Below are 144179 nucleotides of genomic sequence, written 5' to 3'. Positions count from 1 at the left end.
TCATGCCTTGGTGACATTGGAGTCAGACAGATTACATTTGACTCCTCCCTCCTCTAATTATTAGCTGTGTGTCCTTGGGGGAAATTATGTAACCACTCTGAGTCTCAGTTTTCTTTTATGCAAAATGGAAAAAATAATCATAAAGCCTACTTTGTAGAGAAGTTCAGAGGATTAAATTAAAACTTTCTCCAGCATCTTACAAAGACTAGGCACTTGGTTCGCTTTAAGGGAGTCATGAATGTAGCTTAAGGAAGAATGATGTCTATTACTGAATATTTTACAAAAAGAGATGCCAGAGGTAGATGCCAGACTAAAAATCCTATTTTCCACGTCAGGTGGGATTTTGGTGTTGCTTAACTCTAGAAGTCTTTCATTTTATCCTTATCATTCATTTTCCTTAATGGCTTCAAATAAAACCAAAGGAGAAAGTGAGGTCCCTGCATCTCCCCACCCCATTCCATTCCACACCACACTGCAACCTCCTATACCTTGGGACATAAGAGAACCACTTCATCACAGGTTGTTCGTCTGCGATCTGATCAGCACCTTTAGTGAACCAGGAAAGGAACACTCTGTGAGGATTAAGGCAGCAAGGAAATGTCATTCTTGGGTAACTGAAATCTATTATTTTGCTGTAACCAGAGCTCTCTGTAGTAGCACAGAAATCCCTGTTCCCTGTGGATACAACCAGAGCTCAAGCTTGTCAGGAAAGATAATGGCAAGAAATTCCACAAAAGAATAAGTGACAGTAATTGGAAATAATTTAAGGAGAATTGATATGAAAAAGTAGCTTTTATTATTAATTCTTATATAATCTAAATGATCATTTATAACACATTTATTTTGACAGTCATCCAAGACTTTAAAAATTTTCCCATGAACCAGTTGTAAATGGTTGATAGTCAATTTGTTGGAGATTATACTGATTAAGGAAATTATTCATCTACTATATTTTTCATCTCAGATATTTTTCAAATGTCACTGAAGTCTCTTAAGCTTAAAAAACCTTGTTATTAGCCCGTGCTCACAGTAAGTGTAAAACTGATGGCACAAATATTATGAATAGTACCTCTTAGGACAAAATTTGATTTGTTTGAAGGCAGATGACATTATAAAGGATAGTCAAGATGTCAGTAGAAGGAGTTAGTATGCTACTTGATTCACTTAGCATCGTTGTCACTTTGTAGATTGAGATATGATGGATGGTAGCATTAATATAGAAAGTATGTTAATATTAGAACAGGCTTTAAGATCCCTCACTAGAAAATTCTCCCCCTCCTCTAAATTATTGATATAATTTAGAATAAAGTGCCGTAAGGATACAGCACTTCTTAGACTGAAAGCCCTTTGGTGTAAGGAATTTTTTGTTTCTTCTCTTTAGAAAAGTAATCAACCTTTGAGGTGATATCTATATCTATATATCTATATCTATATCTATATCTATATCTAGATATATAGATATATCACATTACATATATATGTAATGCCCCCATTTCAAGAATACATTTCAATAATTTTTGACAAATTTATATACTGATATAACCACTCCACAATCAATGTATAGAATGTTTTCATCACCCCAGAAGTTCTCTTCTGTCTCCTGCCAGTCACCTCTCCTCCTCTTCAGCCCTAGGCAACTGCTAAACTATTTTCTGTCACTATAGATTGGATTTGTTTATATAAACCAGATCTTACAGTGTGTGGTATTTTTTTGTCTTACTTCTTTCACTCAGTATACTGCTTTTGAAATTCATCCACAATTTTGCCTGTGTCAGGATTCATTATTTCTTGTTTGTTTATCTGTTTGTTAGTATTCCATTATGTATGTATCCATTCTCCATTCACTTGATGGTGAACCTTTAGTTTGTTTCTGCTTTTTGGTTATCATAAATGAAACTGCTTTATATGTTCATGAGTAAGTCTTTGTGTGAACATATGTTTTTATTTCTCTTCAGTAAATATGCAGTAGTAGTTACACATACTTACTAGTTCTAGAGTCTTCTTTGTAGACTGTAGGATTTCCTATATTGGAGATCATGTCATCAATGAATAAAGAAAAGTTTTACATCTTAAAAAATGCAGTAGTAATATGGTAGGATGCATAATAAGTATATATTTAACTTCATAAGAAACTGTCAAACTATTTTCAAAAGGAGCTTAACAATTTTATATCCTTACCACCTGTTGTTCCACATATTTGTCAATACTTGTTATTAGCAGGTCTTCTTAATTTTGATTAATATAGTGGGTATGTAGTGATATCTAATTGTGAGTGATGACTAATGATATTGAGCATCATTATATGTGCTTGCTGGCCGTGCATATATCTTTTTTTGTGAAGTTCTCTTCATATCTTTAGCTCACTTTTTTAAAATTGGGTTGTTCATCTTAAAAAAGTTCTTTATATATATTTTTAGATATAGTCCCTTGTCGTGTGTGTGTGTGTGTGTGTGTGTGTGTGTGTGTGTCTGACAAATATTTTCTGCAGTCTGTGGCTTGCTTTTTCATTTTCTTAACACTGTCATTTGAAGACCAAAAGTTGTGAATTTTGATGAAAAGGGACTCTTTTTAACACCTACTCCTGTCTCCTCCACAGCTTTAAATTCCGAATAGAGCTTTTCAAACACAAAAGTAGTCCCTTAGTGCCTCTCTGTTTATTGACAAACTGAGAAAAGCCAAAACATTAGCTCCAAATTGAGAATTCTATTTTAAATATTGACATTCTGGCTTCCTTCAAATAAGTTATGCAAATTTCTAAGGCAGTCCTGGGAGGTAGAAAAAAAATATCGCTGCTCCCATTTTATAGAAAAATAATCTGAGGTGTAAAAAAGAGAAGTACATGACCCGAGGTGAAGAAAAGTGGCTGAGGCAGAGCAGGGAATGCAGTGAAACTAATTGATCCCAGTGATGGGTCCGACCCAAGCCCTTTGGGGTCCACCTCCTGGCACCCAAACCCATTGAGCTAAATAATTACAGCAAGGCCAGGGCCTGAAGGGATCCGTCCACATCTGCTGGTATTGATTCTTTCCATTTTATTTATTTATTTATTTTTCCTCCTCCACATTCCTGCCCTTCCTTCTTTTTTCTTTCCTTTTTTCTCTTTTTCCTGTCTTCAGTTCCATTACGTGTTCCACCAGCTGGCCTTAGTTTGGCCGTTTTTCGTAACTCCCTTTCTTCTCCTCTCCCTCCCTCGGCTGCACCCTCCCCCACCCTTCTCTGCCAGTCTTAGAGAACTCACCTTTTAGAACATATCAAAGGCTGAAGAACTCACCTTTTAGAACAAATCAAAGGCTGATTTTTCTGTTGTGCAGGGACACACATATTTGATAATATCTGTGTCGTCTTCCAGTGGTGGTAGAACCAAAAGCAAAAGCCAGAATCCACTTCAGGGCCATGGATGCCAGTCAGGGTAGAAATGCTGACTGCATAGACCAGTCAAGTAGGACTTCAAAAAATTCACCTGTGGGGCGCCTGGGTGGCTCAGTGGGTTAAGCCGCTGCCTTCGGCTCAGGTCATGATCTCAGGGTCCTGGGATCGAGTCCCGCATCGGGTTCTCTGCTGGCAGGGAGTCTGCTTCCTTCTCTCTCTCTCTCTCTGCCTGCCTCTCTGCCTACTTGTGATTTCTCTCTGTCAAATAAATAAATAAAATCTTAAAAAAAAAAATTCACCTCATTTCAGGTGAAACTACTGATATGTTCCGCCTTTTTTTTTTCTTTCTTTCTTTTACATTGAAGTTTGCTAGCAATGATAATATTCCATTACGAGACCTCTGTAAAACAGCAGCCACCGGGGTACACTTTTAAAGGAGTGACCCTTTCACTTAACAAATCTCCCCATACTCCCCTGCTTCAAACTTGGAAAACAGTCTTCGAAGCAGCCCGCAGGGTCCTACATCATCAGGATCTCTCTCCATCCTCGTCTCATCTCTGGCCACACCTTCATGCTCCATTTTGTGTTTGTTTTCACACCAACCCAGCCATTCCCTGGAGTGCTCCCATGGTGGCGGACGCTCCTCCTCCTGTCCAATTGACCCTCTTCCTGCTCTCTCCTCACCCCTCTTCCTCTTCATAATAACATCATAGCTATGTTTGTTCATAAAAGAAAAAAAGTATGTATGCCTGAAATAAACTCAAGTGCTATAGCGAAGTTCAAAATATAATTTTTAAAAATCTATCCATCACTAAGAAAGAACTGTCATTCACATTTAACCTCATTTCAAATATATCCTTATATAAAATATATTTCTATATCTATATATATAGAAGCATATCTGTATATAGATATATATGTAGAAATCTATCTATATATAGAAATATTTCTATATGTAGAAATTATCTATACACACACACACACACACACATACATATATGATAGAATCTGCTTCCTCCTTGCTACAAAGATGAGGGAATTAGCACTTACACTTCTTCCTTCTTCCTGATTTCTCCCTCCTTTTCCTATTTTTATGGTTGTATCACCTTTTTTATATTGTCATGGATTGTAACATTTGCATTGTGGTCACAGCCATAATTCCCAGTATATTTATATCTATTCTTAGTCCTTTATTTAAATAAATTCACTGCTCATGGCTAGTTCTCCCATTGTACCTTTCTTATTTCTAAAAGATTAATTTTTATTAATTCACAATTAGCTAGATCTTGTCACCAAGCAGTGTTGTTCAAGAAGAGCGCCAATACTATGTACCCTAAGCTCTTGCATGCTTGTTCATAGCTTTTGGATGGTGTTCTTCTTGACTGTTGGTTGAACAAGTGCCCTTGGCCTAAATATCAGTGTCTTTTTTTTTTTTAAGATTTTATTTATTTGTTTGACAGACAGAGATCACAGGAGGCAGAGAGGCAGGCAGAGAGGGAGAAGCAGGCTCCCCACTGAGCAGAGACCCCCCGATGTCGGGCTTGATCCCAGGACTCTGAGATCATGACCTGAGCTGAAGGCAGAGGCTTTAACCCACTGAGCCACCCAGGCGCCCCAATATCAGTGTCTTTTAAGTGAAGACTTCCATAACTTGAGTATTAGGTGATACCCTTTTACCTTTCCTTTAAAGTACATAAGATTATAATTAATTGGTAGTGTGATTTTTGTTTAATAGTCTTCTTAGAAATTATAAATTTTAAGGATAAGAATCATATCTCTCTTGTGATAGGGGTAACATATCTCCTAGCACAGTTTTGGGCCCCAGGTAGGTGCTCAGTATAGTTGTTCATTTAGTTAACAAATATTGATTGAGAAGTTAGAGATATAGCAATAAGTAAAACAGACCAAAAAATTTTTAAAATCTCTATCCTTATGGAAACTACATTCTGGTGGAGGGAGGCAGAAAATGAACAAGTACACATATATAGTAAGTAGAGTATTTTAGAGAAAAAAAATATATATAATAACATTACTAGACTTTGCTAGCAGGTATTACTAGTGGTATTTCAGAAAACACCTGAAGGAGACAATACTCACTTGGGACCAGAACAGAGATAGTAAGGGAGAAAGAGAAACTGTGACTGATACAAATATAGTGAAGAAGGCGGCAAGGTTAGAATAGATCCCTAGTCTCTTCACTACACAAGCCCTCATTCAGTCCGTAATTCACACCGAACCAAGGAGCAGCAATGTGAGTTCCATCTTTAGACTCACTTCATTCCTCCAACCATCCCTGTGCTTGACCCAGGAAGGGAAAGGTCTTGAAAGTTACCCTTGAGCCTCTGTTGGGTTCTCTAGATCTCAAATCGGGAACGAAGAGTAACCAGAAGCTCCTTACGACAAGGAACTTTCATAAAACAACTCCCCCAATGGCAGAACCTTCTGTTTTCTCTTTATTTAATGATAAGGAAGGCAGAGAGGACTTATTCATTTTTTCAGTGAATCTCCTTTGAGGACTTGCCATGTGCTATGAATTGTACAAGTCCTGGGGATGCAGCATTGAGCACAACAGATGAGTTTCTGTCTTGCCCTCCTCAGGCGTCCAGCTTAGTGATGGACACTTGTGGCCTATGTCCTGAGATTTACACAGCAGAAATTGAGTACCACAGACGTGCACTAGATTTATGGGATTGTTGATTTTCTCGATTTAAGATGAAGTAACAGAAAACGTTAACCGCGCAGATTCAGTTTAAACGTTTGTTGAGTTTGTAGCTCTTCCATTGTGTAGCACAAGAAATGGAGGCAGTATTCTAGTATTTGAGAATTATTACCTGATTCAGCAAAGAAGTCACTCATGTCATTGACAAATGAGTGAAATTCCAACATACGTCTTCTCCGTTGTTCCACTTTCCTCTTACTCATTTACACAAACGAAAATGTCAACCAACATTCGTGTTGGAACTCCGCTCATTTATCTTTTGCAACCATAGCTTGGCTCCAGACAAAAAGAATTCACCAGAAAGTCAACAAAAGCATCCTGCAGAAACAGTCGTCCCATGTGCAAACCCGTCGTTGGTTTCCCTTTCCACAGCATCACCGTGAGTTCAAGATCACAGGTCAGCAGGCAAATGCTCCTCACTGCCTGCTGATTTGTAACCAAACATCTCATGTGGGCATCTCTCCAGGGCCCACGGTGGGTAATGCCGAAACTGACGGGCACACTGGGTTTCGTGATTCTCCCTTGCCAGGATGGTGGGCTGGCCAGTATGAGATCAAGCGTACACACAGCAGGAGGTGACAGCATTGATCCTATAAACCATTCTTTCCTTCTCTGATGCTACCTTTGGGCTACTGATGGCCGAGACATCTGGGTAGGTCGAGAGATGGAGTCAGCCTCCATGCAAGAGTTTTACCTCTGAGAGCCCATGTGGAACGCCAATCTGCAGTCTGGGCCCCTGAGTGGCCTTTCGGTTCACGCACAAATGTTAACGGATGGGCTGGTGCAGCAGCTTTGCTTCTGTTTGGTCACAGAGCCTCTGCATCTGAGTGTACCTTCCCCCCCCCTTTTTATTTTGTAAATTTAAGCCATAAGTGACATGCCATAAAAGGGGCAAGAAAGTTGAAATTTTAATAATGGTCTAAGAACTCACCCCTTTGAGGAAGTATCTCTACTTTATAGCAAATTTGCCAGCACGACCAAATGAGTAGGTTTTGGTATTTGACCTTGGATGAAATATGTTGTTGAATGACTAGGATACCTCAGGTGTCCTTGGTTCCAGTGCTTGCAAATTCTGGGCTTTGTGGGTTAGGCCAGTGATGCAAGCCCATACTGAAGGTATGAGAAAATAGTCAAGTGGGGGCAGGGAGAGGAGGAGGTAGAATTTTTCTTCAGAGTTCCTGGAATTGGCTGCTCATCTTCTAGTACAAAAGACTGAGGACACCCAAAGGTGAGTGATGTCATAGATTTCTTGGCAGGGCTAGACTTGGGATTCCCCATTAGATCAAAGATCTGTCTGTGAAAGCCTTCAGCAGTTGTACTAAATGCAAGCGAGTGTATTTTTTTCAAAGTTTATTACCAACCTGAAAGCATTTGGTGGTAGGTGATTGAATCCGCTTTGGCTCAGTCTTCTACCAAAAAAAATAGTTTACACATATGCATATGTATTTATATATGTGTACGCATGTACATGCCTACATACAAGGATGGATGTATACACAGACAGACAGATATGACTTCTGCAACGCTTTATCAGTCAGGAATCAAAACCATTTGAGTTTCTTAAAAAGCAGGCCTTTGAGGCAGGGAGTGTGTTAACTGAGATGCTAAGTGGTGCCTGTATGGTAAGGTGAGCCAAAGAACGGCATCGTCAGGGAGCAGCGGGGCAGAGAGAAGAGGCAGAATTACTGGAGCCTACAGCCAGAGGAGAGTGTGATGAGCTTTTCTCTGTTGCCACTCTTTAATTTTTCTATTTTTTCATCTTGCTGATAGCAGTTTCTGACATTAGAAAGGAAAAGAAAGAAGGGGTAATGTGGGTTGAGCAAAGACAATTCTTGTCTGACCGGTCACGTAATGGCAGCTGGAACCTCTGAGGCGTGGCAGAAAGGCTGGACGCCCTGGTTTCTTGCTGCCCCTCCTCCCAGCACACCCCCCGCCCCCACGCCGTGCATACGTCCATGTCTCTGCAGCCCTTCTCACTGATGAAGCCTGGCGGAGCTCAGCTGGCATGAGAGTCTAGGCAACCCGCTTCCCAGAAGTATACCTATCTTATGTTAATTTTCTATGCCTGTGTAAGATGTTACCATAAACTTAGAAACTTAAAACAACACATACTTACTATGTCATCCTGTCCCTCGGTAAGGATCCAAGCATGAATGAGCTGGGTCTTCCCCTCAGGGTCTTGCTTGTTGAAATCAAGGTGTTCGCTGGGGCTGTGGTCTCATGTGAGGTTCTGGTCCTCTTCCACACTCATCCGGGTTGTTGACAGAATTAATCTCCTGTGGTTGTAAGACTGAGTTTTCTCACCCGCTTTGGAGTTGAAAAAGGCCCCTCAAAGTCACATGCAGGCCGTAGCCATCTGGCTCTCCCAGCATGGGAGCTTCCTTCTTGCAAACCAGCAGGACAGTCTCCCTCCCATCTCCTAAGGCAGAGTCTTGGACAACAGGACGAATCCACTCCCACTCAGGGGGAGGATATAGTACAGAGCATGTACACGGTGGCTGGAGATTTGACAGCCATCTTGGAATTCTGAGATGCTGAACAAAGTGGAAGAAGGCAGAAGAAAGGGACCTGGGAGCAACCAGGTCCAGGACCCGCATAAATGCAAAATCAAAACATTATGATGTAGGGTAACATTATTTACCCTTTACTTAAATTTCCTTACTGAGGTTCCTTAATGGTTAACTTTGGATGAAAGCGTCAGCAGACCTCATGTCTTCTCAACACTCTTCAATCATAACACACCATGTCAGTGTAATGATGCCAGTGTCCAGTTTCGAGGAAGAGTCAATGCTTGAAAGTTGATCGAAGTTGATACTTGGCCTTCTGCCAACTCAGGCCCAGTGGAGGCCAGAAGCTGCCTTTGAGGACGATGATGTGATGGGTTTCTGCTCTGTCACCTGACTAGAATCTTCTCCTTTCGCCTCTGTTGCTAAGTGCACATTCTGACACCGTACCGTTGGAACAGAGCGGAGGGAAGGGCCACAAGTGGTAGGAAAGTTCTTATTTGGGGCTCTCCCAGCTGACTCCATGCTTTCTGGGCCTAGCAGAGGTTGAACTCTTGCTTGTGATGCTCCTGTGGGTTCTTTGGAGGAATCTTCAGGGCTGTCCCACCCTTAGTCCCTTGATGAGGGAGAATGAGTAGAAGCCAGATACCAGTACACTGGACCCCACTGTGTCATTCTAGTTGGGGTGGATGATGAAGCCCCACTAGGCTTGAAGTACAGGGCATAGTCCCTCTAACCTGCTCCCCTGGGTGGGTGTGGTGAAGGGAAGCTTCAGACATCCAAAGAGCTCTCTTTTACACCCTTTTATTCCTTAGGTGTGGGTAGGGGCTTAAAAATCATGGAATACTTTTCGGTTTTCTCTTTTGGGAAAACTTGCATCTTGGCCTGGCACCCGATTTAGGAACATCATCGCATTAACTGGGGGCTTCATTTGTAACTCTACGTTATTTTTTCCAGATGGGGAATCTTAAAATCAAGGGAATCCCCTGGTTGCCTAGAGCAGACATACCCACGTTTCAAGGGAAATTGATCTGTCTTCCAACCCCCACTTTTTTCTCCCACAGAGAGACTCAGCTCCTGGGAGGACCTGTCCCAGATAGACTCCCAGGAAGATCATTTGATTTTAGAGACTAGAATCCAACACCATGCTCAACAGCTTTCAGGCCTATGCGGTAATTCTAATAAACTTAATAACTTGGACAAGTGTCTGTGAACGTTATAAATCATGTTTCATCAGCAAGCTGTCATAAGCAACTTTAGCTGACTTACAGCCCAAGAAAACGGATGGAATCAACTTTGTTTCCCTGCAGCATTCTTGTTATGCCGTTGGTGTTTCAAAGATTTCTCATGTCTCAACACTGCAACATCCATCTTGACTAATGGCAAAATTATACCCATAGGGTTTCACAAAAGACAAAAATTTGTCCTCATCTTCTTTGTGAGTATCTCCTAGAATGTGTCAGTGCAGCGTCTCTGGGATACCATGTTTCTTGGAGCATATGTACCTTCGTGTAGATGGTACACCCTCTAGGATTTTTCTTCTTCCTCTTTTGCTGACAAAATTGCACATGAAGACATTTTCCATGCTACAGACTGAAAGGGAAATATCCAAGTTGTATCAGGGAAAGAGAAACATGTTGTTCACAGAATAAAACAAAAAAACCCCACAAAAGCTATAAAATAAACCACACCTCAGAAAACTGTTATTTGACAATAAACTATTTCTAACAAGAGGCTCAAGTCCTCCTTCCCAAATGTGTTCTCTGCCATCATCTTATACACCTCTTGTCACTCACAATTCCACATCTTGCCCAAATAGCCCTTTCCCAACAGATGCCCCCAGTTCTCAAACACATTTCTGTCTGCTGGGCATGGCTTTCTCCTTTTTTGTCTCCTTTTTGTTGCCAAGGCTTGACTCAAATATCTACCTCTTACCTGCAGGCAGTGTTGGAGCTTGATCCTTGGAATCCCCCAACACAGAGTACGGAGGTCAGCAGAATACACTCTTGTGGATCAAATCTAGCGCATCACTGTTTACATAAAATTTTATTGGAACACAGACACCTCATTCATTTATATACTGTCTACAGTTCTTTCTTGCTCCGACAGTGGACCTGAATTGTTGCAACAGGGATGGTACAACAGGCCAAGCATACTTATTCATTATCTAACCCTTGACAGGAAGTTTGCTGACCGCTGCCCTAAAACATTTGCGCATGTTGAGAAGGGCTCTCGACAACCTGGATGCAAATTGTTTTGCTTATTTTCCAGTTTGTCTGCTCACATCATCATCATCTTAGTCGTTCAAAGTATAAACCATGAACAACTCAGGTTCTACAGGTGGACGGCCCAGTTTCATAGGTCAGCTCTGCCATTAATGAGCTGTGTGACCTTGAGAAAATCACCCCATCCATCTGGGCCTCTAGTTTCTCATGGGCAGAACAGGGATGATAACAGCCTCACATTGTTGCATGAGGATGAAACAAGATATTTAAAAATGCTTCAAATAACTTTGTGGAACACAAAAATCTCAGCTGTAAGTAACCTTTGTATCTCATGGCCATCAAAGTGGCCCACACTGGTGGAATGCCTGATATCCGGGACATTCTCCATAAAGGTTTCTTGCATGTGTAAGGAGCTGATGGGAAAAAAAAAAAAAAAAAAAGACATAGATACTTGTGGGAGTTGAAAATAATGGAAAATACGGAAAGTTGTTGACTAATTCCATGCACAAGGCAGAAATTTGACTCCGCTTACTTACAGAGGGGCAATAAAGCGAAGATAGAAAAGTCTTCGTGGAACAAATAGAAAAGAGGAAACCGGAAAGCTTTTGCTAGATAATAGAAATTCTCCTTGAGTTCTATGGGTAGCTCAACAGGAGAAGAAAAACACAGATGTGCTGCAGGAAGTCTTGCCTCCCCCACCTTCCCTTTATCCTCTGAGTTTGAAGGGAGGGAAACGATGAGACCAGCACAGCCCTCGCCTTCAGTAGATGCAAAGGAGAAGCAAATTCTCACGTGCCACTATTATATTAACCAAACATGGGCCTACAGAAATACCAACCACCTGGCCCCAGATGGGACACGATTGTTCCCTAGCCTGTCTACATCCAGGGCCTCCTCTGCCCATCTCTTTCCTGAGCCAGCGGTTCCTATGTCCTGTTCAGTCCCACAGCCTCTGAGCAGAAACCAAAGTGCCATTGCACTTGGGCTCTGTCACTGCGAAGGGGAGCCGTGCTAATTTGCCATGATTAGAAGATCTCTGAAGGTCTTTGCCAGTTTTTATCAAGGCGTAAAAAGCGATTATTACAATTAATGCGATTTACCATGTGTTACTTTTCCAAAAATGCAATTTCAGGGTAGGTCTGCCATCTGTCCCTTTCAGAGTTATAAAACTAATAATTTAACTCCATCCACGATCCCAGGTTTTCCATGTAAGTCCTCGGAGAGACTCCTTCGAGGGACCCAGACCAGCATTTGTCTGTTGGGCTCTCCGAGGTCCCTGATTCACAGACGCTCTTCATCTCCACTGAGAGTAAGGCTGTCATGGCTGGGCCAGATGCCGGAGCCAGCCTCTTAATGAATGGATATTCAGACATTTATCTCTGCAGAGGCTGCCCACAACCAGCAGAGGGAGCTTCCCTTTTGCCTTCAGCAGCCCTTGCCCTTAATAGCTCACTGAAGTTCGAAGGCGCCGTCTACCAACATGGCTTCTGACAACCAGGAAGTATGGAGGAAACACTGTAGTGGCCCATAGGTTGCCACAGGAGCCAAGGGAAATAGGAAAATGAGTGCCAAAGGAATCCAGGCTGAACAGGAAAGAAAGGAAGAGGGACCAACATGACTCCTAGTTGATAAGAGCTGGTTTTTAGAAAACTAAAACAGACATTGAAGATCAAAGTACAATTAATAAAGATCAAGGTAAAATGTAAAACAACAAGTAGTTGTTATGGGTATCCTTTTGGGGGAAACAAACAACCCCACTTGATGACTGTCTTTATCATCCTTTCTTTTTAAATAGATGATTTGGGGTTCTGGGGAAATAGAAAGTGATATCACCCATTGTAAAAAGCATGGTGCCAACCAAATGTCTGGAAAACTCATACTTCGCTTCTCACCAATCGCCCCTGAAAGAAATCTGGCTCCAGAGCTGCTGAGTGTGTAGTGAAAGGAGAAACAGGACAGCCTTTTCCCAGTGAAAACAGGATTCACAAAGACTGTGAGAAACAAACCAGCTTTTCTCCCTGTTCACGCATTTGGTGGAAGCTGCCATTTTCAGGTTTGGCACTTCTTTCCTTTCCAATAACCAAGAAGATTTTCTATGAGATATTTATATATCTATAAAGTACTATCTAATGTTTTTTAATGACTAAATGTTTTTATAATTTTTTTTTATCCCAATGCTTTGGCTTGTACAGTAACTTTCATTTTTACTGATTTCCGTGTAGCCCTCAGGTTTATGAGAGGTTGCTGGAAAATAAATTAGGTTCTTTGAGATGATCTTTGGAATCTTCAGACCTTGTTGTTCAGGAGACACTCTTTCCTCCCTTGCCTACCTTCAGGTCAAGCCAGGGGACTGGGACCAGGGCATTTATCTGAGGTAGAATGACAGTGTGTCTTTCAGTCGGAAGAGCTATGGTGAGGCAGAGAGTTATGCTCACTGTTGCTGGAAACTGCCTTTTCCTCACATCTCATGAGCCAATATCATGCCCTCACTTAGGTGGCAAGGGAAATAGACACGTCAGTTTACATTGTCAGCGTCTTAAAACATTTTTTACCCGGCAGTGTTCAAACCGTGTATTTACTGTCACATTTTATATTTGCTATCAGGCTTCTATTTACCATTTACGAGATATACTGAAAATTGCCCTCAAGACGTTGCATCCAACTGAAGACATATTTAAAGTTTTTAAACAAGATGGGGGCTTGCGTATCCTAGCTATGTGCATAGGAAATACACAAAGTAAATTAAATAAAGTTAAATAGATAAATGAAGTTAAATAAATGAACTTAATAGATAAAAAAACAACCAGTAAAGAGATGATCATGGGGAGCTTACGCGTCTATTCAGCCCTTATAAACCATCACAGACTGTGAGCCTTAAAGTAGGCAAGCAGGATTCAAGTGAACAGGATGTAAAAATAAGGCATTGTGGAGAAGGCAGTCATGTTCACAGCCTCTCCAAGCGTTCCTTCTGAAAGAGTGGACTCTGACTGGACCAGTGGTGTGCACATGGCCCACAGGCGTGAGATGGTTGTGGGTAGCCTGCGGTGGCCTCCTACAAGGGACTCTGCCCAAAGTCACTGGAGTCATCAACTAATCAAAGAAGACTAGGGCCCCCCAGAATATGAGAACACATATGGAATGATCATTTAGGGCTTAGAGGAGCACAGAGCGCACTTACAGAGAAAATCAGGAAAACAAGAATGGATGTTTACGAGAGAACATAGACACTAGAAAAGCAGGTCAACCTTTGGAGACATCTTACTTTCCTGTGGTTTGTGCATGTTTTTATGATACACACCCTTTTACTTCAGTTGCTGAAGTGAGCCTCTGTTAGCTTAATTTAATCCCCAGAATAGATACTGTTGTTATTCTCAAATATTTCATAAAGGTACTTGTAAACCCAGATAGGACAAAGATGACCGCTTTTCATTTTCACTTGGCACTAACTAGACTTGATTTCTAGGACGAGAGTATTTCTGCTCTACCAGCATTCAACAATTAAGCCCATCTCCAGAGAACATAGTTACCTGGCACACACCACTTAGGGAACCAGCTGTCCCTAGAGACTTCCCTGGTTCAAATGAAGAAAAATTCCTATCTGTTTGCTTACAGCTGTCCCTTTCACTTAGGTTTTTAGGGTTTGTTTGTTTGTTTGTTTTTGTTTTTAACATTGGAGAAAATATCAATAGAAAAATTATCAATCTTAGATGAAAAGGCAACATCAGGCTGTGTGTGGCATCTCTCAGTCCTATGGAAGATATATAGGCTTTAGTAGAGGGCTGGGTTGGGTTGGTGTGGCTCCCCATGCCCCATGAATTGTTCATAGAAAGTGAGGGACAGCTATGAAGTAAATCTCACCTTCAATCTGAGGGTAAGTGGTACCAAGATTTGTCAAGGGAACCTGGAGTCGAACTCGGACAGGAGATGTAGGTATGTGGAACAGCCTAAAGTCACGTGCTGAGCTCATTTGTTCAACAAGTATGTATTGAATTCCAGATGCTGTTGCAGGTACTGGGGACATTGCAATGATGAGGAAAAAGTCCCCACCCTCACAAAGCTTGTCTTCTAGTTCAGGGTGTCCCAGAGTGTGACCTACAAAATGCTAGTCTAGGAAGGGTCAGTATTCAGTAGCAGAAACGGGGTGCTCTGGTATTAAGTGTTGGAAAATACTTGGTTGAATGAAATCAAACAGGTTTTCATAAAGCAGGTCTTCACAGCCATATTCCTTTGTTAGGGCTGCCCTAAGAAAGTGCCACAGATTTGGGGCAGAAGTTTACCGTGTCACTGTTCTAGAGGCTGGAAGGCCAAGCTCAAGGTGTGGGCAGGGTTATTTCTTTGGAGGCCTCTCTCTTTGGCTTGCAGAAGGCTGTCTCCTCTGGGTGTCCTCCATGGTCTCCCCTCTGTGTGTGTCATGTTCTAATCTCCTCCTCTTCTAAGGACACTGCAGTAGTTGCATCATATCAGCACCCACCCTGATGACCTCCTTTTACCCTAACTGCCCCTCTAAACGCTCTGTCTCCAAGTCACATTCTGAGGCACTAGGGGATAGGGTTTCAACACATGAGTTGGGGGAAAGAAAAAATTCAGCCAAAACAACAGCTTTGTGAAGCTGAGTCTTCCAGAATTGTAAATCAGACCATGTCCATTCCATCCCCTTGCCCTACGTTGAGGCTCCTTGTATGAAAGAGTGAACCATAATGTAAATCATGGACTTTAGTTAATAGTTGGTAACAAATGTACCATGCTCATGCAAAAGATGTTAATTATGGCAGAAACTGTGTGTGTAGTGGGGAGTGGGGTATGGAGAATTCTGTGGTTTGTGGTCTGTGTTTTGGTAAACCTAAAACCACTCTAAAAAAAAATAAAAAGCTACTTTTTTTTGTTTGTTATTTTTTTAAGGACAAGTCCTGTACAAACATTTAAAAAAAAAAGAAAGATCCCTCAAATGACTGTACATCACCAGGTACTATAAGGAGCTGCCCTCCGCCTTTCTGTGACTCTGACCTCCTCTGCCCCTGCCTTCATTCTATTCCAGTCACACTCGCCTTCCTTATGGTTCTAGAGCAGGTCAGTCTGGTTCACAGTGGAAAGGGTTTTCCTTAGTGTTTCCTCAGCCTGGATTCTTTTTTTCTCTCCTGGTTTTCCGGCTCTCCGTTTACCGGTCACCTCCTCAGGGCTGTCCTTGATTGTTTCACCTACAGGAGCCCACAGAGCACTGTCTTATCCCCCTGCGTTTATTTTCTTCGCAGAATTTATCCTTGCTCGCCAGGTTTTATTTCTTGGTTGTGATCTGTTTGTTCCTTTTCTGCCCCCTGGACTCTTGTTCCCCTCGACCACTTACTCCCATTTCTTCCAACGCTGCCCGGTCTCCTCCGAGGCTGCCGGCTCCAAGCTGCCATCTGACCTGATCAATTGCAGCAACTTCCTAAATGATTATCAATAAGATACAAATGAAGATGAGTGGGATTCTTGAAGATGATTCCAACAATTGGGTCCTTTCTACCAGATGGTGGATTTCATCTCGTATGCAAGGATTTCCAACCCCCCACCACCACCTTTTTCTCTTGAACAGTGTAGCTGTAAGCACAAGAGGGGAAAGTAAGTAAGTAAGTAAGAAAGAAAGAAAGAAAGAGAGAGAGAGAAAGAAAGGAAGGAAGGAAGGAAGGAAGGAAGAAAGAGAGAGAGAGAGAAAGCCCTTCCTCCCATAAAGATCTTTGTTTAGCCTTCAAGATTTAACATCTTGGAACTCTTAGGGTAAGCACCTGAGTTGATCTCAGCTGGTAGAGTTGAGAAAGGTGATCCTGAGAGCAGCAAGAATTGATGAGGCAATTTAGAAAAAGATAGGTTTAAAAACACTGAGTGTTCCTGGTAGATTTGGGAGCACAGGTGTACTTTCTTCTATTTGGAAAGAATCGCAAAGAAATTCTGTCCAACGCTGTGCATTAGCTGATGAAGGGCTACAGTTCTTCACTTACCCCAAAGTAAATGGGTGTCAATGGGAGATCTGAGAGGTAGGGAAGGGGGCCAGGGATTTTGATGCCTGTTTTCCTGAAGGGAAAGACCTCTCTTTTTTTTTCCAGAAATTGTCACGGGGTGAATGAGTCGGTTTTGGTTTTGTTTGTTTGTTTGTTTGTTTGTTTGTTTTGTGTGTGTGTGTATGTTTTGTTTTGTTTTCCAAACAACAGAAACACTCAAACCAAGTTAAGCAGACAAGGGGAATCGATCACGGGGTCACAGGGATGCCACAGAAATAAAGGGTGGAAATGGAAGCCAGCTTTAGGAAGCTCCCCGTCACTGCTCTGCTCTGCCTGACTGCTTACTCCTTTGCTTTCTGTGAGAACGGCCTTTCCTTCTCTGGGCCACAAGAGCACCAATCACCCTCTTCCCATCATAAGTATACAAAAAATAAGGGTTGCAGCCAGCAGCGGTGTCACGAATCTCAGTCTCAATCCATGTTCCTGGAAGAAGTCATCTCAGTGGTGCAGGGTCCATCTCTGTTCCATGTCTCTGGCCGAGGGCAAGAAGAGAGAGACTCCCGGTACACACTCACTGACTTTCACCTCTGTGTTCTGTGCGTCGTGAAAGTGAGATGAAGGGTGGCGAAGTGAAAGAAACCTCAGTGAAGGGGAGTTGCTGGCAGCTGCACCGATGTTTCCCAGTGTGCAGGGTCATCACCCATCCATTGAAGATTTATGGAACCCCTCCTACACAAGGGCAGAATTGCTGGCCCTGAAGACAACTCCTGCCCTCAAGAAGCTGGGAAGCAAAATAGGCACGTGGGGAAATTGTCGGACAACATGCAAATAGGACATTTGGGGATGAAATATTTATTGAGTACCTGCCATGTACGAGATACTATAGGTCATTAGGGAGGGGTGCTAGTAACTAGCTGCCCCCTTCTTGTCCAAGTTCTAAACCCACTGAGAAATAATGTAAAGCCAGCAGAAACCCAAGTTTTGCCTTTCTTATCAAGAGAGGCCGGTAGGGGGAGGTAGTTTTTCTTTGCAGCTAATTGGGCTTCCTTTCCTAAACCACAGAATTAGGCAGAGATTGGTGGACCTAAGCCTGTGGACTGGTATTCCAAACTCCATGTATTAAACCCCTACTACACACCAGGCATTGCTCTAGATACGGATACACAGCAGTGAACAAAATTAAGCTTCTGCCTTTACAAACTTGACTTTCTGGTGGGAAGAAATCAACAACAGTGAAAGGTGTAATATATACACCTGTACGAGTCTGCTGGTGCTGCCGTTATGAAATACCACAGACTGAGTTGCTTCAAAAACAGAAATTAATTTTCTGACAGTTCTAGAGGCTAGAAATATGAGATCAAGGTGTTGGTGAGGCTTTCTTTGGAGAGCCAGGAGGGTGGGATTGACCTTGGGCCTCTCTTCTGGCCTTGAAGATGATCGACTTCTCTCTGTGTCTTCACTTGGCCTTCACTCTGTCTTTATCTACTCTTAGGAGGACACCAGTTATACTGGGCGAGGATCCACCCCAATGACCTCATTTCAACTGAATCACAGCTCTAAAAATCCTATCTCCAAATGCAGTCATGTTCTGAGGTCCTGACGGTTGGGACTTCAACACATGAACTTGGGGTGAGGAGACACCCTTGGGCCCTTAATAGCACCATCAGGAAAATCAAAGCAGGGTTACAGAGTTTTGATGGAGGGAACACTATTCTGGACAGGGAAGACTTTTCCGAAGAAGTAAAATTTGAATACAGGTTTTACTTTAATGAAGAGTAAGGCCTTTGAAGACATTCCAGATGGGGTAACAGAGCGAGGGGTTGGGCATGGAGTGTGTATGAGATATGTCAGCAGGAAGTGAGGAAATCTGGGAGAACTCAGATGAGTTTTTTTCGGTAGTAGTAGAAATCAGAGTCATCCGCAGGGTGTAGTAAGGTGATAAATTATACTTAGCTTGAATTAGGAATTTGGGACTTATCTTGAGACAACTAGGCTGGGGGTCCTTTGAAGATTCCAGGGAACAGGAGGAACAATGAACATGGTCTCTTGGGAAGGAGAATCTAAACTCAGTAAGTAGAATGAATGAGAAGTGGGACCGGCTGAAGGCCAGGGGATCATGCAGAAAGCCATTAGGAGGGTCCTGGCATGGGGTTATAAAGACTTACTCAGATAGCACTTGGAAGAAGAAAAATTCAAAATTAGAGATAATTTTAAAGGAAGAATCCACCGAGTCAAAATCAGCATTCAAATCTGTTGGTTACATGGAATAAGTCGTACTCATTAAACTCCCTGGAAATGGTTGCTGGGAGTCGAGCTATGCCCATATCTATAGGTCAACTGCTGCTGCAATTAAAATGCAGAAAATGCAGTCAAACTTGGATTGGAAATGCGGCACAGGTCTCCAGCCTCAAGGGTGGCTAGCTCCTGGCCAGGCGAGCAGTTGGAATTTTCATCAGACCTTTGTCTCTCAGCCATGTCCACACAGAGACCATTAGTTATGGGTAGGACTCTGTCCTCCCAAAATTTCTTACTTTGAAGTCCTAACTCCCAAGTGCCTCAGGGAATGGTGGTATTTGGAAACAGGGTATTTAAAGAGGTAATTAAGGTAAAATGAGGTCATTGGGGTGGGACCTAATGCAATATGACTGGTGGCCTTCTGAGGAAGAGATTAGGAAGCACACACGTGGATGAGGGAAGACCATGTGAGGACACAGTGAGAAGACAGCCATCTATAAGCCAAAAAGAGAGGCCTTGGAGAAACCATCTTGCTGACATGTTCCTCTTGGTCTTCTAGCCCCCAGAACAGTGAGACAAAAATATCTGTTGTTTTAAGCCCCGCCAAGGCTGTGGCACTTTGCTACAGCAGCCTCCAGATGAATTCACCATTTTTTTCTGATCGCCACTTCTGAGCATGCCCAAGAGTCCCAGGAACCTTCCTTGATCTTTTTTCTCATGTTTTGCTTACAGCCAATGCTTAGCCTCCTTCCTTCAAGGTAAGTCCAGTGTCTCTTGTTCTATCTTTAAACAGAGGAAAGGATTTTGACCATCCTCAGCAGACTGCCCCATAGAATACCTAGCCACTAGTCACCTGTGGCTACTTAAACTTAATTAAAATTAAATACAATTAAAATTTCAGTTTCTCCAGCACTAGCCACATTTCAAGTGCTCAGTAGCCACATGTAACTAGTGACCACTTTATTGGACACCCCGTAGACAGACCATCTCTGTTATCACAGAACGTCGTACTAGACAGCGCTGGTATAGAAGAAAGCTTAATCCTTCCTTAAAGCCCAGCCTGTTGTATTTATTAAGGTTCTCTCCAGTATAACCAACATAAACCCGCTGTTGGTAGACTAAGGTTTTAAAAAATGGGATAGGAAGGTGGTGGTGTGTCTTACTGCGAAATATCAAATATCCCACAGGATCAGAAGGATGGTTGAAAGAACCAAGGGCAGCTCAAGGGCTTGAACAGTATAGGCTTTTGTGGGCCTTTCCTCTCTGGAGCTACCAATTTCCATATCTTTCTATGCTGTATCTCAAAAATCAGGAAAGAGAAGCTGAGTGCCATCTTTTTTTTTTTTTTTTTTTTTAAGATTTTATTTATTTATTTGAGAGAGAGAGAGAACATGAGAAGGGGGAAGGTCAGAGGGAGAAACAGACTCCCTGCCAAGCAGAGATCCCGATGTGGGACTCAATCCTGGGACTCCAGGGTCATGACCTGAGCCAAAGGCAGTCACTTAACCAACTGAGCCACCCAGGCACCACTGAGTGGCATCTTCTGAGACAAGAGTCTACTTGGCCAAATTAAGCTGAGAAAGAGGTGGAACAGGGCACTAAAAGACAAAATGGCCACATGACATCCACCCTGGTATCTTCTCCATGATACCAAAGAACAAGGAGTCACTGTGAGTGGAGCTGCCACCTTGATCAGGGCACTGTTCTGAATAAAGAAGTTATCTCTTTTGTGGTTGATCCAGAACCTTCCATTGCAGAGTAAGCATTGTGTATGCTTTGATCTGTACTTTTTGTGGGATGCAAGCAACAAGCATGTTGGCTTCCTTTACTTTTTTTTTTTTTTTTAAGATTTTATTTATTTATTTATGTGAGAAACAGAGATCACAAGTAAGCAGAGAGGCAGGCAGAGAGCGAGAGAGAGGAGGAAGAAGGCTCCCTGCTGAGCAGAGATCCTGATGCGGGGCTCGGTCCCAGGACCCTGAGATCATGACCTGAGCTGAAGGCAGAGGCTTTAACCCACTGAGCCCCCCAGGCGCCCCTCCTTTACTTATTTTGACAAAAATTTACTGAGGGCTTGCTTGGTGCACAGGTGCTGATACAGATGCTTTGGGGGACATGGAAGAGAATAAGGTGTGTTTTGTTAAAGATATCTAGTCCTCTAATAGAAACTCGTTCTAGGGCGCCTGGGTGGCTCAGTGGGTTGAGCCGCTGCCTTCGGCTCAGGTCATGATCTCAGGGTCCTGGGATCGAGTCCCATGTCGGGTTCTCTGCTTGGCAGGGAACCTGCTTCTCTCTCTCTCTCTCTCTCTGCCTGCCTCTCCATCTACTTGTGATCTCTCTCTGTCAAATAAAGAAATAAAAATCTAAAAAAAAAAAAGAAAAGAAACTCGTTCTATACAAAACCGAATAACCTGGAAACAGAACAGAGGCTAGTTTCACTGGATTCTTTGTCCCATCCTTTCCCAACCTTAATAATATATTTTTTTCTTTTTTTACAGAGAGAGAGAGAGAGAGAGATCACAAGTAGGCAGAGAGGAAGGGAAGCAGGCTCCCCGCTGAGCAGAGAGCACCATGTGGGGCTCGATCCCAGGACCCTGGGATCACGACCTGAGCTGAAGGCAGAGGTGCCCCCTTAATAATATTTTTATTCTTTTGCTGCTTCCCCACTTAGGAAAAATTATACAAAAACACAAGAAACTCTCAAACCTAAGGCCCTCCCAAAGCAACCACCTCGTTTACTTTAGCCAAGATCAACGATAATGACATCTTGCCGAAGCCCACACTTCTTTAGGGAGGAAAATCCTGTCATTTTTCACTTTCATGAATAGTTTACCAAAGAAGAGTTTTCCATCTTGAATCTTGTACATTTTATTTAAGTCAGCATACATACGCCCCAATCATCCCATGGCACTGAGCTCTATGATTGCAGTTAAATTCCACAAAGACTTCAAATCCCTTTAAAATATGCTATCTACCATAAAGAGGCCACTTCGTGTCAGAGAACTCAGTTGAGATTGAACTCTCTCCTACTTTCAATTAAACAATACTATGCAAATGAATCATTAAAATAATCGCAGTTGTGGTTAAAAAATTAAATCACTAATGATTCCAAAATTAATAATCGAAAAACAAAGGGAGGAGTGCATGGAGTGGATGACAGCCAAAATGAATGTCCAGACCAACAACACAGTGAAGATTTTAATTTGGAGTTGCTCTACTCCCAGTAATTCATTCATAGCACATAGCCGTCAAGTCCTGATGACTATGAAGGAGCACGGTTTAGGGATGTCCGTGGACTTGGAGTTGGTCAGAGGAAATGGCGGACAACCTGCATGGTGAATCGTCACTGTTCCTCTCTTTCCTCCCTGTTGTTTATTTCCAGTTGCACTGCTAATAGTGCGGTTGCCATTTCAAAGGGATTCCAGTTCTTTAGATAGGCTCATCTTCAAAATCTGCCCATGACCGTGACCGTGAGGAACCGTAAATGCTGAACTAAAACGTGCTGCCATATTTGAAGCTTGAGTTATTCAGAGAAAGCCGGTCTGTAGCACCCTCAAAGAAGGAAAATCAGCAAGTCGTTTTCCTCTCTCATTCAGATTCCCCTTTAGGAGTTTAAACCACCTATATTTATTTCTGCATTTTTTATCTCCCTGGCTCTGTTCCTTTTTGTGTCACAAAAGAGTATTTATTTCCCCCCTTTGTATTATGTACTGTTTATCGCTCTGTAAAAGCAGTTTGCCTTTTATCTTTTGCTGGTGGGAGACTGTTACCTTTTGAGTGGTTTCTGGTCCTGAGTATGAGTGCGCCCATCATGGGGATGGCTTTACCATCCACTGAACCCATTTCAAGTTCATTTGCATTTCACAATACATATTTCTATATTTGTGTGTAGATCTAAGAGGAGCTGAAAACCATTAAAATTCCTACTATTCTGCACGCTCAAAAATCTTCAGAAAATTCATCAGCTATGTCTGGAGTGCTGGGGCGCTCTTACCTCGCATATATGCATCTGTATTTTAGAGACCGTGAGTAAATATCCGGTGGCTTAGTACAGGCTTCATTAAGGCGTTACTAGGGTTGGCATAAATACTCTTAATTATAAGTAACCAATTCAATGGGAAGGGAGAGAAGTGATTTTTGTATTTGGTTTAAGTAGCTCAGCGCTTCCAATTCACAGGGGTGCACGGGGTTGGCAGTCTTTTCTCTGAATAGTTCCGGTGTTTATGAATACTGTTATCAGACAGTATCGACAATCATTTTGTTCTCAGAATTGAACACTGAGGTGTGATTCAGCTAACTTCCTGTCTGCTCATGGTTGTGTTTTTATAATATAAGTAGTAACGCTTTTATATCTGTAGTAATTCATGGGTCAAAATATTGTAGGCATGACTTGGGAACAAATCTGCCAAGTGGTTTAACTTCCTTTCTTTTTTATTTTCTGTAGCTAGTCACATTTGACTGATCTCCTCAAATTACATACTAAAAAGAAACCGAAATGTGGAATTTATTTGCATTTGTTTTCACCGAGCTTCGTCACTCTGATGATAACATTTACTACACTTCTGATTTTTATTTGAAAATGAGTCGTCACCCCCTCTGGCTTAAGCTGCATCCTCTGTTCTTCTTCCCATTCATTCTGCTCTTGCTAATTGTGTATTTTCTGGGAGTGCTGTTTGCTGCATGTTCAGCATGTCCGCTATCTTTGAATGAATTTTAAGATGTACTAGGGTTGGTAAGCTGAATTCGATTTGGGCTTCTTCAGCTTCTCACTGGGGAACATTTCTTCATTTTCTGAGAAGCTGTCTTTGACTCTTATTCATGATACAGTTTCATACCTCTGACTTAATAAATGCTAGAATTTGATAGTTAAATAAAAAATCTCCTTCTCCTGAATGTTGAATCATTTCTTTTAATAAATCATAAAATGAAGATAACTCGTGACATTTCCCTTTTTGCCTTGGCTATTGGGGAACCCAGAAGTATTTTATTTTCTATATAGCAGCTACCATCCTTGATGTAACACTTCCGTGCAATTCTTTCTCCCTAGTCCCCAGCCTTTCTTTCTGTCACCTCACTGTTGTTCTCTTGTCTTGATTTTTAAGGAGCTATTTTGTGTTTTCTTGTTAGAAACATCAAATATGGGGCACCTGGGTGTCTCAATGGATTAAGGCCTCTGCCTTCAGCTCAAGTCATGATCTCAGGGTCTTGGGATCGAGCCCCGAATCAGGCTCTCAGCTCAGCAGGGAGCCTGTTTCCCCCTCTCTCACTCTGCCTGCCTCTCTGCCCACTTGTGATCTCTGTCAAATAAATAAATAAAATCTTTAAAAAAAAAAAGAAAGAAACATCAAATGTTTCTTTGGAACTCAGTGATGTTTAAAAGAATTAAAATGATCAATCTGTATCTTAGAAGAAATATGTTGCATCCACTTCTTGACAGTTGATAGAGCATAGGCAGAATACCTTCCCATGAATCTTAAAGAAATGAGGGGAAGAACCCCTAAGAAGATCCACTGAGGCCTGTATTTTGGGTGCTTCCTATGGCCATCCTCTTGGGCCAGAATCCCTGAGGAATTCATGTCCTCTTTCAGTAATCATGGGTGAATTTTTGCTCTCCACCATGTGCGTGGTATGAGGTATTTTGAAAATACAGTAAACAGATCTAACTGCTCATTTCAACTATTAGAACCAGGTCTACAAGTATCCCTGCTGGGAGATGAACACATATTAGATATGAAATCTAAAGCACCATGTATTTTTTTTTTTTTAAGATTTATTCATTTATTTGTGGGGGAGTGTGGGGGGTGGGGAAGGCAGAGGAAGAGGAAGAGAGAGAGAGAAAGAGAGAAGCAGACTCTCCACTGAGCACAGAGCTTGATGCTGGGCTTGTTCTCAGGACCCTGAGGTCAGGACCTGAGCCGAAATCAAGAGTCAGACCCTTAACCGACTGAGCCACTCAGGCGCCCCAGCCCTAATCCATTTCTAACTCTGATTCCTGTACAGGTTATTTCTCACCTCTTATTTTTCCTTTTATTTATTTATTTATTATTATTATTATTATTTTTAATAAAGATCTGCTACTAATCTGATTCTTTTTTTTTTTTTTTAATTTATTTGTCAGAGACAGAGAGAGCACAAGCAGGCAAAGTGGCAGGCAGAGGCAGAGAGAGAAACAGGCTCCCCCCAAGCAAGGAGCCCGATGCGGGGCTCAATCCCAGGACCCTGGGATCATGACCTGAGCCGAAGGCAGCGGCTTAACCAATTTAGCCACCCAGGCATCCCTAATCTGATTCTTAATCTAATGTTTGGGGCAATTAAAGGGTTTCCATTCTTTTAGGGAAGTCTGGTCCTTGGAAATACCTAATTTCCAGTCCAGTCTTACACACTACATCTAGATTTCTTAAATCTTACAAAGTTCTTTTGAAAGCTATGCTGTCAATCCCAGCTTAACAATTCCAATCAACAAACAGCCTATTTAGCCCCCAGTCAACATGTCTTTAGGGCCTGTGGGTGGGGTAGGGCCCCAAGATGAAATGTCCGGGCATTTCAGCCACAGGAGAGGAAACAAAGCAGGAGGAGGGAAGCCCAGCAAGAGGAGGGCACCCCACAGGCTCTGGAGGCACCAGTGAGGCCAGGGGGTGGGGGGGTGCGTGGTAGGAGCCAGTAGGAGGAGTGACGAAAGAGGAGGTGGCTTTGGAGCTGGAGGGCAGGGGGTTTGAAAAAGGAATAACATCAGGAGGAGGAAGGAGGAGAGGGAGGAAGTCGGTGGCCAGGGTAGAGGAGAGACAAGGACAAAGCGGGAAATGACAAGGCCACTTCCGGTGAAATTAATGACCACTTCCCGCGTGTTTAACCAATAACCAGAGAATGGATAATGAGGGGACCGAGCACGAAAATCAAGGCTGGGAAGGCAAAGAGGCCTTGTGGCAATTTCTGAGGAGCCTGGCATTCTGAGCTTTTGTAGTTGGACTTCCCAGCCATGCGGACCATGAGGAAGGTACCGTTTCTGGGCAGAGTGGCGCCGCACTGAGCAGGTGCTGAAGGCAGATCATTGCAGATGCCCGCGGGAGACTGTCTGGTGACAGGAGAGGCTTTAGGAGGAGGGAATGGATAACAGAGTCCAGTTCTTGTGGGTTTTAACTCCATTCAATTGAATAGCATTGAACACATTAATGAGAAGATAATAGAAGTGACTTATCCAGAGAATTCATTCTAGCTAGTACAGTCAAACCCTGGATAAAGCATTAGATTAGGGCCTTCTGAGCTTGTTCTGAATTTCTGCAGGAAAAGTTAATTATGTAGTTTAGACCTAATGCCTGATTATATCTGAGAACCACACGTCCAAAATTCCTTTTAATTAGCTCCTTCTTTTTTTCTTTTTTCTATTCAAGGCCTTTTTTTTAAAAAAAGCCCATGCCACCCTCAGCCCTGGGGAAATGGGCAAAGAGGTCTGTGGAATGCTAGAACAAATGTTCATACGTACTCGGGTGCCGGAATCACGTTATGAAGAGAATCCATCATGGGTGGTCCACTTCTGGCTCTCATTATCCAAGTAATGAGACCTTCTGCCCACCCCAAAAAACAAATCCTTAAGAGGAAAGAAATACATATATATTTATTGCAAATACACACACATACATGTATATGTACACGATGGCAGCTCCTGGATAATGGACCTGCCTAGGGGATCCTCGATTTAGCAAACAGTTTTGAACTTTCTTTTACAAAAGCAGCCAATGGTAATAAAATGAACCATTTTGCCCCTGTTCCTGCCCCTGTGAAGTTACTAGCCTGCTGGAACGGTCCGGACAAGAGAGCAGCAGACAAGAAAAGGCTAAAAGACCCAGAATGATTAGCCTCTGTGAAGAAGCTCACACTTAGAATATTCCCATATGCTGACGACTCTTAGAAGCCCAAGTGAAGTCAGAGAACCTTTGCAGATTTTGACTAGTGGAAAGATTACCCCTTGAATATGGGACTCTCTGGGCTGAAGAAAAACACCAAACCCTCATCTAAGTAGCATCAACTTTTACTGACTTTTTCCACTTTCCAGAGTGAAAGATAAAGTAATTAATAAAATTATGAATTGTTACAGGGTGCCTGGATGGCTTAGTCAGTTAAGCAACTGACTCTTGATTTCGGCTCAGGTCATGATCTTGGGGTCCTGAGACCGAGCCTGGCATTGGGCTCCGCGCTCATGGGGGAGTCTGCTTGTGATTCTCTCCCTCTCCCTTTGGCCCTACCCCCACACGATCATGCGCTTTCCCTCTCTCTCTCTCTCATAAATACATCTTTAAAAAATAAATTATGAGTTGTTACAACTACTCTAAGTGGGAAATGTTGAAATATACAACTACTTATATTCAACATACAACTCCCTCATTTTTTTCCCCTCTAGTTTATTACAGATCTAAACTACCTACCTCTGCAATTTATTTTTAGGATTATGGTTTCAAATTGTATCTATTTTTATATAGTTTAAGACTTTTCCCAAGAGGTTGCCTTATTTAGGGAAAAGCTGATACGTCGGTTCACATACAAATACCCAAGAAATGCAGTATGTATTCACAGGACGAATTGTTCATATTTGAAGGGGACGTGCTTTGGGGTAGGAGTGGGGCCAGATGCACCTTCCCTTGATAGTCATATCCACTCCAGCCCACTTTCTCTTAGAGGCAGATTCTAGGATATTCTAGAAGATCAACTGCTCTTGGCACGCTCTGGCTCTGTTGGTGGTTCTCTGTTAGACCTCTTAGGACTCATGATGCTTTAGATTTTTAAAACAAAACAAAAGAGACAAAACAGTAAGACTACCCCAGTTCTTACCGCTGCCTGCCTGGTTGGTCTGTGTGCTGCACAGCTGTGTTCCTGTGATACATTTTCTGCTTGAAATTCCTCAAGGTCTAATGGCACCTGTGTTAAGTTTCTCTAACTCACGCATCTTCCTTGTATGGCTGGGGTATCATGACCGTCCCTTGAGAGGACTGGCTGACCCTCTTAGATTTCATTCTTGGCAACTTTTCCTTCAGTTCTACATCAAATAGGGTCTTAGGGACTGAACATTCCATCCATGGGAAACAAGTATGAAATATTATATCCATCCTAGAGATTTCTTCCTTATATTGATTGATATGGCAAGAATTTGAGACCAACTTAAAACCATGCATTGTAACCAAATTTTGTATAATGTGCTCATTATCATCTCCTCCTGACTATTCAGTAATTTTCTGCCAATAGACCTGCCAGGCTATTTTTCCAACTCACTATCCTCCATAGAGAATTTTTTGTTGAAAGTTCCCTATTTCTTGGGGTTATGACTTAGGTGTCCTTCAGAGTGATTGATTACTCTTTTGGCTAACTCAAAGCAGCCCTCTCTCCTATGTTCCCTTTTCCCGAGAATCACCATCCACAGGAAAATTTCCTGAGTAACTATCTCATTGATTTTTAAATACACTTGCAACTTGTTGACTTGGGGAACGTCCCAGAGCAGGAGAAAACAGGTTTTAACGCTTCCTCCCAGGTTGTAAATCCAAAATCTTGGTCTGTCAAACTGCAATGAATTCAAATTATCTTGGTATAAAACTTTCTTTTTCTTACTTTGGAGAAGTGTGAAGTGATCCTTGTGTTGAGTCTTGTCTTACTTTGTTTTATATTACACAATAGTACACACAGGCAGCTCTCCTGTAGAACTTGGGTGTTCTAATTTTGTCTAAGTCTATGACATTTAGTATTCATTTGATGTTATTTGTCTTAAGTCTGACGTTTTAGCTTCCTGTACTGACCATGTGTCCTACCATCCAGCTCCTATGCCCATGCGCTGTTCAGAAGTCCTACAACATATGAACATGGAAATGGACATTTATTGGGCTCTGGGTGTGAGTTGGGTAGCCTTAGCATTAGATGCATTAACTTGCTCAGGCTTCACAACAACTGCATGAGTTAGATGTTAGTGTTCTTCCCATTTTAGAGAAAAAGAAATGAAGCCTCGGGGAGATTTAGTGACTTTTATAGCAACTCAATGAGGAAACCAGGATCCAAATTAAGACCCATCTGATTCGAAAGCTGTAAGGATACACTACTTCCCTACATTACTCCAAGCAGACCCTTTCTGGCTAGAAACCTAGAACTCTTCATCATAGGGGTGTATGTTCTGAAATATAATTAGGAGATCGAGGAATTAAAGGTAAATAGCTGATCCCAGTCTGAGGGGGGGTTTTTTTGGTTTTTGTTTTTTGGTGTGTTTTTTGTTTTTTTTTTTTTTTTACTCTTTTTATCTCCATTTCTGTAGATAGTCCTTGGGTATGTTAACTCATCTTATTTTCCTCTTATAAATGCTATTTTTGGTTCAGTACTGCTGGATTTGGAAACCATTCTCATGACTAAAGATTTGTTTGCCTCGTAAGAGCCCAGTGTAGGGCTGTGCTGCCAGTGGGCGCTCGATAAAGATTAATGGATGGCGGTGCACGTCTGTGTGGGAGTTGTGTGGCTTCGGATCTGCTCGGTTCTCCGAAAGAGACAGAAATGATGCGGGAAGATGAAAATCAGTGGATTATCACCCAACCCAGATCTTGGGTTTCTGTGTTGGCCTTTATGATCTGAATGGTCACAGAGGCCCAGGTGCTGAAGGAAATGGGAACACAGAGCCTTATGTTTTCTTGAGATGTGATGGGGGAAATTAGATCGCAGGGCTTGCTTCCAAGATTAATATCAACTTTGAGAGAAAACTTGCTTCTCTGATGAGGACTGAAGAGAATCAAATATTTTTTTTTAATTGACACATTTTCTATTATTATATACATATAGAGATGATGAGTAATATGCCATATCAGATGGCTTATTCAAACTGTCAGAATAAGGGCTGAAGCGTGAGTAACTTTCCAGAGAACCTTCTGAGAAATTCAAGCAGTGGAAAGTGGCAGCCACCAGCCGTTAGTTCATCTACTACCCAGTCATCCCTGAACCAAAAAGAAAAAAAAAAAAAGCTTCTCCCAAAGCACATGGTAGGACACCTCTGGAGAAGAGGGAGGAGACTGATAACGTATATTGACTTCACTCAAAAGCCAGCTGTCCATGCGCCACCAGGTTTGTCCCCTCACTGGAAGAACGGGGTCAGCCATGTGACCTGGGAAATGTTGACTGCATTGTGCACAATGCCCACAGAGCACGTTTCCAAATCTCAGCAGACTTTTAAAATGTTGGTGCCCTCCCTTGCAAAACCAATCTGGGCTTTGGCATTAGAGATGGTGGAAAGAGACTCGCCTCCGTTGCAGGGCTGGTCCCAGAGGTCTAACAATGTGGCGTAGAGGAGAGAGTGAGCAAGTACAGGCGAGCTTTCTAGCATTCATTCCGTCTCTACCGTTTCATGATATCCTCACTGGCTTCCTCTGTAAGATGAGCAGCCTTCAGTGGAAGTGTATCTTGAGCTTTTCAATGAGAATTTACTTATTCTACCTTTTGAAAAGTCCCCGTGTATCCCCCGCTGGACTCTCTTTGGCAATGAGGAAGTCTTATGAATTTTGATAACTTGGTGCATTCTAAAAGAGTTTGATTAATACATTAACCTTCATGGCTGTTCCCACACTTTACTGTCTTGTCCCCCAAAAGAAAGGTGACTTTTTTAGAAGCAACCCACATGGTGTGTTAGGAAAATAGGTATTATGGACGGGGGAGAACTTTCTATGTGTCTGATGCTCAAACATATGAAAATAAGTACCTCCTGTGAACCAAAGTCTTAGGCCCAAGACACAGACGCACACTTCTGAAACCACTACCCTAAAAGGTAAAGATTCGAGGAGCGGGAAGAACTCTTAGCCAGTTGCAGCCAGAGGGAGAGAAAATACAGAGACCTTGGCCAAGCTGAGCCCCAAAGGCCAGGGGCTCACTCTTGATTCTCCCCGGAAAGACCTAAAGGAGCTGCTGACATTTCTCTTAAAAGAATCAATGTGATTCTCTTCTGTCTGCTCATTTGACCTTATTTCAGTTTGAAACATAGAAGAAGGAAAGAAAAAACTAAATTGACGTGGGGTGGAAGTTAGGCAGAAGGAACAGACAAGGAAATGCTCAGGCAGGATCCTAGGCCGAGGACTGTCACCCCAGGGCGGTACTGTCTCTTGCCTTCGCCCTATTTGTTCTTGCTTCTCATTTCAGATTCTAGCCCTGATGTAATAAGTCACCGTCTTCCCAGCCATCATCCCAGTATTGACAAGCAAATGTCATCCGCATTTGATTGACATCCTTTGCTCCTGAATGCAAAAGTATGATTTACAAATCAATTCCACTTGTTTATTTAAAGCTGTTCTTGTGTGTCTTATGTATTTGTTAGTGCCATAACTTGCCTGATATCTACTCTGGGGGTTTTACATTATTATTACAAAGACAGGCTTTCCCTTCTCCCACTCTCTCATTGCAAATGGGGCTCTTCTTTCTCACCTTTTTTTTTTTTTTTTTTTTTAATTTTTGTCCCGTGCCTCAATGTACATCCAGGAAATGTGCCGTGAAGCCTAGAGGACACTTTCCATACCTTAGCAAAAGATGTTGCCCAGTACTCTTGCAAAGGCTGCTTGACTTGTCTTAAGACTTTTAAAGACATTTTTAACAAGTAATTATTTTTCATTTATGTAGTGTAAGTAAATGCAACTTCAGGTCCAATGGCAGTCCTTCCTGAAAGGTAGCTAGAAATGTAATCCTGTAAGTGAAGGACAAAGTATATACTCACCATCCACAGCATTGGTTAAAAGAAACCCCCACCCCCTCGCCATTAGGTGGTGGGCCTGTTCACTCACAATCGTTCAAAACGTCCTGTGGCTTTTCAATGTGCCTTAAATGTTCTCTGGGTAACATCTTACTTCATCTTAGGAGGCTGGAGAGGAAAACCATAAGGTTAAAAAAAAAAAAAAAAAGAAAAGAAAAAAAACCCATCTGGAAAATTCTAAAGGGCCCTTCTTATGTTAAAAGTGGCATTTCAAAAAACACCTGAAGCACGGGTTGATTGTGGGTGAGCCAGTAGAGAAATCTTGTCAACCGAGCCACCCTCTTTTCAACCTTCACCTCCGCCCTCCAACTGGCGCCGCCGGCCGCAGTGGGAACTAGAGGGCTTAGGTGTGACCTTCGAGGGCCCAAGGCTATTGCACATCTGTCTCCCTCCCCCCAGGAGTGTCCAGCGAGAGCGCTGCCATCACCTGGGCTCGGCAAGGGAGTATTCACGATCTCACTGTTCATCCATGTGCAGAGGGGAAGAAAAAAAAGAGAGAGAGAGAGAGGCTGGGAAAAAAAAAAAAATCCCACATTGTCAGAGTAATGCCAAACTCTCTCTGAGTGGGATGAGCAGAGCAGATGCTGCAGTGAGATGCCAAAGCGGCTCCCCTTCCTCTGTGCCTTGGGTGCCTATAAATTGCTCCGGCGCGCGTTTGTCAGCCTCCTCTTCTCCTGGCAGGTGGTACCCAGGCAGAATTCTGCGTTCAGTCTCTCTCTCGCTCCGCTCCCGGCCGTGAGGCGCTCGCCGCTGCTCACTAGCTCCTCCGCTCCAGCCCGGAGCCTCGCCGAGCTGACCGTGCCCGCCGCCGCTGCTCCGCGCACCCGGGGGGCGGCTGGCCCGAGCTCGCGCCGCCAGCGCCGGGCGTTGGGGGTGCGCGTCTGTTAGAGTTGTTGTGGTTGCAAAGGAGGGGGAGAAAGGCAGTGGAAGGGCGAACAGAGCAAACGAAAGAAGAAAAGAAGGAGGCAGAAAAAGGCAACTTCAGACGGAAAGTTGGTGCGAACTGGCGCAGTCGGCAAAAACGGAAAAGTCGATCGCAGGCGGCGGCTGCATAAAAGTGTGAGCTGCCCGGGCCAGCGCGAGAGGCGGCGGCAGGCTCTGCCCTTCGGGTGGCCGCGCCGGCGCCCGCGGCAGCCACAGGTGCGAAGGGGCTCGCGGGAGGCGAGAGGGCGCCCTGTGCACCCCTCCCCCAGCCCCCACCCCCCAGCCCGGGACTTCAGCTCAAGTCACTTGGCGTCTGAGCTCCCTCCCCAGCCGCAGCTTCGGCAGGGGGGAGCGGGAGCGGGAGCAGGCGGGGAGCGGCCGGCGCGCGCCCGCCCAGGGGAGTTGGGGTTCGCAGGGGGTTGTTTTCGGCTCTGAGGAGGTCCCCGCCCAACCTTCAAAATTTTGTCCAAAAGCAGACAAGAGGATCGCCCCGCGCTGAGCCGGCTGGTGGGCAGCAGGAGGCGCCTGATCGCCGCCGGGGCGCTGGGGGTGGTGATGGTGCTGCTGCTGGTCATCCTCATCCCGGTGCTGGTGAGCTCGGCCGGCACGTCGGCGCACTACGAGATGCTGGGCACCTGCCGCATGGTCTGCGACCCCTATGGGGGCACGAAGGCGCCCAGCACTGCCGCCACGCCCGACCGCGGCCTCATGCAGTCCCTGCCCACCTTCATCCAGGGCCCCAAAGGCGAGGCCGGCAGGCCGGGGAAGGCGGGCCCGCGTGGGCCCCCCGGCGAGCCTGGGCCGCCGGGTCCCGTGGGCCCTCCGGGCGAGAAGGGCGAGCCCGGCCGCCAAGGCCTGCCGGGCCCGCCCGGGGCGCCCGGCCTGAATGCGGCCGGGGCCATCAGTGCCGCCACCTATAGCACGGTGCCCAAGATCGCCTTCTACGCCGGCCTCAAGCGGCAGCACGAAGGCTACGAGGTGCTCAAGTTCGACGACGTGGTCACCAACCTCGGTAACCACTACGATCCCACCACGGGCAAGTTCACCTGCTCTATCCCGGGCATCTACTTCTTCACCTACCACGTCCTGATGCGCGGAGGGGACGGCACCAGCATGTGGGCTGATCTCTGCAAAAACAACCAGGTGAGTGCCGGCAGGCAGCAGGGTGGGCGGGGAGGGAGCGCGGGAAGGTACGGGCAAGAGGGAGGAGACCCCGGAAATGGGGGTGGGAGCCCGCGGAGGAAGGGCGCGGCAGCCCGGCTCCTGGGAGCGCAGCGGAGGGGTCGCCGCTATTCGCTGGCGAGGCAGGGGTCGTAAGCCCGCGCGGGCGCGCGGAGGCCTGGAGAGCGCGGTTCCCAAGCTGGGACCTGCACTTCAAAGCGCGAGTGCGAGCTCGACCCTCGAGGATAGGGAAGCCGGGAGCTCCGTCCCTCGGACAGCTTGTGCACCAGGCAGTCCCGGACAGGGAGCCACCTGAGGGATCCTCAGCAGGGCAGGGTCGCTCTCAGGCTTTGCCTGGAAGAGGAGGGCTGGGGGAGCCCCGAAATGGGCGTGCCAGGGTGACAAACTCGGGGGAGAAAGGGGCCCGCGGGAGAAAGAAGGGAGCCGAAAGAGGGAGTCCAAATGTGACGCGTCCAGGGCCGAAGAGGGACCGGGGGACTCGCGGTCGCCAGGCCCCTGCGACGACCCAGCCCAGGGAAACGAGCATACCGTCAAATTCAAGGCACAGACTCCGGTTTAGATTTCAGCCCAAGGAGAAGAAGGGGGAGAAGTAACGAGTGCTGATAACAAAAGAGAAAAGTTGGGACTCATGGGTGCACTCAGCAAAACACGCACCCAAACACAGAACCCAGACTCCAGGGGCTGAAGTAGGAGGCCGCATAGGCAGGTGGCAAGGAAGGCGAGAGGCAGAGCCGGCCCTGGGGCTATGGGCCTCACTGCCAGGGAGCCCCCGGGCCGCCTGCGTGAGGGTCTTTCCAACCCTGCCTTCTCACAAGGCAGTGGCCTTGGCCTTGACTGTGCCCTATCCTGAGATTAGCCCTGAGCCCCAGGATTTGTTCTCCTGGGCTGGATGGCTCCGCCATCAGGGCCACGGGTCTGTTTTATGTTGGGGCCACTTTATCGTTTGCTTGAGAAACTCGCAGTCACTGCAAAACCAAGGTGTGCCCGATCTCTTAGAAGAGGAAAACTGTGTTTGTAACTACCCAGAAGTGTCCTCGGACCTGAGGCACGCGCCGAATCAGCAGGAGCGCTCTGGGCCAGGCCTTGCAACCCGAAGCCTGCAGTCTGGGCTAGTTCTCTGGCTTTAATTTTGCCTCTTGGGTGGTACAGGGAACAGCCAATTTAGATTTAACAAGGGCTACTGGGCTTCAGGTAACCCGCGCCTTGAATTCAGACCTTTTCAGTTATAACCCAGGTTTCTATCAAGCAGCATTAAGGCAAGATTTCTTCCAAAGACCCAATTCAGGAACAGAAGTGTTTTTTTTTGTTTTGTTTTTTTTTTTTGTTGTTGTTGTTGTTTTTGAAAAGTGAAAGACAAATAGTATAAATGTATATGAAAGAAAGGACAAAAATATCCTGTCCCTCCTTTCTCTTCCCACCCCTCGTTTCTAAAGGAATTTAGAAGTAAATAGCTCAATGACCCCACAGGACAGGTAGAAGCAAAAAAAAAAAAAAAAAAAAAAAGAAAGAAAGAAAGAAAAGAAAAAATGGCCACCAGGAGGCACTGACAGGGTTGTTTATTGTAGTTATTATGCACAAAATAATATTAAGATAAATAAATATTTACGGAGGAGTTAGATAGTTATAGGTGTATGGTTAAAAAGGGCATGACTCACTGTACCAAAATAGAGCTATTCGATCACCTTTACAGAATGGTTTATGAAGAGCCCCTTAGCAGACAGCAATGAGGCACCCATTTACTCACAAACTGGCTCTCTTCTGACTCAAAGGTTAGGTCTAGAAAATAATGTCAGGCTGAAGGATTGTTTTTAGTGGTATTACTTAAGATGGAATAATATTCAAGTTTTATCAGCCACTGAATAAAAACACTCACATCTTTAAAGATCTGGAAATTGCAATTGCATGAAAAATCAGGGAATGATACATTTAAATTAGTTTAAAGGTTCCTGTCTCAACTGCCGAACCCAAGTATATTGAACTGATTCCAGGAAAACCATTTTATATACCTGTTCTAGGTGCATTTTGTTTTTAAAATTATTCCATTGTTTGGAGAGTAGAATGCTTCTTTGTGTCCTCCTAGCTTGCACATTCTCTGAGGATCAGGAAAAAAAAAATAAGGCAACCAGCTGACCTTATCATGTATAAAGCTCTCCACTGGCATTATTAAGCTGTTACTTCTTCAAAAGGTGTGCAACAAGTAATTCTGAAAAATATACATAGCAGCAAACAATATATTTTCAACTTAAGCATGGACTATTTTGGAAAATGGTTATTAAAATATTACTGTTAAGGAATTTTATCCCTAGAATAGAAAGATTTTATAAAGGCTGACCTGTAGACAGTTCCAAATGAGATATATTTTACAAAGTTTATTTTATTAATATTAAATAAATAGTTTATCAGTGATCTTCAGTTACGTTCTTGTCTGATCACTTCTTAGAATGGCAGTTTCCCCCCGGGCAGACCTAATTTGTTTTCATAAAACAGAAACTCAGAGATCCATGTCAGTGTAATGTTCTATGGATTAAGTGGATTTGAGAAGCACAAAAATTAAACTAAAAATGCAGTGCACTCTAGGATAGAGGAATGCCTCCGGACCGTAACCATATGAGAACCATTTTATTTATGCTTTGTGTTGAATGCAGGATCACAGATGGAAACATCAAAGGCCAGTAAATTAACCTGATGCACCACTTAACCTTTTGTTTATGATTCCACAGAAGTACAATGAAAATGAAATTATGAGAGCATCAGTAGCAATTAATTAAATTAGCAAATGTTACCATAAATATTGTCTCCAATGATAAACCCTCCCTAATAAGATAATGCTACAGCCACACAAGCTCCCAGGTTCTCACAAACAGGCCAGTAAAAGGATCACAGTTCTCATATTCCCCATGAAACCATCAGTCCAAATTTAATCGTATCATTTGTTGCGAGCCCATGACAGTGCATATGAAAGGTAAAAGTTGGACTCTGGTGGCTTTACAGAGAGACAGGAAATATAATTTTAATGTGTTCGTATACCTTTGGCAGAAAACCTGAATTCAAAAATTGCTCTTTGAACACAGTCACTGTGACACCAACTATACTAAAAGCTAAAACTGGCTCAAGATTAGAACTATAAAATAATTAAAGACCCAGTTTTATTTTAAGAATCTATTAATTAATTACAGCACCAATGAACATGAGATGTTGGAGACAAGAGTTTGTGGGTTGATAATTCATTCATTAGAGAGATTAATGAAATGTCAAATTAATATTATCTTTTTAAAAGCGGTGACACACGCACTACAGATCAAGCAGGATCTAAATAGTTAACTTAAAATTTGAAAAGATATTAGAGTACATTCAGGCAGAAATGGGGAGCTCAGGCTAAGGAAAGGATGCATCATATTCCCAGAGAAAATGCTGAAATCGGTGTACATTTAGGAACCTGAAAATAGCGTCCAAGGCGGATGCATTACCTTCCTCAGTAGTTCGATGGCTTAAAGGGAGAATTGTTGGAAGTCACCGAGCTGATTACTAGAGCTTGAAATTTCAAGTTCCATTATACCTTTAGAGTAGTAGGATCAGGTGAGCAGGCAGGCTAAAATCATGCAAAGCACATTGGAGTGTGGCAGTTATTTAATTGAGAGAGTCTTGTGGTACAGTATAGTAAAATCTTAAGAGAATCACTTTCATTAAAAAGCAATCACACAACAAAGGAAATGAAAAACCGTAAGGGTAACCTTCTAGTCTTTGGGATCACCCTAATGCATTTGCAGGGTTTTGTGGTCATACCTACAGAATAAAAATGGTCACATTTACAGGGTTTTCTCTTTATACCCTGTAGAATAAAAACTGCATCATATATATATATATATATATATATATATTTAAGACTATTGCCTCTAAATCAAGGGATTTTAATGAGTACTGGTTCCCAGATGCCTTTATAAAGAAAGCAATGTTACAGCACAATACCCATAGAGCATATATTAAACATCTAAAGCACTAAAAAAAATGTTTCTGCCTATTAATAATAGCTGAAAAGTATATTTATGGATGGCTAATTAATTAATATATTACTGACATAGCTAATTGCTAATTTGTATTTTAATTTTTCTCACCCATTAAAAGTTCACGTGTTTAAAAAAAAAAAAAAAAGATGAGGTCATAACAGCGCTATCCTCCTTGTAGATTTTTTTCCCAGGGAATTAATGACTGGATGAAATTAGTGAATCAAAGCACTCAATTCCTACAAACTTATGATTAATTTCTAGGAAACATTTATGACATTAAATTGTGTTATTACTTAACAGTCCAAACAGATCACCTCATTGAATTGGTGTATACATTTGAGTCAATGTTTCAGAGCCTAATTGCATGGTGTATTGCTTTCACTGTATTAGTTAGCGTCAGTTAGCACAGTGTTAAAGCAATTATAAATCCTTTAAGTCCCTTTCTCCTTTTGCTATACAATATCCAGAAAGAAATTTTTAAAATACTACTCAAATTACTTTACAAGTTCAGCAGTGTCAAAGAGCCTTCTCCTTTTTTAACATTTCAGCATTAATGTGAGAACATACCACATGAAAATTTAATTTGAAAACCTATCATTTAAGTTTTGAAAGAAATGCATGGAAATTCTTGACTTATGTCTCAGTTCCCTCATTTTACCAAGTGATAAAATTCAGCATATTATACCCCAAGTCATGCATTATTACATAATGCAGGTTTACAAAACCACTAAATCACTTGCTATGTTATTCAGGGAAATACCATTATAGTGGAATAGAAACAAGCCACAGAGTGGAAGATGTTTTACTGAAATAAATCAAATTACAAGTCTGCCTACTGAAAATTTTTTTCCAAGGCAGAACCAAAATATAGCTAAATGGATATAAAGCCTAATTTGAGTTGAGGAAGTGACAGAATGTCCATATTACTTGAAATGATAGGCAATTTGACCGTTTGCAAATGTCTATCAACCCACTAATGAGATCACAGACTCAACACGAGAGGATTATAGGCAACTTCCATCCTCAAAGCAAACCACACATTTTTAGAATCACCCAAGTGAAAAAGAGTGTTCAATCAGATCACTAAAAATGTTTAGAAATTTGAGAGACCTCAAAGCTTAGTTCTTTCTATAACTTTTAGATATGTTGAAATTAAATATGGAAGTGCACACATCACAGGTTGGTAATAAAAAGGCACATCTAGAAAAATGAACTCTGCAAACTTGGGTGATGTTTAAATGAGGTTTCTGGCCAAAAAAAAAAAAAAAAAAAAAAATGCTCTACCTGAATTAGATTTCGAAAGCCCCAAATCAAATGACTACCTTCCCTTTTTTTTTTTTCCTCCCTATATAGTAGAGTTGGAGTCGTATTATTTCTCTGACGTCTCCACTGCTATGGCTCTCCATTTTCTAATAAGCGTGGGGACCCACTGAAGTTCAGATTGAACCTCTGTCCTCGTAAACAGCTGCTTAGAATATTGCTAATTGGCTTAAATTAAAATGCAAAAAAAAAAAAAATTATCCTTCTTTCCATTCCAAGAAGTGACTGGGCCTAGAGATTCAAGAAATGAGGAAAAGCGCTGATTTAGGAAGAGGATAGAGTGATGTGTGTGTGGTTTTCAGCCCACAGTAGGAAAAAAACCTTCTGGAATGACCCTTGCATAGGACCTTTTCATCTTTCTGCTCCTCCCTTCCAGCGACACAGTTGAAGCTGTTACAAAGATACCCTCCCAGAGCTCCTAGGCCCTGGTGGACTCTCCCAGGCTGAATTCTGTGCTGTGGCGCAGGTTGGCTTCCGATGCTGAGTGAATGGCAAAGAGGAAAACCCGACAGCTCTCTCCTCCAGATTCTAATTCTCCTTTGCTTCACACAGGTGCGAGCCAGCGCCATTGCCCAAGACGCTGATCAGAATTACGACTATGCCAGTAACAGTGTGGTTCTTCATTTGGAGCCGGGAGATGAAGTCTACATCAAATTAGATGGCGGCAAAGCCCACGGAGGGAATAACAACAAATACAGCACATTTTCTGGATTTATTATTTACGCTGACTGATCACGCAGAAACTAAGCTTATTATTCTGAGTTTGAACACTGGATTCGTATGGCTAACGTCCGTGAATCAAGGATCCCAGGGGATGCCGGTTGCGGGGCACCTCAGTTGTGTATATGTGGGGAATTCAAATGCTACCTGACTCACATCTGTATACGCAGAAACATTATGTAAAAAAAAAAAAAAAAAAAAAAAAAAAAATTAAAAGCAAGATAAGCAGATGTGTTATCCACTACCGCCAAAGCAAATACTCCTCCTTATCGTTAGTGTCCATGTGAATGAAGTCCTATATAGATCACAAATTTTTATAGAAAAATCTAAGACACTGAATTATTTCTCCAATATATCTGAACTTTGGTGTACTGTGATCTTGCTGCTTTTATCCATATGTCAGCTTTGGTTCTTGTGAGTTTACCTGCTTATTATGATACCTGGAATCCATTCATAGTGTGGGGAGAATTATATTACCCTGCAGGAGAAGGTCTGATTGAAACAATGCTGCTTGTCCCCAAAGAAATTGTTTGCCTTGTACTTTTGTTAACTTTAGAGCTAGTCCTGGGAATGATTCAACTTCAAGCCTTAACCTGGAATTTTCTGGATTTGAGGGAATTCCCAAGCCTATGATCATTTTCACATTTTCTTTTTTCTTGTGAATTTTCTTTTTTCTCTTTCCCAGTGATAGTCTTTAAAAATAGAGATCGAAACTGTATCATAGGATTACCCTCTAAGTGTGAAAATGTGTAATTATGTATGGTATTTAGAAAATCCCTTGTGTGTCCATTTTGTCCATAGGATGCGTTTAGATTTACTTAGAAAGTCAGAGAAATTTATTCTTTGGTGTTAAATCAGACTGAGGCTTTTGCCTTCTTTGGAACAAAAGATTATTCATAACCCAATGAACAATGGTTTAATTTGAGCTACTGCATGGGTCACCAAAGGGATTACTAAGTAAGGCCTTCAAATAGTTACTACAAGTCACGGCCTGAGGTTATTTCAAAATGAGCAATTTCACATATAACCAATAAGACAACAAAGTGTATATATTTTATACAAATACCTGCTACATATACATGTATTTGTGTGTATACACACACACACACACACACACACATATGTTAGATCAAATATAATATATACATGGCTTCAGACCATAGGCACAGTGGCTGTATAGCCTCAAAAATTTAATTTAAAAAAAAGTATGTGTATATATACACACAAACACTCATAAATTATTCGACTTTTTTTTATCAAAATATATTTTGGATTACAAAGGCATATGGAAGAGTAAAATAATTTAAGTGGCTTCTCTTTTAAGAGTTACCCAGAAAATTAAATTTTATTCGGTTAAAATGCCCTATACATCACATGTCTGTAAATTATGCCTCTGGCTTCTTTATTACCATGTGCCAATCAATATTTCCACTGGATTCTGTGGCAGACTGTTAATATTAGGACTGCAGAAACAAAGTGGCTCTCTTTTGCAATGTTTATGAATCATATACATTTGAATTATCCATTTTTTCCCTTTTTTCTCAGGTGGATTAAAGCTGACGGTAAAGTAGATGTTGAGAGTAGTGTATATCATTTCTCTCTGGCTAAAATACATTGCCAAAAGCCATCTCTTTAATCTAAGAAAAAGATTAAAAATGCATGTTGATAGGTCCTATCAGACAACTTCCACTATAACGATTAAAAATCTGCACCCCTCTCAGCTGCCTTTGAAGAGTCTTTGAGCAAGTCGATTTGAAAAACAGGGATTTAAAAATCTGCTTGTTTTACTGGTGAAGGACATTTGCATTTTTTCATTTAAAGGAATTAGTTTGTTCTCCTGGCTTGTTCCTCGTGGGTACTTTCTGTTCTAATACACAAAAAAAAAACTCGATCATCTTTGATCCACAGAAATATCTCGTATTTAGAAAACCTCAACTTTGCAAAAGAGTTACGCGTGGTGTTCCCATCTGAAGGTGCTGTTGGCTTGGTTTAAATGCCTTGGTCTGAGTAACTGTCATGATTTTTATGATTAAAAACACTTAGCCCATTCATCAAGAGTAGTGACTAATTCTGTTTGGCCTTTCTAATACGTTGGATAAGTCATGAAGGAGTTGCAATGGATTTATGTCTGTTTAACAATATGTATTTATCAAAGAGAAATTGGTAGCAAGGTTTTGGAGATTTGTTTTGGGGGAGGCAGTTAACAAATAGTATAACGAGGAATCAACCAAAAGATTAATTTGTAAGCAGCAGTGCACATCTTCTATGGGTTTTAAAAAGGCTTTATTTACACAAACATCAGGGCTGGGTACCTTCTGAAGAGCAGGCTCTAGAATCAGAATGTCATTTCTAATAGATCTGACCTTTCCTTCAGATAACTAAGCATTATTTTCTCTGTTTAGGCCCAAGAAAAAACAAATAAAAGGTAAAGGGATTAAAGGGAATACATATAAGGCAAACATTTCTCTTTTTTTGCATTACATATTATTAATTAAACTGTGGCCTTTGTTATAGATATAATGATTCATTAAACTATATTATGTAATATATTTTTATTATTATGATTGAATTTTTACAATTCACTTTTAGGTGTTCAGGCTCCCTTACACAGGTTTAAAACAACAAAGTTTTACAGCAAAAATGGATACCAGGAAGCCACAGGTAACAAAACTGATTTATTATCAGTAAATATAGATAAGGTAGACAGCATATAATTAAGCTTACACAATCTTTTTTACCATTGTGAATTGGTAATTGTATTACAGTATCCTCTGGGGGGAAAAAGCCTCAAAATTTAACTTCCTTTGCTGCCGAAGCTATTTTAAAGTGCGGTATTATTCATTAAGCATTAATTAAAGAACAGCAGGATAATTAGTAGGATCATTAATATTACAAGTAACATTAGATTGCTCCAGAAGGGGGTAATTTAACTAGAAACACTTTAAATTTTCTCAAGTAGTGCAGCTGATAGATTAAGAAAACAAAACAAAACAAAACTCCACTAAGGGGACACAGACTGTAAATCGCTGTTTGGAAATAGGTATTTCTGTATTTATTTTGTGGAGGCAAAACAATAGGGCAGAATTAGGTTAGTAACTTCTTAAGGTACAGGGGCGACCGCAGTTTCTGAGAAGGCAAAACTCTTCTAATTCTCATGAAAAGGAAAGGGCCCACTATTGGTCCTACAGGGCTCTGATTAATATCTCACAATGCACTGGAAATCACTGAAAAATGTTCTCCGCAAGCTTGATACTCAAGGTATGAACTCATAAACAACCTTCCTATTTGAAAGTTAGCCATTGCTTAGGGTTTTCTATCAGTATCTTATCAATTGCATTCTCAGTGATACCTCTAAGCAACATTTTAGGAACAATGTTGGTGAGTATATGAGAATAGCCGTGACCTCCGTATTTCATTAGCCGATGCTTCGTATGTATGTCATGTGCCATCAGAATTCGGTCTTCATAGCCCTCATCCACCAGAAGATGCACTCTGTGAAAAATATTAACTCATTAAATGGCATTGGTCTCATATTTTAAATTACCGGGGTGCTTCAAACGTTTTACTCATAGACGTATTATGCTTGCTGTAGAAATACTGCCTTCCGCTATGGCACGGGTAGTGGGAGGCCCTCATTAAATACTCCGCGGTAGTGATAAAGATAGCACTGCATCCTGGTAGGAGCCTGGTCCTTATTCCACGCACAGAGAAAATTCTAGCCTATGGTATTTATGACAACGCCAGCAATACTGCATTAAAAACAGTTTCTAATAGAATGTGCCAGTCATTCAGAAAGAAATACTTGGCATTTCACAAAGTAACTTTGTTCTGGATTTGTAGCCAGCTCTCTGCTCTAAAATCCCTCTCCTAGTGGACCCATTTTCCAGATTCCATTCTCTCTCTGGCTCACTGTCTCTCTCTCTTTCTCTCTCCATTCTTCTAGCAAATACAATCAATGGCAATTTGTGATTTAAAAAGGGAAACAAAAGGAATCTTCATACAAGTAAAACATTCCGAGAGTAAAATCTGTTGTTTTGAAGGTGAAGGGCATATTATCAACTAGATGGTCATTTTAAAAAGGCCAGGAAAGGGGGCACCTGGGTGGCTCAGTGGGTTAAAGCCTCTGCCTTCAGCTCAGGTCATGATCTCAGGGTCCTGGGATCGAGCCTCGCATCAGGCTCTCTGCTAAGTGGGAAGCCTGCTTCTTCCTCTCTCTCTGCCTACTGGTGATCTGTCTGTCATATAAATAAATAAAATCTTAAAAAAAAAAAAAAAAGGCCAGGAAAGGTACCTCTGTAGTTCGAGCATTGGTCCCTTCGAAGTAACTATGGAAATTTTGGCTTAGTAGTTGTCTCAGAGCATTGGATTAAATCAACCAACAATTGATTCTGTCTTCCTTTTATTTCAATAAGATTGTGGTAAATATTGAGATATTCCTTTAAATTTATAGCCAGTTGCCTCGAGAATGGCTTTCCAACTTCTGTCTAAACATCTAATCCTCTTTGCTTTGTTAAATGCTGTAATCTATAGTGTGAGTCACCTCCTGACACCTACCATCTGTGTGTGTCTGGACTCTGGGCACTGTCTGTCGTGACTTCTACGAGTCGCTGATAGCAGGAGGTGCAACTTGGAGACAGTGGTTCTTCTCTGGCATTCTCTACACGGGCTTGTCAGTCTCTGGATTCCCAAATGAATCTAGATGGTTGGACAGCACCTTCTTCCCAGAGACTAATTATTTAAAAAGTATCCTTTTTGTTTCTAGGACATTTTTTTTTGCCATTCCGGTGCATGAGTCAATTTTAATAATGACTAAAATCAGCAAATTGTGGACCACCACACAGAAACCTCAAACACAAAGCCTTGCCCTCCGAGAACAGATGTTTTAAAATAAAATTATAATTGAAGATGAGATCTTGTGTTTGTAGGTCAAAGGAAGGCAAGGGCCAGAGAAGAGCCACCCCGAGCCTTTTTGTCTAGAAATCTGTATTCGTGTCACACGTACCCAAGCGTGTCCTGAAAGATCTTGGACTTCTGTTTGTGCCGCCGTGGATATTTACCTCTTTAAAAATTTGTATAGCGTCCAAAAACTCTTGTCTGACGTTACTTTTGGAATGGGATCTCTTTAAGGGAAGGCTCTGAGTTATATGATCATTTATGAGAAAAGAGGAAGATTAAACAGAATGCTTACGCACTGCTGAAACTTAGCGTAACAAACCTTGATCCCCAACTGAAAAGGAGTATCATGTTCCCGGAAATTTTAGGGTATGCTTCCCCCCTTATATTTTCTGAACATTTCCTAAAGTTTTTGTCTCTTTTCCGTTTCTGAGAAAAAAAATGGTGTCACGTTACTACAGAGGCATTTCGTATGGAGAAACAAATACCTGTACATGGCCTCGTGCCGTCCCAAAGTTATCAGATTGTGAGATAGTAAGGAAAGAGTATAATGGATAAGATACTCATTGAAAAGTGAAAACCCATAGAACTCATTAAGTCAAGACCAGTTCCCTCACGAGAAGAATATTGCCGTGGCACTTCAAACATAGTTATCTCCTGACTACCAAGATATAACTTGGCCACTCTTTTTTTTTTTTTTAGAGGTTTTTTTTTTTTCCTTAGAGATTTTATTTATTTGAGAGAAAGCGAGAGAGCACGAGCAGAAAGGAGGGGCAGATGGATATGGAGAAGCAGCCTCCCCACTGAACAGGGAGCCTGATGTGGGACTCCGTCTCAGGACTCTGTGATCATGACCTTGGCCAAAGGCAGATGCTAAACCAACTGAGCCACCCAGGAGCCCTAACTTGGCCACTCTTGGAATAAAAGCTTCTCTCTCGTGCTGTGCCATTGTATGGAAGAACAGTAGTTCCAGTGATGCCGCCAGAAGGAAGGAACCACTGTAGATGAGAAGACAAATATGACAGTAATTATAGAAATACAAATGAGTTAGTGTTTTGCAAACAAATATTAGAGAGAGACTACAAAGTGTGAAAAGGCAGAGATATAATAAGATTTGAGAAATGGAGCATAAGATTGAAAACAGGTGTTAGACACAGAATTTCTGGTGCTGAAAATCAGAGGTAGGCAGAAGCGTGCTTCTCTGTTCTTGCAGTTCAGAGCTGTAAGATGACTAAGGCTCGGAAAAGGACTGCCAATGGATGATGAAAATCAGGTGCCCAAAGGGGCGGGGGGCACGAGGGGTACCAGAGCATAAAAGATCATTCAGTAATTACCATGAGCTGTATTTGAGTCAAGTGACCTAATGTGTGATTTTCATTTAAGGACAATTAAGTATATGTATGTGGATATACATAAACACACGTATACTACATGTAAATTTTGATGTATTTCCATATGTCCTGAATGTTTATATTTGGTTCAAGGAAAGCTGACCAGAATGAAATTCCTGTTCTTGAATTAATAGCCAAAAGCTGCTAAGAAGGGCTATGAGACGAGGTGTTGGTTGTCCTCCCCACCCCGTATCTCCTTTGTAGACCCCCTCTACAGATCCTTGCCCTCTTATTCAAGGTCCAAGAGCCTGATGAATCGTGTAGGCTTCCTCCTAAAGATACAGAAGACGCAGCTCACTGCCACAAAGGAGCTTAGGGAAAGGAATCAAGTCCTCAAAGCAAACTTCCTGTTTCTAAGTCGAATTGTTTCCTCCTCAGGAAATCATGGTTTTGAGATCATGGAAGATGAAAAAGCCCTACCACACTGCCCACTTTAAATTCCAGGGAGTATTCTCCTCTGAGTATGGCACGGGGGCCCTAAGGTACACACGTTTGCGCCTACTAAATGGTGCTCCTGGGCAAGTAAAAATCATAACACAAGATGAACACACACACACACACACACACACACAAAACAATAAATCTGTGTATCAAAGAACTGATTTTGGTGGTTTAAAAAAATTTTTAAAGACCTAGCTTCACTGGTCTTCACTGGTCAGGTTAGATTGCTTACGTATGGCTAAGTGTCTTCATATTGACATAGCTAGGGTGGGATGGGTCAACCAGCTCTCCCTGACGATATTAAACTTGAAGCATCTTTTACTATTACTGAGGTCATCAAGAAGGAGTGACCACACACAGGGACAGAAGAAGGCACGCAGATGTAAAGGTTGACTGCCCAGGGTAAGAGCTGAGGGCTGCCCCAACTGTGGCCACCGGCTTGAGATCTTTCCCTCAGCCCCCGGGTGTGTATATCCCACTATTGCTGCTTGAACCTCAGTTTCTGGATGTCCCTTCTGTAGGTCACTTCTCTCTACTTGTATTCCAAATCGGTTTCTATACCCATAACCACATTCTGGTTCTTGTCATCATGGAAGACTACTTCCTCTCTGAAATCTCGATCTTGGGTTTCCCACTCTGACCACAAGTTACATCCCTCTATGTTTCCTCTCACCTCCTCCTGTGTACATACCCCCACTTCACTCAGGCTTCTGGTTATTCGCCTCTGCTCCATGATTCCTGTATCCCAGTTCTCTCTACACTCCCTTTCCTCCATCTTGGACCCCATGACCCTCACTCAACCCCACCCCGGTTCCCCGGGCTCTCAGCCATGTTTTTGAAGACAGAATCCCAACCGCCAGTCTCTCTCACTGTTCACATTTTCTGCCTCTCCTCAAAGCTTCCTTGGTCTTACTGCCAAAATACGCAACATTTTGGGTGGAAACAATCACCACATCATGTGCACTGGAGCCACTCTGCAGTCTGTAAAGATCTTGAGTCTCACGTGGGTCTCACACACGACACGTCCTATCCGTGTCTCATTCATTCCCTGAGCATCCATTCCCAGGCTTCCTCCTCTTCCACGAGGTCCTGCCCTGAATCTTTCCCTTCCTTCTCAGACAATAACCATGTCTACTTCACAGGGACACTACCAAACATGTGCGACCATATGTCCTCAGTTTCCTGTTCTCACCACGACATCTCTCTGCATTCACCCCATTGCTCGCCTTATCCCTTTCAACCAACTTTCCGTTTGCTTCCCAGATTCCATCTGTCTGTCTCCTTAGAAGCCTCGCTCTGTAGCTCCTCTCTCCAGATTGTTTTAACTTAGCATCGATTGACTATTTTCATATTCTGCACCAGACACTCACGTAAAAACTCTGCATACTTTATTTCATATAAATTCCATAGCAGCCCTGTAGAATGAGTACTGCTTCCCGGGACTGGTCTCGGTCTCCGTCTCACTCTGCTTTTGCTCTCAGGCACATAACCACGCTCAACTCTACAAACCCTCAGGATCCTGCCGTGGCTTCTCGCTTTGGCCCTACACCCCTGCTTCCCTTTACTACCAAGCTTCTTGAAAGAATACTCTCCACATTCTCTCTCCTCTCCCTTACCCCCTCCTCCTTCCTCAAGCCTTGACTGTGGAGACGGCAATTACTAACTGCAAGACAGTCTCCAGCCCATGAAATCCAACGGACACTTTTCAGCCTTGACCATGCTTGATGCCTGCCACCTGTCCAGTGTCCAAGCCCTTCTGCTCTACGTATTCTCCTGCACTGACTCTCACCGCAACACATTTCCCTGAGATTAAAACTTTTCAATCTGTCCTTGAGTGACGGTTTCTGAGTCCATCCCTTAAATATCAGTGTTCCCCAGGGCTCTGTCCTCATTTTCTTCTCTGAGTGATCTCATTCGTTCCCACGCCACCAACCATGACATATAGACTGAAGACGCCCACATTTAGTCTCAGTTCCGATCCCTGCCCTGATCGTCCCACCCTTAACCCTTTGCTCCCCTGGAAAGCAACTCTTAGATATTCCCAAACCAGTCATCTTTGTTAATCCCGAATCTGTGTCTCCTCTGATTCCCTAATTTGGTGCACTCCAGGTTCACGTCACCGTGTAACCAAGACAAACCAGGTAGCTATCCGCCCTTACCTCCCCAAATTTTCCACTTGGTTGCCGAGAATGACTCATACGATTATTCGCTTAGACAGTTTGGAAGGGGTGAGATCTTCTTATGATGGTTGGTCTTTAGACATTCTACTTACAGCATTTAAGTTTCAATCATCTCCATAGTGAGTATTTTTGATAAAGCGTTTCAGAAATTCATTGTAGGAGGTTAGGACTTAAGCGTCAGCAACATGGGAAAGAAACTGCTTACTTCGTTAGGGATAAAAAGAGGAAAACATCTTTGTTCTCTTATTGTCGTGGCAGGGGTTAAATATTATCTGTTTCTTGTCAGCTGCCCATCTGCACTGAACTTCTAAGGCTCCGCTAAGCTTTTGCCTACTTAGGATGACTCATTTCCTTCTTGAAATAATATATAAAGATTTTCTCCCTGCAATAGCATTGATACTTTTTTCTGCAAGTCTCTGGTTCTGCCTGCATACTGTTTTCTGAATCTTTGCTAATACCCTTCCAGCTATGAGTCAAAATGGGCTGAGAAAAGAGAATGCTATTGGAGATTTCATCGTATTTACCTTCTAATTCTTTTATTATCGTCGGGCATGTCGATATCCGGGTTGAATTGGTAATGAAGGAGTTCGGTCCCAAAGAGATCATATTCCAAGTAACAGCCAAGTTGAGCAAACTCTAGTAGTTCCGTTTTATCAAGTAGAGTCCTAGAGACAATAAGAGAGACATGCTGTTATTGTCAAGAGCACATCTTCCACGTATACAGATTAAAAGTTCTAAGTGTACTATGTACCGAAGTATAATGGAAGTAACAGAACTTTTGAGTTGGCTCTTACAGTTTAGCTATAAAATAGTCAATGCAATTTGTTACCAGAAATAAAGAAATTTACCCTTATCTAAAAGGGAGCTTTCCCTTCTAAAGTACTTGGGAGCTATAGACATTTTAATGATACTGCCATTACTCAATAACAATTTTTAATTCTCCTTCAGAATTGTCTTCAGGATATGTTCCATATTCTTTTGAAAATTCTTCATAGAAGTGGGATAGCTCTGAACTCTGGAAGCTAACAAAGGAAATTTGGCATCCGTCTGGTACATTAGGTGAGTATTACTAATCTGGGTAAAATATGAAGCTAAGATAAAGTAATAGGGTGATTTTCTTGTGAAGACCATAAAGGGGTTCCAAAATGAATTCCAGTATCATTTTGGGCTTCCTCGTCATCTGTGAACATCACTGCAATTTCTCAAAAAGAGGGCAACACTCGTACAGCTGTTTGTGTTCTGGTGTGCCCAGTTTTTAAATAGGATTTATTATTTCATGAGAATTTGGGGGGATGTCTTCTCATTTCTTTAGACATCATGGTAAGAATAGCACCGTTTTATGATGTAAGACAACGTAAATGAACAGGAAAGAAGAGGTGGAGAAGAGAAGCTGCAGCTACAAGCAGGGGAGCAGAGTCCAGAGCAAGAGTAGATGGTCTCAAGAAATTTAACAAGTAAAAATTTAAAGAATTTTTAACAAGTAAATTTAACAGGTAAAAAAGGGGTACGTGAAGTTAACCCCAATAATACCCTGGTAGAGGGGCACCTGGGTGGCTCAGTGGGTTAAAGCCTCTGCCTTCAGCTCAGATCATGATCTCAGGGTCCTGGGATCGAGCCCCACATCAGGCTCTCTGCTCAGCGGGGAGTCTGCTTCCCGCTCTCTCTCTGCCTACTTGTGATCTCTGTCAAATAAATAAATAAAATCTTTAAAAAAATACCATGGTAGAGATTCAAAGACATAGAGAAAAAAGGAAGAAAGAAGGAAGGAAAGAAGGAGGGAGAGAAATCAACCAATCAATCAGGAGACAACATGGAAATAATGTGAGTGAAAAACACACCCTTTAGACATTGTGTGAAGGGAGGTCTGGGTGCAGAGAATGGAAGTGATTGAAATGCCAAACTGGCCTGGCACAGAGTTGGAATATTAGATGATCATTGTCTTACTAGGCTTTTATCCACTGATATTCTATTACCTCGGCAATTCCAGGATACAAGGATTAAAGTACTGTTATATGTCTATAAATCTGCTTCGAAGAGGTCAGAAGTATGTTCAGGGTTTTTGTTCCAAACCATAGGAGGACCAATTAAGCATCTGTGTGTCATGAGTGCGAGAGGTTTCTGCTGTCTTGGGATGCTACCTAGGAAGTGACTATTGACTTTCACTCTAAGCAGTCGTATTGTAGCTCGTTCCGTTTTATTCCACTCAACAATTCAGCATAACTGATAGTGCATGGTGTTGTTTTAGGCAGGGAGGCCAGAATATCTTTCTTTTACACTATAAAATGTGCATTCGTTCTGTGCTATCTTCTGCTAATACCACTCCTTTTCCATCTTCTTACCCTGGAGACTGTCTTATGCTTCCAAAATTACTTGCCTAAAAGAGTATGTGTTTTTCTATAGTAGACACATTGTGTTTTCTCCCAAAGAACCAGGCTTAAAAACAAAATATACACAATTAAAATAACATAAGAGGGAAGTTTAGCATGTTTCTCTTGAGTCAGTTCCTTCAGTTTGTTAATTACCAATACGGGCAAGGTGCTGGGGGTGGATGAGGAGACAAGCAGGGGATGAAGGTGACAGTGATCCCTTCATTGGATCAAATAGGATCACACTCCTATTTCAGCTCCTAATGTGTTTCTCTTTCCTTTGGCCTAATGCTTTGAGACTAAGTTTTGTAAATTTTAAGTGATATTTTGAAATAGGTATCCAATGAAAAGCCTATGTTCAAAGAAAGCCATAGGAGAGTTTTTAGTCTTCGTTACAACTGAAAACAAAAAGTAAAGTTGCTTGGCATCATAAGAGCTGAAGATTATAAGAACTTACTTGTGTCTGGCATTCTGCTGAGCACTTTATTATCCATTACCCCATTTAATATTCTCCATAATTCTACTGATCTCAATTTTACAGATGGAGAATTGGAGAAGTGAGAGATTAGAAACTTATTCAAGGTGATGTGTTAGAATAGGAGTTCATTTCAATGCTAGAATCAGCTATCTGAACCATCATTCTATATGACTTCTCCTACTGCCAAACAGTTTGTGGTCAAAGGACTTTGTCCAGAATTATACTGGTGATAGCACATGAAGTGTTGTTTTAATCTTTACTTTGAACTTGATTTCCCTCCCCACAAAATGCACTTGAAAAATGGGGAATTTCCCATCAAATGGTAGCATGGGGACAAGGCAGTGATAAACCCAAAAAGTAAGAAAGGATTACTTTGTACATTTCTGCAATTGTTAGCTCAGAGGATAAATACATATGGGAGGCAGGAGTTGACCATTACAGCTGTATTGGACAATTCAAATGACATTGGTCAAAGGAGGAGAAGGAATTGAATTAATGATGACCACTGCTTACTTTCTTACTGGGAATGTGATATTGCTCTAAGGCTCTCAGGGGCACATATTAAGGGTCTTCTAACACCAGATCAGACCTCTGTCCTGAAGTCCAGAATTGCGTATCTAATTGCCTGTTTGCCTTCTCCACTTAGGTGTCTAATAAACAGCTCAAACTTAACATGTCTCTGACTAGAGCCCTCATCTACCACCCTAAACCAGCTGTCCTGACAACGTTCCCTCTCTCTGTTGGTGGCAACTCCATCTATCCATTTGCTCAGGCTAAACAACTTACAGTCATCCTTGACTGCTTCCTTGGTCTCGCACTACACATCTAGCCTATTGGGACAGCTTTTTGGTTCAACTTCCAAATGTGACCAGAATATGGTCATGTCACCATATCTCCTGCTATGCTCTGGCCCAAATCACCACCATTTCTCTCTCAACTGCTCTCCTCACTCTTCTGCCTTTGCTCTACTGTGGTCTAGTCAAATATGGCGACAAAAGCGCTATCACTACAACTAAGTCAGATCAGGTCTCTCATGTGCTCAGAACTCACCGATGACTTCCCATTTCCCACAGAGAAAAACCTAAGGCCTTGCAATGATCCATGAGGCCGTGTGTGGTCCTGTAACAGCCTCATCTAACAGAGGAATGGGGAATAATAAGGATCTGATTCTCCCGATGTCAATTTTATACAAGTGCTTCTAATATTATAAATGTTATCTGAGAATATCACCACAGGTGAAGATATTTTTCTAGAGGAAGGCTAACATGTTTAATAAGATTCATCAGCACATGTAAGTTTCAAAAGCAACCCCTGGGAATTCTTATTCTGTAGAACAGCACATAGAAAGCAGTATGATTTGGAGGGGGGGTGCTGGTCCTTTTAAAAATTTCATAGTCACATGGAAAGGAGAAGACGTCTTCAGAAGAAGAGTAAAAGCTGTTATTTTGGACATTTGGAAAGTGCAGTTAAAAAAATGAAGCTGACAAATTTGCTATCATTAAAGAGCCAGGAGATAGATAGATGAAATCATACATTATACATTATATACTATATATTATGCATTGTATATTATTATTTTTACTGACATTTGGTGATATGACACCCTCTGGATAACTGAACATTAGTGTGAAGGAAACTGAGAAATGAATTCACTTTCATTCTCCTTACTGATGTGCAAAATCCATGGGGAAAAAATATCGTCAGTGATCATACACAATTTTCAAAAGAAAGTCCTGGAAAAAAAACCCAGAATTTGGTACGAGTTGTTAATGGGGGATAGGATGGGAGAGAGAGGTTAAGCAAAAAAAACCAATCCAAACCAACCAAACAAAAAACCCCACATAATAATCATCAAGTATTTAAAATAGTCCTATCTCATTTAATCCTTGCAAAAATTGTATGAGGACGGTGGGATCACCCCCATTTCATAGATGAGGAAACCAAGACTCAGAAAAGCTAAGTAACTCAACTTCCCAAATGACAGGTTGAGAATAAAGCCAGACCCTGTTTGTCTCAGAAGCCATGTGCTTAGGCCATGCTGCCCCTTCTGTGATGGGAGGGTCCCCCATGTACTTCTCACCAGCACTCAGCTATGAGTCGTGCACCCCCCAGCCCCCTCCCCACAAAGACATCCTGGAGCAGCCCTGCACCATTCCTGTCTAACAAGGTGACTTCACCACATTAAACTGGCATTCATTTGGATGACTTCCACGGACTGTCAAGGTGCTACTGAAGTTGCATTTATGCAAGTGACTTTTTTTCACTTGGAGGAAGCCTTGACCCCAAATGTCAGAATGGTACCCTGGGAAAATGTACTCTGCTTGACGCCTTTCAGATGAGGATTAGCAGAGGTCCTGCCCCTCCCAGTCATCAGTGATCTCCTGGCACTTCTTATAGAAGTGGAGGTGTCAACTCCAGCCAGTTCTGTTCATTCCATATTCTATATCCATGAAAATTATCTTCTTTCTTATTCCGGTCTTCCCCAGGCTTTAAGGTAAGTATTTTTCACCCCTTGGCCTAACAGGCACTGGGGTGATTTTGAGATACAAAGAGCCTAGTGCCTTTCACACTGGAGAAAGTCCCTTGGTGACTTTCTTCAAGGTGGATGAAGTGATTGCAATGTCATTTGTAAAATATCCTGGGATTTCCTGGGAAGAAGCTGAAAATTTTGTATCAAGTATTCTTGTCATTCATATTTTATATATATTATTTCTTCTACTACATGTTTTATACTTTTGCCGCCTAACTATTAAACTAATTCTTTCTATATAAGGAACAGGCATAAATTTAGGACAAACATACTGCCACCAGCCCCCCCCCCAAAAAAAAGGTACCTAAAATGATCTGGCAATCTTCATTTTCAGAATATGGTTATCATTTACTAGCATTTAAAGGCTGGTACTAAATCGCAGGAGAGTTGATTCTGTTTTTCAAAACTCTTTATATTCTAGATCTTATCCAAGTGCTGAGGGGTTTGGTTTAATGTCAAAATGTATTTTGAGTGGGAGCCAGGAAGTCTGCGTGAAGTGATAAGTTAGATGAGGGTCTGTGGGCTGTCTAGGTAGAAAGAAGGAAGAGGCAGAGGAAGGGATATGATTCGTGGGTGTGATCAAGATGATAGCAGTATCTAACATTTGTCTTGGGTTTTCCAGTTTCAGAGAACTCTCAAATACATTGTTTCATTTCCTACATTCAGGCACACCTTCCTGAATTAATTCAGCAAGCACCTACTATCTTGTACTATCACCTACCTTGTGCTAGCCTCTGCTGGGGATACGGACATGAGGAAGAAATTTGAGTTGCTGTCTTAAGGAACATAAAGTCCAAGGGAAGGAGATAAGCATTTAAACTCATAATGACAATTAAAAGTGTTGAAAGCTTTTTTTTTGGTACAACTAAATATGAAGTGTTATGAAAGGACAGTAAAAGGAGACATTCATTTGAGTGGAGTTTATTGAAAAGAAGACTGTTCAGAGAAAGTTGGGGGGGGGCGTTCAGGTGTTGAGGGTTGGATGATAAAGAACATCTGTTGAGAGGGAAAAAAAAAAGAAGAAAGAATCTTGTTACTGAAGACAATGCTATGATTTTCAGAGCTAAAGTGCATGAGGGTAGAAGCAAACATCCATCTATGCGACCACCTATAAGAAATTATTGATCATCAACTTATAGTATGAGATATTCACTGGATAAACAAAGATGAGTAACACAGTGTCCCATCCTTTAAGAGGTTCAGGGTCTATTAGAAAAAAAGAGACAAATAATTGTTTTTACAGACCTACCAAGGATAATAATAAAATTACTGCTAGGAACTGCACTAGCTCAGAGAAAGGGATAACAGATCCTGTTTGGCTCCTAAAGCTTTGTAAAAAGAAAACCTCTCGTGGGCTGCAGATTGAGAAGCATGTAAGAACAATGAGCACAGGGCACTGAGCATCACAGCCCGTGTGGCATTAACCCGAATGGGGCGCGTGTGCTAGAGATCGTGGGAGACGAGATGGAGGGATGGGTGTAGACCAGATGATCAGGACGTCTGGATTTTGTGCCGAAGCTGAAGGGGTCCTTTAAGAGCTACAAGTCGGGGTTGAGGAATGTAATCCAATTTGCACTTGGAAAGATCAAGATGGTGTCCCCATGGGCAAAGCTAAGGGAGCAATTCTTGTTTGGAGACTATTAACAGTGGTTCAGATGGCAGATGAGGGCCTGACTTAACAACAGAGGACTGGCTAGGAGGCATCATATTTGGAGATCTTCGTGAGGTAGACAGGTTTCATCATGTGAGAGTGCAGGGAAGGGAGGAATTTAACATCTGGGTGAATAATGCCGTCCTTGAGAAGAATAGGGCAAACAGCAGGAAGAGTAAGTGATGAGTCACCATTTCCATAGTGACAGCGACAGAGAAGGAGAATCAAGGGCCTGTCCTGGGCAGTTGATTAGATGCTGGTGTCATTGAATGATACCAAGAGCATGAGACGAGTCTGTTCTGAAACTCACAGTCCATTGGTAAAATAGTTATGCCACATAGTATCATTATCGCATAGATGAAGAAACGAAAGCTTGGATCTCTGAAGTGATGGAAACCCCAGATATTCCTACTCCTAGTGCCCTTTCCATTACACGGACTGTGATCGTGCTGTAATCCATCTGCCATTACAATCTGTGAATTCCTGGGCCTAGAGACTTTGCACCATGATTTAGCAGCGCTAATGTGAGATCAGACTAGCTCAGGGCCTGATGCAGAGAGAAGCACAGGACTTATTCATTGCTAAAACTTAATGAACTTGACCGAGAGATTTTTTTAGAGTTGGCATACAAATACAATAAGAAATGGATCTGTAAACAACTGATTTATTAAAAACAGTGTTGAATTTCAAAGACTGATTCTTTTAAAAATTATTTATCACCAAGTAATTCCCAAGAAAAACTGCCTCTCTCCCTAGTGAATTCTTCAGTTTAAAACCAATGGATATTTGTACAGATAATGTTATGTAAGATTCTTTATTATTTTATGGGAGTTTTTCAACAACTGCTTAAGAGAATTTTTAAACTCACCTAGAACTATCCATGTAATAACCTTTGAATGTTTAAATGTTTATCATGGAGGGCGCCTGGGTGGCTCAGCGGGTTAAGCCTCTGCCTTTAGCTCAGGTCATGATCCCAGGGTCCTGGGATCGAGTCTTGTATCAGGCTCTCTGCTCTGCAGGGAGCCTGCTTCCTCTCCCCCTCTGCCTACCTCTTTGCCTACTTGCAACCTCTCTCTCTCTCTGTCAAATAAATAAATAAATAAATCTTTTAAAAATGTTTATCATGGAATATTTCAAAGAAATTAATATGAAAATTAATAAATTCAATATTAACATAATTCTAAAACACTATTCTTGTATATTCCAGTAGCAGTTGCATCTTATAAATCTGAAAAATTCTTAACTGACAAATTTCAATTAATTTATTTTTAATGCCAAAATAGAAACTAAATAGAAAGAGGCAAGTTTTTTTTTTTTTTAAATTTTAATTCCAGTGTGGTTAACATACAGTGTTATATTAGTTTCAGATGTACAACGTAGTGGTTCAACAGTTCCGTAGATTACTCAGTGCTCACAAGATAAGTATGTCCTTAATCCTGTTAACCTATTTCGCTCATCCCCCCATAGACCTCCCCCACTGACCATCTGTTCGTTCTCTAGTTAAGAGTCTCTTTTTTTGGTTTCTTTTTTTTTTTTTTTTCCAGTTTGTTTTGTTTCTTAAGTGCCACATATGAGTGAAGTCATATGGTATGTGTCTTTCTCTGACTGGCTTTATTCTCAACCTGTCATTTGGGAAGTTGAGTTACTTAGCTTTTCTGAATCTTGGTTTCCTCATCATTTATTCCACTTGGCATTGTGCTCTCTAAATCCACGCATGTTGTTGCAGATGGCAAGATTTTGTGGGGCCTTTTTTTTTTATGTCTGAATAATATTCCGTTGTATAGGTACCACTTCTTCTTTTTTTTTTTTTTTTTTTTTTTTTTTAAAGATTTTATTTATTTATTTGACAGAGAGAGATCACAAGTAGGCAGAGAGTCAGGCAGAGAGAGAGAGGAGGAAGCAGGCTCCCTGCTGAGCAGAGAGCCCGATGCGGGACTCGATCCCAGGACTCTGAGATCATGACCTGAGCCGAAGGCAGCGGCTTAACCCACTGAGCCACCCAGGCGCCCCCACTTCTTCTTTATCCATTTATCTATTGATGGACACCTGGGCGCCTTCTATAGTTTGGCTATTGTAAATAATGCTGCAATGAACATAGAGATGCATATATCCCTTTGAATTAGTATTTTTGTATTCTTTGGGTAAATACCCAGTAGTGTGATTCCTGGAGTGCACAGTAGTTCTATTTTTAACTTTTTGAGGAAACTCAATAGTCTTCCGCAGTGACTGCACCAATGTGCATTCCCACCAAGAGTGCACAAGAGTTTTTTTTTTTTTTTTCCTCCACATCCTCACCAACACTTGTTGTTTCTTGACTTTTGGGATTTTAGCTATTCTGACAGGTGTGAAGTGATACCTCATTGTGGTTTTGATTTGCATTTCCCTGATGGTTGAGTGATGTTGAACATCTTCTCATACGTCTGTTGGCCACTGGTTGTCTTCTTTGGAGAAAGGTCCATTCATTTCTTGTATTTTTTAATTGGATTGTTGTGTGTATGTTTGTGTGTGTGTGTGTTTAAGTTGTGTAAGTTCTTCTTATATTTTGGATACTAAAACTTTATCAGATACCTCATTTACAAATATATTTTCCTATTCAGTAGGTTGTCTTTTAGTTTTGCTGGTTGTTTCCTTTGCTGTGAAGAAGCTTTTATTTTGGTGTAGTCCCAGTGTTTTATTTTTGCCTTTATTTCCCTTGACTCAGGAGACATATCTAGAAAGATGTTGCTATGACCAATGTCAGAGAAATCACTGCTTGTGCTCTTTTCTAGGATTTTTATAGTTTCAGGTCTCACATTTAGGTCCTTGACCCATTTTGATTTTATTTTTATGTATGGTGTAAGAAGGTGGCCCAGTTTCATTCTTTTGCATGTAGCTGTCCAGTTTTCCTGACATCATTTGTTAGAGAGACTGTTTTTTTTTCCCCATTACACATTCTTTTATCCTTTATCAAAGATGAATTAACCAGATGATTGTGGATCTATTTCTGGGCTTTCTATTCTGTTCTACTGATCTATGTGTCTGTTTTTGTGCAGGTACCATACTGTTTTGATTACTACAGCTTAGTAATATAACATGAAATCTGGAATTCTGACACCTCTGGTTTTGTTCTTTTTCGAGATTGCTTTGTCTATTTAGGATTTGGGGGGTTCCATACAAATTTTAGAATTGCTTATTCAGGTTCTGTGAAAAAAGCTGTTGGTATTATGATAGCGATTGCATTAAATTTGTAGATTGCTTTGGGTAATATGAACATTTTAACAATATTCGCTCTTCCAATCCATGATCATGGAATATCTTTCCATTTGTGTCATCTTCATTTTCTTTCATCAGTGTTTTATAGTTTTCAGAGTACAGGTCTTTCACTTCTTTGGCTAAGTTTATTCCTAGGTATTTTTATTGTTTTTGGTGCACTTATAAATGGATTATTTTCTTAATATCTCTTTCTGCTGCTTCATTATTAGTGTATAGAAATGCTATGGATTTCTGTATATTATTTTTGTATCCTGCAACCTTATTGAATTCACTTATCAGCTCTAATAGTTCTTTGGTGAAGTCTTCAGTGTTTTCCAGATATAGTATCATGTCATTTTCAAAGAGTGATGGTTTTACTTCTTCATTACCAATTTGGATTCCTTTTAATTTTTTTTGTTGTCTGTTCTAATGCTATATTAAATAAAAGTGGTGAGAGTAGACATCCTCGCCTTATTCCTGACTTTAAGGAAAAATAATTCCGTTTTTCCCCAGTGAGTATGATGCTAGCTGTGGGGTTTTCATACATGGCCTTTATTTTGTTGCGGTATGTTCTCTCTAACCCTGTTTTGTTGAGGGTTTTTATCATGAATGGATGTTAAATGCTTTTCCTGCATCTATTGAACTGATCATATAGTTTTTGTCCTTTTTCTTATTGATGTGATACATCAAATTAATTGATTTGGGAATACTGAACCACCTTTGCATCCCAGGAATAAATTCCATGTGATTGTGGTGAATGATTTTTTTAATGTATTGTTGGATTCAGTTTCCTACTACATTTGCTGAGGTTTTTTGCATTTATGTTCATGAGAGATATTATCCTGTGGTTCTCCTTTTTTTGTGGTATCTTTATCTCATTTATGGGTAATGCTGGTCTCACAGAATGAATTCGGAAGTTTTCCTTCCTCTTCTATTTTTTGGGGGGAACAGTTTGAGAAAAACTGAGGTTTTTTTTTTACTTGTGGTTACTCTTAGGTTTGTATATAACATCTTCTGCATATAGTAGTCTATATTAAGTTGATGGTTGCTTAAGTTTGAACCCTTTTTTTTGCTCCTCTCCCTCCTCCCCACATTTTGGTTATATGGTACCATATTTTACATACTTTTATTTTGTGAATCCCTTGACTGATTTTTACAGATATACTTACTTTTATTGCTTTTATGTTCCCTACTTTTCTTACTCTTATTTATAGTCTTTCTTTTCCACTCGAAAAGTCCTTTATGTTTCTTATAAGGCTGGTTTAGTGGTCATGAACTCCTTACCTTTTGCTTGTCTGAGAAACTCTTTATTTCTCCTTCTATTCTGAATGATAGACTTGCTGGATAGAATATTCTTGGCTGCAGACTTTTTTCTGTCAGCACTTTGAATAGATCATGCCACTCCTTTCTGGCTTACAAAGTTTCTGTTGAAAAGTCTACTCATAGCCTTATGGGGTTTCCCTTATATATAACTGTCTTCCTTTGCTGCTTTTTATAAAAAAAAAAAAATTATTTATTTCAGGGAGGGAGGAGGAGCAGAGGAAGAGGGAGAGAGAGAATCTCAAGCAGACTCCTCCCCACTGAGCACAGAGCCTGACATGGGACTCCGTCCCAGGACCCTGAGATCAAGACCAGAGCTGAAATCAAGAGTTGGAACCTCAACTGAGAGCCATCCAGGTGGCCCCTTTTGCTGCTTTTAAGATTTTTTAAAAAAATCAGTACTTTTTACCATTTTTACCGGGTGTCTTGGCATGGACCTCTGAGCAGATCCACTGAAGCCTAGGTGAGTGGGGCTTGGTGTAAACAATTCAGTTAGTAGATAGATGGTGGTGCCCTCTGGTTCCCATAGGTGGCTGTGTGTTTATGCCGAGGGACAAGGGAGGGAGAGGACATCTGACAGCTCTTTTATTCCTGAAGGGGTCTTCCAATGATCCCTGCTCCTCCACACATGCTCTGAGATGAGTAAATAGCTTTCCTTCCCATATACTCCAGGCATTTTTCAAACTGCTGCTTCTAGGCTGTATCGGCATGGACTCTTTGTTGTGTGTCTCTTTAAAGGCAGGCATTCTGCTTCCTATTCCCCTCTCAGCTTTCCCAGAACTGAGGCTGTCATCTTCCCAGCCTCCCCCTGAAGAAGGTAAGTTCTTAATGTGCAGTCTAAACACTGCGATGGATAGAAAGTATAACCTGTTATTTCAATTAAATATTGCCCAGAAACTTTGGTTTCACACAAAGTCAGACCTGCAGTTAGAACTGGTGCAGTCACATGAACATGCTCATTAATTCCATATATGTAAGCATTTTTAAAATTTAAAAAATAATTTTTATAAACATATAATGTATTTTTAGCCCCAGGGGTACAGATCTGTGAATCGCCAGGTTTACATACTTCACAGCACTCACCACATCACACCTCCCCCACACACACAAAGTCCATAACCCTACCACCCTCTCCTGACCCCCCTACCCCCAGCAACCCTCAGTTTGTTCTGCGAGATTAAGGGTCTCTCTTATGGTTTGTCTCCCTCCTGATCCCATCTTGTTTCATTTATTCTTTTCCTGACCCCCCAAACCCCCCACGTTGCCTCTTCACTTCCTCATATCAGGGAGATCATATGATATTTGTCTTTCTCTGACTGACTTATGTATATGTAAGCATTTTAAAGCTTCATTTGTCTTTTGGTATTAAGACATTGCTTTTATGGGACAGTCTTTCCAACATAAGAAAACCATTGGGAATGAAAAGCAATAGAAATATAATTCAGGTTGCTCTGTATTAATTTTATTCCCCATTATCTACAGTTGAACAAGGATCTTCCTCCTACTTTATTCACTTCCCTGACTGCACGAGTCCCCACTTTACAGAGATTATTTAATGACATCATAGAAGGAATGATGTCACACTTTCAATATTATGACTTAAGTGTCGGCTTACGCAAAAGGAACAGATGGCTGCAAGAGAGAAAAACCCTTGTTTAAATTAGACTAAAACCAGAAGTTGGCTCTGAATTGTGAAGCGTAATTAAAACTTTATTTTAAAATACATTTCACAGTTTATATACCCTAGGAAGAGCTTTTTACCATATGAACTTTCCAGCTGCCACATAGCACAAAAGAGCTTGCGTTTTTTCATGTAAGGCGGTACACAGTTCAGGGAATGATGGTATTGAGAAGAGTGAAGATAAATCTCATAGACATAAAAATCCTATTTTTTAAAATGTCACATTCCATGGGAATGGTGTCAGACTCATGAAAAATTTCTTTAGAAAAAAAAATTACTGGTAGAAGGTTTGGGTGGGTATAATGCACTGGAGAGAATACCTGACCAGTGCCTTCTTTGGCTCCCCGTATGGGCTGGTCTGCCCATATGTCTGCTAAAGCATAGCATACAATCTGGGACACTCCACAAATATCAATTACCAGCATAACTTAATTATATTTTATTTGGGATTATTTCTGTATTTTAAGATGTTCTGCTGCCTTTCAGTCTGTCACACATTTGTTGGAACTTTTTAAAAAAAATTATTAATATACAGGTCCTGCAATGAAAGGAAATCCATGATCAACAATAATGGGGGGAATCCATATAACACTTTAGGGATTAGGAGTAATTTTTCTTAACCCCTTTTGGCAGATGAGGACTGGAAAAGCTTAAGTGACTTGTTCAAGATCACACAAAATTGCTGGTGTCATTACCAGAAATTAAGCCCCATGACTCCAGCACCCCGTTTCTCCATCATCCCACGTGTGTGTAGAACACACTTAGAAGGAAGGCACATTACACGGATGAAGGAATAGCTGCTGCCAATATCATCACACAATTTTAACCTTAAATGTATTCAGAGTTTGTGTTTCTATGTCAGTGAGAACTCTCCAGAAACCAACGTAGATCTTTATATAAAATTTGGCCACAGTGTGACAAGTTATAGACAAGCGGCCATAATGACATGTTTAAAAGCATCTAGGCTCTTTTTTTCCCCCCTAGTTTTTCTTTCCTATCATCTGCCATAGCGAGAGCAGAAGAAATGTCAGTGGACATTAGTAAATTTTGAACAGGGGAGTGTTCTTATTACTTATTTTCTTTTAAAGACTCTCACTTGCTTACCAGACCTCTCTCTACTTTGTTGCCTGAACTGATTTCTTTAGTTTTTCACTCCATGGTAGGATCTGAGCCAATATGACTAAATAAGTTGTCTTTACTATAAATAATGTGCACAATGTATATACTCTACAATGTGTACTCATTCCTCTCAGACATACTCTCCTTATGCACATAATGCATGCATATGCATAATGCTAATAATAAAACTGTCAAGAACTACGGCACTGTACATACAGGATTCTAGATGTTCTAAACCATTTCACGTGCATGACATACCAATTGTTCGTTCTTTAAAATCCTACCATCCTACTACTTAAGGATATAAAGATGTTCGGAACCATTTACCTTTGGCCAGATATTTGCCTGGAATTGATTTTGAGTGATCCCATGTTAATTCACTAGTATTCAAAGGAATTAAAAAACATGCAGTTCCGAGGATACCAGATAATAATTTTTTGGTGACTTTTCAAAGACAACTGTAAAGTTAAAAGTCACCACAATTATAATCCAATTATCAGTTTGAAGGCAGAAAATGTGTCGTGTTCCCTGCTCTATCCCAGTGTCTGGTACATGAGGCACTTGATAAATGTTTGTTGAATGAATAAATGAATGAATGAAGTAATATTCTACCCTCTTCTTTCATCTAATTGAAAGCATGAAAAAATGTATCAAGATTGTATCCTTTAAAGAGTTAGGTGAATTTTGGGACGCCTGGGTGGCTCAGTTGGTTAAGCAGCTGCCTTCGGCTCGGGTCATGATCCCAGTGTCCTGGGATGGAGTCCCACATCGGGCTCCTTGCTCAGCAGGGAGCCTGCTTCTCCCTCAGCCTCTGCCTGCTATTCTGTCTGCCTGTGGTCGCTCCCTCTCCCTCTCTCTCTGAAGAATAAATAAAATCTTTAAAAAAAAAAAGAGTTAGGTGAATTTGGAATGAATAATCAGCGGTACAGACAATAAAATGGCTTATTAGCCCATTCCTTATGCTCTCACTGCTCTTTCTTTTTTTTTTTTTTTTTTTTAAAGATTTTATTTATTTATTTGACAGACAGAGATCACAAGTAGGCAGAGAGGCAGGCAGAGAGAGAGGAGGAAGCAGGCAGAGAGCTGAGCAGAGAGCCCGATGCGGGACTCGATCCCAGGACCCCGAGATCATGACCTGAGCCGAAGGCAGCGGCCCAACCCACTGAGCCACCCAGGCGCCCCTCACTGCTCTTTCAAAACGCTTGGGTCAAATACTTCTACCCTCCACAGGGAGCAATTTTCCAAGAGAGAGGTGGGCTATATTCCTGTGCCTAACTATTACTGTGCCTCTCATCAAACTCTAGGCCCTAGATTTCCATCAAAGCCCTGTGTTTTGTTAGATAAATAACCAAATAGAAAAAAGGTGGAGACATAGCACCTGTCTTTTGCCCTCCCAGAGACTCAAAACTTAATCAGGAAATAGTACCCCCAATGCTTTCCAGCCCTGTCCTTTTCACCCAGCTTTCACTGGTAATGAAAGAATCTTACTGTCACAAAAATACCTACAGCTACCCTATTGTACACGATGGATAAAATATCCTTGGAGGTGAGCTGCGAAAAGATGATGCGTGGGCTATCTTCCTGAATCCCACACACCCTGTGTTAGGCCAGGGCAGAGACTGTGCTGGGATTCTATGCTCAGTGGAAAGGTAGGGAGAGTTTTAGCAGGCAGTATAATTATAATAAAAAGGGCATAAAGCCTTTGTAGATTAACAACCCAAACAGGGACACCCAAGGGCTGGTGTTATTTTGTAGTAACTGTTGACTTTGGGTGGCTGTAACTGTGAAGGGCAGCCCCCTGCCCTGTCCCCTAGGGCTAAATTCACAGCTGTCCACAGGCACGTCCACAGGCCCATATTTCTTGAAGAGAACAGATGGTGAGGGGAGGGCCTAGACACAGAAGCAGATTTATCTTGTCAAGGTTGCTATCTCTAGGTAAACGACCTTAAGCGGGTCACACATGGTCACATGACAACAGTGTGGTTCAGAGGTGTCCTGAGGTGTCCGCCATTCATTAACTCTTCCTTCTCAGCCTTCTAACTGCTCCTTTTGGATCAGTAGTGGCAATTTTGCTGTTGCTGCTGTTGGGGGTGTGTATGTGTATGTGCGTGCATGTGTCTACATGTATTTAAAGAGAGAATGCCTTATGCATGAATGCTAGTGAAGATTTATCTACCTTCAAAATATTTCACTGCTTTAACGTGACTGTGGACATCCTGGAGCATTTTATTTTGTGTTCTCAAATGATAGAAGTCCTACCTTGAAGGGGATAAAAGCACCCTTCTGATAGGTAGTCAAATCTGAGCATCGGTCCTGATGAGAGCCCAGTGTTCTAAAAGCAGTTGTGGGGCAAAGCCAATGTCTGGACCCGTCACCTCACAACCACAACAGCCCGGGGTTCAGAGCCTTCTCCTGGATGCCTGAAAAGGCATGGCGGGATGACTCTGTGTTTTGTTGGGTTTGCTTTTCCTGAAGGTCTTGTTTTCCGAATGGTCTACTTTTGATGTGCTGTCTGTGTATTTCCTTGCAGGAAATACATGCCCTTTTATGATTTGTCCCCATTATAAAAGCTGAAATCCTTGCCCTTTCAATACAGATCAGATTGTGTGTGCAGCCTGGCAGACCTCAGGAGTCTGTGAAAGGCTGACCTAGTCACACTTCAGCCTGGTGACTGTCTTGCTGTGAACACCCACGTCAAAAAGCCAAAGTTGCCAGCATCTGCCTTCCTGAGTATTATTATTATTATTTTACTTTATTCCATTTGTTTTTCCAAATGCACTACCTTTTTTTATTTTCCTGAAGCCATTTTTGCCCAGTCGCCTCTTCCCTGAAATGTTCCTACTTCTACATATTTATTTCTTCAGGCACTGGAACCCCACATTGTCCTTAATATAGGTATAGAATGGGTGGGCTGCTCTCAGAATGGTCTCGGAATTTCCCAGCATGCTCTGAATTTGTCTGATGTCGGGCCAACCTCTTAGTTCCATCCTGAGCCAGTCTAGAGGGAGGCACTGGAAAGGCAGCCACTGAAAATCAGATAATGTAGCTTTGTTATTCAAAAGAAAATACACATATGTATACAGTATATTGGTTTTATGAGCCAGGGTGTCCTGCTGTACTTAGAGTGAAGAGTTATTTCACCGTTTCCAACAAAAGCTTCCTTTCTATTAACAAGCGTAATTTTCTAACTTCCCTACATGTCTACCTCTAAAAAGAATCAGAAAGATTCTTCTTTAAGGATCATCATGAGCCAGTTCAAGCAGTATGGTTGGATGAAATATTCACAAAAAGCCTTTCCTACATAGCGCATGTAAAATACTGAATAAAATGAAAGGGGAAAAAATCATATTTTTAAATGCTTGGTTAGGCTGGTGAGGAAGTAAAGAACTTGCACATGGTGCAGAAACAAGAGAACAGAGAAAGTGAGAGCTAAGGGGAGACCTAGAGCACCCATCTGCCTGGTGTGGGGTCAGTTAACGGGCCAAGGCGAGACAGAGCCCAGCCTGGATAATTAGGAGGTAAACTGTAGACACAGTTCCATCAGGACATAAAGGGAGTGTGACCTCACCCCACATAACACCCATGGGGGCAGAGGAGGAGGTAAAAATCTGGTCCACAGCGGGAGTCTTTGGAGATTATATGCCTTTCTTAGTCTTGTTTTCTGGTGAAAGGGAAGCAGACTGGGAAAAACCATCTCCAGTAAGGATCCACAGCTGCAAGCCTGCATTCACTGGGTTTAGGAGCCAAAATTCATAGACCTTGTGTGATTCTAAACCCCTCAAGTGAAAAGTTTAAAGAGCTACAAAAAGGGGTTCCTGCACCCAGGAACGCTCAGTTAGCTGAGCGTCCAACTCTGGTTTTGACTCAGGTCATTATCTCAGGGTCGTGAGATCAAGCCCCACGTCGGGTTCTATAGTCAGCATGGAGTTGGCTTCAGATTCTCTCTCCCTCTCCCCCCCCCCTAATAAATAAATAAAAATCTTAAAAAGAATAAAGAGTCACACAAAAACCCAAATACTGTATGATTCTACTTGTATGAAGTAGTTAGAATCGTCAGATTCATAGAGGTGAGCCGTAGAATGGTGGTTGTCTTGGCCAGTGTGGAGGAGGAGTAGGGAGTTGTTTGGTGAGTAGAGAGTTTCAGTTTGGCAAGATGAAGATTTCTGGAGTTTGGTTGCACAACATGGATGTATTTAACACTACTGAATTTTATACTTCAAAATGGATGTAAGATGGTAAATTTTATATTATGACTATTTTACCACAACAAATAATTTTTTTTTTAATTTTTAGAAATTGAGTTTAAAGTAGTCCCAGATTGGTAGTGCCCTCTAACTGCCTACAAGAAATAAATAAAACAAGCCAATAAATGAACAGGGGGAAAAATCCTTCTGCCTAGGACTCATAATCATTTCCAGATCACAATAACATTTTTTTTTTAGTATGAGAAAATAACTTCACATGAATGAGAGCCCAAAGAACCAACAAACTATAAAATCAGGGGGAGAAAAACATTATAAATTAGGGGCACTTGGGTGCCTCAGTGGGTTAAGCCTCTGCCTTCGGCTCAGTCATGGTCTCAGGGTCTTGGGATTGAGCCCCACCCACATCGGGCTCTCTGCTCAGCAGTGAGCCTGCTTCCCCCTCTCTCTCTGCCTCCTGCTCTGCCTACTTGTGATCTCTGTCTGTCAAATAAATAAATAAATAAATATTTAAAAAAAAATTACATAGTCAATGTAAAAAAACACCTGAAGTGTTCGTATAGGAGAAGAGACTGGATAAAACCCAAAACCCAGCCACATGCTAGGTGTGTGTAGAATGTATCTAATTTATAAAACTAACAAAGAAAGATCAGGATAGTCACATTAATATCAGATAAAGAAGCCTTAAAAACGAAAAGCATTTCTCAAATTACTAGAGATAAAGCAGTTCAATATATGTTGAAATAAGTTTCAATTTGCCAGGAAAGTGAAACAACTTCATATGCACATGAAGGTATAGCTTCAAATTATATATATATATTAAAAAAACCTGAAATATGTACAATGAGAAATTTAAAAATCCACCATAATAGATTTTAACATACTTCTTTTTTTTTGTAACCAGTAGATTGAGCAGTCACAAAGTCAATAGGAAGACAGAGTATTTGAACATGTTTACTAACTGTAGTCTAATGGACCTCTGGAGAACCTAATAACAACAGAATACAATGTTTTCAAAAACCCGAGAAATATTTATAAAATTTAAAAATGTATACTATCTTACTCATTTTCATGCCATACTTCACACTGTTTAAAAGGTATTAAAAAAATCATCCTTCTGGATTAAAGATGCTACATATGTTCAAAACCATACAAGGTAACATTATCAAATACATTATTTTAAATTCATATGAACTTACCCTAAATCTTACAGCAAATGGTAGAGTCAAGATGTAAAAGCAGGAGTCTCTGGGTCCAAAGATTCTATTCTTCATATTAGGATACACTACCTCTAAGATGGGGATCTAGAAGCATCAGCACAACCGGAAGATATTCAAAACAGCCACGTATTGATCTTGATACCAACCCAGTTGCCAGAAAATTGCCTTTACCTTGATGTTCTGTCAGTGCATTAATACAACCCCCTCCATTCTGCCACAATTGTAACTTTTAATTTCTTTTCAGCACAGGATTTTATAACATTTATATTAAGTAGAAGCATATTATCAGTGCATCCTGTAGAACTATTAGTTTATCAAAGAGCAGAATGCCAGGTGTGGCGATGAGGGACTACCAGTCTGTTAATATGGCTTTACTCCAATAGGCAAGATAGAAGTAATTGTAATGTGTTATTAGTCTCATTTTCCTATGTTAATTTCTTTTTTTAAAAATTTTATTTATTTGACAGAGATCACAAGTAGGCAGAGAGGCAGGCAGAGAGAGAGGGAGAGGCAGGCTCCCTGCTGAGCAGAGAGACCGATGCGGGGCTCGATCGCAGGACACCAAGATCATGACCCGAGCTGAAGGCAGAGGCTTTAACCCACTGAGGCACCCAGGCACCTCTGTCCTGTGTTAATTTCTTAACCAATTTCATCTAAAGGCTAATGTCTGGACTTTGTAATACTGTTAGGTTTCTTCAAGAAACAAACTGCAGCCAACATCTGTTCAAACAAGATAGTCACTTATTTTGTGGACCCCTACATATCTAATATCATGAGTTGGGGGGGGGGTTGAGTGGTGAGATCCAAAAAGATATGTTCATGTTTTAACGCTCTGAACCTCTGAAAGTGATCCTGTTTGGGGAAAGAGTCTTTGCAGTTGTGATGAAGTTAGGGATCTTAAAGGAGATCGTTTTGGTTTATCTGGGTAGACACGAAATCTAATGATATGTCCTTCTAAGAAACAAAAGAGGAGAAGACACAGACAGACAGGAGGGGGCCATGTAAAGAAAGAGGCAGAAATTAAAGTTATGTAGCCACAAGCCAAGGTATGTTTGGAACAATCAGACAGTGAAAGAAGGGAGGTAGGATTTTACCCTAGAGCCTTTGGAGGAAGTGCAGCTCGGCCTCCAGAGCTGTGAATAAGAAATCTCTTGTTTTCAGCCACCCAGTTTCTTATAATTTGTTATAGTTGCTATGGGAAACCAAGAATACTACCAAATAATATACCCATTACTATTATGGGTTTTTTTTTTTTTTTAAGATTTATTTATTTGAGAGAGAGAGAGAGAGAGGAGGGGAGGGGCAGAGGGAGAGGGAGAGAGAATCTGAAGCAGACTTCGGGCTCACTGTGGAGCCTGGAGTCCCATGCACGGCTCAGTCTCACAACTCTGAGATCATGACCTGAGCCAAAATCTAGAGTAGGATGCTTAACTGACTGAGCCACCCAGGCTTATGCCCCAGTATTGTGTTTTATAATTGCATTTTCCCAAATTCGGATGACTCAAACCACCAGTCACAACAGCACATTTGAATATTTACATTTGTGGTTTTCTTCTCAGGGTGAAACCGTTCACTTTCCATTCCCTTTATATTTGCAGATAAATTTATCACTTTAACTACGGACAAATACTGAGCAAGGAGACTTGGCAGCTACTGTAGTATCAGAACTTGAGGCAAAGAAGTGAAATACACAGGGACAGCTCCTATGAAGGTTATGAAGGATTAAGTAAATGAAAAGAAATGATTTACACAAAATATTAGGACACCAACAGCCCAGAGTCAGGACACAGAACTGGCAGCACTGACTTTTACTAATGTCTACTGTAAGATACTCTCATCCAGGTGGTTAGTGGTTTTCTGTAGGTGATTAGTATTCCACTAATCTGATGATATTATTTATTTGACCATCCATTATCATCTGGTGACTTGGACTCATTTGGAGAGAGTCGGCTTACCTATCGATGTGAGACATAACCGTTTTGGAGATGTCTACACCTGCTTCTTGCAATACTCGGATAATCTGAAATGGTGCACTTGCATTCCTTCCAGGATGAATAATAACAGGACAGCCTAGCTGAGCCTGAGCATGAGCTGTTGCTTGAAGAACCTTCCTTTCGCTCTCAGCCAGAGGCCAGGAGCAGCCAATTTCTCCAATGACGCCACACTTGATACTAGTTCCATCAGCTCCATGGAGAATTTCATTAACGAGGACATCAGTAAGCTAAGGAAGAGCAGGAAAGAAAATATTTTATAGACTACGGAATTGATCAACCCAGAGTCACCACAGTAGGTGAATGGATTTATTCCTTTGGTCATTCATTCTTTTAAAAATGTATCTGCCATCCATCCAATTAATATGGGTCAATGAGAAAGGCCAAATCTCAAATTCAGCAAGTTATTCTAAATCAAAGATTCAATATTATCTTACTGTGATTATTTGATGAGAAATCTGTGGCTTTAGGAAGCTATGGGGGGAAAAGTGACTTCATGAAAGGACATTCAGATGAGAAAAAAAAAATCTATAATTTAACCTGAGAAACATCTACAACATAAAAAAGACTGCCCTTGAACTACGTCAACTATATCAACTAATCCTTTAATTCTCCCTAATGTATGCAGTCCTTAATCCCATGCAGCACAAAAGATTCACAGCACACAATACTCCTATGGCATTTTTTGATTCATAGGTATATTACTACTAAGAGTGGTTGGAAGAAGGTGTAATGCTGACTTCAGAGTAATCTTCAAACAATATATGCATATAAAAAGGTAAAGACCTGACTGGAAAATGATACAGATAAAGCTTTGTGATACAAAGATTTTAACGATTAACTGAATCATGGCGAAGACTGGCATTGCAACTGACATTCTTTGCCTAGCAAGCAGGCAAGGGAAGATACATACACATACAGACAATAGGTATAAACATGTATAAACACATCCAGGCATGTTCAGAAAGGGAGCACATATATATGCAAAGGAGCTTCGTGGCTGATTCTTTCTGTTTCTCTCTGAAAGCTTTCTTTCCTTCTGCCCATTCTTGCTTAAGATCCTATGATAACAAAACCAGGAATGGATTTTCTGCCACCCTTCCTGTTTTGTAAAAGAAGGAAACATACTCGCCCATGTGCCAAGTCTCTGCCTGCCAGATTTCATCCTACCGTGAATTTTTATTGCTGGTTATGATAAAATCCAGAAAGGAAATCGGGGTTATGTAACTGAAGTTTATAATGGGAAAATGAGGTTTACAAATAGGCTGTGGTACCACTACAGAGTAGGAATACCACATATCCCTGAATGTTAACACTTGGGGGTTTTCAGTGACTAGAGGGTTAAGCTCTCCTCCCTTGATGCTTTTTTCTTTAGGAGATGAAATGTTCCTAATTTGGGTCTCCACTGGCAGATGTCTTTGCTAGCTAGCACATTTCTGTAGCATGCTACCTCTGAGTCAGTGACATTCCTTAGTGGGGATGACAGAGGGAAAATCCAGTGTCTGAGGTTCTGGCCTTTCTGAATTGACACGCAAGTATTGCCCACGTCCTCAGGACTTCTCACCTGCTCTACCGACATGGCTCTGGTCTCTGGGGAGTGAGTTGCCTCCACGTAAAACCCAGCTCCAGCTATGATGTGGATGCCTGTCTCTTCTGCAAACCATCTCAGAGCCTTCATGTCTCGGCTAATCCCAACGGTCGTGTTCTCCACCACAGCCCCTCCACCTTTGGCTTTAAAATACAACAGTTCTTCCCTTACGGCTTCCATCTCCTGATTCAGCCGAAGATTCTCTTTATGGGAATAAGGGTTTTTTTGAATCCAGAATAAGTTTTTCATCATAATAGGTTCCCGAGACGTGGCTTCATAACACAGGGCAGGCGGGTAGTAACAGCAGTCAAAGGTCATCGCCAGATGTTCATGAGTCAGGGTACGGCCCAGTTTGCTGGGCTCTATGGGGCCCAACACCGTCTGGACTTTCCCACTTAAGGAAGACATTTCTAGTGATACAAGAGGCTCTAAAAAGAGTGTTTTCTGGAAAAAAAGAAAAGAAAAGAAAAGAAAACTATAATCAGAAAATGTAACACACACATAAATTTCGTCCACTGGGGAGGGGGGGCTGTGAACGGATACCTGTGTAAGAAAGAGAATCAATGGAACTAGAGATATGATCCCACTTATCATCCTGCCAAAGCCAGAGTCAGTGTCTAGTAAATTGTAGAAGTTCACTGCAGCCTTCAGTGACACGCATGGTGTTAAATGTCCCCGGCCACTTCCACTGGGACGCCTTCACCTGATTTAATCCCCAGCCTCAAATACTGAAAGTATTTCTTGGTATTCAGTTCAGAGTTTCCTTTTGCTTAATTTTATCTCATTAGTCATGGCTGTACTTCCTTGGTTAATTCAACAATAATCTCCATTAAAAAAAAAAAAAACTCTTCATAATCAATAACTTAGGTCAAAACCAGCCTTGTATCAGAAATTTTTCATTTGTTGCTTTTCAAATAAATTAAATAGACTGAGGCTATTGATCATTCCATTACTCATTCACTACCCAAGTGAACAAACTTCTGTTGAAAGGTCCATCATGTGTCAGAAATTGTAGATTTAAATACGTAGGACAAAAATCTCTGACCTTGATGATTTAACAGGTTATTCCCCCCAAAGAACAACTGGGAGGGGGCATGCCTAGGTTTACTAATAAAAAACAAGAATAAAGACTTTCCTTGCTGTAGATGTTTTCTTTGGTCTAGCGCACATAGTCAGAAATACTTGGAAAATCATTAAAAGCAAAAATTCCGAGGCTCCTGAGTGGTGCAGTTGGTTAAGCGTCTGACTATGGGTTTCCGCTCAAGTCCTGGGATTGAGCCCAGTGTCGGAGGTGAAGGGGTCCGTGCTTGGTGGCGTGTCTGCCTGATGATTCTCTCTCTGCCCCTCCCCCGCCTATGTACACACGCTCTTTCTCAAATAAATAAATCTTTAAAAAAGCAAAAATCCTTTGTTATAATGAAAGTGACTCTGATTGAAACTGAAAAGTGCTGCTTCCAAAGAGTAAAAATCCTCTCTATTTATCCTGTTTATTTTCATTTGCAAATCAAACTAAGTAGTCACCAAGTTCCCATCACTGACAACAAGAATCCCAGTTCCAGCGCTTTCATGTGTCCGTATGTTTCCTAAATGAAGGGATTCTCTTGGAAAGAAGAAGGCGCGACTGAAAGGGTGAAGACAAACACCTTCATGGCCAAGAGCGGAACCCCTGCCGGAAACAGTGGTCTACACCGAGTGCTGGCCACATTCGGAGGGCTGGGACAAACTGCCTGGGAACTAGGTAAAGGAAAATGCCTCCGGAGCTCCCACCCAAGCTGTTCCTTAAAAAGACATTCTGAAATCTCTGACCTTCGGAGCCTCTCTTTTTCTTCTCTGTAAATTAGAATAACAAAGCACATTTCCTAAGGTCAAAGGAATTCAATGAAATGAGCTACCAAGTATCAAAGTGACCACAGGTCTAGCACACAGCCTGTGGTTAACAAATGACAGCTCTGTTCTGCTAGCAGGAGGAACTACCGTGTATTCCCTAGATGATTTTTTTCAGAGGAAGCGTTTGGGTAGAGAGGAGATCATTTCGGGGAGAACAGGCAGAGGACGATGCACAGTGGTACATTCAAGAGACACGGTGAGAAGAGAGCAGAGATGGCAGAAAAAGCGCTCGGAGGCTAAAACAGCTTTTATCTGCAATTATCTGGAACTGAGGGGTGGGATATATATTGGCCTAGAATGTGTAAATAATTGATTCCGACTGTTTGACAGACAACTGTAGGACTTGTGGCTAGCATGGCCATTAGTTTTCGGTTGGTAGTGCTCTTCTGCAAGCCAAGCTTCCATCATTTAAATGATTCACATGTGACAGAAGCTGGTGTCTGTTTAGAGAGTCACTGTGTGCCTGCCAGTCACTGCACGGGGCAATGATTTTCCTTGACGATGTCTAGGACCACACTGTTCGATGCTTTATTCCCTGTTACTGAGAGCAAGGGATATGTCACTAGTTCTTTCTGTTGACAAAAATCACAGTTCCATTCATGATCGATTCAATCTTCCATATGGGTTCATTTGTTCTTTCATTTCTTTTGGCTGAGGGGGCCCAGGAACTTGGATAAACTGATAAAGCGCTATCACTATCATTGCATGTCAACTAGATTTCAATTTTTTATTTATTTGTATTTTTTTAAAGATTTTACTTACTTATTTGACAGACAGAGATGACAAGTAGGCAGAGAGGCAGGCAGAGAGAGAGAGGAGGAGGAAGCAGGCTCCCTGCTGAGCAGAGAGCCCAATGTAGGACTCGATCCAGGACCCTGAGATCATGACCTGAGCCGAAAGCAGCGGCTTAACCCACTGAGCCACCCAGACACCCATAGGCTTCAATTTTTTAAAAAGGAAAAAAAAAAAAAAAGAAAAAAAGCAACAACACTAGCCGTTTTACTAGAAAAGCACCAAACTGCATAGTTAATTGATACAGATTTGAAAGAGCAATGTTAGTAAGTTTCAAACTCACCACCTGTGAATCTGTGAAGAAAAAAAAAAAACACTTAAGAAATGTCATCTCTCCTGGGAAATTCCTGAGGCAGAAGGAGTTGCTGTTTCCTATGATCACAAACAAGGTAACCCATACTTAAAGGATGAAAGAAGAAACTGTAGCGGACGTTGCTCTAGGATGGAGTGTTTCCTTTGGTCAGACAGAGTCTGTATACAGCGCTCATGGTTTCTGCCTAGTTACGTGCTGTTTCTGTAGGGCTCTTCCACCCACATTCAGCCTGAAAGCTGTTCTCTTTCCAAGGTACAGGCAAGGGGCTACCATTGGCTTCCACCATGGAGTGAAGAGTTCACAGTGTGGGGGAGGGGAATGGACAATGACAGCGGCCAGTGTACAGAAAGGGGCAACCCGCATGGAAAAAAAGCAGGCTTCTGGCATTTTGCAGGCATCCACGGGAGCTTCTGCATTGCACACACCTGCCATGGAAGGTAGTGGGAAAATTGACAGAGGAGCTATAAACGCAGTTGCCAAAAGCTCTGTTGTACTTCAAATGTGAAATCTGATCAGTCAGAGACACGGAGGCTAGTCTGCAATTACCAGTATAAGCTGGTCAAAGGAAACAATGCTTTGAACCCCAATGGATATGGAATCAGAAAAGAACACAAACTTCAAATAAAAAAAAAAGAGAGAAGAAAACCAGTACTATACGGTTGAGCTGGAAACCAGAGACAATACGTAGGATGTGTCATTTTTTAAAATACACGCATCAATTAACTTTTATAAATTTGCCAAACTGTTGGAGATTTGGTGGTGGGTGGGGAGTTTGGAGGGCAATTTTCACTTTGTTTCCCCAAGATTTTGCCACAGTTATTTCACTCAGGCCATTATGCTTAAGATTTTTCTGTCCCCCTGAGTTGAATATCCATTTTGGTTACACTTCTCATTTCAGAGGATGGGACTTCTGAAAATTTTACATTCAAATGACTGTCCTCCAGGATTTTAGACTCAAGCCCTTTTCCTGCCCCTGCCTCTCCCACACCTCGTCCTGGACCTGGCTGAAGGTGCCTGCTTTGCAAGTTTAGATGCAGGGGTCAAACTGGCAGGTTGATGTTGGGTGAATTGATTTTCAGTTCACCTCCCCAAGAACTGCGTAAGTTCGAATCTCTATAATAAATCCTTATTCCATTTCACCTATAGCTGTTTTCTTTCCCTGATCAAACCCCTACCTGATTTTAAAACAAACAAACAAACAAAAAAAAAAACAGGAAAGCATTTCAGAGTTTCATGCAGGAGAAGGTATGAACTGAATAACTAGTAGCCCCACGGAGAATGGATGAAGGGGAGCCTGTGCATCTGCAGAGACCAATGGGGACATCGCTAGAACCTGGGGAAAAAGTCAGGTGGTGGCTTGGTCTGAGAAGATGCCAGTGGAGATGGTGAGAAAGAAGAAGTGGCACGAGATACTAGAAGTTTCTAACTGGACTTGCTGCTTCTATAAAAGTATCCCCCAAATAATGGGTCTCTAAAAAAAAAAAAAAGTGTCTTCTGGTACAAATAGGCAGGCACTTCTATTTGCCGGGGTGGGGGTGGGGGCGGCATATCACACTGAGTAGCAGTACTCTATAAACACTGCCCTTGCTGACATTTGATCTGTGACCAAACATTTTTTTTTAATTTTTTATAAACATATAAAATATTTTTATCCCCAGGGGTACAGGTCTGTGAATCGCCAGGTTTACACACTTCACAGCACTCACCATAGCACATACCCCCCCCCAATGTCCATAACCCTACCCCCCTCTCCCAACCCCCATCCCCCCAGCAACCCTCAGTTTGTTTTGTGAGATTAAGAGTCACTTATGGTTTGTTTCCCTCCCAATCCCATCTTGTATCATTTATTCTTCTCCTACCCCCTTAACCCCCCATGTTGCATCTCCACTTCCTCTTAGGGAGATCATATGATAGTTGTCTTTCTCTGCTTGACTTATTTCGCTAAGCATGATACCCTCTAGTTCCATCCACATCGTCGCAAATGGCAAGATTTCATTTCTTTTGATGGCTGCAGAGTATTCCATTGTGTATATATACCACATCTTCTTGATCCATTCACCTGTTGATGGACATCTAGGTTCTTTCCATAGTTTGGCTATTGTGGACATTGCTGCTATAAACATTCGGGTGCATGTGCCCCTTCGGATCACTACGTTTCTATCTTTAGGGTAAATACCCAGTAGTGCAATTGCTGGGTCATAGGGTAGTTCTATTTTCAACATTTTGAGGAACCTCCATGCTGTTTTCCAGAGTGGTTGCACCAGTTTGCATTCCCACCAACAGTGTGGGAGGGTTCCCCTTTCTTGTGACCAAACATTTTTAAAACCACATAATATTTTTTAAAGCTTGTTTGAATACTTCCATCATGTGCAGGTTCAATCCTGTGACATGTCTTCTCTCAGTGTCGGTCTGGTGGCTGAACAATGGGACACAGAGTTTCGGCCTCACACCCACCACCTGCCTAGATATGTATGGTTCTAAGGCTCTACAGCATGGAGCTTTATGACTTTTCATATTAAGCATCGTCAAAAAAATCAATAACCAGGCCTGAATAAGGAGGATGCAATCTGACCGCTTCAGTACACAGAGCAATAATGGGACCCAGTGAGTTCTTCAAACTGTGACATAAATAAAACAAAACCACTCAAAGATATAAATGAACAGTGAGATTCTTGTATTCAGCGGAAAAAAGTAGGTTTCATTTCCAAGCTTTTTTTTTGCCTTCCCCCCCGCCATTTGACTAAGGAAGTTGGATAGACATCCGAGGATATTTCCAAATTCCAAGTAATAAATATGAAGATGGTGATGAAGATGTACCCAGGAAGTGACACTCCTTGAAAAAGGCATTGGCAGATGGGTGCACTTGGGAAAGGTCCCTTCCACTATGTTGGCTCAGACCTTCCCTGAGTTCATCAAAAATGATAGATCAGGGGAGTCCAGTAATTATTAAAATCGGAAATCACATTGGGTTGTTCAGCTGTTGGGGTAGAGTTTGTAGCTTAATTGACTTTATTCTTAAAATTTTTATTTTTAATTGAAGTACACTTGATGTACAATATTATATGAGTTTTAGGTGTTGAATCTAGTGATCCAACAATTATTACATTTTGAAATGCTCGCCGTAAGTGTAGTTACTTAACACCCGTCACCATATAATTATTACAGTATTACTATGTTCCTTATGCTGTACTTTTCATCCTTGGGATTTATAGCTAGAAGTTTGTATCTCTTAATCCCCTTCATCTACTTTGCCCCTTCATCTACTTTGCCCTTCCTCCCACTGCCTCCCCTCTGGCAACTGCCAGTTTGTTCTCTATATCTGTGAGTCTGTTTCTGTTTTTGTCTTTTAGATTCCAGAATTAGTGAAATCTTATGGTGTTTGTCTTTGTTTTATTTACTTAGCATAATGTCCTCTAGGTCAATCTACTTGCAAATGGCGAGATCTCCTTTTTTATGGCTGAGTAATATTCCCTCGTACCCCATCTTCTTTACCCATTTCCTCTATTGATGGACACTTGGATTGCTTCTCTAACTTGGCTAGTGTAAGTAATGCTGCAGTAAACACAGGGGTGCATATGTCTTTTTTAATTAGTGTTTTCATTTAATTTGGTAAACACCTACAAGTATAATTACTGGATCATATGGCATTTCTATTTTTAGTTGTCTGAGGAACTTCCAGACTGTTTCCATAGTGGCTGCATCAGCTTACTTTCCCACCCAATCGTGAGGAAGGCTTCCCTTTGGTCCACATCCTCGCCAACACTTGTCATTTCTTGTCTTTTTGATCACAGCCATGGAGGCAGGTATAAGGGGATCTCATTATCGTTTTTCCGATTGCCTTTTCTTGATGATGAGTGATACTGCACATCTCTTCATGCATCTGTTGGCCATCTGTATGTCTTTTTTGGAAAAATTCCTATTCAGGTCCTCTGCCCATTTTTAAATTGACTCTTTAGTCAAACACACGCTAGCTGGTCAGCTCTTCAAGTCACATACACTAGGACTTTGGTAAATGCTATTAATATTACTACTGGCTTCTGTAATTTATCTGTTTAGTCCACAAATTGAAAACATTTTTTCCTTAATAGAAGAAGGGAGGGAAGGGAATTAGAAGGAGGGAGAGGAGGAGGGAGAGGGGGAAAAAAGCCCTCGATCTCTATTCAGGTCAAAAAGCAACATTACTCACTACTTGTCACAGTAACATTGGAGTGGGGACAAGTGTGATGCTGTCAAAATGCTGTCTACAGAACTGACCTTTATGGATTTAGCTCATCTCAATCCCTCATTCTCAGAAAAAGGTTCCACAGTCACTTCTGTGAGACTATTTGATGTAAATTCCTTGATTTTGCTACTAGCATATTCCTCGCAGTGGAACAAGGAACAAGTTATTAGACACAATGATTATGGCTTCTTTTTCCTCATAAAGAGCTCTCTACACTGCAGCTGGTTCTCACCTTTTCTCTTCCACAGATTCTTAGCACTAGGCTGTCTTGCAGAAACACCGGTATTTGCAGCAAATTGCACCACTGGTCCTTTAACTATCTTTAGTCCCTTAAAGAGCTTACAATTGGTGTTCCTTTGAATTCCAGGTGAATCGTAGGTTAACGTTTTAAACATATAAAGCATCATGTTCCTCACACAATTTCATCTGGAAGACTATTCTTGAGGTGGCCTGATGTAGTTGCAAGAATGGTAGGTTCAGAGTCAAGAGCTCTTGGCTGTTCCAATAAATAGCTGTGTGATTTGGAGCAAGTACCTTGACCACTCTGAGCCTCTTTTCCTACCTGTGAAATGAAAGGGTTGGACCAGATGATTTCCAGATGGCATTTATGGTTCTGTAATATCCTTTAGCTTGAAAATGGATATTAATGACCTTCTAAAGATCATTCAATGAAGAATATTCATTCATCAATGAAGGTGTACTTTAAAATGTATATTTATTTATTTTTTATAAAGATTTTATTTATTTGACAGAGATCACAAGTAGGCAGAGAGGCAGGCAGAGAGAGAGGAGGAAGCAGGCCCCCCGTTGAGCAGAGAGCCTGATGCGGGGCTTGATTCCAAGACCCTGGGAGCATGAGCTGAGCCGAAGGCAGAGGCTTAATCCACTGAACCACCCAGGCACCCCAAAATGTATATTTTATATATACCTTATATACATATACATATATTATATATATAATATATATACACATATATGTATATATAACATATACATATATGTACATTTGTATATTATATGCATATATATGTAATGAGAATGAATTTCATTCATTACATATCCACTGAACCACCCAGGCACCCCAAAATGTATATTTTATATATACCTTATATACATATACATATATTATATATATAATATATATACACATATATGTATATATAATATATACATATATGTACATTTGTATATTATATGCATATATATGTAATGAGAATGAATTTCATTCATTACCTACCAATTTCATTCATTAACTATCAGTGAAGGCTGTACATATTAAGAATTTTTTAATGTGCAGTTTATATACATGTGGATACATACACACATGTACATGGAGAGAGAATGAATGGGTTTCAGTTTGAGATCCTTCTCAGTTCAAAAGAACTCTAGGAGGGACAGCTGGTCTGAAAGAACCCTGGAGTTTTGGCTCCAATGTTTCCTACCTGTGTAACTGAAAAATATACACATTTTAAAAAGTTTAAATTTTACCATGAGTTAGTTTCCTCACTTGAAAACTGGAATCATATCTGCCGGATCTCGCGTGTAAGATTTGAAATGAAAAGCAAATAAGGTGACACCTAAAAGCACTACCTAAATTATAAAACACATACAGGGGCGCCTGGGTGGCTCAGTGGGTTAAAGTTCTGCTTTCGTCTCGAGTCATGATCCCAGGGTGCTGGGATCAAGCCCCACATCAGGCTCTCTGCTCAGCAGGGAGCCTGCTTCCTCTTCTCTCTCTGCCTATCTCTCTGCCTACTTGTGATCTCTCTCTCTCTCTCTGTCAAATAAATAAATAAAATCTTAAAAAAAAACCACATACAAATGTTCAAAATTATTATTATATACCAAACATTATATTATTTTCCAAACATTTGCTGAGTATCCCTAGGCAAATACACCTACACTTGTTCTTTCATAAACCTAACAATAAGGGGCTGAAGTTTATGAGTCAAACCCAGGCTGTAATCTGCTTATAGACGAATTCCTTCACTTGAGACCTGTGATTCTTAAAAACAGACTGACTGTTGCGATTGACATCACAGCTCATTAGGCTTTTGGAAATGACCCACCGAAGCGACTGCAGTTACAGGGGGGTCCTCATTTTCCATGGGTAACTGGTACTGGAAATGCCTTTTTAAATGAATGCACTTAATACAGTGTGTCTTCTGGCATCCATAGACAGCCTTCAGTGGACCGTGCCTTCCCACACTCATGTCTGTGTGCTCCCTCCCTTCTAAGCGAAGCCGAGCTCACCCATGGCTCAGTCGAACCAATAGTATGGGGCGGAAGTGATGCCATGTGTCCGGGACCCAAGTCTTTGGAAGTAGCTTCTGCTTTCGTGCCTCAGAGAAACCTGAGCTGTGATGTAAGAAGTCTGGCTACCTCTCTTGTGGAGAAAGAGAGGCCCTCAGATCACATGGGGAATATAAGAGCCAGTCACCTCCACATTCCTTATGAGCTCAGCCTTGCAGCTGTCCCTGAGAAGGTACCAGATGAATGGGTGAGTCATCTCGAACATTCTAACCCAGCCAAGATCCCACATGACTGCAAGCACAGCTGCAGCCAACCCAGTAGAATCTGGCCAACCCACAGAATTATGGGACGTAATAAAATGGTTGTTTGAAACCTGTGGTTTGGGCTGGCTTGTTACACAACAGTAGATAACCAAAATATACAGAAACCAACATCGAATAATGTTATATTAAAAGACATGATTAAGGTTTCAAATTAGGAAATAAAATATCATAAGTCATCATTTAAAAAAAATAAGTCATATTATAAATATGTCCTAATTCTAGAACAAAGAAGTAACTGAATGTTGGATTTGGGGGTGACAAAATTTTGTGCTATGACATTGTTCCTTGACTTTTGCACCCCGGTGATGAAGAAGGCTATTTTTGCAAAATTATTTCTGAAGGCTTTATCATTTTTTACCAAGGTCCTCTGTTAAGCTGTTGTTGGGCAACCTGTGCTTCTGTGAAGCACTTATCCTGATGTACTATCTCTGTCAGTTTCTCCTCTTGTGTTGAGGGTCCGACTCTGTCACATCCTCACAGGGCTTTGTAGGGAGCTTTTGCTTCGCTCCAGTATCACTTGCATCGACTTCACGACAACTGCATCTTCTTTTTTAAGGTTTTCAGTTTTACTTTGCAATCTACTTGCATCCTATTTCTTGATATTTATCAATATTTACAACCACCAAGAAGACATGAAGAAAAAGATGCTGAGATATGAGGCAGGCACAGAAAATTCGCATGTGGAAATAGGAATGCTTGAATGGAAATTGGTTGTCGAATGGTCAGTTCCTAAGAGCACAGGTGTGGTTTTTCTGAGTTAGCTGTTCCTTGGGGGAAGGGGCTCTCCTAGTGAGTATATCACATAAGGTGATCAAAAGTGTGCATCATGTTGTATTGCATTGGTCTGTAAGGGATCAGTCTCTGTTCAACTATGTTGTGTGTGTGTGTGTGTGTGTGTGTGTGTGTGTGTGTGCACTTGCATAATATCTAGCATTTGGTTCTCATCTGTGAACCTGAACTGAACTGAGTAGAGAGAAAGAAAATAATTCGTTTATGCCTTATTTAAGAATGAGGGAGTCAAAAATCTCATTCTGAAATGAATAAATTTGCCATTAACTCTAAAATTCCAGTAAGATTAAACTTTTTTTTTTTTTTTTTTTGGTCAAAGTTTGAAAGTGGAACAGGCATGTCAAATGAAGAACTATACCCAAATCCCACTGCATTAGAATATCCTACAAATAATTACATCTTCTTTTACATATGTAAAAGAAACAAATGTGACCGTCTAGTTTAAAATGTTCATTTTTAGTGATAAATGAAGAAAGCAGTGGCTACACACATAAAATTCTCCTGTCTACAAACTAAAACTAAAGCGTGGTTTATTTTTTAAAAATAATTTTCAGAAGGTATAACATAATGGAAAACTGCCCAGATTTCAAATAGCTTTCCAAACGCCCAAAGATCAACTAACTGGGATATTTGTTTGGAATTACTGCTGCTAGATAAGCCCCCAAATACCATGGGGAAGAGGGATGCTTGACTTTAGTTTTGTGTGAACAGTGCTAAAATGGATGCCACATTTAAGGAACCAAACTTTACTCGCAGCACTGTAAACATCAAACAACCCTTTGAAATGTCTCATGAATAGAAATCTAGCTTTACGCTTCAGGGAAAAATCTTTCCCCTTTAAATAGCAAGTTAGTCCTAAAAGTGTCCAAAAGTCACATTGTAGGGATAGGACAGAAAGCACCACTTGGGAGGCAGTGAAAACAAATCCGATCAACCAGTGCATTGTCTGGTCTGTGAAAAATTAGATAGATCCAGAGTGACTGGGGATCTGGTGACCAGCCAAGACAGAACAGTGGCCAGAGTGCAAATTCGCTCAACTTTCCTGAAAAACAGTTTAGCAGTATATATCTGGAGTCTCAAAATGGTACTTTGCTGCTGAGGATCTGCCTTAAGGAAATATTTAGAGACATGTAAGACATATTTACGCACAAAGATTTCATTATGGCCTTATTGAGACTAGCAACCAAAATATCTCATGGTATGGGAATGTTTACATGCATACTGGAACATTATGCAAACGTTCGAGTTCTACTTTCAAAGACTATTTGATGACACAGGAAAATGCTCTTATTATAACTTCTGAAAAAAGCAAAATATGAAACCGTATTGTAAGTACTATAAATTTAGGGAGAGTGCATTCATCTGCATGTAGGTAGAGCTTAACTCAAAATAGTAAAATGTTATGTGTATTTTTGGGTGGTAAAAGGAGCCAAAATAGATAATTTTTTTCTTCATTACAATTTAATGTATTTTCCAGGGCAAGTTTCTGGTTTTCTATTTTTTTTTAATGTTTATCTATTTTCATTTATAACCGGTAAAAGGGAGTAAAAGGGAAAAGATCAATGACACCGGGATAAACTTATCCAAGGCTTATACTAATGCTACATGTAAAATAATAGAATATATATTTTGAATCCTCCAACTAAAGCAGACAGCAGGCAGAGATTTATGAACTCAAGAGCTATTTTGAATTCTTCTTTATTATTACAGATTTGCTAATTTCTAGCCATGCCTAGAATTGATAGCTTCGTGTACAAATATTTCTGATCAAATTACATGTCTTTTCAGTGCAGTGACTGTGGTTCAAGCTATTTCATCAGGTTCTTAATGGACTGATCTTTGTTAGTCGAAGTCCTGGGACCCAGTGAGAATTTTAGAAAAGGTTCAGCACTCCAAGTAATTCTTATCACAGTCCAGTCACACAAGGACCAAGATCCTACTATCGAAAGCACTCTTGTGTGAGGTTAGGCGTGCAAATGGAGAATTGCCAAGGAGACATTTTATAGGAAAATGTCAGAAATTATGAAGTGTGGGTCATCTCTGTAAGTGAAAAGGGGATCAAATGAAATAAGGTTTAAGTAAAAGTAAACCACACAAGGACAAAAGCATAGAAAGAATCTTTGTAAAAGAAGGTTAACACAACCTCTGGCAGGTTAGGAGAAAGACAATCAGAAAAGATGAAGTAGCAATATTATAGATTCAATAAGTACTTATTGGCCATCCATTAAACATAAGACCCTGCGCTCTCAGTAAGAGGGAACCCCCAGCCTCACTTGGAGACTGTGAAGCAACAGTGATGCTTCATTCATTCATTAATTCATTCACTAAGCGGACTATGCATCAGATGGCCATGCAAAGCACTTAGTCTCTCTTATCTCAGATTCTCGCTAAAACACTGCGAAGTTGACACTACAGGAGGAAGGTGAGGCCAAGAAAAGTGAAGACACCTAAAGTCACAGAGCCGAAAAGCCGCGATTTGAACCAGTCTGCTTAGAGAATGCCAAATATCGATCACGAACGGCACTTCCTGGAGAGCTCTGTTAGAATGAATCAGAGTTTAGCCTATGAATACAATGATAGCAACCCTAAGTGGATGATTACTACACCAATCCTACGTAGTCCTAGTCCTCGGGCAGGATTCAGAGGTCTGTCTACACTCTCTCCAACTAATCTAGCCAACTGTTGAGGTATAAACAAAACAAACAAACAAAAAACAACCCAAAATCCAAGGGTCATCCTAGATTCACCCATAGGGACTTGTAAATGCCATAAACACCCCCACTTCACTAGTTCCTTCATTTCTCTTGCAATCTTTGTCCTCAAAGCCACAACTGAAGTGCAACCACCACCAACCTTTCTCAGGTGACTCCCGGTAAGAGCTTCTAACCCCCGTCTCCCCGACAGTCTGCTCTGCCTTCACCAAGCCTACAGAGCACTCTTTCTTCCTTCCTTCCTTCCCTCCCTTCTTTCTTTCTTTTAAAGATTTTATTTATTTGAGAGACAGCACAGAGCATGAGACAGAGAGAGAGAGTGCACCGGGAGCAGGGGATGGGGCAGAGGGAGAAGCAGACTCCCTGCTGAGCAGGGAGCCTGAGGCCTGGGCTGAATCCCAGCACACTGGGGTCATGACCCAAGCCAGAGGCAGATGCCTAACCAACTGAGCCACCCAAGTGCCCCCAGAGTGTTCTTTTTAAAACACTGATTCAAATAGGTCTCCCCCAGAGTCATCCTTCCAACCTTCAGAGGCAAATCTGCACCTGGAAGGCAGTAGACACCTTTCAAGCCACTCTACTGGGGCCCAGTTCAGCCGGCTGCCCTTCTCTGGGCTCAGCATTTCACACCCGTCTCCAGGTCCTTGAATGTGTCTCTGCCTCTCTCTCCTGAGCTTACAAACCCAAGCTGTCCACCCTTTTCCTGTCCTGGCTAACTGCTGCTTGGCAATGAGGGGGAGCTTCTGGCATCACGAGAAGCTTTTCTTGATGTTCTTCCTTGTTGCTCAAGAAGTCTGGGTCACATGCCGATTCTAGGTTCTCTTCTAGCCCTCAGACTTTTACTTTGAAACTCCCTTCTTATATTAATGGTTCATGTCCCTCCCTCACACTGTGACCTCCTGAAGGGCAGAGTCCACGGCTATGTCTGCCCGTCCTCAGCCACCCACCGGGGTGGCCCGTAGTTAGTAGCTAATTACCATTCACATGCTGGCTTGTTTGGAGCCAGCCTTCTTCCGCAAAGGATTTGAGGGAACTTGCAACAAAAGACACATAAAGTGGAGAAAAAAATATTAAAGCAGGAGCAAGGAGATGATGAAACTGAAGCAGAGTAAGGACCAGAAAGGATGAACAGGCTAACAGTTGTTGGCAAAGGGCTAACCAAATCTGTCCTGGGATGTTTGTTTTTCTGACTATAGATAATTCAGAGATCACAGCACACCCCTTTTAGGGTACATCGCCTTATTTTCCTAAATCAAAACAGCTAAAAATTATTATTGAAAAGCATGGGAAATGGTCTCTTGAAAGTTTCTGGGCTTGGGATTTTGAAGCCACGTTTGTTTTTTACAACTTTCCCTTTATTTTCGCACTCCAAGCTCTCAGAAGATAGGGAACATGCCGTTTTAGCGAATTCATCTGCACCTAGCAGGGCTACATAGGAATACATAAGTTTTTTGTTGTTGTTGTTTGTAACTTTCCCTTACTAAATAAGGGCAAGAATCGTTTTTTTTTTTAAGTTTTTGCTTTTTTTTTTTAAATTTTTTATTTATTTGTCAGAGAGAGAGTGAGTGCGAGCACAGGCAGACAGCGTGGAAGGAAGAGTCAGAGGGAGAAGCAGGCTCCCTGCAGAGCAAGGAGCCCGATGTGGGACTCGATCCCAGGACGCTGGGATCATGACCTGAGCCGAAGGCAGCTGCTTAACCAACTGAGCCACCCAGGCGTCCCGATTTGTTTTGTTTTTTAAGTAATCTCTAAACCCAGTGTGCGGCTTGAACTTACAACCCAGAGATCAAGCGTTGCAGGCTCCACTGACTAAGTCAGCCCGGCACCGTAGGGCAAGATTCTTGAGCATATTAATACAACAACAAGCAACTTTATCTTCAAGGACATTTCCTATTTCAACGGGTAGAAGCCAATTATAAATCAGAAAACTAAAAGCACTTGGTAAAATTAGCGCAGGTGATTCGCGGCAGTAGCTCTTCCTTTACAAGGACTAAACCTGGGTGAGGACTGACTGGTAAGGCTCATTTTTCAAATGTATTGACTCTCCACACTAATTTCTTTCCAAGGCAGTTTAATTTTAAAACACGCTTCCTTGAATCACAGAGAGCTTTTCAGTTGCACAGATAAATACATCCCTACAAGGTGTTCCCCACAGAATCACGTCAGGTCCTTTATTTTGAAGACCACACAGTAGACCCACTTAGAAAAGCCTTAACTTGGCCACCCTGTCTGGCTGGTTCAGAGTTACGAAGAGTCAGCGTCGTATATGTGCTGTCACGTGGTCGGGCCTCACCTGTTGGGTGTGAAGAAGGATATGCCGGAGACGGGCTGAGACCTACTGCAAGGAGCGCGAGCCTGAGGCCGGCCCACCTTGTCTTGTTCTAGTGACTTCCAAAACATGATCCGCTGGGTGAGAAGTGCACGCCATGCTCCATGAAAAGGAGAGGCATAGGTATAACTAGCTTCTCTGGTCCCACCCCCACACATGGGCAAGTAGGTACCACCTGAGCGACGTGAGAAACTGGCAAGAAGTAAATGCTCAGTGAGCATCTGTTCAGCCAATGAGCGATCTGTGTCCTACCCGCCCTCACGTCCACACTGATGAAATGCAAGTTCAGCCAAAAGCACTCTGACCTCTTCATTAGCATCATGGCCTCTTTACAGGCTTGTGACCAGCTATTGTGACTCTCCTTGAAACATTAAGAAGAGTTACTTATATAGGTTCGAGGGGGAGAGCTTGGACTTCAAATTCTCAGAGCATAGGAAGTTAACATAAAGACATTTGCTTTCCAGGCACCCGGAAATTTCACCTGACGACATTCCCATTCAATGTGGCAGATACTTGCTGAGGATCTAGTAAGTCCAAAGGAGGATAGTATGAGAAACAAAGATGAAAAAGAAAAATCTGGGACGCCTGGGTGGCTCGGTTGGTTGGACGACTGTCTTCGGCTCAGGTCATGATCCCGGAGTCCCGGGATCGAGTCCCACATCAGGCTCCCGGCTCCATGGGGAGTCTGCTTCTCCCTCTGACCTTCTTCTCGCTCATGCTCTCTCTCACTGTCTCTCTCTCAAATAAATAAATAAATAAATAATCTAAAAAAAAAAAAAAAAAAAGAAAAGAAAAAGAAAAATCTTATCACAGGAAGCTGAAAGAGGCCCCAAACACGGTGCCTGGCTCATGGTAAGCATTCAATGGAGGGGCTGATATTTTTTATGTATTAGTGAGACACCTTTGCTATTAAAGTGAATGCAATAATGTTGGAAAAGAGGTACAAAGCCAATGTTCCGGGAAGATGCACCTGGATAACATTCAGTGTTACTGGAGGGGTCAGGAGGGCTTTTAGGAGGAGGTGGCATTTAGGTGAAGCTGCAGAAAGGAGATTTTTCCAAGGAGGCATCCTGGTGGCATAAGGGAGAAAGGGCCTCTTTTGGGATGTGTAAGCAGTCTGTAGAGGCTCATGGACAGGATGCATGGAAGGTCCACAGTGAAAGCACAACACATGCACCGGGCCCAAAGGAAGAGACCTGTGTTTGGATGGTAATTAAATGGGCAGAGTGAGGATAGGCTGAATGCCGGAGAGAGGAAGCCAGGGAGGAGTTAGGAAACTAAAGCAAATTTCATTGTTCCTTGGGGATTTTAAGAGCCAGAGAATTACATTTCAGGGCCAAGGAAGCCTGGAACAACACTCTCTTTTCCCCCACTGCGCTCATATACAAAAGTATTATCATGATAGCTGTGTAAAGTACTCTTCATAATCACACTTTAAAACAAAATGTTGAAAAAAAAATTTTTAAAAATAAAAGTGAAGTCTTTAAAGTGGACTATAACCAGCACGACTAGACTACTTTTTCCACCTCTCAGTATGTTAGTTCTTGGTGAGCAAACATTAAATCAAAATATTTGCAATTAGAAAGTTGACAGTAATTGAACTCTGCTCTGAAAGCCAGGTGATGACTACGATTAGTATAACATCGTAGGGAGGTCTTCATATAACTCTGACAGTATTGAAGCCCTAGCTTTCTGTATTGCTGGTATCATTACCTTCAAGAGATTATGGAATATCAAAAGTATATCTACAATAATAATGCTGTTTATTTCTCTAAAGAGCGTCAGGCAGTGCACCTACTTTAATTAAATCTCCTAATGTCCTTGTGAAGTTGGCAAGGGATCAGCCGAAGGTAGGTCATTGAAAAGTATCTGACTAAAAGACTGGACCAGAGGACCTACTTTTAGATGAAAACCACTTTTATTATTATTGTTCCCATTTCACCAGTGAGGAAATGGAGTTGTTATTCAGAGAAGGAAGATGGGCTATCCTCCATTTTCATTAAAGGCAAAATACAGTCCTGTAGTCTCTATAAGCATTTGCTGGGAGACCTTTAAAAATAGTACAAGAGCCATGCCCTCTGAGGTTTCTCCTTTGAGAGCCAACCAACCTAAACATGCACCAAAGAGAATATGCATTGCCCCTTTCTTTCTCTCAAAAGAACACAAGACAAGGATCCCAATTTATCATGATGTATAACCTCTTAGCTTTAATGGACTGGTTGACCAGAAGTTCGGCTAAGTTCTTTCCATAGCTTCTTTCTCTATATCCCCAAGCTTCCCCAGACAACACCAGAAAGAAGGGTGGACACTAGTCTTTAGGAGATAATACTGGGAGTAGAGCAGGTTAGGTTGAAGACACAGTACAAATTGCGGGGCTAGAAAAAAAACTGAAAAGAGTAGAAAACAGAACAAGTCCTGACTCTTGGTTCTACCCTTAGGATAGTGGTATAGATTCCAAAGTCAGAGGGTGTAAAGCAAACGTGTATGTAACTATCATATAGGATCCTGTTTACAAATCAACTTCAGTTCTAATAAAGGAGGTGAAAGCGCTCATACCACTTTATCAGACCATGACACCACTGTCTCAATCTAACCACCTCCCGATGGCCCAGAAAATGCAGTCATGGCTCCCAGAAAAACAGAAATCCCAATTTGGAAAAAAAAAAAAATCATGAGCAAGGTAAATGCTGTTGTTTTAGGCAATAATTTCCCATCACTGAGGTCTTAAAAACAAAAATATGAATAATGAAATCCTATGGCAATAATTGGTTGTAAGATGGTTAGATGCATCCAGACTGTGCTTAAAATTGTTTGGTTTCTCATAAAAATGAAAAGGCAAAATTAAAAATTTTGATGAGAACCCGTGGACCCTCAAGTTGGGGGAAAATGTCTCTAAAAGACAGCCTTTTTATTTTTATTTTTTAAAAAGATTTATTTATTTATTTATTTGACAGACAGAGATCACAAGTAGGCAGAGAAGCAGGCATAGAAAGAGGAAGGGAAGCAGGTTCTCTGCCGATGAGAGCCTGATGAGCTCCCCTCCTGAGAGCCCGATGCAGGGCTCAATCCCAGCATCCTGAGATCATGACCTGAGCCGAAGGCAGAGGCTTAACCCACTGAGCCACCCAGGTGCCCCAAAGACAGCCTTTTTTAATGGAACTAGGGAAGAAGGCAAGACGACCAATTTTGCCTAGTCCTAAAGAAGTGTGGCACCTGACATGGCAACCTCTTTTGTAGGAAAGACTAGTATTCAATGTACTAAAAATAAAATAACAAATGGCTTATTTCTACTCCAGAAAGCAGATTTACTACAATGGGATGAAGGGAAAATCTAATAACTTCATGGATCATAGAGCAATAATCTCTCCTTCCCAATCTTTGAGATGGCAGGGGGGAAAGTGCTCTAATGGAATTCTCTAGATAAAAAGCATCACCAAATTAGGAAAATTCTCTATAGTCAAACAACACATTTTTAATTAACCAATGCCTAGTCACATATCTGTATTTACATATAAAGGACTATGTGATTGTTATATAATTTCCCTATAAAAATAAGGAGCCCTAAAAGATTTAGAAAGGTTTGTCTAGTGCTATATTTTTAATTTGATTTTTATTTTATTTTTATTTTTAGAGAGAGAATACATACACATGTATGAGCAGGGTGGTCGGAGTAGGGACAAAGGGAGAGAAAGAATCTTAAGTAGGCTCCACACCCACTGAGAAGCCGAACTAGGTGCTGGATCTCATGACCTTGAGATCATGACCTGAGCTGAAATCAAGATTCCCACACTTAACCCACTGACCTACCCAGGGACCCCAGCACTATATTTTAATTTGGCATCTCAATCATTACACTCATCTGCTTCCTAAGAATTCACAGAAAGCACTATGAAGTGTGTAAACCTGGTGATTCACAGACCTGTACCCCTGGGGCTAATAATACATTATATGTTAATTTAAAAAAAAAAGAATTCACAGAAAGCATGTCTTTTAAATATTGTCCAACATGAGTATTTACGTATTTATTTACAATTGTGCAAGCAAGTTTCCTTTTTTTTTTTTTTTAAGATTTTATTTATTTATTTGACAGACAGAGATCACAAGTAGGCAGAGAGGCAAGCAGAGAGAGAGAGGGAAGCAGGCTTCCTGCTGAGCAGAGAGCCTGATGCGGGGCTCGATCCCAGAACCCTGGGATCATGACCTGAGCCAAAGGCAGAGGCTTTAACCCACTGAGCCACCCAGGTGCCCCCAAAAGTTTCCTTTTACTGCAGTTCTGATCTATTTTAACAACATTGCCAGTGTACCAAAGGACTATAATTTTAATCTCCTCTTTGGATAGACTTATATGTGTAGCTTTAATAATTTCAATAAATTCCCTAAATAAAAAAAGACATTTTTAAGTCAAATTACATTTCTGCTAAAAATGTCAAATTATCAAATGTATCTAAATAAGGTATGGGCTTTTTTGTTTTTGTTTACTTTAGTTTTGTTTTGTTTTGAAATAGACTTCATGCCCACCACCTTGGAGCCCAACACTGGGCTTGAACTCACAACCCTTAGACTGAGACCTGAGCCAAGATCAACAGTGGGACACTTAACAGATTGAGCCATCTAGGCGCGCCTAAATAAGGTACAGTTTTGAATTTAGATTAATAGCTTTAGAGTAAAATCAACAACTTATTAAATATTATATTTTTAATTAGTATACATAAATTTCAGTTAATATTAAATGCTATTTGACCTCGGAATTTTTGAGCAGAAAGAGACCGTGGAGATCATTGAAATCGATGACTTCCTTTCTAGGTGCGAACACTAATGCTTGTTCTTTTGAAGGCCAGACAGCTGGGACTAGAACCAGTCTCCCAGCTTGTCAGGGAAGCATTTCTTTTCTTTAGCCATGCAGATATGTACTGTAAACATCACATTACATTATCCTGTGTCCATTAGTGTGGAAGTACTATTCAGAGGTAACATCACTCATTGGCCTAAGGAAGAAGCTACAATTATCTAGGACCAGAAAATCCTATCCCAACGCCACTGTTGATTCGATGTCATCAAGCAAGCCATTTAATTGCATAGCGCTTTCCTCTTCCTAATTATAAAAATAAGGGCTCCAGTAATTTAGACTTCCCTACTTAAATTGGTTGTTGCAATAAGTAGTAATAAAAATAACTCTAAAGCATACAGCATATCTAAGTGCAAACAAAATACTTAATAGCAAAAACTCATCTGCACTATATTTAAACCAAGGAGTAATCACCACTTTCAGTCGTAATTAGGAGGGAGTATGTATTAGCTGTGGTGTGTCCTTATAACATCTGAACAAGTTAATGCAGGGGTATATCTAACAAGTTCAGTAGCTCCTAGCTTTTCATAATCCCTCTTTATGTTGACCTAAGCCAGATAGTAATTATTACTTGAGAATAAATGAGAAGTCTTTGACTTCTGAAATGCACTAATTTCCTAGCAGAGAGAAGTGTCAACGAACTACCTACTTATAGGGTTGCTAACAGAATCAGAAAGTTTGACTACAGAATCATCCTGTAACTGATATATGCAGAGCATAAACTAGGAAAAAGGATCTATGCCCTAGCAGTAGAATAAAGTTTCCTGGGTGACACATAATATCATCCAGCCTGAGCTGACCTTTAAAAGACAAACAAAAACTTATCACCCAGATTTTCCTGGATTAAAAAACAGATCTTGCAACTGGGAGAGAATTAGCAAATGAATAAGTAGCCTTGAAAAGTGTTGTAGAACCCAAATTTTTGTAGAAGAAAATGTATCTACTTTGCAGAGAGAATAATCAGAAAGAAAATACCCAGAGATACTAATAAGGGGTCATTTCTAGGGGATGGAATTTTAAAACACTTTTTTTTTCTTTTTCTCCTTCGTGCTTATCTGTTTAGAACATAAATCAATTTTGTTGTCTTTTTAAAGAAGTTACTTTTTAAAAAAGATTTTATTTATTTATTTATTTATTTATTTATTTATTTGATAGAGATCACAAGTAGGCAGAGAGAGCAGCAGGCAGAGGGGGGGTGGAAGCAGGCTCCCCGCTGAGCAGAGAGCCCCATGCACGGCTCGATCCCAGGACCCTGAGATCATGACCTGGGCTGAAGGCAGAGGTTTAACCCACTGAGCCATCCAGGCACCCTAGGAAGTTACTTTTAATGGGAAGAAGAAATTCCTGGAGTCTCTTGTGTGGAGGCAGTGAGGGACTATTCTGCCTACTTCAAGAATGAAACAGGGCGGCTTGCCACATGAAGTGGTGGTCTTTCTAGAAAAGTGGCAGGATCCAAGATCCTCGTGCATGGATAGTGGTTTTGTGTAATGACAGCCAGTACACACAGAGGAAGTCTGGGGAGGCCACTTTGTCGTGAGCTTCCCATACCCAGGAAGGACCAAAGGGCAGAGTTGGGAATGGTTTCTCGCCATCCTCAGCTCGTCCCTTGCATGCATCTTTCGCCCACAATTTCCATTTCTGGATGGTAGGTCTCCGTCTTAAATTTAAACAAGCATTGCTTTCAGTGTTTAATTACAATTTAATGGAAATACTACTCGCATTCAAATTAGCCTTTAGTTTTCACATCACGAGTGTGCATGCAAGTTATTGTGTCATTATAATCTCATGTTATAATGGCTTCATAATGCAAGTCCCTACAGGGTTGAATTAGTAGTTTCCTATGGTAATCGCCCATCACTATAATATCATAATCACATAAGCACAGTCCCCACATGCTTCCACTGCAATCATTTTGACATTGTAAGAGCATTTTAATAGTATTAGCATAGATTCTCCGGAGAAATCATCTCATTGTCACTGCCTTACCATATAAGATTAATTGTGCTATGAAATCCTAAAAAAACAAAAAAGATGACGCTCAGCAATAAAGCATTTCACGTTTTCAAAGGTCACTGCATTTTGCACTAAGGTTTGTGACACAAAACCCTTCTTTGAAGAGATGCCCTTCCACACCATGGACGTTTTTTTTGTCTTGGTCTGTTTTTCTTTGTGTTTGTTTGCTTGGGACTCTTAACACTCATTGGTTAGGTCAGGCCCTCTCTGTGCCAGAAAAAGAAACAGCCCTAGTCCTGTCCTCAAGGAGTTTACAATTTAATCAGGTTTGCAACAAGTTATACACAGCATATAGGTCAGTGCAGGTCAGGATTAAAAAGTACTTGAAAGTAACTGGCATGAAGCCGATGTAAGAGCAAACCACACAAGGCGTTCCTGAAAGGAAATGGCTGATAATGACAAAGGGTTAAACCTAGTAAGCAGGAGTGTGTGGCAGAAACTCAGCGCTGCCTTGTCTGGGTTCACAAGAATCTGGCTGATGACTTTGTCTTCATTGAGCCTGCGCAGAAGGAAGGCCACCTTAGTTACCCGTGATGGACACGGACAGAGCCCCGGCCACCACCCCAGCCCACGGAGCAAGCAGGAAGAGCAGATTAGGGACAGGAGCGCCTTCCCTGCACGCGACTCTCCTGATCTAAGTGGGAGCGTGGAAGCGGGACCTCGTTGCTCATGGCTAAGAGAGTGAGCAGAGAGCGGCTACCCAAGCAGCAGATCCTTTTTCCTAGAAAAAGGAAACGTCTGCGCAGAAAAGCACTGCCGGCCCCTCATACTCTCCCTGGGTCGAAGCCACGTGTAAAATGACTCCGTTGTGTCAGTGATAAATGGCACAGGCTGCAGAGACTAGCAGGGTATTGTGTTCCAGTGAGGGGCGTCTAATCTTCTGGTGCTGTCTGGGGACCCCACAGGAGAATTGCGCACAGGGGATCCTGACTCTCAAGGAATCCTCTCTGCTCAGTGGTCTGAGCGAGCACAGTGTCACGGCCAGCCTTCAGCGCCCTGACCCGCCCAGAGCAGGCGCCGGATAAGTGCTTAGTATGGGTGGATGAGTGAATTAACAGCAACGCGCAGGCTTCAGAGCTGCCGTGGGTCCGTCTGGGAATTCGTGCGCTCCAACAGCGTGAACAGTGGAGGCATTCACAACTGGCAGTGTCTCTTGTATTATTAAAGACCTGCTTGCCTTCTTGTTTGGGTAGATGACAGCGTTCTGTGGAGTCAGGGTTGCTAATTTCCCTTTTCTTGAGTTGTATGGGCCTGGGAGATCTCAGAACGGCTCGGTGGCTCCCTTTCTGAAGAGAAGGAATACTGCTTTTTTAATTGGAACACAATGAGGGTAAAGATTGCTTTCTAAGTGCTAAAACTACTTTTACCAACAAGCTCTGGAGCCATATAAACTTATTACATACACAGAATTAGCTGTCCTTCCTTTAGAAGCTATATTTAATTTCATAGGTAAAGTCTATGGCACCTGCTACCCTATTCTTCCTTGAGATCTTGTTTAGGCATCCTGTATAATTAAACTCTTCCTGCTCATTCTTCACAGTGACATCTGCCACTATGAAGTCCTATCAAAACTGACTCTTACTGCCTTTGGTTACCCGTGTTTATTTGCTTTGCCATTAGACATACAGACGAAAAGTCAAGAATCAAAGATGGGATGTTTGAATCCAAAAATTCTCCCCCTAAGAATACAATTTTATTTATTTGGCAAAATATATCTTGACACTGCTTAGAAAAATGTCCTCATTTTCCTTTCTCATTCAAATGTGTTCAAGGCAACAGAAAATAGTCCTGATGGTGTTCTATGGGGTTACGCTTGTATTTGATACAAACAATAGTCAATAGCAGTTTAGTATCTGGAGTGCCACCAAACACTAATGCTGAACTGCTGTGTTTCAAAAATGGATGAATGCACACAGACGGGACAATAGAATTATCTTACGAACACACCACTATTTCCCCGACAGGGAGAAATGCTAGAACTTTGCCAATAGCATAAAGGTTTCAAGAGGTTGATACAAACAAAGGGGGTCTTTGGGTGAACTTAGCACGTGAGCCTCAGTTTTCTCCCAGATAAAACAAAGGAGTTAAACAAGGTGACCTCCACATTTCCTTCCAGGTACAAATTCCATGATTCTAGGCAAAAAAGGCAGTAATGGACCTCTAACCGACCTCTGCAGTGGCTCCCCATGAGCTCACGCTGTTTAGACATTAGATAAGTGGGGATATTAAGGTATAGACAATCAGGCAGAACATTTCTATACAAGAAATGAAAACTCTATTGATACTGTTCTAATTCATTTTCTGAACCATTCTCGAACAAACTATATTATATTTTATATATTTTACATATATATGCATGTATATTTATATATGCTTTATATAAAAATTATATATACATTTACATATATCTGTATTTTTACATATTACACTTTAGAGTATTTACTATAAACTTTAGATTATTACTAACAGATGAATTAAATAAAAATACTTCACAACGCAGATTAAGACTTTCTTATATCACTGTCTATACTGCTTATGACTAAAATAGAGGCTATTATAAAATAATCCCAGCTTATTAGCCCTCAAAAAAATGATGCTGATTATCTAAGCAACTGAAAAGTCTTGGCTCTTTCCCAAAGAACAGCTACAATGATCCATTATGTATCTGGGCATATATGTGTACTTTTTTTTTATACACACACATATCCGTATTCACACTGTCTAATTATCACAGTGCAAGTACAGAAACTATTCTGGAAATTCTTTTGTGCCAACATTATAGCCATGAATCATTTGATGTCTTAGTGGACAGTGAGATAAGGAAAAAAAGTCATCTGCTTGTTTTTTTTGTCAGTGTTTTCAGTAGGTGTGATATATATCCCACGGGTGGTTCAAACCAATTTTAGGTGATATATGGGCATTTAGAATGTCTTAGACACATATTTGTTTATTTGATGTGTTTTAGAATAAATGTTGCAAGCCTCTGATTTTATGGATATTATTGTTTAGAATAAGCTGAAGTAAAAAAGTGGGTTAGTTTAAAGAAAAATATTAATTAGAGAAGGTAGTACCTAGTCATAGCTAACATGCTTTATTTTACTTATCTTTTTAAGATTTTATTTATTTATTTGAGGAGAGAGAGCACGAGTGGTGTGGAAGGGCAGTGGGAGAGGAAGAAGCAGACTCCCCACTGAGCACGGAGCCTAATGAGGGGCTCCATCCAGCTATCGGCTGAGCCGCCCACGCGCCCTGCAAACATGCTTTAAAACTGATAGGAGAATGTATCAAATTTGACAAATCTGAGAAATATTAATGTGTGATGAATTATTTCATTCTGATGACTATTATGCTGAGTTTGTGAAAATTAAAAGGCATTTCGCATCTCTACAATATCTTGTAACACCTTTATTTTCTCGGATCTATTCAAGATCTATCTCCTGTTCTGGGGATAACATATTCCTAACTCATTAGAAATATAATCATGACTTCTAATTAGGCAGAGAAAGCTGTCATCCAATTTTAACTCTCAGACTTTTTGTTGGTCTGATAATTGTTGACATCATTTTAAATGATGTTGATTTAAAGATATTAAGTATGACAGACAGTGTTGGGGCACCTGGGTGGCTCAGTCGGTTGGGCGTCTGCCCTTCAGCTCATGTCATGGTCCTGGGGTCCTGGGATCAAGCTCCACATTGGACTCCCTGCTCAGTGGAGAGCCTGCTTCTCCCTCTCCCCCTGCTGTTCTCTCTCTCAATTAAATAAGTAAAATCTTCAAAAAAATATGAAACGTGGTGTCAAGAATATAGATGAAACATTACGGTCAGACATGGTACAGTTATTGAGTAAACTTTCCAATTTTCATAGAATAAAACTCTGAAGTTGAATACATCATTCTTTGTAAAGAAACAACATATAGATAAAGAAACTTTCCTTTTTGCTAATGCTATAAAAATCATCACATTATGTAAGAATAATTAATGAAAATTTATTTTACTGAGGGATTCCTAACACAAAGATAAAAGTAAGTAAGTGAAAACGAGTTCACAAAAAACTATACCATCCCTACATAATGCACTGTGCAAATTCCATATAAAAAACCTTTTACAATTCTGATCTTGTCTATCAAAAAGCAAAGAAATTTAGAAATTAATCCTTTCAACTTTACCATAGCAAGATTAAGTAGTAGCAAAGGTTCAGGGAAGTGTTCCTAATGCTAGAAACTGTGTATGTTCTTTTATCTATTTTAAGTCTAACAATTAAATGAATAGAAATATTGTATATGTATTCAATAGACAATAAATAAACTATGTAGAATCTTCACAAAGATCATTTTAAACCTGGGTCTCTTAACTTGAATATTTTGGTCTTTCTACTGAAATACACTGATAAACAAAGAGTGAAAAAAGAATGCGTGGGAGTAATGGATTATGTCAAAAAAGAGGAAAGTGGCAGAGCAGGATGTACGAAAACACCCCGCACCCCTTACCCTGGAACACCGACCAGATCAAATACGGCTGTAAGGTCAAAGCTCAGTTAGTCAGTGCTAAATTAGTCATTAGTCAGTGCTAAAAACAGCAGATTCTTTACTTCTTATACCCTAAGATGATCCCAAGTATTTATACAGGACAAAGAGGAACACCTTGAAGATGCATCTCGCTGAATGAGACTGGGGAGGGGGCAAGTTCAAAGCAACCCAGAAGCCAAAGGAAATCAATGTCAGGTCTTTGACTTACGCAGCAATGTGCGTGAGACTCACGCAGGAGAGGCCCAGGACAGTCCCTAGTCCCACCTGTGGAAGCTTCGGGAACTTGAACGGATAATGGCAGTGACAGGATGGAGACAGGGCTTTGGAGTAACAGACCTTGAAGCACACTCAGCAGAGATGTTTTCTTGCCTAGTGGCAATGTGGAAAGACCCTTCCTGCAGTAGCAGAGGACTTTTTTTTTTTTTTTTAATAGAAAGTACTAGACAGAAGGCATTCGCCAGGAGTGGTGCATTGATTGGAAGCCAGCACCCTTTTCTTTGAATTCACGTGTGAAATGGACTTGTGCAACTGTAAATGGAAAGTGTCTGAAGTGAAAGACTCTACTTGGAGAAAATGCAGCTTGGGCAGCGATTCTGTTCTATTAGCTTATCTATTCTATTCTGTTAGCTATTCTATTCTGTAACTGGTAGAAAGGCAGACTCATGAAGTGACAGATATATGCCAGACACCAGGGAGTGGTTAATAAAAACGTCAAATAATCTGGGTCAAAACTAGCAAAGACACCCTTGGAGCCTTTCCCTGGATAAGAGTACCAACAATACTTTTCTATGGAGCAACTGGTAGTGAAAGCCACACTCTACTTACACATGTATTGTCTTACATCTGCACACATACCTCCCTATCCAAATGTCATTTCTCCCTGAAAACACGATAGGTACCAAATTTTGCATTGCAGAAGGTTGTATATATTACATTTATTTATTTTTTGAAATTATTTCATTTCAACTTTTTAATGTGGGCATTTTCAAAAGCTTGCCTATGTGGGGAGAATAGTGTAAGGAACCTGTAGGTATCTAGCACCCAGCTTCAATGATAGATTCCAATAAAAACAGTTTTCAGGGGGAAAATGAATGTTTCACAGCTCATTCAAAACCACCAACCAGTTATTCCAAATATTACTAAAATACTCTTATAGACCCACACAATAACAATCTTCTAAGGATTTCTGGCAATTGATGAGCTGCAAAAAGACTCTTTTTTTGGAGGGGGTAAAAAAAAAAGTTATTATTCTATTCTGAAGGCAGACAGTAAAGCTTTCCAGAAACAACTATAGTACCCATAGTAGATGTAGAGAGGGGACAGTCAAACTGAGGTACTGGAGACTTTCAGAATCCCAATACTTTTTCAAATGTAAGAGCTTTTTTGGCTTTTTATGCTCATCACCTCTCTTAAACATTTTCACTTGATGACAAGACGGCAACACAAGATGTTGACCTCTAAGGGGGATATCTGAACTACAGGATCACAGTGTCCTCCACATCCTGTTGCCCTTTTTGATGACACAAGTATGTGGACTAATATTCACAAGTTTGGATTCAAAGAGGAAATTCTGAGGAAAAAATATTGGCGAGTTATAAGAAATATTTGGATGGTGGGAGTTCAGATGGCAAGGTGTACTTAACTATGTACATTTTATGGTTAACCACTTAATAAAGTACATAGGATTCAGGTAATCATGTTGCTACAATTTTTATCTAATTACTTCACTGTTTTAAGTCACAAGCATAGAAGTCTCCTCCACGTAATGCTAAGAAGTTCCCGAGCTGAGTAGACCCTCCAAAGCAGTCATCACTTGGTTGCTCACATTTGATAATCAATGAAAGTAACTCCAAAAATGGTAGTTTCCACAGACCATTATTATTACAGTTGAGTTGTATGGACTGAATTGTGTTCCCCCTACCTCATAAGTTGGAGTCTTAACCTCCAGTACCTCAGCATGTAACTGGATATGGACATATGGCTTCTAAAGAGGTAATTACATTAAAATGGGGTTTGGGCAGTGGGCCCTTATTCAATATGACTATTTTATGTAGTTATGAGCAAAGATTAGGACACAGTCAACATAGAGGGAAGACTGTGGAAGGACACACAGAGGAGGTAGCCACTGGCAAGCCAAGAGAAGCCTCATAAGAGACCAAATCTACCAACACCATGACCCTGGTCTTTCAGCTTCCAGAACTGTTAGAAAATAAATGTGTATTGTCTAAGTCACCCCACTGGTGATGTTGTGTTATGGCCGTCCTAGCAAACCAATACCATCAGTGATGGAGGTCATCTAAGCCAAGTTATGGAGGTGGTCTTTAATTACATGTGGAGGATCTGGATATACAGAGTGGGGAGAAACTTTGTTGAAAGGGCTGGGGACACCTGGATGGCTCAGTGGGTTAAGCCGCTGCCTTCAGCTCAGGTCATGATCTCAGGGTCCTGGGATCGAGTCCCGAATAGGGCTCTCTGCTCAGCGGGGAGCCTTCTTCCTCCTCTCTCTCTGCTTGCCTCTCTGCCTACTTGTGATCTCTGTCAAACAAATAAAATCTTTAAAAAAAAAAAAAAGATTCTCTCCATTTTTTTTCTGTCCCTCCCCCAGGCTCTCTTTCCTCTTTCAAAAAAAAAAAAAAATCCCAAAATCAGTATATATACAATTTTGAAAATAGTAAGCAATATCAAGAAATCATTATCACTACACAGTAATACCAAGGAGTTTTTGGTTGCAGTGGACTTGGAATCACACAAAAGAGCTTTAAATTGACGACAATATTTACCAATATTCTCTTCTAAGTGCTTTTCAAACACTAAATAATTACCCAATTAAGCCACTGCAAGATAAGCTGTTATTACTCTGGATTTAGTGAAAAGGACTAATAATTACTATTTTAACAGTTTCTGTGAAGAAAGCCTCCATGTTTACCGAAAACCACTGTGCGAACACCCCATTCGTTTGGCAAGTAGGGAACAGAATAAAAAAAACAAAAGGTTGATTAGTTAAGTGAATTCAGGGAAAGACAGAGTTGATTAAGAACTAAGAGCCACGACCTGTGAAAACAGAGAACTTAATATGCAAAGCGGTGACCAAAATTGGCAGAAGGCTATTTATGAATCCTGCCAATATTCGATGTTGCAGACTGACAATGGAGAATCTGTGGCCATGCCCTCAGCCACCTAATTCATCACGCTAGTGCTTGGGGCAGTCATGTCCAAGCAATTTATCATCATCATATCACTCGTCTGAGTAAGAGAGGGGGAGAACTTTGATTGTTAACCTCTAGGGAGAATGGATTTATAGCCAACATCCCTAAGAATACAGCATGGCTCTGCCCGAAGCAAAATGTTCCCTGCTTCGCTTCTGTTTGACTCAGAGTAGAAGTGTGAACACATTGCCTCCAGGACACTGAGAGCAAAACCTAGGTCTGATGCCCTTTGCTCAAAAATAAGATAGCCAGGAAACCATATTTAAAATCCTTGAAACTGCGTGAAAAAAGGCTTATGAACGACACATTTCAAATGTCCTTTGGTGACAAGATCATTTCTGAGATGCATCCGTGGATAATCATATTTGGGAAGAATCATCTCTTTTTTTTTTTTAAGATCTTATTTATTTATTTGAGAGAGAGGACAGAGAGCACATAAGCAGGGGGAGGGGCAGGAGGAGAGGGAGAAGCAGACTCCCCACTGAGCAGGGAGACCGATGTGGGACTCAATCCCAGGACCCCGGGATCATGACCTGAGCCAAAGGCAGATGCTTACCTGACTGAGCTACCCAGGTGTCCCCGCATTGAGCCTTTCTGTATTTTACATTTTAACAACAGCTATCCTTACAGGGTGTAATGAAACAGCTAACTACCATTTTGCCCCTGTGATTAAAATCAGGAAGCTGATTATTGTGGAAACAAGTAGGCCTGTCTCCCTAACAGTAAGGGCAGCGTTAGGCACAACAGCAAGCCTTCTACAGCAGCTTCCCTCACAGGCTTCCAGGGTGTCTGTTAGACTGGAAATCAGTAATCCCTGGATGCATGCGGCTCAGTTCTTTCCCGAGTCCATTAGTCAGGATAGGCTAGCTTCTGCTGCGGTAACAAACAAATCCCCGAATCTTGGGGCCTAAACATAAGAAAAGCTTGTTATCTAGCTCTCGCTACATGTCTAACACAGGTCGACAGGGGGCGCTGCTCTGTGTCCTCCTGTCACGTCCAAGCGGACCAAACAGCCACTATCTAGAAAATTGTGGTCACTGTGGCAGAAGGAAAGAGAGTGTGACAGACCTCTCACTGGCTCTTAAAGCATCTACCTGGAAGTGACACGTCACTCCACTTACATCTCATTGGCCAAAGCAAGGCACATAGCCATACCCCACTGGAAGGGGACAGAGAGACTCCCACACACAGCATGTGAACTCAGGCAGATACTTCTCACTGAATTCCATGAAGAGGCACTCTGAGCTGGTTTAGGCCAGGTGGCCAGGTGGGAGCAGGTATTTTATTTTTCTCCTTCTTCCTTCTTTTCTTTTTCTTTCTTTCTTTTTTTTTTTTTTTTTTAAGTGAGGGAGGATGTCTATGAATGAGAAAAGTTTTTTTTAAAAAATGAAAGTCTTTTTAGAAAAACTTGGGATTACTGAAAATACACCCTAAAGAACATCTGGTGTATAAAAAATATATTCAACCATCTTAGGTCCTCCTGTTAACAGTGAAGTTCATAGGGCTACTGAGCAGAACTTAATCAGGAATTAATTTTCCCATTGTTACTGGATGGCTCACTGGGCTATTTAAGATATTTGAGGAGTAAGAGTCCTCATATGGTAAACGCTGTAAAGCATATGGAAGGAAAGATGGGTGTTTTCCAAGGTCAGTAGTTCTTCCTGTGTTATTCAGTTCATTATTTTGTCTTCAGACTTAATTCTGAAAGTAACCCCGAAAATCCTTACATGAGGCTCTCTACCAACCATAATCCCACACCGAGAGGGCACCGACGATACAGACATAGATTTCTCGAGACTCTAAATGTTCTAACCTATATATGTGTTCTCCTTTTCTCTGCTTTTATCTGGGTCAAAATTTAACTACTCACGCTGCAAACTATATTAAATTGCATTTTTTCAGAAATTCTTTTCACTTCAGCCATATTCAAGCTATCATCTGCCCCTACATGGGGAAGGGGAAAGTTGTCCAGTGAAACCTGTCCTTCAGTGTAGTCACCCTAAAACACACACTGGGCTGGCTCTCTTCCCACCTCACTCACCCTCCTCCTTTGCTGGCTCCTCCTCCACTGATCTCTAAGTACTAGGGTCCTGGGTCCTGGGTACTGGGTCCAGGTTCCTCCTCCCTTCTCTACCTATATTCTCTCCTCAGGTCCTGTTATACACTTCCAACTGCTTCATATATCACGATTAATGACTCCCCAATAATTATCTGTAGCCCAGATCTCTCCCATCGGCTGCGGTATAATATACCCACCAGCCTATATGACATTTCCCCTTGGACATCACATAGACCTTGTGGTAAGGCAGATGTACAATGGCACCCAACAACACCATCCTTCCTGGTATTCACACCCCTTGTTGTTCCCCAACACACACGCACACACACACACATACACACTGCACCAGGGCTGGTCCGTGTAATCAACAGCAAACAACAGAAGTAACAGCACGCTACTTCGGAGATCAGGCTTTTTGTTTTTGTTTTTTAAAAACCGACTTCTCTCTTGGGTTCTCCTTCCCTCTTGGAACATTTGCCCTGGGGGAAGCCACATCGTGAATAGCCCTATGGAGAGGTCCATATGGTAAGGAACTAGCCTCCAGCCAATAGCCACCCGAAATCTGTCAACAGCCCTGTGAAGAAGGTAAGAAGCAGAACTTTCGGCTCCAGTCAAGCCTTGAGATGACCACAGCTCCGGCTAATGGACTGACTCTAACATCATGAGAGACTCAGAGCCAGAACAAACCCAACTATCCCATGCCCAAATTTCAGACCCACAGAATGATAACAAAGGGCTGTTGTTTTAATCAGCTAGATTTTAGGGCATTTTTAAAAAGACAGTAATAGGTAACTAATCTACACATCACAGAGTTAATACACCCCAAATGGAACTTTCCATCTCCCTTACCCCAACTCCCAATTTGTTCTTTCCCTAGCCTTCCTCTTCTTAATTAACATCTACGTCTGCCCAGCTTCTAAGCCAGCATCTTGAGAATCACCCTTGGCTTCTCCTTCCCTTTCACCACCACCTGCCATTCATCAGTAGGTTTTAGAGAATCAAAATCCAAAGCATTTATCAAATCCATCCCTACAATATGGATTAAAAGCCCACTTCGCATGAGGTTCCGCATCAGATGCTGGAGAAACAGCAGTAAATAAAACATGCCAACCCCGCCCTCACACAGTTGCCATTCTCCTAGGAAGGAGTAAAGAATTCATTAACAAAAGATACAATATGTCATATGGGAAGAAGTTGTATGCAGGAAAACTAAAGGAAGGGAGGATGGGGATCTTTTTTTAAAAGATTTTATTCATTCATTTGACAGAGATCACAAGTAGGCAGAGAGGCAGGCAGAGAGAGAGAGAGGAGGAAGCAGGCTCCCTGCTGCGCAGAGAGCCTGATGCGGGGCTCGATCCCAGGATCTTGGGATCATGACCTGAGCTGAAGGCAGAGGCTTCAACCCACTGAGCCACCCAGGTGCCCCTAGAATATTATTTTAAATATAGTTGTTAGGAAGGCCCTGCTGATAAAGTGACGGTTAAAGATTCCACCTTCTGTTGCTTTACTGCCACTACCCCAGCCTGAGCTACCCCCATCCTTCATTTGGGGCTACATCATGGCCACCTCCATGGGGCTTCTCTGCCCACAACCTTTCAGTGGTTTTCCACTGCTGTTAGATGAAAATCTAGAGAGCTTACCAGGCTGCACAACACCCTGCAGGACCTGGTGCCACCGTCTTTCCAACTTCATCTTGAACCAATCGCCCCAACTCCAGTCTCAAAGATGTTTTGCAATTTCTAGAACATGCCAAGATCCTTCTGGACTCCCTTGCCTGAGCAGGTCCCACTGAAAGTAATGAACATCGCTAGGTCCTTCTCATCCTTCTAAATTAGGTCTTGGTGAGGACTCCTTTTCACAAACACATGCAAAGTGTCCCCCTCACCATCCCCAACCCTACCAGTTCCATTTTCCTTTATCACAGCCTTCTGTTTACAATTTGTGTCTGTTGGTTAATTCACTTGTTTGTTGATTTTTTTTTTTGTTTCCTGAAGTCTCTCTGCCTCCAAACAGAATATAGACTCCTGGAGGCTAGAAACCTCATGTGTCCTGTTCCTTATCGGAGCAGCCCCACCGCATGTCCAGCTATACAACATGCATTTACTGAATGGATTAAACCAACCTTTCCTGGCCACCCTGTAATTTCGACACCAAGTGTGACCAAAAATATCATTACAGTAAAAGCAGAATCTTGTTTTCAAAAATCTATAGGTTTTTCGATCTAGTAGAGACCTAGAGATCAATTACTTTAATGTGCCAGAAAAGATAAGGAACTTGTACAAAGTCACAGAGCTGGAATCAGAAATAGAATTAGGGTCCACTCATGGATCCTCAGAGAGTTCTTTAAGCCAGCCATCTGGCTTCCTGCCCCCCTCTACCAGAGTACCTTTAGTTCCTGTTACACAGGGACAGACTTGTGAAAAACACAGGTACAGGGTGGTTAAGTGGTAAGAGCACAGGTTTTGGAATTGGAAAGACATGGATTTTTTTCTAAACTATGCAGCAGTGTGGCTTACCCTTCTGTGCCTTACCTTCCTCCGCTGTTAACAGGAGAACACTGACATAGAGCAATGTTAGATGCACAGAGCTAAAAGAAGATCCCTGGTGATTCGCTTTTACTAACTGATATATATATATATATATATATATATATATATATATATTTCCTATCATGACTCTAAGATCAAGGAATGAAAATAATATGCATTTTGCTAATTTATGCCCCAAATCTATATTACAGATATTTTTGTAACTTTTATAATAAGACAACATCTAGCCTCCACAAATGAAAAACATAATTTCATAAAGCAGCACGCTGTGAATTTTGTGTTCGAATTATCCTTTTTAAAATTAAGTTGCTATCTTGCTATCAAGTGCAAGTTGTCTGATCTCTCTTTGCAGTGCGCACGGAGATTTCTTTTTAAAAGGGATGAGTTATTTCTGGAATCACATCAGGTCGGATAACTGCTGTACACCCCTGCTGTCTATGCAAAGTAAAACGTAACGGGCTAAGTCGATGCCATTAGTCTTGGGGCTCTTTTCTCCCTGACGTTCATTCTATCTGACAATGAAAGCGATGATCCTTTAGGAGAGGAGTAAATGTTTGTCAGTTTCCTCCGCCGTGGCGGTGATTTAAGGACGAATGGACACGTTTTTATACAAGGCAGAAGCTCTCTGTAAATGTGTCCCCCTCGGAGGTGTCACTGCACCTGAGGCGTCTTCGCAAATATCACAGCACTGCGGCTGTAAATACCAAGCTCTTATCCAAAAGGCAGGCGCACTTAAGTATGCTTCGAGTATCTTTAGGATAGAAGAACCAGGAGACCGTAAAACAAAGGGCAAGGTCAAGGCCCAAGGCTTAGAGGTGTGACTTCAAAGCTCATTAAAGGAGAACGGATATGGGAGAGAAGCCCCCAGCCCAGCGCAGCCGCCAGACGACAACTCCGAAGCATTTCTGTCGAGCAACGCTGAGCTCGCGCCACGCGGGGCCCTCGGGCCTTGGCCCGCGCCGCACTCTGGGCCTCAGGTTTCAAGCCAGGCTTCGCTGGACTTTTAGACTCTGGGGCTACCCGCTGCGTCTAAGCCCAGGCCAGCCTCCTGGGCTTCGCGCAGCCTCGCGATCCCCGTCTTTGCAGCTTCCCCGGCGCATCTGGGGAAACGCAGCAGCTTGCCAAAGCGCGGGCAGCTTTAAACCTCCCTTCCCCAGGGGGACCTCCGCGGGGGCTCCCCACAGGGATTAACGCGAAAGGCTCGGCCGCAAGGCCGGCCGCGGCCGCAGCGGCTCCCCGCGGACCTCACCCCTCCGACCCTGCCCACAGCTGCCGCGCCCGCTCCGGCTCCCGCGCACCTTCCCTCCGCTCGCTGCGCTCCACCTTCTCCCCCGGGACCCTCAGCAGGGCGAGCTTGCGGGGACTTCAACGTCTCCCCCACTCCGGCTCCCACTCCACCCTCGGGCCTCGTCTGTTCCCCGCCCCCGGGTCGCTGGGCCGAGTTTTGCAGGATCCGGTCACGCCCTGCGGCCCCAGCTACGCCCCATCTGGCCCTACGCCACGCCCAGGGGGGGGCTAGGATGTGTGCCAGGGCCCGCCCAGCCCGCCTCCAGGCCAAGTCCGCGATCAGTCTGGCGGGTGGCCTGCCCTAACCTTGGAACGGCCAAAGAGCTCGAAGCCGCAGGATCCGTTCAGCGGCTGGGTTGGGAGCCCACTTTCTCTGCGTAAGAGTCCATTGTAGGTACCCCCCAAATGTCCTAGCAGGAAAAGGACTAGGAGTTAGATCCCCCAAGAGGAAAAAAAAAGCGGCTGCATTTTCCTTAAAAGTCCTTAAGAGTCGCAGGTCTTATAGAAAAGACTGCTTTGGCAGAGATTTCGGCTTCCTCCAAGGATTGCTAATCAGAGGGACGCATTGGCAATTTGGCATCTCAAACAGGATTTGGATCATCGTTTGTATACAAAGCAACTTTGGGTTTATTTCTCCACTGTTTCATGTCCCTGGGTCTGAGGTTTCTCATCTTTACAGAGTTTTTACCGAATAGTAGCACATGAGATGGCCTTAATACCTCCTATGGCAGCCGGCTTAGTGAAAGTGAGAGCATCTGTCCCCCCAAAAGAGCTAGGAACAGTTGTCGTGACACAGAGTAATTCCTTTAAGTATTACACTGTATTCAATTCATTTGATCCTGAATTCTGGGAAAAAGCGGATGAGGACTAAAATGGGAAGAATCTCCAAGTGTCATGTGAAAGGAAGGTAAACATCTAATAATAATAATGATAATGATAATAATTAATAATAATAATCTTGGATAGTGTTTCCTGAAGCCAATTCCGCTACTCTAGGTGATGCGCATATGTTATCTTGCTTAATTTTTAGAACAACCTACATGTGGTAGGATCATTTTCTCCTCCAGTTACAGATTGGAAAACAGATCCCAAGAGAGAAGTACCTTGTGCCCGGCCAGGGTTAGAACCTACTTTGGTTGATGTCAGTACACCACACCTTCTTAGATGAGAGCAGGGCAGTTTCATAGGAGGCTAGTTAATCGATTTATTTAAGTCAGAAAAAGAAGACAAAAGGAGATGAAGTTGTGTGTGTGTGTGTGTGTGTGTGTTCATTTTTTAAGGAAGGTAAAACTGTAAGAAGCTGGTTGGTAGAGGTGAGGCAAGGAGACAGAACTGAAGGAGAACAGTGGTCCTTAAGGTGGCAGCTGCTCAAATCCTAGGAACAGGGAATGGGATAAAAATAGGGCCCAAGAGTGGGAGGCACAAGAGTAAATGGAGAGCTTAAGAACTCTGGAGGGATGAGCCGCCTGGGTGGCTCAGTGGGTTGAGCTGTTGCCTTCAGCTCCGGTCATGATCTCAGGGTCCTGGGACCAAGCCCCAGTGTCGGGCTCTCTGCTCAGCAGGGAGCCTGCTTCCTCCTCTCTCTCTCTGCCTGCATCTCTGCCTACTTGTGATCTCTCTCTGTCAAATAAATAAAAATCCTAAAAAAAAAAAAAAAGAACTCTGGAGGGGTAAGTATTGAGAGAGCTGGATATCACTAGGAATGAATGTCTGGGGCTCATACTGAGATTATATAATGCATAGATGGATCAACAGAAGCTTCTAGAGTGATTTCAGTGCTGGCTAACACTTTGTTCATGATGCAACCATGAAGCCTTATAAATGTGTACCTGACCATGGCTGTTGAGGAAACACCTAAAATTCTGTTATTTATAATGCTATGCATCTTGCTAGTCCGTACTGCCAGATGTGAGATTATACGCAAGATCCATGTTTAAAAGTGACGTCAGTTTTTCTTTATGGAAGCTACTAAAGTCTCCACTGCTCCTGTTGCATCCGTCATTGCAAGATCTGTGATAGATTTCACAGGCAGGCTCTTCCTTTCATTGGCTTTACTTCTTAAAACATAGCGTTAAAGGGAAACTAGTCTAGATTTTATTTCTCTTTGAAAGAAACACCTTCAGAGAAACTTCAGATGAATACTGTAGGTGTCTATCGTGAACACTTGTGCTCAAAGGGAGAGAAATCCATGCAAATCCAGTGTGCCACGGTGAAAAATGTTGGTGGCATATAGTATTGGTGGGAGGGAGTATATACTGTGTAATTCCATTTCCCATCATAAGTAATTTAAACACTATTGTTGATTAAGAATCAAATGCTCTCCTATGGAAAAAAGTAATTAAAATAAGCATTCTCTCCACTGCTGGCCTCCAATACCCGCTAGCTCTGGGGATACGCAGACAAGAATGGATAAAAGGGGTCTCTTAGGATGTTCTGCCATCAAAAATGATAATCTGGTATCAAACCTCATGCCCAACTTCATTTTTCAGTCTTTCGTCCAGGAAAAGCCGAACTTGGAGATATTTTTTGAAACCTTGAATATCAATGGCCATATGCCTATGATGAAATAGCCAAGTTAGAAATCATATTATTAAGGAACCAAAGGTTTCCAAATCAATCTCTCAGAGAAGGGTTTAGTTCAAATGTGCTCTCATTTCCGCGGTACCCGCTTTTCATTTTTATAGTATCTTTGAATTTTGACAGTGCTTATACTCAGAAACCCGAAATTGGCAGAGAGAATGAAATCAAAACCAAACATCCAAAACCCCTCGCTGTTTGGATGAAACTTCTGGAAAGCACTCAGGTCTTCATTACTCTAGTTAGTTGTTTTAAATATTTACACAAAAATAGTCCATGGGAAAGAAAAAATCCAAAGAGGTCAAAATATGAAGTAATCCAGATAATTATCAGACAAGCCTCAGATACAGAGCACAGCTGACAATATCAGTTCGTAAATTGTGTGGCTGTCAGATTTTAATTGTTAATTGGAAGTTAAAACTGACAGCACTGCAGAGATTTTCTCGGTTTAATTTTTAGTTGTGGTGTGATAAACTAGTCCCATCATTTCCAGGAGATCTATTAGAGACCAGTGTCACAAGAGGGCCAGGACGGAGCTTTCAACACACGTTTTCTGATCAAATTCCTCTTTTTTATACCTCCCAGAGAATACAACTAATTACTCAGTATATTTTATTACTTCACCTAGAGGTGAAAGAAAAATTAAATTAAAACCTTTCTAGTTCTTACCCAGCTAAATTGAAAACACATAATCTCCCAATTCAGGAAACTTTTTAATGGGGACTACTTTTACAAATGAGTCATTTACAACTTTTTGTTGAAGCCAATTACAAGTTGGTCTCTAACAGCCACTGTGGAAAACAGAGCAGTTCCTCAAAAACTTAAACAGAGAATTACCAAAGGATCCTGCAACTCCCCTTCCGAGTATTTAGCCAAAGAAGGTGAAAGCTGGACTTGAAGAGATATTTGTACACCAGTGTTCCTAACAGCATTATTCACAATAGTCAAAAGGGGGCAACAATCCAAGGGCCCATTGATGGATGAATGGGTAAACAAAATGTAGTAGACGCATACAATGGAGTGTTATTTGGCCTTAAAGGGAGCGTTGATAATGCCACAACACTGAAGAACTTTGAAGGCATTATTTTCAGTGAAATAAGCCAGATGCAAAAGGACAAATGCTGTAGGATTTCACTTATATAAGGTGCCTAAAAATGGTTGAATTATTTTTTTAAAAATATTTTATTTATTTATTTGAGAGAGAGCATGAGCGAGGAGAAGGTCAGAGGGAGAAGCAGACTCCCCATGGAGCTGGGAACCTAATGTGGGGCTCGAACCGGGGGCTCCAGGATCATCGCCTGAGCTGAAGGCAGTTGCTTAACCAACAGAGCCACCCAGGCACCCCAAATGGGGGGGGGTTGGGAAGGGGTTGAGGATTTAAGTGTTTAATGGTTCCAGAGTTTCGACTTGTGAGGAGGGCTGTGGAGACAGTTGACCAGCAGTGTGAGCGTACTGAATGTGGTTGAACTCTACACTTAAAAAGAGTTACCATGTTAAACTTTATTTTATGACAGTTTTACCATAATAAAAAAAAAAATTGCCCTTAGACAGCTGCTTGTAAATAATTTGTAAAAAGTTGACTTGAATTTAGAACACCTGTTACTCTCACTAGGTTGGCTTGTATACAAAAGGTCATAATTTTCAATTCTATCATTATTAATTAAAAAAAAATCCTTTAAATTGAATTCCCTATTACTTTTTCTTGCCTAGCAGTTTCTTTCAGTCTTTGTGACAGAGACTCGATTATATTTGGTGGCTAGGTGCTCACGAAAGCCATTTCCTCCTTCTCCTTGATGAAGACCCAGAACCTAAGTCAGGTTCGGTGGGTGGGGTGAGGAGGTTCGGAGCCGACGACTAAAGAAAGAATTCTTAAGACGTCATTGGTGCAAAAGGTGATTTATTAGAGCACGGGGGACAGGGCCCGTGGGCAGGTGGAGATGCGGCTGCCCCGGGTTGTGAGGGTCGGCATGTTAGATACCCCACCGTTGGGGGGGAGGTGGTGAAGGAATGGGAGATTTCAACAGAGTTCTCACATGTTAGGGAGGGCCTACAAGGTGCCGGGGGGAGTCCTTGCCCTTACAGCTTGATCAATATCGTCTTTAGGCCAGGCACTAACATCCAGATAATTGCGAGATTCTTGGTGGGGTGTTATGATCCGGCTGTCATTTACATTCCCTTCTACCTCAGTCTCCTCCAGTGTATGGTGGGAGGGAGACATTAGGGCTTCAGGAACCGAGAGTTATTTGCCTCTGGAAATTTGTGCTATTGATAAGGTCACCTCCCTGTTCAGGTCTCTAGGACATCTGTAGAGCAAGGGAGATTCCTGTTCTGCAGGATTGCGATCCCTGCAAGTTAACTATTTATCGTTTTATGGCAGTCAGGGTGCCTGAGGAATGCTACACATATGGAGGGGAGCGGGTGAAGAGGAGGTGCAAGGCGCCAGCTTTTGTTCTGTCCTCAGCCAGCCTCCTGCTCCCTCATCATCCTGGGCATGTAACTCTCCTATTTCCCAGCCTCCCTTGCGGTCAGGTGTAGGGCCAGCCAATGGGATATGGTAGAAGTGACACCCAGAAGGGCCAATCCGAAAAACTCCCAGCCCCTCAGCACCCTCCACTCTTTCCATTCATGGGTAGGACAGAGAGAATGCTTAGAACCTGGAAAATGGAGCCCTAGGAGAGAAGCCAGCTGCGTCTGAAGGGCCACAGGGAGCAGAACGCCCGACGACCAATCCTAACTGTGAGAAAATGGGAGGGAAAAATTTACTCTTACTGTCTTAAGCCACTGAGATGTGGGGGTTGTTTATTATGGCAGATGGTCGACCTTGATAAATACAGTATTTGTCCTGGTAAGAGAACCGGGTGTTTCCCTATGCTACTTGAAAACCACCAACTTTAGCAAGCTAATATTAATAACTAATATGAAATGGCTTCCCAAATCTTTGAGAGAATTATTTAAGTGTTAGAGGCATCTGTTAGCACACAATAATGTGATTATTGATTGCTAATAAATACAGTGTTGAGAGCTAAGTGAAACAGAATGAAATTAGACCCCCAAAAATCAGCAGGGAAGCTATTCATTAACTGTAGGCCCAGGCATACGTGTCTGCGAAGAATACCAAATAGTCGTTGTCTCTGTATTGAAAAACAAAGCAGTTGGACTTGAAACAAACATTTAAGTGATGACTTGAATTTATAATTCAAATAATTGAACCGTTTTCTCTTTAAGTAATATGGATAATTTCCTTGTCATTTCAAGGTATGTTTTTGATTGTGTGTGTAATCCCCCCCGCCCCCATGGAATTAGTTTAAATTGCTCTTCAGAGACCTGGTTGAAATAATGGTTTGAAGTATTTTCTACTATGTGAGGAACACAGTCTTTGCAACTTCAGCTCTTCAAGAATTCTTCTGCGTGGAGCGCCTGAGTCGCTCAGTGGGTTAAAGCCTCTGCCTCAGCTCAGGTCATGATCTCAGGGTCCTGGAATCGAGCCCCGCGTTGGGCTCTCTGCTCAGCAGGGAGCCTGCTTCCTCCTCTCTCTCTGCCTGCCTCTCTGCCTGCTTGTGATCTCTGTCTGTCAAATAAATAAAATGTTTAAAAAAAAAAAAAGGAAAGAATTCTTCTGCGTGAGTAGTTGGCTAGATTTGTGTCACTTAGTAAACATTAAGAGGAGTAACTGTATACTGGGATATGTAAAATTATGGGAGGGGATATAAAAACCAAGCTGTAGGTAAAATAATCGAAGAGAAGAGGTTGCTTCAAGTTTCCATGGGGTAGAGATCAGGGACAAATCTCCTGAGAGAGAGCACCAGAGGCAGCTACATCCTCAGCAAACACAGGGAAACGGGCAGCGCTGACATGTACCTTCAGACATAGCTCTAGAATTTGAGAGACCTTAGTTCCTGGCTCCTTGACTACTAGGTTGTGGGACCTCTTGATTTCCCTGAGTCATGAGAAATGAAAATATCATGACCTGTGCAATGAAAATACTGTGACCTGTCCCTGGCGGCTTGCTGGCTGTCCTGAAAATCTTCCTTTGCTTTCACACTCATAATTCACCAGGACTCATGGCCGCCCAGTTCAAGACACACTTGGCAGCCTCTCTGGCAGCGAAGCAGGATCACGTGACTTAGATTTGCTACATGTGCCATCCGGCTGGGAAGTGATGGGAATGGAAGGGGCTCTCTTGGGACCAGAGGTGGACTTTATATGTTGAGGATGGCAGAAAACCTTCCTGGGATTTGTGGGAAGGTTAAATGTGAGGGCTCCGCGTGTGTCTTACCTGGATCCTTCAGATTGGTGCGGTGGGGGGACTGCGCCAGGCAGGAGGCACCATAAGGTTTAAAGACAGAGAAGTCAGAGCAATAGAACAAAGTAAACAGCCTGAGAAGAGAAGGTGGGCCTCCTGTGCAGCACTCGAAGAAATCACCCCTGCGGAGAGCCAGGGGTCCAGAAGGTCAGGAAAAGGGAGCTGATACCCAGGCTGGGGGCAAGAAAATCAAGTATCAGAGCCGTGGGGGAGGAACCTTGGGAGAGAGGATTTAGGGATATTGGTCAGTGTGGTGGGCTGGCAGGAATGCTAATAATAATAACAACTAATAACATTTTTTAACATTTATAGCAGGCTTTGTGCCAGGCTCAATTCTAGTAGCCCTTTGTCAGCATTGTTAAGATTTTGTATTTACATAATCCCCCATTTTACAGATGTGAAGACCGAGGCTCAGAGATGCACAATCCTTTTGCTCAAGGTTTCATAGATGATAAAGGGCTGACCTGAGATGTAAATCTAGGACTAGCTGATTCCAAAACCAAAATGCTAAGAAATAATGACCCAGTAATCCAAGTTAAATGTGTAGCACAGGACTTAGAAGGGATCAGAAAACATGAGCTGTGGAACGCCTGGATGGCTCAGCCGGTTAAGCGTCTGCCTTGGCCTCAGGTCATGCTCCCAGGGCCCTGAATTGAGTCCTGCATTGGGCTCCCTGCTCAGTGAGAGGTCTGCTTCTCCCTCTACCTGCCACTCCCTCTGCTTGTGCTGTCTCTCTCTGACAAATAAATAAATAAAACCTTAAAAAACAAAACAAAACAAAACACATTAGCTGTTCCGGTCTAGACAAAAGAATGAGGACCTGGCACACATCAGCAGGAGCAAGTCTCACAACGTAGGAGATGGTCGGCTCCTGATTCCCACTGAAAAATAAAGAAATGAGAAGTCAGGGAGCAAAATAATTCCCGATTCCATGCCCTCTTCTTTTTCTTTAATTGCGTAAAGAAGGAACCAGAGGTTTGCGAACAGGGAAGCTGGAGAGGCAGGTTAACACTTTCCTGGATTGTCCAGGAATCAGATTTTTAGAGTCCGAAGAAGATCTTAAAAACAATCCACTATCCATCTCTCTTCTCTCAGAAGGAGGCAAAGGACATTTGCTGAGATTTTTAAAAATCACCAACTGCTGGGAAATAAGTGAACTCAAAAGGGCTTTTAACTCAAAGATTCTGAGGTCCTAGAGAAAGGTTTTAACTTTAGAGAAACAGTGAGTGAGTCAGAAAGCACTCCATAATCATGGCATATGTGTGAGATTAAGGTCAGAATTTGTGTTAATAGTAACAGATGTAATAGAAAAGCATTTATATTAGACTTTGGCATTCTTTTTCTTAAATCTCCTTAAAATAGAGCATTTTATTTTTCTGGTGTTTTCATGGTAATAGTAGGTGAGGATGATGTGGTCATTTAATACAGAACTATCTCTTTTAATGTAGGGTTCATGAATTTGTGGAAGTTTTAACAGATAGTCCTATTGGAATATCAGGCACATGGTATTTTTTATTTTTTAAATTTCTTCAGAGAGGGAGGGAAAGAGGAAGAGAGAGAGAGAGAGAAGTGGGGGAGGGACAAGGGGAAAGGGAGAGGGAGAGAGAATCTTAAGCAGTCTTTATGCCCAGCATGAAGCCCTACACGGGGCTTGATCTCAAGCTTAACCAACTGAGCCACCCAGGTGCCCCCAGATATAGAAGAATATATTCACTGAACATTATGGATGTTATAAAGCCCGGTAGTCAAATGAACATCTGTGTTAGCCACCACCCAACACTACTAATACCATAGACACCCCATGAACTCTCCTCTCCTATCTCATTACCCCTTACCCCACCCCCCGACCCTGCCCTGCCAGAGGCTGCTACTCTCCTACAATGAAGACATCCAGTATTTCAATATTTCAGGCACTGCCACCACACAGTATCCTGGATGCAGGATTCCAAAGAGTAGGGCAAGTATTACTGTTATAAATCAGACTTGCACAGTGACAGAAAATGCCAGACTTCTTAATGCAGTTTTGCCAAATTTAACTTGTCTAGAAAATTAGCTAAGGATGATACTTCTCAGAGACATAAAAAGTAAGGTAGAAGTGACTTATAAAAGTTCTGTCTCAGGGCGCCTGGGGGGTTCACTTGGCTAAGCGTCTGCATTCGGCTCAGGCCATGATCCTGGGGTCAAGGATCGAGCCCTGCGTCTGGCTCCCTGCTCAGTGGGGAGCCTGCTTCTCGCACTGTGTGCTCTCCCTCTCAAATAAATAAACAAATAAATAAATCTCTAAAAAATGTTCTGTCTCAATGGAATTAAGCACGTAGGATGCTACTTCCACAACAAATGAATAAACTTGACCTGGTCTCAATATTATAATAAGGGACTATAGTTCCCCAAGGAGTAATGTCTGCAGCCGGTGCATATTTTAACACGAATACTCAAAATCCTATAACATTCAGAACATGAGTGTACAGACCAAGGCTTAACAAAGTCGCAAAATATATATTTGTGAGAAAGGCTGTATTGTACTTGGCAGATTTGGGATGAAGAGGAAGGCCCCATGGCTTGCTATTCTTCTTAAATCAGGGATCGAAAGCATTTCCTGGTGAGATACTGTGCGACACACCTCACAAAGACCCCTTTTTATCTGCATGGTGTGGGGCGAGGAAATGATGCTGGAAGGATCCTAAGTTGGTAGCATTCGTGCTGGCCCCACTGGCTTCCCTGCTAGAATTAGGACAGGAGCAGATCGGGAGAGCCTGAGCTTGGAAGGGTACCAGGAAGGACTCACCTCCAAGGCAGGTCATGCCAGACCTCGTTCAGCTCCACATTGTCCCAGGTGTGTAGGGACCCCATCTCCATTTTGCTTGTCCTCTCCCTACTAAACATTCTGACCTGGCCATTAAACAGAAAAAAACCTGGTAACCAGAGCCTTGCAGCCAATGATGATTTGAAATAGGAAGGCATGTGACTTTGTCAGCGAGTGGAGTAGAGAAGGCCATGCAGAGAACTGCTGGCTTTGTTTTTGTGCAAAACAAACAGAGGCAAGGATGCTAACTCACTTGCTTTGCCCTTTTGATGGGAACAGTGTCTGGTATCATTGGTCTGACACGTCATGTTGGAGGTGTCTTACTTTGTGACACATCTTAGTGCATTTCTAGGTGCCTTTGGCTGTGCCCTCAGGAAACAATGTTCGGTGATGGCACTAGCCAAGCTTTCAGACCAGAGATGCCAGCGGTTAATATGTGCCTGTTCCAAGACAGCTGTTTATGCTGGGCTTTGCTTAAAAGCAGCCATGTGCTCTTGAGTCTGTGCCATAAAATTCCTCTACCTGATCAGCAGAGTGGAGAGAGGTCTCTTTGCCTCGTCTGGGAGATGTTTCTTGCCTGTGAATTGCAGGGAGACCTAGTCTGACTCTTCGCCACTCATGCCTGACTTCGCAGATGTTCCTGTCTGGAGTCCTTCCTATGGCTCAGATTCCTGATCCTCAACCAGCCTTTTTAAGATGACTTTGTAATAGGTCAGGGGGATAGGCAGAAAGGTAAAGAGGAAAAAAGGTGGAAGATACAGGATTTGAGACTAATCAGGAACTTAACTAAAAGGACAAGCTATTCTTAACTCACACCTTTGATTATAGTCATAGAAAACAACATACTATTTGTTTTCTTAAGATTTATTTATTTGACACACAGTGAGAGAGAGAATGAGGAAGAGAGAGAGAGAGAGAGCGCACAAGCAGGGTAAGTGGCAGGCAGAGGAAGAGGGAGAAGCAGGCTCCCTGCTCGGCGGACCCTGGGATCATGACCTGAGCTGAAGGCAGATGCTTAACTGACTGAGCCACCCAGGACACCCATACTATTTTTTTAAAAAATCAGACAAATTCAATATTTTAAAATAAATCATGTAGGAATAAGATATCACTTAGACCTCTCAGAGGTGGGATTATTACTTTCCTTCTGGCATGGGTGACATCGTGGAAATGTTTATTTCCCTAATTTTTTTTGCTTGCCTTCTTTTCTCTTTCAGATAACAAGACAGCCTGACTTATCAGCATAAAAAAATATTTCTGTCAGCATTCAGAGAACATGGGGTAAGTGGAAATGGAGAGTAGTTATGTCAGCCTGCACTTTTAACCTAAGCCTAGATGCCAAGAGCTGCGCTAAATTTTAAAAAAGAGAAATCTTACAGGCTGTCATTCTAATTAACAGTTGATAAAGTACAGATATCTTAGCACATCACATAACAGGCAGATTGGCCCCTTTGACAGGCGGTAGAAACCTCACATGAAAATATTTCATCGAATATGAGTGTTAAGGTAGAAAACATGACTTGAAGTGGGAAGAAGGGGAAAAAAAATCCTCTTGCTGTGGCAAGACACATTTTTCCTTCTGTTGGGAAAAGGATGCAGTTCAAAGTTAACAGTCCACATGGGCATCACGTCTTCATGGAATTATGGGGCTGACATGCTCATCTCCCAAAATAGAACCCCTGTCACCATTCTTGAACCATGGTCAACTATAATGAGAGGCAATGCACAAAAGTCGCTTCTAGGTTCAAGTGAAGCCCTAATCCTTTGAAGTATCTGGGAACTTTAATTTTAAAATAAGAAGGGTGTTTACGCATTAATTCCAAAGCCTTGACTAAAACTTCACTTTGTAGGAGAAATTAATATCTCATGCAGGAGAAATTAATATCTCAAGCAGTAAAATTAATATTCCTAGGAGTAGAGTCAAAAACTCTCATCACAGGAATACATGTGAAATACAGAATTAAAAACTGTGGGGTTTTTTCTATCTATTTCATATATACACTTTTAACTCATGCCTTTGTTTTTTCTATACTTTTTTAAAAAGATTGTATTTATTTGTTTGACAGAGAGAGATCACAAGTAGGCAGAGAGGCAGGCAGAGATAGAGAGAGGGGGAAGCAGGCTCCCTGCTGAGCAGAGAGCCCAATGTGGGGCTCAATCCCAGGATCCTGAGACCATGACCTGCTTCAGGTAGAGGCTTAACCCACTGAGCTACCCAGGTTCCCTTCTATACCTTTTTTAAAAAAGTTTTAATTTCAGTGAAATTAACACACAGTGTTGTATTAGTTTCAGGTGTATAATATAGTGACTCACTACAATATAGTGATGCTTCCAACATCACCCTGGGCTTATCACATCAGGTACCCTCTTTCATCCCCATCACCTGTTTCCCCATCAACAACCCCTCCCACACACACACACACACACTGGTAACCATGTTTCTTCTCTATAGTTAAGAGTCTTATTCTCTTTCACACCCAAAGGTACATCCCTTGTGGCTGCAAGTTTCTCTTCTCTGAAGCTACTTATTTTGATTGGGGGGGGGGGCATGCTCAAGTATTCATGAATGACAATGAGTTCATGACTTGTCCATCTCATTAGGACATTTACATATGGTTAGGAGTCATCTGGGAAAGATGCATTTTCTAATCCTAGAAAAACTAAAAATTTGGTAGGCTACATTGCTAACAAAAAAAAGTGTCTTATGACCAATCAAGTTTGGGAAAACCCCATATGAACTCCATATGGATGGTCTGTTATTGGAGATTCATAACACTTTGTAGTTTTTCTAAGCACAGGTAAGTTCTACAGTAGACAGAGCTATTTGTTTAAACCTGAGATTTTCCCAAATTTATGAGCACTAACGAATGTGTCTGTCTGTATGTTTTTTTTTTTTTTTTTCTTAGTATAACAACTATTAATGCTGCCTGGAGAACACACTTAGAGATGTACTTCATTATTCCAGAGTAGGGATTTGTCCCACGGTGTGAAATTTCAGATACCTTGGTGGCACCTTGAGTAAGCAGTTTGGAATTAGATTGTCTTTCAGTTCTTCTAAAGTCACACTGGGTGATAGGTGTCTCCTCCATCCATGAGTATTTGCCTCTCTTACCCAGTTCACTGTGATGTGGGATCAATTCCGGTTTTAAGTTTATGTAAATGAATCATTCACCTGTTCTTGACGTCAGCGCTGCAGGTGAAGTCCCCTTCAGCAGCCTGTCCGGAGTACGTATTGCTCCCTACAAAGAAAGCGTGTATTTTCTGTTTCTAAACAAAGGTCTTATCTTGATTCCTCTTGCCGCGTTTCAACCGCTTCTCTTAACCTGGCAGAGGGTCGTCGCTGCTGCCAACGCATTCTCTGTTCCCACCAAATCGTATCCCACAGGACCAGAGATCACTCGTGGTCGTCGTGCAGAAAACTGAGACAGACATTTCACTGAGCAGGCATCAGCTCTGTTGGAGAAGCCCTTTGTCTACATTTCCTTAGCTTTATTTATTTTTGGTAAGATTTTATTTATTTGCTTGAGAGAGGGTGGGTGCCGAGGCTGCTTCTGACAAGGGTCCAGAACTGGCCAAGTCTTCCTGCTTGTGAGATGGCTTGCTTTTACTGGGAGCAGTTTCTCTGCATGATTTAGGGTTCAAGGGGAAAGATCTCTCCCCAACCTTGGGCTTCACTTAGGATCTTTTTATATTATCCCATCAGCAGCTCTGGACTGGTCTCCAGCTCTTCACCTTGGGGCTTTGTGTCACCTGGTGAATCCAAACCTTCTTGGGGATGTCTTCAATCATTTTATTCCTTTATAAGTTAAGTCAGAGAGACTTTGGAAGGAGGAACTTTAAGGGAGGCATAAATGCTCTCAGTGGAAACTACTTAGAATACATAATTTCGTGTTGAAACATAAGTGGTAAGCATGGCTATGTAAAAAAAGTAATGCTCTAAGAATTTACTGAAAAAAAAAAGGAAGATTTGTCCATTAAACCATCATTTGAGAATTTATAGGGGAAGATACTGTTCTCCAAAAGCAGACCACAGCTAAAACAAAAACAAACAGGAGTTGGAGAAAAAGACATACGTTAGAATCTTAATGTTTGTCCTAAAACAATGAAAAAGGTGTATTTGTCTACATTTCCTTAGCTTTATTTATTTTTGGTGAGATTTTGTTTATTTACTTGAGAGAAAGTGAGCATGAGCAGATGGTGGGGCAGTGCTGAGAGGGATGGAGAAGCAGGTTCCCTGCTGAGCAGGGTGTCCTAGCAGGGGCTCAGTCCCAAGACAGATCACAACCTGAGCCAAAGGCAGAAGCTTAACCGGGTACCCTACATTTCCCTAGTTTTAACATGATTTTTAAAAAATATTGCTCAGAGATTTCAAACGTTACTCATGAATACAGATTAGAGAAAATACTTAATTTTTCAAAATGGAGTTTAAAAAATTTTAAATTTTACGTATAAATTTAAAAATGTGTAGTACTCAGCTAACCGATGGCTTTGACAAATTCCACTGAGTCGTAGTTTACCCCTCTGTAAAAGGGACTATAGACTGGGCATATAATTTCATGGGTTATAAGAATGTGAAAGTATTTTTTTTAAAAGATTTTATTTATTGATTTGACAGAGAGAGATCACAAGTAGGCAGAGGCAGGCAGAGAGAGAGAGAGAGGAGGAAGCAGGCTCCCTGCCGAGCAAAGAGCCCGATGCAGGACTCGATCCCAGGACCCTGAGTTCATGACCCAAGCCGAAGGCAGCGGCTTAACCCACTGAGCCACCCAGGCGCCCCAGAATGTGAAAGTATTTTAAAACAGAAAAATACTAAGCAGATAAAGTTACTATCATTATCATTCAAATTGTTTTTAAGGGAAATTTCTAAGAAAGCAAGCTATTCTATTTAGAAAAACATGATAAAACAAAACCAAATCCTCATGCCAGCACATATCAGTGCCTTTCCAGTGCCTTCTACGTATAGTCTAGGTGCTTTTCCAACTGCTGTTTTTTCACTGGGTCTCAAGGCAAGTGAAGCCTCACTTGAATCCTTTAAAAGGGCAGTCTCCATTTTCTACAGTACTCTGGGTCCTCTGGACATCAGCCCCATTGGTTTTTCAAGCCAGATATTTTGGGGGCTCATGTATCCAGCACAGATCCCAGGAGTTGGGGTACCAGATGTAGATCACCAAACCCTGTTGTGTGTTGCCACTCCAGGGCTGGATTTTTGGTGAGGCCATATTTCTGCTTCTGCTGCCTGTTTGGATGTTGTTGGGGAGAAGCAATTCATCTGGTGTTCAGATCTTTTTCAGAGCTGCAGCTGTGGATTTAGTGTTTCCGTGGGAGGACGCGAGTTCAGGATCTTCCTACACAGCTAACTTGCAGAAGTCCCTCACGCCACTGCAGCATTCTTTCCAAGAACTAAGACACGGAAACAGTCTAAGTGTCCACCAACAGATAAATGGATAAAGAAAATGTGGTATATATAAAAGGAAATGTTATTCAGCTGCAAAAAAGAAGGAAGTTTGCCATTTGCAACGGCACGGATGGAACTTGAGGGCAGTATGCTAAGTGAAATGAGACAGACAAATACCATATGATCTCACTTATATGTGGAATCTAAAAAATAAAACCAAATGAGCTCATAAATACAGAGAACAGATTGGTAGTTGCGAGAAGCTGTGGCGTAGGGGGTGGGAAGAATGGGTGCAGGAAGTCAAAACGTACAAATTTCCAGTTATTAAATAAATAAATCATGGGGATATAATGTACAGCATGTTTACTACCATTAAGAATACTATATTGCAGATTTGCATGTTGCTAAGAGAGTAGATCTTAAAATTTCTCATCCCAGGAGAAATGTTTTATAACTATGTGTGGTTATCCGTGTTAACTAGACCTACTGGGTGATCGTTTCACACTGTATATAAATATTGAATCATTACATAGTACACCTGAAACTAACATAATGTTATACATCAATTATACCTCAAATTTAAAAAAAAAGAAAATAATAGCTTTTTACACTCTCGCTATTCTCCATCCTCCTGCCATATATTTGTTGAAGTCAAGCTTCTAATTCCTCTTATTATTTCCATTTTTGCTTCTCTGTATTTTTTTTTCATTCTATTCATGGGAACCAAGAATATTCTTGGCAGCCTGTTTTCCAATACAGTGCACAAGCTCATTTCCTCTATGTATTTTCTCAAGGTTACTGGATGACCATGTCAATCATCTGGGTGCTTGTTCAAAACAAAGATTCCTGGACCCTTCTGTAGTCCTTCTGTATCAGGGTTTCTGAGTATGGCCTCAGCGTCTGAATTTCCAGAAGATTCTTGCACATACTAAAGTTTGAGAGCTACTTAATTTTTTTTCAACTTACTTTTCTCACTAGTTTCTCTTATTGCAAATGGTAAAAGAAGACTTTGCAATCTACAAAGAGCCTGTGTTCTAGATGGCAGAAAATGGAGCTGGTGTTTAAGAATATCAACATGCAGGGGCACATGGGTGGCTCAGTGAGTTAAGCCTCTGCCTTCGGCTCAGGTCATGATCTCGGGGTCCTGGGATCGAGCCCTGCATCAGGCTCTCTGCTCAGCGGGGAGCCTGCTTCCCCCTCTCTCTCTGCCTGCCTCTCTGCCTGCTTGTGATCTCTCTCTGTCAAATAAATAAATAAAATCTCAAAAAAAAAAAAAGAATATCCAACATGCATTATACAATCAAGTCCCCCCCACCTTTTTTTCCTAAAAATCAGGACCTGTGGTTGCTTTGAACTAAGTCTAGATATAGTCTCTCTTTCAGTATCTTGATGAATTATTCCTGAAGAAAAGAGAAGGTACAAGAGATTGGCAGAGGATGAACCCCTCTTTCTTTCTTTTTTTAAAGATTTCATTTATTTATTTGACACAGAGAGAGAGAGAAAGAGAGCGCACATGCAGGCAGAGTGGTAGGCAGAGGGAGAGAGAGAGAGAAGCAGGCTCCCTGCTGAGCAAGGAGCCCAATGTGGGACTTGATCCCAGGACTGTGGGATCATAACCTGAGCTGAAGGCAGCCGCTCAACTGACTGAGCCACCCAGGTGTCCCATGAACCCCTCTTTCTTTTGAGGAGGTGTGAAATGTAGGCAAGACATGACCATTTTGTAACTTTGGATGGGTCCCTTCCTTTCCCTGAGTCTCAAATACCCCAGACACCATTGAGCCAAATAATCTCTTAGTTCCCTTTGAGCACTAATAAACAACACATCATTATTTTTCTCCAGGAGAAGCCTAAAGCCAAACCAAAAGATGAGATTGGAAATGAAGGTAGATGTTCCCTTAATCAGCAAATACTGAAGATGTATGCTTCACAGCTGATTTTCCTTCTTACATTAAAAAAAAAAAGATGTATAAATACCATACAGTGGTGAAAAAGAATAAAATGCATATCCAGTTGGATGCAGCTCACGAAATAATACTCTGAGGGGAAAAAATCAAGTTGCAGAAGGATTCAGGTATTCCATTTATATTAGCTTGGAACATTCCAGACTCAACTGCACTGATCTGAATGAACACTGAACTGATTGAACTGATTGATCATATCACCATATGTACTAGACTATAGAAAAGCAAGGGAATGACAACCCGAACTTCAGGGTAGTGGTTTTCTTTAGGGAGAAGCCCCATGACATGGTGGAGTGACACATAGGAGCCCCCAGAAGAGCCCAGAACACTCTTATATTTTATCCTGGGCAGTGGTTTCATGGTCGTCAATTTTACGGCAACTCTATAAATCATACATACTGTAATCATACCTTATACACATAATTATTCTTTTGTATCCAATCAGTTTCTAATGAAAGCAATTAAAAATAAGTCAGGAACATATCACATTTTGATATATAGTAGATTTTTCTCCTCCACTGTGTGTATTTCTGCGCTGTTGCTCGATTTCTTTACAGACTTCCATGTTTAAGTAAATAGATCTTTCATGAGAAACGTAAAACAGAACCTTGTACTTTGGAAGTTCTTCATGTAGAAACAAAACAGCATCAACAACACAAGGTAAGAGAGCATCAACAAATATGTAACAGGTACCTTTGCTAAAGTAAACTAGAACTGTATAAACACGGATTGTGTAAGGCATGCATTTCTGCAGACAGAGGAATTTGGTGCCAGATTTCCAGAGCATCGTTCTCTAGAGTTATTATTAGCTCCCTCCATTTGAATAGCTCAGGTTCCTTTTTTTCACAAATATTAAAAATTATGGCTTATTCTTCCCCATCCCGTTGGTCATAAAGGAAATGATTCATTTTTCAATATCATTATCCAAGCACTGCTTTGCAAGAACTATTCTTCAAAAGAACACCAGGTTGTGTGAATGTTGAGTCTGGATTTCTTGGCCACACTGTTGAACCCAGGAGTCTCCTGCTGGTAGATCAGTGATTTTGCAGCTTTGGAAAATGTTAAATTAGTCATCATGCCCCTTTACTGAAGTTGGCCAGGATTCTCAGCTCATAGGAGATAAAATGTCTTCTGAGGTAGGGAAAACAGAACAGAGCAAGGTCCAAGATTTTAGATCTGGTGAACTTTCCCCCAAGGCTAAACGCCACCAACTGTGACCACCATGTTCCCCAACATATAAACACCCTCTACCGCACTCGTTCCTTTACTCCATCCAGCCATGACTCAGATCCTGGAGATCACATAGCTGTGTGTGTGTGTGTGTGTGTGTGTGTGTGTGTGGTGGGGGAGGGCAGAGATGGAGGGAGAGGGCGAGGGAGAGAGATGGGTTTCCTTAAGCCTGTCTAACTTCTCCATTTCCCCGATTGTATATAAAGAGAATAATCTACCTCACGTAGGTGCGCAGCATAAGGATTTTGCTTCCCCGAAATTCGGCATCTCACACGGGTCACAATTAAAGATGTAGTTACAAAACAGAAATAATTTACTCAGCTCTTTTTGAGAGACAGCCAGTAAGTTTGGGGGCTTGTTCTGTGAATGCTATGGAAATGCATTGAAAAGGCAAAAATCAAAGTAGCTCATAGCTGTTTATCCTAGAAAAGGCGCAAGGAAGCCATATCCTTTCTTATATCTTGTTGCTATGGAAAGTTTCACAGTCTGGATATGCACCCTAAACTGTTTTCAAAAATGAAATAGACAATGCAATACAAGTGACATTCACCGCTGTTCTAAACATTTTACCAGCTTTTGCTGGTAAAATTTAAAAGTTTGCTCTTTTATTGAGATGGAAAATAAGTTTTCTCCATTCATAATTTTTATAGAGGCAAGATCTTTTTTTGTAATCACTCAAAAATAGGGTGATGAAAGTGGATAGAACAGAGCTAACATACATGAAACCTAAAAATGGATGTGAAGACACACATAGCAATGGGACATGCATGCCTGAAAAGGGATGCGTGGAATCCCCACAAGAGGAACGTTCTAATTCGGTGGGTTATGATCGGACGCCCACTTGTTTGCACTGAAGTGAAAGCAGAGAAGTAGTTAAATGCATAAAGAAAATAAGGTAATATCTTGTAGGAGCCAAGCCTATGTACCAGTCCAATTAAAGGGCCCCATCATTCACACAAGCCAAGGAAGCTGACATTTCTAACACAAATAAGACCTGAAAATTTGGGTGGAATTGCTTATATTTCTCTTCAGACTCCCAAAGAAAGACCCTATTAAGTCAAACTAAATTGTACCAAGTGCCTTAAAGAGGTGCCTGTCTGTTTTAATTTTCCTGACACTCTTCACTGAGGTTTGGTCTAATAGCAACTGTATAGGGCTATTAGGAATGCCTCTGATAGAAAAATGCAATTGTCAGCTAGTGCTGTATTATTTTGATGTTATACAATAATTTCTCTCATAGCCGTTGTTATGTAAAAGGATATATTGGCCTACTATCTCAGCTCCTAATTAAGCAACAGTGAAATTTTATACTAATATTGGATTTAAAGGGAAGATTGCAAATGCACGTTATCCTCCAAACCTACCTAATTGTCATTAGTGAACTCTTCTAAACATAAAGAAATCCATTTTAGAAATGGATTGAACAATGCAAGGCATTTTGTATTATTTTTCTGAAATCTAATTCCTATTGGGTATTTAATACTTACCTTTCCTTTAAAAATATAGACCGGAATGGGGGTGCCTGGGTGGTACAGCAGGTTAAACGTCTGAGTCTTGGTTTTTGCTCTGGTCGTGATCCCAGGTCATGATGTCAGGTCATGACCTTGGGGCCGTGAGATGGAGCTCCGTGTCAGGCTCCACGCTCAGCATGGAGTCTGCTTAAGATTCTCTCTCCCTCTCCCTCTGCCCTTCCCCACCATGCTCTCTGTCTCTCTAAAATAAATAAGTCTTTAAAAAATACACAGACTGAAAAAAAATACATAGACTAGAATGACTATGTGTGACTGAGACTATTTCAGGCACTTTTTTTTTTTTTTTGCATGTATTACAAAAATAGATGCTATAGAAATGTCACATTTCATCAATAACTTGTTTTGATTTTGAGTTGATGAACCAGGCAGATAAGCACTGAGCAGGTATAAGTTAATCTAAAGGAAAGAAGGAGTTCTTTTCCAGACAGGTAACCATTTCAAAACTAGCAAGAACATCAGCACAATTGAAAGAGTTCAAATGAAACAAATAAACAAAAAGGATTGATCGCCAATCTGCCCCTTGATGCAGTTGTGTCTAATTTAGGCACGGGTCAGTGTTTTCTCTCAACACCAGCTGTTTTTATTCCCATTTTGGTTTGCTGTAATTTGGTATTTCTTGGCCCCATCCATTGTCATCATTACCCTGCTGGCAAATGCTGGGGAATCTGTATCTGCCCGTGTCCCTGCCCTATCTTTCCCGACCACCTCCTCGTTCCCAGTACTGCTGAGTTTGATTCTTGTCCTGGTGGATCGAATACTATTTCAGCTCCCACGGACCTCCTGATGTTAGCCTCAAATTGTTTCTTTGGTGTCTAAGCAATATATTTCCAATTCTATAAGCTATCAGGAAGTAAGTTCCTCCAGATGCCGACCGGGCTTTACATATAATATTTAATCAGCAGCACTGCTACAGAGTAGATATAATTATTCTCATATATATGTAAATGTATCAAGCCAAGACTCAGAAAAGCAATGACTTGCCTAAAGGTTCTCATAGCGTCTAAGCAGCAGAAGCAGGATTTGAAACCTGGGCCAGCAAACTTTGCAGCAAGTGCTCTCCCCCTTTCCTCCCTGGGCCACGCCCTCTAGATAGGGACCTTGGTGGAATTATCAGCCCAGTGCCTGGGGAAGCCAAATGGTCTACCCAGGGACCACCTAAAGGGAAATAAAGGGTGAGTATCCAGAGATAGAATGGAGTTGGTGATGATGTCTGATGAGTCTTAATGGATTCTGAAGGCTCAACAGATCCAGATCAGTGAAGAGCGAGGTAGGGTTTGGGACAGCACTTCTCCACTGGGGCTGATTTTGCATTCACCCTTCCCCCTACCTAGGAACATTGGCAATGTCTAGAGATGTGTTTGGTTGGGGCTGGGGTCCTAGCATCTAGAGTTAGAGGCCCAGGATGCAGCTAAATATCCTATCAGGCACAGGACCGTCCCCCCAACAAAAAAATTAGCTGGTCCCAAATGTCAATAGCTAGAAAAGCCAGGCCAGCGTGACTTGAAAGTATCTGAGTAGGAGAATATTGCTTCAATAGGGTCCATTTCACTACACTGATCTCTCTTTGTGGGGCCAACTGTTTTCAGTTCATTATGGTTCAATGAGTTGGATTTAAATTATTTCAAAATGAATGAAGCAATTTTCAGCTTGTTCATTTCTGACGGGTTGATAATCGATTCGCTATTAGGCTACAGACAGAAAGTCTTCCATAATCTATCTCCTCTCGATGTTCTTTGACCCTCATGACTTTGAAGTAACTACTAACTTAAAAAGAGCAGTGAGCTTTGTCTGTGATAAAGAGAACATCCTCACTCTTGCCATTGTTTTTAAAGCAGAGGTTAAAAAAAAAAAAAAAGTGCTTCTCTGCACTCCGTCTTCTGTTTGTGCCGAATGCTATAGAAATCTGGGCTGCTATTTTGGCTGGTGACAGGAGACAACTTCTCAGAACCTGATATCACACCACCCAATCTTTAAGTGGAGATACTTCCTCTTCATTCTCTGTGGGTTTCTTTTCAAAACACCACAATGAAATCATTGCTTTTCCCTCCAAGATGGAATCTTAGAGCGGAGTATTAGCAGTTCATATATTCATCAGGGCTTTTTTTTTTTTGAAGATAAGGTTTCCTCTGTCTCGAATATGAAAAGGCATTTTAATGCTATCTCTCTGACTTATTCTCCCTCGCTTGTTCCCTTTACACGCTCACATTATTCATAGCAATAGCCGCTCTTATTTCTTTTTAAATAGTGTGGCTTTTAAGCTGGGCAGACCCTGGTGGAAATGATCAGGGAGGATTTCATAGAAATATTGCTTCTTCGGCGGGGCTCTAGTTCCCATCCTAACAGATTGAAGGAAAGCACTGTTTGTCCTTGCCCAGCTCCACGGCGCGGAGAATGTTTGCCACTCTTCCTTATCAAAATCCGCGCCTCGGGAGTTCTTGAAAGATGGAGCAGAAATCAAGTTTTATTTTTTATTTATTTATTTTTCTTTTTTTCCATGTCAGCTGTTGCTAGCCATTCAGCGCTAAAGGATATTGATTATGATTTGGGTGGAGAATAGAGCAGAAGGACGGAGGGGGCAGTTCTCGGTGGCGTTGCTCATTTTACCTCCGGCAAGCGGTCACCTTCACAAAGCAGAGTCATGCTGTGGCGTGTCACTGGGGGCCTCCTGTCCTCATCGGCCACAAGGGACACGAGCCGTCCCTCTGGCCTCGTCCGTCGCTATAGCAAGTGCTTGATCGCCCTGCAGATAATGGTGTGCAATAGCTCCAAGAGTGTCCAGAAGAGCAGCTAGCTTTTCGGTAAATATTTATGAAGCGCTGACTCATGAGTGGAGTCGTGAGGATGGTGCCCAACCGTGCACAGGCAAAGGATGTGGTTTGCTCCAGATCTGTACCCATTGTTATTGCCATAACCAAGTTCAAAGGACCGGAAGGTGTGAAAACTATTTTAAGGATCAAAGGTCAAGAGGAAGTTCATGGCACTGAAGGCAGAAACTTTTCATTTCCGGGTAACCCCGTAAACCAAAGCGGGTCTGAGGGAGCCAGACCTGTCGGCAAGGTATTGTCTCGTTGCTCCTCCGTGTGACACCTCCCTCCTACCCACCTACCCACAGAAGACCTGCTCTAATCCAAACAGGCACTCTCTCCGTATGATGCGGCCCCTTTGCTTGAGCGCTCTGTAGCAGGGTCTTACCTTTCTTCTTCATCTTCTTCTTCTTTTTTTTTTTTTAAAGACTTATTTATTTATTTATTTATTTATTTATTTGACAGAGATCACAAGTAAGCAGAGAGGCAGGCAGAGAGAGAGGAGGAAGCAGGATCCCCGCTGAGCAGAGAGCCCGATGCGGGGCTGGATCCCAGGACCCTGGGATCATGACCTGAGCTGAAGGCAGAGGCTTAACCACTGAGCCACCCAGGTGGCCCACACCTTTCTTCTTCTAATACTTAGCACTAATTGCCTCCTCGGCTTAACCATTATGGCATTTCCAGAAAGGAAGTGCTATTATTATCTCTCATCTCACAGGTAAGAGACTTCAATTTGTATAGTTAGCTGCTTTCCTTGGGGTCACCCAGGGAGAAAGTGGTGGCACTAGCCTGGACGAGGTGTGATTTAACTCAACTCAGTGGCATCTTTTCAGACTGGCCTGTTTCTTCTCCCACCACCACAGAAATGAATCTGTCCTTGATGGACATCTTTGCACTCAGAACCATGCTGGCCCTTATCACCATGGGGACCTAGACATAGTCTGAGCCACATTCCTTCCCTCATGGACTGTTGACAGTCACTGTTCTTAAATGATATTGAATGGCTAATCAATTTTTTAGTGAAAAGAACCGAGGGGCACCTAGGTGATTCAGTGGGTTAAAGCCTCTGCCTTTGTCTCGGGTCATGACCCCAGGGTCCTGGGTTCGAGCCCCACGTCAGGCTCTCTGCTCAGCAGGGAGCCTGCCCCCCCCCCGCCCCGTCTCTCTGCCTGCCTCTCTACCTACTTGTGATCTCTGTCTCTCTATCAAATTAATTAATTAATTAAAATTAAAAAATAAAAAGAACTGAGCCCTGACTTACAGTAAGGAGTCATGAAACTGAAATCAAAATTAAAATTTCGGGAAAATGTTGAGTTCTTTTCAAAAATGGAGTGCACCAGGAAGAAATTAGGGATAATTCCATTATTTGCAAACTCATACTTAACATTATGAAAAAGCAGAACACAGGGACTCCTGACAGGAGCCTGGCTTTTCTTGCTATTCCTGTCTCTGAGAGAGAGGTACAAAGTCGCTTTCTTTTCCACTTTCCGAGATGTTTTTCAGTGATTTGCACATTTTCCTTTCTGGGATTTGGGGGTGGGGGAAGCCGAGTTATTGTGTATTTCTTCTTACATGTTTGTTTTCCCACGGTGCTTAAGCGGAGAGACTTTTTTTTGCCTCCCCTTTGGTCCCTGGTTAAACCTTCATTTTGCTTAGAGAAAATTGAAGGCCCCTGTTGCTAAAAATAAGAGAGATGATTTGATAGTTAAACGTATTAAATAAAAACATTATACATGGCTGAATGTGAGAATAGAAAAACATAAAAAGTACCATTATAATACATTCTACTTCTCTTAATTTGACACTAAGCTGCTTGCCTTCCTTTATATGTAGTCAACATCGGTTCACCAGAAGGATGGTAGTTAAGAAACAAGCTGTTAAATATTAAAGTTGGATCTATGTAATTGAATGTTTTTAGTATGGCTGTGTTCTAAATATACGCTATTAAGATAGTGTTCCACAAAGGTATTTAATTACTGACATCTAATCATGTTATTGCTGTTTCTTTAACCGAGTGAAAATATGAAGTGCTGGAAAGAAAACAGTTTCATTTGAAACAAAAACATTTTATTAATTTCAGCAATAAAACCAAACTCACATCTCCAAATGAAATCATCCCATTTTTAAAGATAGCACTTCTCAGTTTGGTAATCCTTATGCAATGCTGAGATAGATGACTCTCCTTAACGTGTTCAAACATTCCCACAAATAACGCACGCAATAAAAGTTAATTATGCTCGTTTATTACATCAAAATAAAATCTAAACCATGGAATTCACAAAGGAGAATTTCATAGTCAATGGTGGAGCATTATTATAGATGTTTATGAGCATAACATTTTTAATGCCACAGACAATTTGGGAAGGCTTTAAGGCGACAATCAGAAAAATCACAGTATCTTTCATGGGTATAGTGTTTGCACAAATTCACACACGTTATCACATTTCCTCATAATAGCAGCACTGTGAATTAGGCGAGGAAGATATTGTTAGAATGATTTTACATATGGGGAAATTGAGGCCACAGAAATGACTTGTAGCACATGTGGCAAGTCCAGTGACAAAACTAGAATTGAGGTTCTTAATTTCAATTCCTGGGAATTAGAAGATAGGTTAAATGTGAGTAGTTTTATAATAGTGGGTTCTGGTGGTCGGTCTCACATTTATTAAAAATAAAATAAAGGGGTATTGTTTAAAATAGTATGGCCAAAATGATTTGACCTAGAATTATTTTCTTGGGATGCCTGGATGACTCAGTGGGTTAAAGCCTCTGTCTTTGGCTCGGGTCATGATCCCAAGGTCCTGGGATAGAGCCCCACATTGGGCTTTCTGCTCAGCGGGGAGCCTGCTTCCTCCTTTCTCTCTCTCTCTCTGCCTACCTCTCTGCCTGGTTTGTGATCTCCGTCAAATAAACAAATAAAATCTTAACAAAAAGAATTATTTTCTCTCAGACTAGGCATACTAAATGTTCTGAGTTCATGGAAATATCAAAGTAATGGCTTTTGCTTTTTGCTTTTTCCTTTTTTTTTTTTTTAGCTTACAACGCCATCTTTGTTAAAAGGTAGTATTTCAGATTTTTAAAAAATTCCTGACTTTTCTTCTCATTCTTATTTTATTTCCTCTTACAAATAGGTCAGTTTCTACAAGGAGAATTGAGAGACTATTTCTCCCTAGTATAAGTGAATGCATTCAGAGAGACAAGTAGGAAAGAAAAATGACACATCTTGAATGCTGAAATAATTTTCTAGGGGTGTCACTTACGTTAAGCACTGACAAGATGACTCGGTCCACATTCATAAGGAAGGAGTTAGGAGATTTGAAGTTTGATCATTGCATTAAAAAATTGGACACACACTGCTATCTTATCTCAGTTATCATTTAGACATTCAAAATAAATCAGCTGACCAGCTTTATAATTTCTTAACTGGATTAGAATATCAGCCTATTCATCTAATAAGTAAGAGGGAGCCCAGCTCAATTAGTTGGGGGTTCAGCAGCCATGATGGTTGAATTTGTGAATTCAGGTTTCAGGACGGTTCATCCAGCCTGTCTGGGACAAAATTCTGATTTAATCTTTTTCTTTCTTTTCTTTCTTTCTTTCTTTCTTTCTTTCTTTGTCTTAGGGCAATATCCTCTGTATTATTTATTTTTTTAATAGTACATCATTGGTTTTTGATACAATGTTCAATGATTCATTAGTTGAGTAGAACACCCAGTGCTCATCATATCACGTGTCCTCTTTAATGCCCATCAGCCAGTTACCCCCCCCACCTCCCTTTCTACAACCCTCAGTTTGTTTCCTAGAGTCAAGAGTCTCATACAGGGGCACCTGGGTGGCTCAGTGGGTTAAAGCCTCTGCTTTTGGCTCAGGTCATGATCCTAGGGTCCTGGGATAGAGCCCTGCATCAGGCTCTCTGATCAGTGGGGAGCCTGCTTCCTCCTCTCTCTCTGCCTGCCTCTCTGCCTACTTGTGATCTGTCTGTCAAATAAATAAATAAAAATCTTAAAAATAAGAAAAAAAGAGTCTCATATGTTTTGTCTCCATGATTTCTTCTCATTCAGTTTTTGCCTCCTACCCCTATTGTCCTCCATACTATTCCTTATGTTCCGTATATGAGTGAAACCATATGATAATTGTGTTTCCCTGATTGACTTATTTCATTTAGCATAATACCCCCTGGTTCCATCCACGTTGATGTAAATGGTAGATATTCATCCTTTTTCGTTTTCTAGATGAGTCGGCAAATGGTTTATGTAAAAGGCTAAGTAGGAAATATTTTAGGCTGGCAGGACATATGGTCTCTGTTGTGACTACCCAGCTCTGCCACTGAAACAAAAAGCAGCCACAGCCAACAGGTGACCACGTGGGTACAGCTGTGTTCCAATGAAGCTTTATTTACAAAAACAGGGGGCCACGGGCTGTAGTTGGCCAGCCCCTGATCTAGACCGGTCAGATTTTGTTGTTCTGCAATTATCTATGAAATGTTACATCAAAATGTTGAATTTGATTGTTTTTCCAACCATTGGTTTTGGTGGGTAAAATATCATTTATTATACATTATTGTCAGTTAAGTTGTTCTTGCTGTTTTCTTTCTTTTTTTTTTTTCCCTGAGTTTCTTTCCTGCAAACATTCATTTGGATTTATTGAACAACTGCTGAGTGACAAGCAGAATTCTTGGCACTAGGGAAATAACTTAAAGACACAAAGTATCTTCTTCTGGGACATGGTAACCTATTAGTGTGACTATAATAAAACACATGTGAGTGTCATGCAGCTGGTGTGGACATTTGGCAAAGGGAAATGGGACTTGGAAAGAAGGTGGGGTAGGGACGCCCAGGTGGCTCAGTCTGTTAAGCATCTCAGATTATGATCTCAGGGTCATGAGATCGAACCCTGCCTCATCCTTTCCACGGGGTATGGAATCTGCTTAGGATTTTCTCTCTCCCTCTGCCCTCCCCCAACTCTCACTTGCCTGTGCGTGTTCGCTCTCAAAATAGATAAATAATCTTAAACACACACACACCCCCAAAATAAAAGGAGGTGTGGTAGACAGAATAATGCATCTTTGACCAAGGCAGCCTATGTCCTGATCCCAAGAACCTGGGAATAGTTTACCTTACATGCAAAAGGGACTCTGCAGATGTGATTAATTTAAAGACCTTGAAATGAACTTACACTGGATTTAGCTAGGTGGACCCAATGTCATCAGAAAGGTCCTAATGAGGGAAAGAGGGAGGCGGGAGGGTCTGTGAAGGGGAGGGAAGCAGGGGTCAGAGTGATTTGAGGGAGAGGTCATGAACCAGGAATTGCCAGCTGTTTCCAGAAAACAGGCAAAGCAAGGAAACAAAGTATCTCCAGAAGAAGTCTCTAGAAGAAGCACAGTCCTGTTGACACCTTGATTTTAGGATTTCTGACCCACAGAAATGTTAAAATGATGTTTGGCGTGCGGCAAGTCACAGAACATACCGGAATTTGTTACAGCAGCAACAGGATGCCTACCGGGGGAAGAGTTCCTTCCTCTCAGGTGGGGTGAGACACAGAAAAGGATCTTGGGGAGGCGGTTCCTGCCCTGGCTTTTGAAAGATCACTTTAGTGTTCTGGAGGCAGGAGAGGGATGGGGAAGGAAAGTCTGCAAAAGGAGCGTTGGAGGCACAGAGAGCTGTTGTGTCTAGGTAATGTGGGGAGATTTGCGAACTCACTGGCTAATGTAGCACAAGGTTCTGATCAAGCAGGGCTGTGGAGAAAGAATGAGGTAGGCTGTGTGTGGAGAGGCAGGGGACGTATTTGTAAGCTGCTGTGGTGGTAAAGTGATATGGCCTTCTCTCATGGGCCCCCAAGTGCTCAATGTCATGGCTGCAGAGAAGGGGACCACCCTAGCCTGTCGGCTCACTGTTGCTGAAATTCAGTAGCTGGAGGCTGTGCTATGACCCTCCGTCTTCCCAATCCGGCCACCCTTCAAGGGCAGCTTGCCACAGCAAGGATGGAGAGATATGTTGCAAAAAGTGTATTCTGATCTTAGTGCTCATTTATTGACTAAACTCTTTTGGACCCAAAACTAAACTCTTGGAGTCTACTCTAAAAGAAGAGAGAGCCAAGGGGAGCTCTCACAGGCTGAACTACACTATGACTTTATTCAAAGCAGATCTCTGACCCTTAAGCCATAAAGGCAAAAATGGGGCTGATGTTTTTAATCGAGCACTAGGTATTTACTAAATAGAACTGTATATTTTACACTGTGCGCATGTGGGACACATTCTGCCATAAAAATGCAACCCAAAATTTTGGTTATGTGTGTAGAAGTAGGTTTGTTTCCAGAAAGATATACCTCTCTGATCATTGGTTATTTCTGTGTCCATCATTTAAAAAAAATGAGGTAAAGTCGAATTGATCATTTGAGAAATGACTTTTCTGTGATTATACTATTTAAGATATGAAAGGGGACTTGAACTTCAGCAATTCCTACCAGGTACGTGGTCCCAGGACAACATTTTCAAGTGGGAACAGCTCTGACTTAGACATATATAGTAACATACGAAGGGAAAGAAAAAGAAAATTCATTAGTGTTTCACTTGGACAGATGATAGGTTTTCCTTTAAAAAGCGGAGTTACATTTCCCAAAGCTTAACAAAGTTCCAGCGTTCTGTATTTGAGTGTAAACGACTTGAAGGTGAGTATCCTATCTATTCTTCTTTGTTCTTTCACAGTTCCTAATACAGCATCTTACACACTCTAGGTGTTTGATGGTGAGGGAATGAATGAATGAATGAATGAATGAAGAAACAAATTAAGGGTAAATGAATGGTGGAGCACCTGTCTCAGTCGGTGGAGCACGTGAACCTTGATCTCAGGGTTGAGTTTGAGCCCAGTACTGGGTGTGCTGATTACTTAAAAATCTTAAAAAATAATAATAATAATAAATGAATGGGTGGATTTTTGTGCTCTGTGTTGGTAGAGTTGGAATGGAGAAAAGAACAGAAATGATGACAGCGTTTTGGCCCTGTGGCTTATTGTCATACTTTCTTATCTTTTCTAGACTGTTTTTATTGAATTGGGTTTCTTTTTTTCCTCCTGCTTAGTCCCTTCTTATAAGAATGGAACTCTCTTTTCTAGGGACTGGTGAAAAAAAAAAATCACGAGGTTCACACCAGGTTCACAGGACTTAAACAGGAATTCAAACCAACTCTAGCAAACCATTGAAATTCTGATCTCTTTCCCTATCCGTGTCTGTGCTGTATGAGAGGATATCATATTGGTGCACTTTTAATAAGATTCAGTCATTCTGATAAATATAAATTATTTATCACTTACTTCCCATTTTATGGCCTTGATGGTATTTAGAATTATATTACCCGGCATCATAATGCTCCCTTTTCCACTTCCCACAGTACTGAGCCCCTTTGCTAAAGGGACAAGTTGGCAAATGCAGCATAAGAGTGACAGCCTTTCCAACAGATAGATGACATGATTGTATAATTTAATCCCAGCCACTTACTGCATAGAAGCCTTTATGAAGGAGAGAATCGCATTAGCCATTTCTCTGCTTCAAGGATATAAGCAAAGGGACATTAATTTTCTATGATTGAGGTATTGGTTTGATGGCTTGGCAAGCTTGCAGCACCCTTCCCCAAGAGTGGAGTACATAGCATGAGCTATGGGGGTTGTTCGTCTCCCATAACAGCTTGATGAGGAGCCCTCAGGTAGTTCAAATCAGAGACTGTCCGGGAAGAGCTGCTCTGGCAGATAGTTGAGCATCTAATTAGGGGGAGAGAAATATGAGTGCATGAGGAGACTGAAGATCAATGCATAACAGCTTGCCAAGCTTATCAAGTCCAACACCCTCCCGGTTGACCTCCAGAGCTCAACTCCATTCCTGGAGGTGAACAGAATTGAGCAGGAAACCGGAAATAAAAGCAGAGAGAAAGGAAAAACATTTATCTGTTTTTGTATGATTCAGAACTCGAGCATTCTCTGCCAGAAGCCTGTAGGCAAGGAAGGATGGTCTACCTTAGAAGATACAAGTATAAACTGTTGCCATACTGGAGTAGAGATTTGGCAAGGTGAAGTTTTCCTAAACTTCACATTAAGCAGGGCTGGTGTTCAAGGTCATCTCATCAGAGATGGGAAACAGCACCTGTGTGAGTTAAACAGCTGAATATGTGATTCAGGTGGGCAGTCTGGTCTCGGGAACATCAAAGTTGTACACACCGACAGCACCAACAATAAATTAATTGGAAAGGAGGTTCTGGCCAAAAGACAAGAAAAATGAAGTAATCAATATGTCAAGGGAAAGTTGTTTGTAGTGATGGATGTAACATCTGGTAGGTGGTGACCTCCTGTGAAGAAGTCAATATTGATAGACTTAGATGGTCACTTGGGGATATTTAAAAGGGGGATGGGGCCAGAAAATGTTTTTTCTACATGGATAGCCTGTAATGCTTTGGAGAAGCCAGTGAAATCTTAATATGGAGGGATTTCATGGATAAGCAATCTTGGGATTTATTTAGACTGAAAAGTATTCATTCAAATACGTCCTTCTTGGCACACTTATGCTTCCTTTTCACTCCCCATGTACCCTTTCACTTTTTTCTGTGTTCTCATAGTGTGGAAATTGCCAAAACTCCTCTCATAATTGTCTCCTGGCAGAATATATGCTCTATGAGGGCAGAGAGTGGGATTGGGTTTTTGTCTCCCCTGCTGTATCCCCAGTGCCTAGAATAGCATTTGGCACAGATATGTGCTCCAAACACATTCACTGAGGGTCCGTGTTCCCTTTTGGTTTTCCCGCTCTGCTTGTGGTTGATTTCTGCACATTCTTTTGCTTCATCTTGCTGCTAGAACTCTGGGCTAGCTAAATAGAACAAGTCACAGAAACCTTTCTTTGGAGTTGAAAGCATTTCTGATTTATCACTCCCCTTTCCCAACAATCTCAGTAGAGAGAATCTGTTTTGTAGTGATTCTGACTATGACATTACTTAGTGTTTGATGACCTTCATGTTGGGGAGCTCACTTCCATTCTCCATGGTATTTTTGGAGCTATTTAACTGTTTCATTGTCTTACAGTTAACTTGATACACCTTCTTACAGTTATCACATACTTAGCATTTTGCCTAGCACCACCAGTGTAAGTCTATAGATAATCCATTATTTGAAGAAAGACAAATCCTTCCCGCCAGCCTCCCCTAAATATCACAGGGAATCTATATTAGTTTGTAGATTCACCATGCTAACAATCCCCTTTTGAATATATGGTAATTTGAGAATGTCTTCTCTTAAAATGTCATGCTCAGAAATGCCTCTGTTCCAAACAATATATTCAGTTTGACCAGCAAAGAATGGAGTAGAAGTATTCTCTTCCAAAAATTGAAAAAAAAAAAAAAAAAAAAAAAAAAAGTACGGGTAAGAGTAATAGGAACAGTATTAATCAGTATTTTATCATTGGTTCAAATAAAACTTGTAGCAATGTTACCTTCCTGAAACAGTTTTGATTTTTTCTTTTCACTCATGCTTCCATAGCCTCTATGATCTTTTTTGTTCTTGATCCTCATTCCAACCTGTTGTTTGGATTACTTTGTAGCTTGATCATTATCCTGTTCTGAGCATTTGTTCCTCCATGTTTTGCATAATCTGCATATTTGTAAGCATGCTTGCTAAATTTCCATCCAAGTTAATAATAACAGGGTTGACCAGGAAAGAGCCAGAGAGCAAGTATTTTGTTTTTCCACTGGAAACTTTGAAGCTTTCAGTGGCTGCTAATCCACCTTCTTCAGGAGAATTGTATCCCTCTGTGTGGTCGATTTCAGCTAGCATTCAATTTCAGCTAGCATTAAACTACCTTATATGCTAGCCCATTTCAGCTAGCATTAAACTACCTTATCCCCAGATATATAAAGAGACACCTGATCTTGCTGAAATCGTGATGAAAGTGACATATGTGTGTGAACAGCATGCTTTTTATCTGTAATCGTAGTAGACCTATCAAGTGAGAAAATGTACAAATCAGATCTTACCTCTAAGTGTGGAAAGGAAGGATTGTAGGAAAATTGTCTTCTGAGCCAGGCAGAAACATATGTGGAATCCTGAGAGATACCCAATCAATTGTTTCAGGTTCAATTATAAATAGGGGTTCTTAAACTAATTGGAATTCAGAATCACCTGGGTGGGGGGTAGAATCCTGGGCCCTACCTCCAGATGTCCTGATTCATTGGACTGGCGTAGGGTGGAGGAAATTGTGTTTTCATTGGGGTTCCTTAGGTGTATCTACTGTAGTTGGATGACAAGCTGTATTTGGACAAAGAGTGTCTATGAAGACCATGGAACACGTCCATCTTGGCTCTTGTTGATTATCTCCCCCATACTCTTCAGGAGCCCACCCCTTGAGAAGCTTGCAGATGACATCCTTTGCTCTTGACTTTTGCACTTCTTTTTTGATGTTTAAGTTGACCTGTCCTGTGATGCATTTGTTTATAGAGCCTCACTTTCTAATATACCAAATATGGTTATGCATTTAATATTAAGATGAAACCAAATGTGTTGCATTTGTTGGTTCATGTATCTCACCAGGCTTCAATGTGGCATATTTTAAGAAGTGGTTAACCTTTGTAGAACCTGCCAACAATACCACTTTGCATTTCTCTGCACTTATTTAATGCCAGCTCCAAGTATATGGCCTGTGGGTCTGGTGAGAATAGTACCATTTATTGGACAATTGCTTTGGGCCAGTTACCTTTTATTTATTACTTATTTATTATGTTTAGTCATTACACAAGGGGAGATCCAAGATTTGTGGGGCCTAGAGTTGAGAAGTTCTCTTTAGGGAAAGGAATAACAAGTCCAAATACAGTATTGAATATGGAGCCTCGAACAGACCCATGTGAATGAGCAGCCCTGAAGATGAAGCTTCTTCAGCTCCACTGCAAATTGAGGGTCTCCAACAAAGCTAAGAGATAGATGTGTATAACTCATGTCACAATTGAGGAAAGTGAGACTCAGCTAGTTTGAACACCTTGCCACGGATCACCCAGCCAACTATAGTAGAACTGGGATTTGAACCCAGACCCACCTCACTCTGAAGGTTTTAACCCCCAGGTAACAATGGATCTCTTCACATGAAAGATGCCCATGGCTGCAAGTTGCTATTGGTTTTGGCGGCAACTTCCTTTTGGATGTCCCCACACACCCTGAATTGAGGATGAAGAAGAGGAAGGAACTTGAAGTGAGAAAGGACATTTGGTTGATTTAGAAGAAAGTTATGTCTTTGATGAGATTCCTAAATGGGTATGTTCTGCCTCAGTCCCTTTTATCAATTTCCCAAAGATTCACTACATTTATGAGTCCAAGGATTTTAAAACTTTTTTTTACACTTTATGTTCATGAAATAGCAAATAGAACTGAAATAGAAATCTATTATTTAAGGATATTTAACACAAAGTCTGGAAGAAAAGATTGCTAATGAATAGGAATAAGAGGTAACTCATATTTTTTTGAGAAACTTTGCCATGCTGAGCATGTAATCCTTACCACGAACCCAGAGGATAAACACACAGATCTCAGTTTCTTCAATGATTGAGGGAATTGAGACTGAGAGATTAAGAAAATAGTTTAAATCTATACTACTATCACAGCAAAGAAGAGGTTACTTATTTTAAATGGCAGCAGTTTAAAATAAAATTTCTACAAAACACCATGTCAAATGCGTACTCATTTTAATACAAATTAACACAAGACAGTGGTTTTGGGAAAAAGAAAAAAAAGATGAATTTTATTTTCAGAGATAAAATATGATTTATCCTATATGGTACAGCATGGTTGAGATTCTTTAATTGCAGTCTATTTCAGGGGTTAGTTAAAACGAGTGTGAAGGACCTATTAACACCCAGTACAAAAATATGACAGAAAAGTAAAAGAGTAGACAATTCCACTTTCTAATTGTGAAATCATTTGTGTTTGGGTTCAGTGTGCTTTCCAGTAAGCTCATTAATGTCCTGGAGGGGACCATGTCTCCAGCCACCACGGATCGACCACAGTTCTCCCTGAGACGCAGTCTCACTGCTAGTCCACGTCTTTTTGTCGTAAGGGGCTCCGTGTCAGCCTCTGACCTTCCAAGGGTGGGAACTTTCCGTGAGGGCTTAGAAAATATTCCCCCCCCCACCCCCGATTATCTATAGAGAACTGTCCCTGGATTGTTCTCAGTGCGAAAAGTAACACTTGTGAGTACATCCTCTGAAGGTCTTTTGAATGTGTAGAGTAATAAGAAGTATGTATGTGCCTTACAGTGCATACATTAACTTCTGCCTGGAACAATTTTATCCCAGTTTGTTGTGCAGTGCGAACGCACCAACTTCACACGGGAGTGGCAAACTAGGTTTTTGGTCTTGTTTGGCACTCTGGGCATTTATTATGCAACAGAGATTACACAATACACACATATATATTTTCTTATATATTTCCTCTCCTCATCTATATTTCTGTAATTACTAATTCTTGTCAGAGAATGTCTCAAAGACAAGTCACAGACCTATTCGGGGGCAATATAGAAGGAAAAATACTTAGGTCTAGTTCCTCCCTCCCTAGTTAGGGTCTCAATGAAAGCATGATAAAATCCGACAGTTTATAATCACAGTGAGGCTCTCATTACTTTCTCTGACATTTCTGTAGGCTCCTGTTTTCCCTGGGTTGTCCTCCTTCTATATTGTGAGCCATGTGGTTGACTAAGTTCCGTTGTGTTTTTGCAAGTGTCCGTCGGTACCCTTTCGTGGGGCTGAGTAGGTCTTACTCACAGAGCGCTGACCCAGACCCCCCTGAGCAGAGGCAGCTGGACTGCATCAGAAGTTGGCATGTTTTCCCTCCTCAATCTCCAGCCATATGCCTCATTCCACACTCTGGCATGGGCCCCACAGGCCTGCCTAGAACAGCCTAATCGGCAGTAGCAGGCCTTCTAAAGAGACAGCCCTTCTGAGATAATCAGATAAGCTTCCCCTATGCGTGGATTTTTACCTTGCCCCTCTATAGGGTGAGAGCCTCTGATTATTGTCATGGTGATCAATTTGTCGCCCGGGAGCCAGCCGGAGACCATCACACTGATTCTATGCAGGCCATTAGGTAATGCTGAGAATCTTGGAGAGAATTGCATTTTTGTATGAAAGGAATCCCTGTGGGCAACCAGCACTGGGTTTAATTGGACTGTATAGTTAATACTGACTGAGAGGGGACAAAGGGTCTGTACAAATAGTCTCAGAAGTGACCTGACTGATGGGTTAGTCATAT

The 144179-nt window shown here is 41.6% G+C and overlaps 2 protein-coding genes and 1 long non-coding RNA gene across 3 annotated transcripts in view; 1 reads left to right on the top strand and 2 right to left on the bottom strand.

Annotated features, from left to right (window-relative positions):
• The window catches only part of LOC123388854, a 23357-nt gene extending 21314 nt beyond the window's left edge, over positions 1-2043 (bottom strand). The window contains exon 1 of the long non-coding RNA XR_006603362.1: positions 1987-2043. This is a non-coding gene — a long non-coding RNA (uncharacterized LOC123388854). The remainder of the gene's footprint in view (positions 1-1986) is intronic.
• Positions 2044-31641: 29598 nt separating this feature from the next.
• C1QL3 (complement C1q like 3) lies at positions 31642-40141 on the top strand. The gene is made up of 2 exons (XM_004757568.3): positions 31642-33842; positions 39758-40141. The coding sequence occupies exons 1-2, from the start codon at positions 33255-33257 to the stop codon at positions 39935-39937; spliced, it is 768 nt and encodes a 255-aa protein (XP_004757625.1). The 5' UTR covers positions 31642-33254; the 3' UTR covers positions 39938-40141.
• Positions 40142-42189: 2048 nt separating this feature from the next.
• PTER (phosphotriesterase related) lies at positions 42190-108445 on the bottom strand. Its single transcript, XM_004757567.3, has 5 exons — positions 108323-108445; positions 72184-72651; positions 70584-70849; positions 49355-49495; positions 42190-43417 (listed from the first exon to the last, which is right to left on the bottom strand). Exons 2-5 carry the CDS (start codon positions 72613-72615, stop codon positions 43207-43209), a joined length of 1050 nt encoding a protein of 349 aa, XP_004757624.1. The 5' UTR covers positions 72616-72651; positions 108323-108445; the 3' UTR covers positions 42190-43206.
• Positions 108446-144179: the final 35734 nt, after the last annotated feature.

Source organism: Mustela putorius, unplaced genomic scaffold (assembly GCF_011764305.1).
Source record: "Mustela putorius furo isolate JIRA1106 unplaced genomic scaffold, ASM1176430v1.1 tig00003913_pilon_pilon_pilon, whole genome shotgun sequence".
Lineage (NCBI taxonomy): Eukaryota > Metazoa > Chordata > Mammalia > Carnivora > Mustelidae > Mustela > Mustela putorius.
This window is presented reverse-complemented; position numbering and strand designations above follow the sequence as displayed.

What these genes read in the sequence shown, in the direction of transcription:
- PTER (XM_004757567.3), bottom strand. Translation starts at nt 72,615, where the DNA reads ATGTCTTCCTTAAGTGGGAAAGTCCAGACGGTGTTGGGCCCCATAGAG. An exon ending in GAGCCATGTCGGTAGAGCAG is followed by an intron (nt 70,850 to 72,183) that starts GTGAGAAGTCCT and finishes GCTCTTCCTTAG; the next exon opens with CTTACTGATGTCCTCGTTAA. An exon ending in GTTATGTCTCACATCGATAG is followed by an intron (nt 49,496 to 70,583) that starts GTAAGCCGACTC and finishes TATTGTCTCTAG; the next exon opens with GACTCTACTTGATAAAACGG.
- C1QL3 (XM_004757568.3), top strand. Translation starts at nt 33,255, where the DNA reads ATGGTGCTGCTGCTGGTCATCCTCATCCCGGTGCTGGTGAGCTCGGCC. An exon ending in ATCTCTGCAAAAACAACCAG is followed by an intron (nt 33,843 to 39,757) that starts GTGAGTGCCGGC and finishes TGCTTCACACAG; the next exon opens with GTGCGAGCCAGCGCCATTGC.